General features: G+C 38.7%; 9 protein-coding genes, 1 long non-coding RNA gene and 2 pseudogenes across 11 annotated transcripts; 7 read left to right on the forward strand and 5 right to left on the reverse strand.

Moving 5' to 3' along the window:
- Positions 1-3,745: 3,745 nt before the first annotated feature.
- On the reverse strand, positions 3,746-5,417 carry LOC121794381 (fasciclin-like arabinogalactan protein 10). Its single transcript, XM_042192521.1, has one exon. It carries the CDS (start codon positions 5,246-5,248, stop codon positions 3,971-3,973), a length of 1,278 nt encoding a protein of 425 aa, XP_042048455.1. The 5' UTR covers positions 5,249-5,417; the 3' UTR covers positions 3,746-3,970.
- A 595-nt stretch (positions 5,418-6,012) lies between these two features.
- On the reverse strand, positions 6,013-8,169 carry LOC121794388 (annotated as a pseudogene).
- A 647-nt stretch (positions 8,170-8,816) lies between these two features.
- Positions 8,817-13,135, reverse strand: LOC121809419 (spastin-like). The gene is made up of 13 exons (XM_042210038.1): positions 12,665-13,135; positions 12,198-12,289; positions 12,063-12,082; positions 11,502-11,745; positions 11,321-11,416; positions 11,124-11,239; positions 10,926-11,006; positions 10,528-10,651; positions 10,220-10,269; positions 9,715-9,805; positions 9,601-9,636; positions 9,353-9,450; positions 8,817-9,156 (listed from the first exon to the last, which is right to left on the reverse strand). The coding sequence occupies exons 1-13, from the start codon at positions 12,958-12,960 to the stop codon at positions 9,040-9,042; spliced, it is 1,461 nt and encodes a 486-aa protein (XP_042065972.1). The 5' UTR covers positions 12,961-13,135; the 3' UTR covers positions 8,817-9,039.
- Positions 13,136-13,682: 547 nt separating this feature from the next.
- Positions 13,683-15,800, forward strand: LOC121809436 (cytochrome P450 704C1-like). Its single transcript, XM_042210060.1, has 5 exons — positions 13,683-14,408; positions 14,489-14,773; positions 14,852-15,181; positions 15,272-15,472; positions 15,543-15,800. Exons 1-5 carry the CDS (start codon positions 13,884-13,886, stop codon positions 15,738-15,740), a joined length of 1,539 nt encoding a protein of 512 aa, XP_042065994.1. The 5' UTR covers positions 13,683-13,883; the 3' UTR covers positions 15,741-15,800.
- Positions 15,792-36,160, reverse strand: LOC121809427 (BEACH domain-containing protein C2-like). The gene is made up of 32 exons (XM_042210050.1): positions 35,937-36,160; positions 33,343-35,450; positions 31,990-32,771; positions 30,687-31,349; positions 29,998-30,132; positions 29,225-29,329; positions 29,028-29,141; positions 28,355-28,431; positions 27,987-28,068; positions 27,289-27,591; positions 26,237-26,859; positions 25,780-25,864; positions 25,419-25,613; positions 24,278-24,823; positions 24,053-24,196; positions 23,499-23,969; positions 22,945-23,087; positions 22,123-22,192; positions 21,942-22,025; positions 21,474-21,530; positions 21,310-21,378; positions 21,142-21,228; positions 20,939-21,055; positions 20,128-20,277; positions 19,842-19,926; positions 19,611-19,731; positions 19,314-19,410; positions 19,119-19,232; positions 17,987-18,356; positions 16,872-17,620; positions 16,435-16,557; positions 15,792-16,140 (listed from the first exon to the last, which is right to left on the reverse strand). The coding sequence occupies exons 2-32, from the start codon at positions 35,366-35,368 to the stop codon at positions 16,066-16,068; spliced, it is 8,862 nt and encodes a 2,953-aa protein (XP_042065984.1). The 5' UTR covers positions 35,369-35,450; positions 35,937-36,160; the 3' UTR covers positions 15,792-16,065.
- A 1,780-nt stretch (positions 36,161-37,940) lies between these two features.
- LOC121757767 lies at positions 37,941-39,346 on the forward strand. Its single transcript, XM_042153260.1, has 2 exons — positions 37,941-39,200; positions 39,314-39,346. The coding sequence occupies exons 1-2, from the start codon at positions 37,941-37,943 to the stop codon at positions 39,344-39,346; spliced, it is 1,293 nt and encodes a 430-aa protein (XP_042009194.1).
- A 3,688-nt stretch (positions 39,347-43,034) lies between these two features.
- On the forward strand, positions 43,035-44,119 carry LOC121797075. Its single transcript, XR_006049793.1, has 2 exons — positions 43,035-43,321; positions 43,951-44,119. It is a non-coding gene; the product is annotated as an uncharacterized LOC121797075 (long non-coding RNA).
- Positions 44,120-52,153: 8,034 nt separating this feature from the next.
- On the forward strand, positions 52,154-55,155 carry LOC121794394 (cytochrome P450 76T24-like). Its single transcript, XM_042192543.1, has 2 exons — positions 52,154-53,091; positions 54,390-55,155. Exons 1-2 carry the CDS (start codon positions 52,216-52,218, stop codon positions 55,002-55,004), a joined length of 1,491 nt encoding a protein of 496 aa, XP_042048477.1. The 5' UTR covers positions 52,154-52,215; the 3' UTR covers positions 55,005-55,155.
- An 8,850-nt stretch (positions 55,156-64,005) lies between these two features.
- LOC121804736 lies at positions 64,006-66,465 on the forward strand (annotated as a pseudogene).
- Positions 66,466-83,095: 16,630 nt separating this feature from the next.
- Positions 83,096-84,954, forward strand: LOC121794417 (cytochrome P450 76T24-like). The gene is made up of 2 exons (XM_042192573.1): positions 83,096-84,033; positions 84,194-84,954. Exons 1-2 carry the CDS (start codon positions 83,158-83,160, stop codon positions 84,806-84,808), a joined length of 1,491 nt encoding a protein of 496 aa, XP_042048507.1. The 5' UTR covers positions 83,096-83,157; the 3' UTR covers positions 84,809-84,954.
- A 3,809-nt stretch (positions 84,955-88,763) lies between these two features.
- LOC121805127 (cytochrome P450 76T24-like) lies at positions 88,764-89,607 on the forward strand. Its single transcript, XM_042204919.1, has one exon. It carries the CDS (start codon positions 88,935-88,937, stop codon positions 89,484-89,486), a length of 552 nt encoding a protein of 183 aa, XP_042060853.1. The 5' UTR covers positions 88,764-88,934; the 3' UTR covers positions 89,487-89,607.
- A 15,127-nt stretch (positions 89,608-104,734) lies between these two features.
- On the reverse strand, positions 104,735-107,630 carry LOC121794424 ((3S,6E)-nerolidol synthase 1-like). 2 transcript variants are annotated; one of them, XM_042192584.1, is made up of 7 exons: positions 107,470-107,630; positions 107,114-107,366; positions 106,614-106,992; positions 106,067-106,285; positions 105,828-105,960; positions 105,368-105,616; positions 104,735-105,135 (listed from the first exon to the last, which is right to left on the reverse strand). In XM_042192584.1, the coding sequence occupies exons 1-7, from the start codon at positions 107,515-107,517 to the stop codon at positions 104,827-104,829; spliced, it is 1,590 nt and encodes a 529-aa protein (XP_042048518.1). In that variant the 5' UTR covers positions 107,518-107,630; the 3' UTR covers positions 104,735-104,826. The 2 variants fall into 2 exon arrangements, with proteins under 2 accessions (XP_042048518.1, XP_042048526.1); XM_042192592.1 differs by having other exon boundaries at positions 104,735-105,169.
- Positions 107,631-127,084: the final 19,454 nt, after the last annotated feature.

The raw sequence follows: 127,084 nt of genomic DNA on the forward strand, positions 1-127,084 counted from the left end.
TAAATCCTAATACATCCGTGGAAATTTAAAGAAGACTAGCCCGATGGCGGTATCCCCAATTGAGCTCGGAGAGTTCATATCATTAAGTGATGTGAATCAAGTTGCTCGGAGTGTACGGGTGCGGACGTTGATGTCACCTCTAGTACTGCCACGAGTACGAACACGGACACTACGAGGATGAGGAGCGTGGGAACTGCCCTCCGGTGGCGTCGGGGCGCTCCCTCCCGCGCCAGTTTCGGGAGCCCACCCGTATTGCCCCTTGGCATCTTGCTCATCCACCGGGTAAGGCCGGTAGCCACCCGGAATATGCGAACCTTGGGTTTGAGGAGGGGGCGAGAAATCCGTATCCGGATTAGGGAATGGCGATGAGCCGAACCATTCGTGGTTCCATTCGCGGGAGTCGGAGGGGTGATCGCCGGAGCCGGACATTTTATGCAAGAGTGAAAGAGTGAGAATTTAGAGGATTTAGAGTGAATTGATGTGTAGTGTGGTGTAAAAAATTTTGTGTGGAAATGAGAGTATTTATAGATGAAAATATGAATTTTGGGATAAAAATAATGAAAAATAAATTAAAAGTGGAGAAAAAATGGATATATTTTTACTAGTAAGTGGAAAAATATTTTTTTTAGTTTAAAATCGAATTTTTAATATAGTTTGATTTTTTTTTAAAAGGAAAATGCCAACGGCATGACAGCCTGCTCAGCGGCATGACAGTGCTCGATGCATAGAGCAGGGCCGTGCCACTGGCAAGAGCACAACGGCGAGCAGGTGTTTGCCTCGCCAGCGGCGTGGCGGCCCGCCTTAGCATCGAGCACCAATGCAGGTGCTCTTATATCCAAGGTGTTACAAACATATCATCCAGAAGTTATGTATTTTTTAAACATTCATTGTTCATCTATTTTTTTACAACATTCAAACTTTATGTGTGTGAAAATCTATTTTTTTACAACATTCACATTTTGTGTGTTTTTTCACAAACTGCGGTCAGATGACATAGACATCTTGATCATCCACATAACATAAAATATAGGTGAAATTGATTTTTATGAGAAATTGACTGAACTCAAGGTTCGTCGGAAAAGTTGAATTGACTAAAAGTTGTTGTAATAATAAAAAAAAACACTCTATTTATCCGGATTACTCAGCCTATTTTTTATTTTTAAGTGGTATGAAATGTGAAAGGAAAATGAAAAAAGTTACTAACATAAATCTATTTTTTATATATTAATTTTATAATAAATTATAAAATTTACTTTTTAAACAAAGCAAAATGTGTAATTGTATTCAAAGGAATTACATTAATTTCTAAAAAGTTGATAGCACTCCATCCGTTCCACAATAAGAGTCACACTTTATCAAGAGTCGTATTTTATTTTTACCATAAATGGTAAGTATGTCCCACATTTCACTAACTCACTTTACTCACATCTTTTATAAAACTAATATAAAAAAGTGGATTTTATATTCCACTAACTTTTCCAATCCACTATTATTTACATTTCTTAAAATCCGTGCCTACAATAAGAGCATCCGCAGCGGTGAGTGGACACCCGTCCGTCCTTGCCAGCGGCGCGGCACCGCCTGCTAGCCGCTGGTGCGGAGCGTTCTGATTGGCCAACGGCATTTCCGTTGGAAATTCATTTTTTTTTAAAAAATCAAAAAATAATACCAAAAAGTAAAAAAAATATATTTTCAGATTCCCAAAAATATGGCCGTTTTTTTACCATTTTTTCTGGATTTTTTTTATTTTTTTATATTTTTTATTCCCAAAAGCATCTATAAATACACACATGTATCCTCTATTTTTCACATCGAATCATCTCCCATTCATTTCTCATTCATATTTTTTCATACAACTTATCTACATCTTCCTCTCTCACTCAAACCCTCTCAAATGGATTTCACCAATCTCATTGCGGAAGCGGAGCGCGAAGAACAAGAATACTATGAACAATATCGTGCCGCCTATGAAGCCTATGTCACCGCGAATACCCCCGCCCCTCCTCCTCGACCAACTAGATCAACTCGTCGCTACATCCATCGTGACCGGGAGGGAGCCAACGAAAGGCTCGTTGCCGACTATTTTTCCGACCAGCCGCGGTTTCCGGAAGATTACTTTCGATGCCGTTTTCGCATGTCAAAATGCTTGTTTATGCGTATTGTCAACACATTATCCGTCCGTGTTGAATACTTTCAAACAAGTACAAACGCAATCGGTCGGCAAAGTCTCTCGGCGTTGCAGAAGTGTACGTGTGCCATCCGACAACTTGGTACTGGGCAAACGACTGACCTCTTCGACGAGTATTTGCATGTCGGTGAGTCAACTGGAATCCTTTGCCTTAAAATTTTTTGCGACAACGTTCGTTCAGCTTTCGGTGATACCCGAGCCCACATTGAGCTACAAGAAGACCTAATCAAATATATTTGAGCGAAATTCGGCCACGAGTAATGGTTTTTTTTTTAATTTTATGAATTTAATTATGTAATTTTAAATTTTTAGGATTTTAATTATGTACTTTTTAATTTTTAGGATTTTAATTATGTAAATTTTATTTTTTTTGTAATTTGTAATAGTATTCCGAATATTTTTAATGCATTTTAATTTTGTGGAAATGTTTTTGTTTAAATTGAATAATAGAATGGTGGGACTCTTGAGCTTGTCCTTGCAGAAGAACACGGATGTGGGTGTTGTGCTCTTGCCTAAGAGCATGGAGTAAAAGTGGGTTCGGGTCTATATCCGTGCTTGTTGGCAAGATGCTCTAAGAGTGATTCCTACCGTGGGACGGAAGGAGTAGAGCAGTAGTTAGTATAACAAAATAATTTTTGTTATAAATTAGCTGGGCCCTAAAATTTCAATGTATAGGCTCAATAAAAGCATGCCAGCCCAATTAAATAGCAGATGAAAGCAGAAGACTGTTTGAGAAGTAATGATGATTTAATTTTGCAACTATATCTTTTGGTAATTAAGCTAAGATAATAATTTGAACCGTATAATAATTATTATTTTGTAAAGTTGTCATAATTTTAAAAAAAAAGTTGGATAAATTTTACTTTCTCTATCCCATTAGAATAGGGTTCAATATATTTGTTATAAATCAATAATGACCTATTGAAATAGGTCTTCCAAATAAAATAAAATGACCATTTGAAATAGCAGAATTTAAGAAGTGATTAAAAAACATAGGGGCCATATTATTAATTCGAGGTGTGGTTGTTGAATACCATTAAATAGCTACATGGGTTCGAATGCAATTTAAAGTGACAGTTGAGAAAAATATTCGATGTGTGACATTTCGGAATATGATAGATTTGCTACATTTTAAAGTGATAGATTTGCAATTTAAAGTGATAGATTTGCTACATTTTTAATTAAAGACTATACACTATTCTATTGCAGAGAAACCCTGCTTATTACTCCCAGCACCATATACTCATAGATCTCCACATTCTCCACTGCATAATTAGGCCCTGCGATTTTGGATTATCCCATGAAAGGAAAATAATTTATGTGTCTCTAGTTAACCACTTTCTTGCTTCAAGTAGTTATTTTTTAGTAACTACATTCATAATCGCAGTCTTAAATTGACCTGTGGGACCGTTCCGACAAGATTTTCTCTCTCCACCTGCTCATATCAAGATTCACAACCGACACTTCAAGAACCTTCACTTTTTCAAGAACGAGGCCACTAATTTAATCTACTACTATTAAAATTAAATCATCCATCCAAACCAGTGATCGTTAAGATTAAGAAAAGGGCAAAATATAAATCACTTGAATTCAGTGTCTCTGTCTCACATAAAATGTGCTAAACAAACACAAAAATTACACAAAGAAAGAGAAAATAAATAAAATACAAAAATACTAAAAAAAGCGTTTCCTCCACAAACAACACGAAATCGGAAATACACACAACTAAAGTAAAAGAAATAAATTAAAAGAAAATAACAAACCAGGGAAGGAAATGACAATTTAGGACGTCAAAATGCTACCAAATACCGAAACTGCCACTGTGAGCAGCACCTTCATCACCGCCGGAGCTTCAAACGAGGCGCCGGAGTTGTCGGAGGAGCTGTTCTGCGAGTCCGCCGTCGGTCCTTCCGACGGCGCTCCGTCAGGCGAGCTCTTCGGCGGCGCCGGTGGAGACTTGAAAGGCGACAGCGCGGCGGCAGGCTCCGGAGCGGAGGCAGGGGTAGGAGCATCCGCTGGAGAAGGAGATGGAGATGTCTCCGGCGCCGGTCCAGGAGCCGGAGAAGGAGCTTTCCCGAAGAGCTCGACGGGGAGGAGCAAACTGTCGACTGTGAAAATGCAGAGAGGAGTGGAATCAATGACGGTGGAAGCAATCCTGGAATCGTCGACTCCGGTGACGAGACTGACCGAATCGCCGGCGGTTTTCACGCCGAGGTCGTATTTCGCGGCGCCATTGGTGGCGAGCGTGGAGATCCTCCCTTTGGTCTGCTTGAGAGTTCCGACGGGGCTGTATGCGGCGAGCGCGTGGTACTGGAGGAGAGAAACGACTTCCGCATTGGTGAGCTTGCTCAGATCCGGCGCGTCCGCCGCCTTAAACGCCTCATCGTTGGGGGCAAAAACGGTCAAACCCTTCCCCGCGGCGGAGGCGTAAACTTTGACCACTCCGGTTGAAACAATGAGAGAGGCGAACGTTTTACAGCCTGCCTTCTCGACCAGGGCGGTGATGTTGACATCGGAGGGGGCGGCGGCGGAGAGGACGGCTGCGGGGGCGATTGGCTGGCTGATCTCGATGATTGAGAGGTTGTAGGGGAATTGTTTGACGGATTTGGTGAATGTGGAGTCGAGGGGGGAGCCGGGGAGGCCGGATCCGAAAGCGACCTTGCCACCTTTGACGTCGGTGATGTTGACGAAGCCGAGCTGGCCGGCGGCATTGCCGGTGGTCTGGTAGAGGGTGGTGGAGAGGACGGAGCCTTCGGAGATTTTGTGGAGTTTGGGGGCGTCGAAGTAGTCGAGAAGGACGTGGAGGGCGAGGACGTTTTTGACGACGCTGAGGGGGTGTTTGGAGGTGACGGGGGAGAGGGCGCCGTTGGGGAGGGCGCAGACGGTGACGGGCTCGCGGCTGTTGATCTCGTCGGCGAGTTTGGTCTTGGTCAGGAGGTCGTTGAACTCGCTGTACTCGGGGTAGCCGGAGAGGATTTCGGTGATGTTGTTGGCGGAAATGGCGGTGGAGAGGAAGGCGATGATCGAGAGGGAGAGGGTGAGGGAAGCGGCGGCGGCCATTGTTGCTTGCTTTGCTTGCTTGGACTGACTGACTGAGAGTGAATTGGGGATAGGGTTTTGATGTAGTCGTGGCTGCCACGTCGGATTTAACGCCGTTGGAGGAAAGAGAGCAGCGTTTAGCTTCAAATGCTACAAGGAATTTTGATCGAAAGCCATTTTAAGTTTTTAACATTGTTATGATATTGAAATACATTTTGATTTCGACAATTAACGACACGAATTTAGTTGGAAAATATTTAAATGTAGATGAGTAAGAGTAAGTTACCAATTGTCAACCAAGCTTCATTTACGTGGCAAAATTAAGACACGAGAGATTCTCATTAACAAAGTTTTTTTATTTAAATAAAGCTACTATAAATCAAACATATTGCTGGCAGACTAACTCAATATCACTTTTTTTTACTTTATTATAGAATGAACTTTTGATTTAAGTGGCAAACATAATGAGTTGAGGAAACTCCACATATAGTGCAGCAATGAATTCCAAAAAAAATGACGACGACAAAGCAGATATAGTTGGTGTTTACTTTTTCACAACAAATAAATAAATAAATAAAATACGAATAGGAAATTTCATTCCATATTTGAACTCGTTATTGTGCAAAGAAAATATATTCTCAATATACTAGTAGTACTATTCAATATGACACCTAATACACACTAGTATAAATTAAAGCACCGAAATATTAAATGATTGTGGGATTCTGCATTACAAATTATAGTTATAACTACTTATAATATAGAGTACCTACTTAACTTCAATGTATCCCACCAAACAATGAGTATAGTATTACAAGTATAGAATATTATATACAAGTACTAAGTAATATAAGATGTTTACAGTTAAATCTATCACACCTTACCTTCATATACAGAACTAGCCATCATGCATTATAATTATAGCATAAGTCAAAATAGCATGGTGCTAATTTGGCCAGATACCCATAGGGTTGGCGTTCTTCACTATCCAAGGATGTCCCATGATCTTCTCTAGGGACAGCCTTTTTGATGAATCCTTAACGAGAAGCTGCACAAAAAGAGCGCGCAGTCAAGAAGCAAAGAAGAGTAAAGAAACCATCATCCTATGTGAAAGAAAATTACCCTGCTAATGAGATCTTTAGCTTCTGCTGAAACACCAGGGGTAGAAGGAAATGCTAAACCAATCTTCTTTATCCTACAGCAGTAGTAGGTATACACACACAAATTATTCATAAGCAGTAAATGAAATTTGCTGAGGGTAAAAGCATCCAGAAATGGTTCCATACCTTTCGAATGTATCCATCTGGCTTTCAGCCTCAAATGGAGGGACACCGTATATAAACTCGTAGCAGAGAATTCCCAATGTCCAGTTGTCAACAGAATAGTCATGCGCCTTTCTCTCCACCATTTCTAGTGCTAAATAGTCCAAGGTTCCACACATAGTGCCTTTTGCTTCTGGACTGTACAGACCAGCCGAAGTCTGCTATTTTGAGCCGACCCTACAAGTGATTCAGAATATGTTATAATTTTCAAAGACATGGTTTGTTCGTATCAAGAGTTTTTTACCAAGCTCGTTGTTCAAGTTGTTTTACTTTTCGCAGAAACATATCATGCAACTCTACACTTTCCATCACCACACAGAACAGAGCTGTTACATAGAGGAAGGAGCAGTTCAAAAAATCAAACTGCTTAGATGAAAAAACATAAAAGTTTCATGTTGTCACAGCCACGAAAACCAACCTTACGATTTTCTTGCACTGTATATACATATACTATATGACTTTAGAACATGTTTCAATGGAGATGAAATTGCATATTTTTCAATATATGCATGCTACCGATGAGCAAGCTTCACCAAGCAGTTAGTAAAACTGATTTTTCATTATAACCACTGAATTGCCCTTAAAGACTTTGACATTATTATGATCAGTTTGTTAAGGCCTGAGCAAGGCAAAGTTTGGCATGAGTGAAGTAACAAACAAAAAAACAAGCAAATAAACTCGGAGTAAATAGAGTAACTAACATAATCTTGATGAACTAGCTTAGTAAATGACAATTCATGCATCCATGACTTCTAATCTTACAGTCTTTGAGAGGAAGCCATACCTCATGATCAAGTAACAAATTTTCCGGCTTGATGTCTCTGTGAATGACATGCTTTTGATGACAGTACAACAGAGCCTCTGTGAGACTAGCTATATACTGATTTAACAGAATTACAACACCAAGGACAAAAAGCATATTAATCCATAATGCAAACGCAAAAAGGCAGTACAATAAAGCTTCAAAACACATCAGAATATGAGCATTCGAACAAGGAGACAAGCAATGAGTTATTTGGAAGCGTGAATTCAGATGTGTAAAAAAACTGCAGAAGAGAGAGCAATAGTAGTACCGTGGCAGCCTGTGTCTCGGTGAGGTGTCCCAATTTTCGAAGCCTTCTGTAGAGCTCGCCGCCGTGAGCGTACTCCAAAATCATGAAAATTCTCTCATTGTCGTGAAACCATCCGTGAAGCCTCAGCACATTGGGGTGGCGAAGGGCGATTTGGATCTCCATTTCCCTCCGCAACTGGTGCTGCAAGCCATGCTTCTCAATTTGCTCCTTGAATATACTTGCTCTACCCAAAAAACAAACAAACAAACACAAGATCTCAACTTCTCATGGTCCAAGGTGAGATTGGGACGGGAAAAATTACCTTGATTTCGCGAGCTAGATACACTCTGCCGAATCTACCTTTGCCGAGGGGTTTGCCGACGTCGAAATCGGAGAGAAACCATTGCCTTTTGGAGGTCGTTTGGGGTTGTTTTGGGGGTTTGCGACGCTGATCGTCCATCGGAAGATTGAATTTGGGGGTTTTGATTTACGGATTTGGGAATGGGAGGGAAGCAGTGATATTTGAATTCGAAGATATTTTGCGACGACATTTAACTCCTCCGAGGAAGATGGGAGTTTAAATTTTGAACAAATTATGACATAAAAATGTTCAAACTGTGTTAAGTAAATTTAAAAAGTAATCACTCATAAAAAATTTTAAATATCTTCTTCAATATTTTACCCTTGCAATTTATAATTGAAAATTATTTTAGGGTGGTTGAGAATGAGAATTTTTAGGCCACAATTCACAAATTGAAATTACTCTTGATCATGAAAGTGAATTTCTAGAATCTAGATTATTCTTCACAACTTGGAATTACTCTCAAGCTGTGACCGAAAGTTTTTTAAAGAACAAACCACTTTTGGTTATGAATTACAGTTTATAAATTTATTATTCATAATTCAAAAATACTAGGTAGTATTTGTTCTACTTGTATTTTTGAATTACAATCGGAAACTGTTGATTACTTGTCGAAAAAATGTTTATCAAAAAGATTTCTGACGATGAATATTTTGTTGTGGTAAATTTCATCATCTTTCACAAGTAAAAGTAATTTTGTGTGGTAAAATTCATCTTCAAAAGTATTTTTGATTGTCAATAAAATTTTTAGAGAATCATTATAATTCAAAATTATTCTTGATTATGACAAAAAAAAATTAAACCATTTTTTACCAACTAATCAACCGTTTTCGAAGTGGAAAAAAGATGAGCAATGGGACTAAAACATCCATAGATATTATGAAAGCCGATTAAGGCAACACACAAAGTAGTTGATTGTAGATACATGTATAAACTAAATTACTACCATCGACTTTTATTAACTTTTTTTACATTTTACTATCAGTTACTGGATCTTCTAGGGCAATAATATACCTTAAATAATTGTTTCTTAATAGAGGAAAATCTTGATGCATGTAGACTTGAGTTTATGTAGAACTAGTTGGAACCGAACTCTCGATTCCACCTTTCGAGTTCAGCCCACTTGCTTCTCTGTAAGCTAGGCTTGATAACAGTCATTGCCTTCTGAAAATCTCCATATTTCAATTTCCTAACCTGGACACAACAACCCAGAGTTTTACGGATGACAACTTAAATGCTTCCAAACGCAAGATGCGAGAGAGATATTTTGAGGCCGGGATGATGTAGCAGATTCGGCTAGTGACATCAATTTTGATTCTTGCTGGGGCTTTTTGGTAACGAAAATAGGTGGAAGATTAGCAGATGAAATGGTAGAAGATTATATAATAACCTGATTTGCCTGGACTGTAAGGATGTCTGCACCTAGCTCTCTGATTGGCATCATTGCAGCTTCCTCACACAAAGCTTGTAGGTCGCTTCCGGAATACCCTACAAAGACAACATTACAATGCATCATATCGTGGTTCCAAAGAATAATCATGATTCTAATGTTTTGTTCAATTTTAGTTTTAGCTAACAAATGACAGTGTGCTCACTATTCAGGAGAAAACAAAGATACAATAGCAAGTTTTTCCTTACCATCAGTTTCAGCCACAAGTCTCTCTACATCTCTATCTGTTTTACGAGAATGATAGACCGTGTAAAATATCAGTATATGTATCCAACGTTGACGAGATAAATTCAGGCATTTACCTGGCAAAGAAAATGCTTGACCCTTGAGCTTATGCTTCAGAAGAACTCTCCTAGCATTTGCATCCGGCAAAGGTATGTAGATTCTCTTTACCTGTGCATAAAAATCAAAAACAAAAAGGGCAAAAGAGATCGATGTTACAGCTAGCTCGCTTGGTGGTTGGTTCTTGAATGTATTTCGCATGATTTATCTGAATTTAATTAACTTCCAAGTTTAGTAATAGAAAAAAAAGTATATGCAATAAATGTGCCAAGAAATCCATTTGATCCCATCTGAAGTAAAACTGTTCTCTATTAGTCTTATACTAGGCCAACCCAGTTTGTTTTAATAGAATGCAAAGAATCGGCTTTTAAAACATACACATATAAATGCCAGTTTCGATGGAAAAGAATAGAGGTTGTACTAGTTTCCAATGTTTCAATAGGACATATAAAAGGCAGTAATTTTCAAAAAGAAAATTCCAGAATTCAATTAATAAATATGCCATAAAGAGTAGTTCTTGCTGACCAGTCTTCTAAGAACTGCGTCATCCAATTCTTGGGGTTTATTGGTTGCACCTGCAGTAGCATATTAAATTTGTGAGAAATAAAAGAAAATAGCAAAATAAATATAGAACAAACAGTATGTTCCCATTGAAACATGGAGGTTACACTGTTGGTCAGAGTTGAAAGTTAGGAACAAGATATATACAAAAAAGGAAAGAGAACCGCCATTACACCAACAATAAGAATCTCAGAAATATCTGTAACACAATTGAAACCCGCAAGATTGATCAACAGGATAAAGCATTTTAATTGTAAAGTACTAAAGCTTACCAATGACAGTAACTAAATCACCAGAATTTGACGCAACCCCATCAAACTGAACTAGAAACTCAGACTTCAACCTTCTACTTGCTTCATTCTCATTTTCTGTTCTTGTTGACATTATACTATCTATCTGCATCCAAAAATTGCAATAAGGTACACAGGAACCAGCTCAACCACTACTAGCTCACCTTGTGGAAAGTGAACCATAGGTATGGCACAAGAGGGTGCTACACAAAGATAAACCACTTATCACATAATCTAACAATGAATAGTAGAACACTGAAACTCTATTCTTAGAGGGTGCAATAGTTTTCTTAATCGATAGAGCTACTTATGTCCGCTATCATGATGGACGGGAAGTTAGTGATTAGAACCCAGCAATAAAAATCAGGAGTGTACAGTACCTCATCAATGAAGATAACTGATGGCTGCCTGGAAATGGCAACCTGGAAAAGAGTACGAACTAGCTTTTCACCCTCTCCCACCTACCATGCAAACATAATATAAGAGGACTTCAGATATCACATGTAAACAGAACAAGGGCTTAGACCCACCTATTGTAACATAACATGTAAGGAAGGAGATAGAGAAATAAGACACACCCACTTTGATGTCAGTGAAGAAGCAGAAACATTAAAAAATGTAGCTTCGGATTCTGAAGCAACTGCTTTAGCAAGCAGGGTTTTTCCAGTACCAGGTGGTCCAAAGAGCAATAAACCTGCAAAAATATTCAGTCCCTAAACCTTGTTTAGAAATCTGGTCCAGGCAGCTATTTTTTATGTAATTCATACCCTAATACCTTTGGCTGGTTTTCGAAGACCAGTAAAAAGGTCTCTTCTTTTTGTTGGTAGAATAACCATTTCTGTCAATGCTTGTTTTGCCATCTCAAGACCAGCTACAGGACAAAAGTTAAATTGAGACACTTAATAGGGCTTAAGAAAAAGATAGATATCTCTAATGAAAATATCACAGCAACTAACCAATGTCGTTCCATTTAACTGAAGGGCTACGATCAACAATCACAGAGTTTATCATCTCTACCAGTTTAGCATCATGACCACCTACAGATCCTTGAGCAGGTTTTTGCAAAGTTGGAGCATTATTTCCTTGACTCCTCAGAGAAGGACCAGTTCTGGTATTGACAGAAACCTTTTGTGCTGCCACTTTTCTTGGTCGTGAAACCGAAGATGAAACTACCCCAGTTTGTAACTTTAGTGACGTACTCTAACAAAGTGGATAGAAGTGAAAAATGGGTCAAACTGGTGGTTGAACTCCGCATAATTACCGATAAACATTGTAAGTGAAAAGGTGAAGAAATATCACTCCCTCCCTCCCAATTCTAGCTACAGAACTACATATCATCATTCCAGGCCTCCAATTTCAAGCAAGCACTAATGTACTGTACAGATACTTCTGTAAAACCGCCATAACAGGTGACACTATCAGGAGCTCATTTATAATTATCTAAAGGGAATCACATCTATTAAATAAAGGATACAAATCCAGACACTAACTTACAGGTCATTTAGAGCTTTCCATACCTTGATTTCTGATGATCCACCTGAGATAGGTGAGAAGGCACAGAGGAGCACATCAAATTTTCTTTTTTATGGCCATCAAGAATGCTTGTCTCAATATTAAGAAGTACGACGCTAAGGATTGAAGATAGTAATAACCTGTTCTTCGAGTTAAAGTTTGTAGTCTCTCTGCTACTTGGCCCTGCCATTTTGATATCTTCTGCCGATAAGATTGCACCTTCTCCATTTCACTGCGGGAAATTTGACAAAAATGTAAGCAAAAGATGCACCAAGAACCAACTTTAATAAGAACTTTTAGATTAAGATCTAACTTCCCAAATTGTGATGCATATGTACTCAAGGAAAAGAACTACACAATCAAACAGCATATGTTAAAAGGGTTCATACAATGAGGATACTTAGCAGGCATATGATCAACCGGAAAGTGATAAAGGAACGCACTCACATGTCCAAAATCAATTTTCCATAAAATTGATAAAATCCTTAATCAAGCTGCGCACACTCTTTAATCAATATGCATAACCACAAAAAAACACACATTACCAAGGAACTCATAATTGTACATTAAATTTATACTCCATATTGCTACCATGAACCATCAGTACCTAGAGGCGATGTACGAAGGCACTGGAGTGGAAACCGCTTCAGCCAGTATACTCTGCGCATTCTGGTAACAAAAAACGGCGTCGTCCGGTAACCCCCACTCCTCGGCGCGAACAGCCTTATCAATCTCCACTTTGGCCAAATCAAAGTAACCTTTCAGCTTATACGCTGTCCGCTCATTCCCCGTCGAAACACCGCCCTCCCCGTCCATCGCTCCGGTGCTAGGGTTTTTCTCAGTCTGTGCCGAATCGGAGAAGATCGAACTAAAATTGTCGATGATATCTTTTAGAAAACTCATCAGGCGATTGTAACATTGGGCGATTTGGAAGAGAAATTGAAGAAAAACTTTCTGCAATCTGTGACTTGAGAATCACTGCTCCGGAGTTGCAAACTCAACGCAGCTCCGACGGTTGAATACTTGCAATTCTACAATCCAAGTAACAGATTCCGTTTAAGTTTCCCATTCACGCCAATATATTTTTTATATGTTTTACGTTTATATTTTAACGATAATTAAAAGTATTTTTTGGTGTATTCTACTTACTATTCTGACCCATTAAATGATTATTTTGTTACTAGTATACGAGAGTGTGATTATTTTAGCTGATAACCCTTTATTTACAAGTAATAATTTGGTTTTAATTGTTCCTTTTGAGTCTGTCTCTTATTTCTAACGTAGACATCTGAGTAGTTCCTAATTTATTTCACGATAACTAGAACTCCTAACGTATTTGATGAAGGAGGAGGAGCATCTTATCAACTGGGTTGCATTTTATCGTTTCTTAAATCATAAGATTGATCGTTCAAATCATACCTTTTTTACTTTAAATAAAATATTCTGGTGTTGAAAAAAGAGCAATATACTAGTGACTTGATTTAGATACCTTTTGTGACCCTCATGAGAAAAAAATATTCTTTCAAATAAAATAAAATTCAGGTATGCTGTTGTGCTAATGCGATATGACACGACTTTTTATCAAAGAAGATAATAGTATAAAACATCAAGATGTCTTCTCACAAACAAAACTGCCAAATTCTCCTGAGAAATTTTAAAAAGTCTTCTCTCTATTGATCGAGCCTTGTTTTGTCTACTTGCTTTTGTAATTTATGCAGGCTCGTTATCATCAATGACACAATCATTTTGTCTGAACTTTCTCTGATCTTTTAAAAGACTGCTCCCTTTCATATAGGCTTGGACAAGAATTATCAACTTCTGCAGAGATGGATTTTATCAGTGCTATCTTTTACATAGCTGCAGCAGCAGCAGCTTTGGCTGTTGTTGCACTAGTTTCATCTTTGTTAATCAGAATCTTCGTTGGAAAATCCATCAGGAATGGAGACTACCCTCCTGTGGTTGGGACTGTTTTTGATCAGCTGTTCTACTTGAATAGGCTGTATGACTACCAAACTGAGATGGCCAAGAAGCATAAAACTTGGAGGCTTCTAGCTCCGGATCAGAGTGAGGTGTACACGGCTGATGCGCGAAACGTGGAGTATATTCTCAAGTCCAAATTCTACAACTTCAACAAGGAGCAGTACAATCAAGACATCATGGGGGATTTGTTTGGGCAAGGGATCTTCGTGGTGGATGGAGACAAGTGGCGCCAGCAGAAGAAGCTCGCGAGATTTGAGTTCTCGACCAGAGTGCTGAGAGACTACAGCTGCTCGGTGTTCAGGCAGAAAGCGGAGAAACTGGTGAAGACAGTTCAAGAATTCTCCAAACACAACCTGTCTTTTGATGTGCAGGTAATGCAGATCTCATCAATATTTGTCTATGAGTCGGTATTAGTTTATTTCTTCGACGGTTTATGTGAACGTCGTGGCAGGCTTTGCTGATGAGATACACCCTTGATTCGATATTCACTGTTGGTTTTGGAGTCGATCTGAACTGCCTAGAGGAGTCGAATGCAGAAGGGAATGAGTTCATTAAGGCCTTTGATGACTCGAATGAATTGGTGTATAGGCGTTATGTAGATCCGATATGGAAGATAAAGCGATACCTCAACATATGTGGAGAAGCAACCTTGAAGAAGAACATCGGTCTCATCCATAGCTTCGTGGACAGAGTGATCAGGACTAAAAGAGAACAGATGGAGAAGGAACAAAATGATGTGAGTCCCATTTTCTTTTTAGTGATTCATAATATATTTTGTATAGTTGCAAAACTAATTCATATTTCATGATTCAAGAATGTGAAGGACTTGCTTTCTAGATTTCTGGTGGAGAGCAAGAAGGATCCCGAGACGATGAACAATCAGTACTTGAGGGATATTATCCTCAGCTTCATGGTTGCTGGGAAAGACACCACAGCCAACGCTCTTTCTTGGTTTCTTTACATGCTCTGCAAGAATACACTTATCCAAGAAAAAATTGCACAAGAAGTGAGGAAATTCTGTTCAAGAAATGATGCTACTGTTAGTGAATTTGTTGAGAGCATCACAGATGAAGCGCTTGACGAAATGCATTACCTTCACGCAACCATAACCGAGACCTTGAGGCTGTACCCTGCAGTTCCAGTGGTATAGCAACACAAACCTTAGCTTATGCTTCTTTTCCTAACTCAAAACATACTGTGAGAGATCACTTATGTTCATACATGAACTCTTCAGGATGGGAGGTGTGCTGAAACGGACGACACTCTGCCGGATGGCTACAGACTGAAAAGGGGAGACGGTGTTTACTACATTGCGTATGCAATGGGGCGCATGCAGTATATCTGGGGGGACAATGCAGAGGAGTTCAAACCGGAGAGATGGCTCAAAAATGGGGTGTTTCAGCCTGAGTCGCCATTCAAATTTGTGGCATTCAACGTAAGTTAGCTTGTCACTACTGAGTTGAACTAACTGCACACACGTGTTTGATGCTTTGCTCGATGTTCAGGCTGGCCCTCGGACGTGTCTGGGGAAGGATATTTCCTATCGACAAATGAAGATCGTATCAGCAGCACTACTTCGCTTCTTCAGGTTCAGATTGAGTGATGAGAGCAACATAGTGACGTACAGAACCATGCTCACACTTCATATCAGCGGAAGTCTCAACGTTTATGCAGAACCAAGAACAAACTTGTTGAAGAACTGAGATGTGAGATTCTACAGGCTTGATTTACATTATGGAAAAAAGAAAAGAAAAGAAAAGAAATCGAGGAAATTTACATTGCTATAATATTAAAATACAATATTCTCATTTGTTTATACAATAATAAGTGGCAAGAGCGGCCTCAACAGAACACAAAAATCTTTACACCAACAATGCGAAAAATAACATTATGAAGAAACTCATATGAGGCCTTTCAAGCAACAAAACTTGCCAACTTGGTGGGTATTACAACTACAACTATTCAATAAACATCCAACGACTCACTTCCTAGTGCAAATGAAGTCTGACATCGATCATCTTAGGCGTTTTACTTCATCAAAGGAGATAATCCGTCACCTTCCCACCCCAGTTTGAGCATCTGATCGACAACTTTCAAACTCAACTGCAAGGAGAAGGAATGAGTTATATTTCCTTTACAACAAGCAAACAGTGAAACAAAAGAGCCTTAAGTAACATCCCCATCCCCGATTGCAATTTGAAAATTCGTTTAAAATATTTGCCCAGAGAAAAAGCTAGTGACGCAATTCACAACTTCCTTCCCCTGTGGAAAAGCCGAACGCAACAAAGCTATATGCTGTGATGTTTCATAAGAGAATGGTATTCAAGAGTTCTCAAAGCATGCATTTTTCGTGAAAGAAATGAAAAAAGCAAGAGACTGATAGCGGGTGCAACTTACTGAAGGATCGGTGAATATTATCAACTGTTTATCTGCTGTAGAAACCAATAGATTTGTATTGTCCTGATTCAGAGCAATACAGATAATATCTTGTCCTTCTGCTAGTTCTAATTTATGAAAGATCTGCAGGAAAAAGATCCCAAAGCATTAATAAAAGATAAGGGTGTGGGTATGGGTATGTGATCAATACGGAACTAATTTTAAACGTAGAACGCACATAAGAGAACAATGGAAGTCATATTTATATCGTTTAGTTCATCTTAATCCAAATTTCCTATAATGAACTAAAAACGAAGTAAAAATGACATTCAGTGTTCTCTTATAATGACCTATTTATTTGGTTCTGCGTTCTGCATTTAAGGGAATAAATTCAGTGCTTCAGACATGTACAAATCTTAACGGGACTCTTATGCAAATGACAGCAGATCTGATCATACCTTTAAAGTGTAGAGATCAAAGAAGCAAATAGAAGGCAGCTCCCGTCTATTTCCTTCACTTGATTCATGATCTGCACTCAGCTTAGGACTGCACTCAGAACCTCCATCATTTTCCACAGAAGGGTTTAGTCCAACCAAAGCACTACGACCATCAATAGAGACCTCTATGCAAGTAATTGTTGATGAAACTGGAAGTTGTTCCGTAGCAACCAGAACTCCATTAAGAGTGTAGGTGCTGATAGCATACAGATTCTTATTCCAGGTTATTATGATTCCATCGCAAGATAGGCACATAGAATGAGCTTCAATACCAGGCAGTCTTCTAAGCAGCCGACCTTGCCTTATTGAATGAATCAAGATATCAGAAGAATTGGAACAGGAAGCAACAATCCCAAGATCTGAACTGACAGCGCAGCATGCTATTTCCCCTAGATGACCTCGAAGGACATGAATGGGACCCTCTATCCTGTGCCTCGTAGACTTGTCTGCCAAGTTGGATCTCCTGGCACTGCTTGACGATCTAGGTGTGCTGGGATTACCTGAAATCTCTGGCAAGCTGCTAGAGTGTGAAATTGTTGACCGATGTATTCTCCATAGTAGAACTGTAGCATCCCGAGATCCAGACACAAGATAGTTGCTATCATGAGACATAGACAAGCACGTTACTGGGGCATAATGTCCTCTAGCTATTTCCAATGTTCTTGCTCCATCAGCTGAAATCAGCCTTACGCTGTTGTCCACATGCCCACCTAAAACAGAGTATTAGGCCTTTAATACAAGTTTATGGAAAGGCCACTGTTATAGTAAAGTAAATGCCTAATGAACTAGAAGCTAAAGTAATGCTGGGAACTCGAGAAGTATCAAGGAGATAGAGTATGTCATAAATTACAATTCTGTGGGATGATAAAATCATAATAAGAACAAAAAAACACCCACTTAGTTGATCGTATAAGATTTTTAATTTTTAAAGAAAAAAAAACATTTTGCCTGATAAACAATGTATCCAATTTACAACCAATTTAGGCTCGAAGAGACAGCCTTCTGGAACTTCTGGAAGTCACATATACTCGGAAGGGAAGCATTAAAACCAAATTACTCTAAGAACATATCCTCACCAGTGATAATTTCTCCGTCACAAGTAATACAAACTATCCTTGTGCTTTGGATTCCAGAACTTGGAAATGCTAGTGCCTGAGGAAAATTCCAATCTTCCGACTCAGACGGAGTTGGGCTTTTGAACATTCGCATAAAAGTTCCACCAGCAGCACCTGTATCAGGCTTTCCATGCTGAAAAAGGAAAGGTGTCCCCTGGCCATCAGGTGTGTTTGGTTGCCATTTATGTTGTGCTATATGTGCCGCTGGAGCATTGGTGTCAACAATTATAAGAGAGTCGGAAGATGCATGAATGGCAGCAGCAGGCACATTGCAACGCTCAGGAAAAGGAACCATATAAGGCTTAACCTCTGAGGGATTCCTGAAAATGGTCTACTCACAAGGAATACAATCAGATACACGGGACTTGCCACTTCTAGTGCAAACTCAAACAAATTTGGTTAAGCTAATACAAGCTGATAAACAGATACATATAGATACCAGATTAAAAACCAGATAAAAAAACCAATAATGGAGAGCAAGCAGCTCAGTGATTCTAAAGCCATGCACAAAATCTTGCTGGTATCAGGAAATGTAGCCACAAATTAGAAAGCTTGTACATTCTTTGAGTTCAACAAATGAATTAGTATAATTCAGTTTTATTCGGTTTGTTTCAAATGCCCATAAAAACCAACTAAATAAATCAAATGCTCATCCCTATCTGTAACGTACTGTTTTTTGAGATTCTATCATATAGATTGAGCAGTCTCTTATTTCAAGATCAAGTATTTAAGGTAGAATAAATGTGTTGAAACCGAGCCAAGCTCAAATCCAGTCAAATCTTTCCTCGATCTGATTTTATCACTATGGGTAACAGAAATCATACATTCGATTTGATGATATATTTGATGGCATATAATCCCCCATCCCCAAATCATTATGGTCTGTTGCTATAATATTTCAACTCTAACTCAAAGCCTCGTTCTCTGACCCCAAAAGATTTGGTATGAGAACCAACTGGATTATACCCACATCTTCTACAGCAAGATTCAACATTTCAGTTGTATTATGTCCGTAACGATTGCTATGGGCATGCTTGTTCGTCTACAAGGGGGAAAATAGAGCATAACTATAATCTGTGGCATTATTAAGTACCTGCATTTGAAGGACATCTGCCAGCGGCATCCTTTTTATGTGAGGCACTGTCAGAAGTTGTGAAGGGGTTTGGCCAAAGTAAGCAATCTGATCTTGGGTAGCACGTTGTTGTACCTTCCACATATATTTAAACATTTAAGTGTGGGAGTATACTTGAGAAAAAAGATTGAAAATTGAACAAGAAAGCTAACTTACTGGGTCTAGTATCTTATCAATATCTACAGTTCCTTCATATGTTATATAAAAGAAAACATTATTAGCTTGTGTAGCTTCTTTTCCACGTTGCTTATACCTAAATATGTAGAAATTAGACAAGTCTTAGATTAAAGCAAAATCATCAATAAACATGTGCATGTGAGTGAAATATAGAAGAGAGAGAGAGAGAGAGAGAGAGAGAGGGAGAGAGAGAGCAGGTTCAGGAGTTAAAAAAACAAAAAGGAAAATACACAAATATGAAAAGTGGGCTATAAGAACAAAAAAGTGAAAAAGTACCCAAATATGAGATCGATCCATTCATGCAAATGTTCTGAGACATGCTCACTCTCAAGTGCCATCCGATGCTTATGGACAAAATCAACTGGATTTTCGGCCCAAGGAGGAAGCCGAACTGAGCCTATAATGTGAACAGATGGTATAAATATAACACAAAGCTAGGGTGAAATATTTTTCTTATCACGAATACAAATCAAAATTGTAACGGAAGCAAGAAACTTAGATGCATACCAAGCTTTTCGCCAAGTTGTGTTGTACCAAAGTCAATTGAGTTTTCGTTGGTTAAAACCTCTGGAAGATAAAATAGCTCCGGAACCTACATTCAGCAACGAAAGGAATTGCAATATGATATTAGTAGATTTAAGTGCTACATATCCTCAATGCCTGGCAGCAACCATGGCCAATCAAATTAATACAACCATATGAAAGAATAGCAGGAAACTACTCTTAAATGCAGGTCAAGATGAAAAATGCAAATAAAAAGGATAGTAAGCCACAAGAAAATTGATGCATTTACCAATTCCTTTAAGTCACTCATGTCCTCAAGAACTCCACTCCAAGTTGCAGCAATGTCTGAGAACATTCTGTCAGCATGATCAAACTTGCCACCTTGGAGTTGAATAGAAAGGGTTGTAAAAGGTTCTATTCTAGTGAGGTAATATAACACCTGCCACATAAAATGGAAAGAAAATAGAATGAAAGTTTGATATGGTCTAGAACCAAAGGGAGAACGATTTGACGGAATTAAAGTTTGATATAGTCTAAAACCAAAGGTAGAATGATTTTGACACTAGCATTAGGAAAGAAATGCTCCTGCAGAAAAACAACTTCACAAGCTTTTTTTTAATAGAAGGTTCAATAAAGCCAATGAGGAATCAATCATAATGCATTTAGTGTAGCAATCGATCTACATGCTGCTTGATTTGATGTCCTTGGCTCTTACTAGCTAGCAGATCAAATGCATGAATTTAGATGGTTTCCTTCCCGTTAATCATAAATTTATTCGACACCATTACTGATGAGCGACTAGAATGCAAAATGCGATGTGATAATTACATCCAGTCTCCAACTAAAACTCTGGATAAATTTTGACAAATTTTATGCCAGATCTCACCAAAAAAGATTGATGGATAAATCTAGAGATGGTTCTTGCAATCATTACTAATTACTCTCGACTTCCTCATAAAAGAAAATTGCTTAAGTGCTATCTAACTACTCCTAATTTGCATCTGTGTGACTATGTTGCTAGTAAGCATTTAAACATGTCAGTAGGCTTGAAGAATGGTATTATTTGTATAATGTAAAGGATGAATATTGAGAGGACCCACTGTTCCAGCTGTTGAATAATGTGAACCATAATGGAATCGAGGAATGACTGGATCTTGAAAGCTGGAGTATCTCTCTTGGAATTTATGTAGTCTCTCAAAATTCAAGGCACCAATTGGCTGCAATACAAATTTTATGTAAAATTGAACCATTCTGTAATTTAAATTACAACAATAAAAGAAAAAAAAAAGAACATCTAAACCACCTTTGAGAGGTCTCTGAAAGAAGAAGGATTTGAAAGGTCCAAGTTCTGTGAGCTGTAATCAGAAAGAATCCATGGGAATACAGGATACTGCACATAAAAATGCAGATGAGTATTAAAATGTCAACTTTTCTACCATAAGATGAGTATGGAATGTCAGTAAAGTCTCACCTGTGTTATATCATTATAGCTGCGCCCAGCCAATGTATTAAGCTGCATCAAATATTCAAAATTGCTGATCTGCACAAATGTATTAAATGGCCAATTTATCAGACACTTGTCAGTTCAAGACAAATTACTGGATATTTGTACTTCAGGTTGATTTTCAAAAGTACCTCCCACCTAGCCCAACGCTCCATCAGTTGAGTTCTCTTTAGAAGCTGTTCAGGTCTCTTCAATATAGGAAATAATAACACTTTTTAGAAGGCTGCGTAGTAAGATCAGTTTGAAAGCTCAAAACATTATGATCCAGGTATGCACTTCCCTTATATGGGGCGGAGCTAGCCTTTGGGTTGATGGGCAAATTTCCCCCCCCCCCCCCAACCCTCTCTCACAATCCTATATTTATATACTTCAACTTAAATATATCTATAGATATTCACTAAATACCCCCTTCTTAAATTTTCAAACTACCCTATAAATATTTCACCCCACCTCCAACATGATTTCCTGGCTACACCCCTGCTTATATTCACAAGTGGAGTCAGTTTCTTTGCATGGAAACACTTACTCTCATTGACAAAGGAATATTGGTTTGCATTAGTTAATATAAAGGGGGTAGGAAGATATCACAAGATCAATACCTGAGTAGCTAGGTAGACATTGTTCAAATGAGGAGGATGGGCTTGGACAATAGCCCGATATGCATTTCTCCGTCCCTCAGTGCTCTGCAGGAGAAAGGAGAAGTGGGCGCAGGGAGTATTAATTACGCGCAAAGGTGAAATGTCTATCTTGTGGGATTATAGATTATATGGAGAAGCATACCCCAAAATCAAAAAAGTAATTTGACCTGTCAACCATGAACAGCTCAAGTGCACTTCTTCTCAACAGATATCTGAAAGAGGCGAATGAGTCAATAATGCACATTCCAAAAGAGGCCTCATAGCATTCTAAGTAACAGTGAAACCAGATCAGAGACTCACAAACATAAAAGAAAAAATAAAAGCTGTCAGTAGGACAAATATGTTCCATAGGAAATTGCATCTTCAACAACATACTGTCTTATAGAATCACGCTTAATTGGGGATGTGGCACGGATACAAAGCCTTCAAGAGAAACCTAAATTAATGTGTCCCTTTTACATATAACATTAATGAATTATGAATTTATGATGTCCATCCAGTGACACCCTGGTGGCAGACTTCCCTTGAGCCACAGGGAGAGGTCAAGCCTCAGATCTCCCCTCCCCCAACTCCAGAAAAAAAGAAACATGCCTGTTCAGTCAGTGAGTACTCCTGAGTAGGAATCTAATGATGATAGTTTGAAAATGCCATATAAAAGCTATTAAGGTCTTTGCACTATTCTCCCCCCCCCCCCCCCCAAAAAAATGGTCTTTGCACTTTCATATATTGACTATTGTTCATTAATAATCACCAGAACATGAAACTTTCAGCATTTAAAGGAATCTGTCTCCCAGGATAAAATAAACACAAAAGATGAAAAGGAAACAAATAGAAAGATTTTTACAAACCAGGTCATTTAGAGGCAGAAGAAAATAGGCAGTAGGACCGTTACAAGTAATATAATGAACATGAAGAAAAGATAGTAGCAGTATGGTCATGTGAATGAACCAGTATCAAATCTAACCTTCTGCTGTATACTTGGTGAAGCAATGATATCAACCAGCTTCGATCCTTTTCTTCAACTTCATTGTTACCTTTGCTCTCCACATCTCTCATAGCACTATTATCCATGCGATCAATAATAAAATTGACTCTCCTAGTCGTTATCTGACAAAAGACATAATTTGACACATTTGAAAATAGAATACTAACAAGTAGTTATGCAAGTAAGTTCAACATCAGCATGAGCATCATATGGAATGGAGCTTCAGAAAGTGAACAGTGGGAAGGGTTAAATTTAGTGTTGCCACTTAATGCAGCACATAGAAAACCATGGTTAGTTTTGGTCTCAAAACCACACTGTTACTTCCTAAACATAAGTGAATCTGAATCACTATCACTTGTTTTTGCTGTCCCCTATTATCATTTTCATGGTTCCAATATTATCAGATGCTGAAATTTCCAATAGCAACACCAGCAGAAAAGAACATGCAGAAAGTAAGACCACATTTATGCATCAGGAAAATGGGCTAGAACGATACATTAAAGTATATCTTGATTAATATATGCAGAACTTACTTGAAAAGTGCCTCTTAGGACCTTTAGTGGACGGACCATTGATGATGGAAGCTCAAGAACAATCCTTTCATTATGCTCAAACGGGACATAGCCGGGAGCAACCAATGTTGGAATAGGTTCTGAGTCCAGGCTATCAGTAACTGATACTTCCAGAGATTCCCCTGACTTCAGTGAATTCTCACCGCGTCCAGATGATATTCTCTGAATATCATCAGACAGTTCACCACTTGCTCTAACATCCATATAGGCCACGTCCTGCTCATACTCATCATTTCCCAAATCAGATGAAATTGCTTCTACAGCCACGATAGAGGTATTAGATGGACTTGCAGCTTCAGGTTTTTCCTGCTTCTGCTCTATATGGTCTTCATAATTTGCAGCAGCACCATGGTGATCTGATCCTTGATAGTTCCTCCGCAAGATTCTTCTCATTCTCGAAGAAGTTTCCATGAAATCTAGCTTCCAGAAAACCTGACACCATCAAAGTTCACATTAACAGATTATTGTCTCACAAACACTCAAATAAATTAAACTAGTCCAGTTTGTAAACATACATGCTTAGGTTTGCATAAATCATCACTAAATGGACCAAAGAGACATTTCATCTCGACCAAGCAGTGGATAAGTTTGCGCCATTCACGTATTCCAGTGAGCATTCGGTGCTGAGATATTATATCAGCTTGTGACCTTCTGTCAACCTAAAATCAGACAGAAAGTTCAGGTAACTGTGATTTGTGATATCAGAGATGGTTGGAACTTTCAACACAAGAATGCAATACCTCAGATCGCTGCATATTTCTAGCCAAAGCTAAACTTCCAACGAGAACAGCAATATACTTGTAGGAAAGAGCATTCAAGTCTTTCCCGTATACAGATTTTGAATCCACTGATTGTAAGCATTCCATCCAGGCAGTTCCCATGGCTTCAGAAACATTCCATCTCTTTACTCGTTCAGAATCACTTTTACTCCGACGCTGCGCTGATGTAGCCATTGCCACAGCGCTGAGACCTCTTCCTGATCCAATTTTTGAATTACGTTCAAGGTCTCTGGCAGCAGACAAAGCAGCTGCTTTTGCAGCGGCTTTGTCCTTTGGAACCGCCTGAGGTTTGCTAAGTGGCTCCAGCGGTTTCTGGAAACTTGAAAAAGTATGTAGCTTATTTGTTTTTCGCTCAAGCATTGATGAGTCACGCCGAAGATATGTGGAAGTTGGAGGAGCAGGGGTTTCTCCACCAGCAGCACCGGCAGCAATCATTGATAATGCCATAGCAGCGGGGGGTGAGGCAAAAGAAGCAGCCCAGCAAGGAGACAGCATGGCAAGAGCAGCCTAAAGGCATCAGTAAACAAATATAAGTTATTTTACTTTCTGAGGAAAGCAGTGTTAGATAGAATAATCATAGGAGTGACAGAAATCTTGCCCTATCATGGTGAGCAACTTTTTTTCTTTTTAGTGATAAATAAATTGATCCACGACATACGAAGGAAACCTGGGCTACAGGCCTATTGAGAAAATATTAGCTAATACGGAGTATATATTTTCTGAATACCTGTTAATGATGGTGGGCAAAGTGAATCTGTGGTTACAATTGATGACATATCAAAGAATTTCTAGCGGCTTCATTTCATGGATGGGTGTTAATGCAGGAGACGTTAAGATGTTCTTTAATCACGCCTAAGCCTAATGCAATCCAACACATAATTGCAATGTTCTTACACATAGATCATGCATGCTTTTTCCATAACACGTTGAACTGGGACAGATGTTTGCATTTGACTACTTTAATGTATGTGCAATAATGATTCTCTATATCTTACAATGAGATGCATCAAAAGCTGAACTGATCCTAGTTTGTGCGACTGAAAGAAAGAATCCCTAAATTCAGGAAAAATGTCATTGTTTCAAAATAGAAATGGATAACCACCTCAATAGGCAGAGCATCTGCTGCCAGAGCACGATCATCAAGAACAAGGGGATTAGCACCATCTGCAGTAGCAAGTTCATGAATTCCTGCCAAAAGAGGCCGCCATCTTCTTAATACAGCAACAAAAGGGGGAAGGATGCCCTCCAGATATTGTTTACGTAGAGGACTTCGGTCCTTTCCAATTGCATGCCACACCTGCAACATGAAAAAATACTATGGTAACAGCATATTAATTAGAATAACTGTATTTTAAGTGTCCTATTATGGACATATATAAAGTAAAGCAGAAGAATAAAACAGCTTTCACAAAAGGGTAGAAGACTATACAAACAGTAACACCATGACAATATACAAGTCTGACCTCTGAATACAGGACGCAAGACGTAACCAGGACTCGCTGCCTCTTCATCTCAGATATTGGCATGTTCAAGATTGGAGACAACACGCTGCACAAAATTAACAGTCAACTAGTCTCATTTTGTGTATACAGAAAAACATCCTGCAGTCCCCAGGTGAGAGAATAGTCAAGAATATGTGAAGCTGCTATTTAATGAACTGGACGTTCTTGTTCAAGACCAACTGGGGAGACCATAGGCCGATTGGTAGACTGTGTGCCAGCATTAGATATAATGCTATCAAGTTGAGGTGTTTGTGTAGCAACATGAACATGGCACATGTTTAACTATCAGCTCATGATTAGTAAAACAATTAAAAAAGACATAATAGTAGATTTTGCATTTGAACACATTATATGCCACCACCAGGAATAAACTCCTTGCATAAGAATAAAAAATTTATTTTGGCTACTTAGATGGTACCTCCAAAGCAATGCTGATCGTGGTTTCCTATTTGGTATTTTAGTGTTTGTCTCAAACGAAATGGTGCTGGTAGATTTTCTATGGGAACCCTCAGTTGACCTTTCTTCAGTACCGACATGCCTCATTAGCATATGATCATCACCATCATCATCTTCCCTTAATGAAGCAAGCACCATCCGAAGCATACAAAAAAAGGGTTGGTCACTATCCAATAAGTGGTAAAGAGCTGCCATGCCTCCCATTCCAGTACCGGATCCTCCACCAATACCCAGACCTCCACCAAGTCCGGACTCATCTAATAGCAAAGCTTGAAGCATTGCAACTGACTTCTTTATTAGTGGAAGTTCAATCCAGTTTCCATTAGCATCCTTCTCTAACGCCGATTTCCAGGACTCCCAACCGCTGCCACCTCCACCAAATTCAGATGTCGCTGGTGGAAGTCCAACACCATACCACAACCGACTTCTGTATTTCCATCCTTCTGCCAAATCTAGGACACAGCTCCCATATGACACAAAAGCAGAGGAAACTGAATCATAAGGTTCTGCTGCCACTGCAGCAGTCAATCGTTCCATTACAGCTGGTGAAATTTGCCCATTACCATCCGCCATTGGAGCAAGAACCTACAAGAGCAAGTAGATTTAGTTTTTCTAGTTGTAACAATCAAATGCAGGAAATTTGAAAGAGGGACTTTGATCATGTGTAATGTTAGACTCATTCAGGACCAAAGCTCCAATCTATGCCTTTAAACTCAGAATTATGAGAGTAGTGTTTCGGGAACAACTGACAGACCTTTTGCCATGACACATAGGATTATGACATGCCAACAAGTAAGAAAGTTTTTTTATGGTGCCCCTCAGACAGGTGTAAATACTTGGAATTGGAGCCTTCTCAAATTTGACATACAATGGTTGACTAGAAAATGGTGTTGTGTTAGACATCATGCTGACTTGCTAAGTAAAACTTAATAAAGGTTAATCACATGCAAGTATTTCAATATTATTGCAGGTAAAAAATGCTCATCTCATCAAATAATATAAGTACATATATACAGTGAGAGAGGGTCGTCCAGAATCACTAGTTGATGATTTTTGAGATGCTGTAGGATCTGGCATTGCAGTTGAAGAGCGGCCGCCCTGAAGAAACATACTCGAAAGTGGAGTAGCAGAAGTAGATGAAGCACTGTAGAGTTTACTTTGCAACCGTAAATGGTCCTCAACAAGCATTAAGATCACTATTGCATTCTCAACCAAAGCAACAGAGAGCTGAGCAGCATTCACGGCTTCAATTTTTGCAGCCTTAGGTGTCAATCCTCCAGCTGCCGCACCAGCAGCCGCTGCAGCAATAACTTGAGTCTGAAGGACAGAAAAGCTAAAATGGCTGACATTGTTATAGCATTGCAAGAATAGCAATAATAAATAATCCGTAGAACACTACCAATTTAGCTTCATATTTTGACAGGTAGGTTAAAAATTGGTAATTGTTTTAAAAAATATAAAAATGTGCCCCAGGAAGTGACTCAAAAAAGAATACATATGAATAATGATTAACTTTGAACATTTATCAGTAATTGTTGAAAAGCAGTGTTTGAGACTTGCTTAATATACAGAAACTGAAGTTATTGCCTCACAAGGCAGGACGATAATACAGGCAACAAAAAGCAAAATATTGTCAGCAAATGAAGAGAAAACTGAAAACCCTACATGGCCAACCAGAAACAGAAATTTCTGTAGCAAAGATATAACATTACCTGATTCTGTAATTCTCTAGCAGTAAAGTCCAACAAGCTACCCAGAAGCCTTCTTTTGAAGATGGGCAATGATTCTTCACGTCTGTGAAGCACAGTATCAGCCTCTTGAAATTCTAGAACAATTCGCATAATGTAAAACAATTATATAGCCACAGGTCCCATAATTGTCTTTATTGGCACAATTTCAGTTTAGACCGCTAACTGCCCTCAGACCAGAATTCGGAGAGCAGAACCCACAAGTTTTAACCTTGTTTGATACCGTACATGAGGGAATTAAAATAATGATACAGTAATAAGATTTGAGAAAAATCCATGGCTCTCTACACTATAAACTAAATACTGAAAAATGTAATTTGGGCAGGCAATACCTGAGCCTTAGATCTCCAGTGCTAGAACCACCCACCATACACAGCCATTCTGCACAATGAATTGTAGCTTCAATATCCTGTCAGAGTAATGGCCAGATACACCAATGAAACTCAGAAGTTGACAAAGTTGGGAAAAAACAAAGAGATTAGCTTAAACAAGAACAAAAGAAGGATAAAATGATATGTATATTGGAAGGCCAAGATTTTATGTTGGCACCAAATCTTTTGAAATAGTACACATGCAACTCATGCATTACGTGGCACTGAACTATGTAAAGGTTGACACACAGTAAAGAGGGGAAAAAAACAAATATACCAAAGCCTATAGGATTTAAGATATCATCTTCAAGACATTCACCCCCCCCCCTATATGTTCTATTAAAGTATTACTTACTCCCTCTGTCCACGAAAAATAGTCTCATTTCAAAAATGGAAACTTTCTCCCATACTTTACCCACTTTTTTCTCCTTCTCTCTTACTTTTTCTCATTCTCTCTTACTTTATCTAATTTTTCTCCCATCACTCTTACTTTACCAATTTTTCATTATAACCTGTGCCGTCCACAAATGGGACTATTTTCCATGGACGGAGGGAGTATAATTTTACGAACACCTCATTTGCTTGGCAGAAAATACAAAGGTGTGAATAGAAGACAACAAAAAGGGACACTGACCTTCCATCCGTCCTTCTGGCGCATTGAATGTTCTAATAATATTATCAAGAAATTATGTATGAAATCTTCTACATCCTTCAAGCTGGAAGGGTTACCATTTTTACTTCCACTTCTCTGCATAAAAAATGTAAATGAGAAATGGCACCACAAAAAGGTTCAAATACCCATGTCAGCCATTAAGTGATAAGTGATGTGACCTCATAATTAGATATGAGAATCTCCAAGATCCACTCTGGCCATTCTTCCATGCTTGTTAGGCTGCTTCTGTTTTCTGGATGACCGCAAGCCAAAATCAGAAGATCCTGACATAAACATGAGGTGTCAGATTTCAAATGGAACCAGCAGCACTATAGTTAGCTTCCCCAAAAAAGGCACTAGGTTTAGCAATCATTTAAATATGGTTTTGCAATGTGCATTGTGGTAGAGTAGCAATTTGGGATAAAAACATTAGATATAATGGTCTTGTGAAAGCAATACAAAATTTCATTACATAATTCAACAGAGAAGATGAGGAGAAAAATTGAGTACTTTCCAAAAAACTCCGTTGTTGCTATATAATGCTCAACCCTCTACTACTGGAGAGATAACGCCAAAACTTGACGCATGCAATGTATATTAAATAATAAAGCCATATGAAGGCAAATAAGCTAGAAGAAAACAAGGGAATGAGAAATGTATGCCCAGAATATGCCTGCAATTTCATGATAGCATCAGCATTAATCAATTGGGAGACTCTACCAAAAAATGCTTTTAGACCGAAGTATATACTTCAAACATCAAAGTTATCTTAGAAGTGGACTCATGTTTTCCTTGCTAACGACTTTATCATATAAGAACTCTCTCCAACACTACCTCAGCTAAGCTCCTAAAATAGCACAGAGAAAAAAACAAATGAAATAGAGGAAGATGTGAAAGTCTAAAGAGATTGAAACATCCAATCCAGGCATAGTAGAATATCACAACTTAGCACCTGAAGTGCTTGACTTTGCTGTGATGTTGATGCATACGGAAGAGAACGAAGAAGAACCAACAAGATTTGCAAGTGCTCAAAGTGGTGCCCTGGATCATGGAAGTTTAGACCATCCTCTGTTGAAGACACATTTATCTGGAAAGCAAAGATAACGCAAAAAACGGTTGTCAAAAAGACCAAAATACAACTTAATAGTACTTTAATTCAGTATCTCCTTGCATATATTCGAGCATCAATAAATTAATATTCAAGCATAATACTGCCAACCAATAAGGAATACATACTGGGCTTTCTGATCCAAGCAATACAAAAGAGTTCATGATAATTTTGAAACAATAAAAAAAATGGGGATATATATGTTAGGTGAATATCCATAATTGACCAGAGAAGGTTGCAACAGACATGAGAATTAGTTCATCGCAATAGACGTGAGAGAGCATATCAGATCCATTTTACATCTAAAACGCGCACACTATTTGGTCAGAATTTGTACCAACCAATTCTGACATAGTTATTCATCCTTGCACTGCATTACTCATCAAAGATTGAATTTTCTCATCTAAGCCCACTTAAAGAGCTAATGGAAAAATACAGAGCTTTTTAAGGCCTATTATATTACAAATGGCATTGCAACAACAAGCAGAAGTTTCTTAAGGAAGTAAGAGGAAGCAAAAGGATGGAAGACGTACTGAGGCAGCCAATAAAGCCTTGTACGCATTGGATGTCAAAAGCCGGTTAGGTGCAGCTTGGAAAGCCTTTTGTAGACCAAAAAGAAGAAGAGAAACCTTGTCATCAAACATGGTACCTCCTGCCTCAGGCAAACCATGGAGGTTGCTTGTCACATCCAAAGCAGCAGGTGAATCAAATTTTAAATGTCCAGATATTACCAAAGCACCCAGGAGGTTAACAATTCGTACGATTATGCCGTCACTTTTGTCAGCATTATACGCATTATTCCGTGCATTTTCAGCACTAATTAAGTAACTTATACCACCCAAATTTTTAGGTAATGGATTAGCGGATGTGGATGAAATCCTCTCAGTGCTAGATACAGTAGAACCATCAAAATTCTCAAATTCAGAAGCATTCTCCTGTAAACTAAGATCTTTTCTCTCCAAAGATTTCCCATCACCATGATTATTATCTTCATCAACTTTGGCAGAAGATAAACCTTTATCATGTTCAGTCAACATTTGTGAGACATCATGGTCTCCAGATTTTGTTTCACGCTGCAACAGAACAAGAAGGGTCTCCATGCCACCACATGATATAAATGCCTCAGCAAAGGTTTGAGCCCGTGATGTGTTCGGTTGAACCACAAGCCTGTAAATCAAATGTAGCACCCTAGCAACCTGGAAGGAGAGAGAAGCCATAAATTCCAGAAGATTTGGCATACATGGTTAAAGAACTTCACAATTAGATGGATATGAAAATTACTACATACCAAATAACCAAAAATAAGGACAGAATATTCGATTATACAAACAGGTGCCAAATTGTTGGGTGCAAAGTAAAAGCAAAAATTTATAACATGAATAGCCTTCAAATTGGCTTTTGGCTAAGCTTATCAGCAGCTTTGTGAATCGGTAATCCCGAAAGTAAAACTCACTACGTAATATATGTCTTGTTTTCAGCTAAGTTTATCTATACGTCTTATTTTCAGATTTATAAAATCTCAATTTCCAAACACTAACCCAAGCATAATTTCATTCCACATACAATCTGGTAATCCCAGCAGGGAATAGTTAAAACTAGACATGAAGATTGAAATGCAATTAAACAAGCCCATAGATTTCAGTGATCTGAGAGGACATATGAGGTCAACACAACTAAGTTGCTTCCCATGTGTCTTTATTATAAGTCAGATACATTCTAATATGCAGTTACAGAGATTTATGTTTGAAAAAGAAACTAAGACAAAATGACAGAAATGTTTCTACCACCAATATATTTTTAGACAAGAAACGTATAAAAGCATAAGTGAGTTTGTACCTGATTTGATTGGGGACAGTCAGCCATGAAACCCAACAAACAACGGATGTCATCTGCAGCCAAAGACGGTGGAGCTGCCAAAACTAATAGCTCAATAACCACTAAAAGTTCATCGACTAAAGCATTCACTTCACCAACAGGACGAGTATCCTCACTCATATAAAATGTATTAACAGAGTCAGTTTCACGAACAGTCCAATAGCATCGTCTGCAACCATCAAGAAGCATCTGGATAGCATTTGCATCTCGCATCACCGATGACTCGGTAAAAACCATGTCTGCAAGTGATGATAAAAGCTTTTTCTGCAGTCCATAACTGCATAATCTCCAAATTTTTAGATCAAGAAGCAGGGTGCTAAAGAGCTGCACTTTAAGTGCATGATTGAACTTCTGGGACTGGCATAAGGAGACAATAGCAGCTACAAGTTCCTCACGACCATCACGTTTTGCACATTTAAGTGAAGATAAAGTTTGGAGGAGATAATTCAAGATTCGCGATAATATTTCAGGGCCTCTTCGTCGGCAAAACTCTTCATTGTTTCCAGGGTGCGTAATAGCCAAAGATATAATTCTGAATACAGGAGCTGCAAGTGCAGTTGTGGCCAAGGACAAAGAAAGGTCACTTTTCCGTGGCTGAAGGCTATGCTCATGTACACTGCCAACTACCAAAGGCAGCAAGAAGATGGGGCCTCCATGAGCTAAGGCCCATAAAGCTTCTGTTGGCCGCATTCTTGTAGCAACATGCACTTGACCAAGAACCTCTGCTGGCCTCCGGAGGTTTCCTTAAATACACAAGATCATTATTCGCCAAGGAAAAGTAGCATGTCAAGTAGTTCAAACCATGCATAAAGAGAAGCAAGAATATAATGTAGAGAATTTGGAGTCATTTATCATTAAATTGATTTTGGGTGAAAAAATGTGTGTCAACACTCTACATTAGTGTAAAAGCAAGCTCCACCAAAAATGCTACAACTAGGGACCAGTTAATATGTCTGGGGAAACAATACCGCTATTTAGGAAAACAACTTTGACTCAAGAACAGAGAGAATGATGTCATGCAAAGGATAGGTCTATGCTGCAAAATAATTCCATCCAACATTAATTTTCAATTAGTCTTCAGGTGTCCCAAACATAAAGCAAGAAACTAATCCATATCAAAGAAATAAGAACCATCATATGGTATCAAACTAAGTACAAAACAATTTTTTATGGATATAATTAAAAAACACTAGCCATTTCTAACTTAAAGAAACAAGGTGATCACATATTGCGAACAAGTTTATATTAACAATCAAATTTGTGAACCTTTATTTATATTGAGTTTTTCAAAAGTGAAAAGTGTAATCCTGATACCTGTCGCACCAGAAGGGGAAGCATCTGGACAGAAACGACCACTGAGCAAATTAGGATGGTATAGAAGATGAAGGCATCCAGCAATTTCAGCATCTAGAAGTGCATTTTCCCTGGCCATATTATGGATATGGTTGGTTGTTGCCAGCCATGGGGACCCAGCAGCAGTTCCAAATGAAGGCAGCACATCACCTCCTCTATAAGCCAAAAGTGACATCCTTTCTGGCCCAATTGGTTCTTTAAATATATATACAGGTCCCATCTCAGCAAACAAAGGACACTGGCGGCGGCGGCGTTGTAATCCAGCCATAGTTGGAGGAGGATTTGTGCCAATACAGCAGAACGCAAGAGGCTTTGAAATTCTTGGCAAATCAAAAGGACGACTTTCATACAATGAACCATCAATGTACAGCCTAAGCTCACTTTCGGCCTTTCCAAGAAGACCCTGTTTGACAGTATGTTCAAGGCCAATAAAATACCAGAACTGCGGCTTGAAAGCATGAGTAAAATGCAGTGAAGCTTTCTTTCCCTTCCCACTTCCACATTCAACAACCAGAAATTGAGCATGAAAATATGCTTCCATCCCTTGGTTGTCAGCAGATAGGAAACTGAATAGACGAGGCATGTGTGCTGTGCCTTCACCAGCTAGTGCACTAGCAGCTGCAGCAGCTGACATGGGGGATGACTTCCCGGATGTAGCGGCAGCAGCCATTGCAATTGCAGCTGCAGTAGTTGCTGTGCTTATGTTGTCAGCAAACGATTCAATGTAGATCCAAGTTGCAAATGCATATCCATTGGTAAAAGGCCACTTGCTTTCACCTGGGCCCAGCAGACCAGAACTCTCACCATCAAACTCAAAAGTACTCGCTGGACCTAATACCTCTTTTTCAGACATTGCTTTCTCTAGTGAATGCATTAAACGAGATGCCCAGACTGTCCTGAGAATTCTGTTAATTACTTGAAGCCAATAGTGCAGATCCCGTGGACTAAGAGAATGCCCAGCTAAGTACTGAATACAGTTGCACAGAGGAGTTCCATCCCATTTGACTTTCTCTGTTGAACAGATATCCTGAACGAACATCCTCTCGGCAGACCGAAGTAGTACCCCCAACAAACCAGCCACGGAGCACATTGCTCTATTCCTAGTGCAAGCACGCAAGATGGCTAGCAGTCCTCTCGCCATCTTAGTCCTAGGAGACATAAAACCATCAAAATCTCCCATGTCGGGAAGCCAGGGAATGAGCTCACCAGCCACTATAGCAGCCCTAGAGTTCAGCATCACACTGGGTGGGTTCTCATCCAAATTCTCTTCAAAAGACTCAACTCCTCCCATGGTGGAAAGAAGTGAATCAACTACCACGTAAGCCACAGCAACTGCATCAGTATCTCCTCCGAACCTCTCAACACCACTAACAACACTCTTCATTTTTTCTAAACTTTCTGGCTTCCCCATTATCGCTGAATCTACTAAATGCAAAAGCTCTGGAGACCCAGTAGGTGACAACTGTTTAGATTTTGGCTTTTGAGGCGAATAGGCAGAGTATCCAAAATCTCCGTACGGCTGCAAAGCATCAAGACTAGATGAAGACAGGGACTCATTGATGTCATAGTTGGAATCATTCTCAGCCCCAAAGCTTGAGCGGAGACCATAATCCAGGCCTGCATCTGGCGAAGAATCTATGCCAGATGACGGAACATTTGGAAAGGTAAATTCAAATGTTTCCTCACTTCCAATAGATGAATGTCTGATGTCATCAGGACCTGGAGACTGATTTGTTTCAATACCTATTCTTTCCTTATCTTTCAGGGGAATATGGTCAAAAAGATCATCATCTAAAATAGGAGAAGCTGTATTAATTCCGACTAAATCTGTACCACCACCCCCATTATTGGCATGACTAGCATCACTTTCTATATCTGCAGCTTTAGATAATAATATATTATCGTCTACGCTGGTGCCTTCATTCTTCTGTGATTCATGGTCATTACCAGACATTTCTTTATGATTCTTTGTTTCCTCTTCTTCCATTTTCTAACAAAATATAAATTCATGCATAAACATATATATATTCAGTATCATAGATTCCTCGTATGAATTTCTTGTAATAAACCTGAAAACATAATGGAAGCAGTCAATCACATTGAAGTTTGAACTCCACAACGAAAGAGAGAGAGATAACAGAGGAAAACAAAACTAAACTGAAAATATACACTTCTCAGAAAACAGGGATTCCACTCAGTTTAGGTTTTATGCATTTCGAATTTCAACTAGAACTCTCATATCATGGACCTGGGATAAACGTCGGAGCTAATGCAAGCTTTAAGATTTAAACAATTTAGTCAACTAAATAAAATGCACCTATCGTTTATTTTTCCCACCACACGCATACGAATCAAACAGCAAGCACAAGTGGTAAAAGTGAAGTTAGAGACACTCAATCAACAGATCCCAGCAACGCATTACGAATTCGGAAGCTACAAAACGAAATGCAGATCAGGCTTCGGAATCGGAGGATCTCCAATTCATGCAAACATGCGTTGCGATACGAATTCGCGAGAATCACCGCGAATGCAGACTGGTAATTATTGTTTCTTACCTTAAAATAAAAGATTTGCGATAAAATCCGGCGATTTGATTGAATCAGCCTTCATAAATATGGGACAAGCTACGGCGATGGGATGAAGAAATTTGGAGAAATTGAATGAGAAGAGGGGAATCGAAATAGGAGCGTGAGGAATAAAAGTCCGATCCGAGCCAACCAAATAAATATTTCTCTGCTTCGAGTTACATTAGGTATGTTTTGTTCATCCCAAATTGCACAATTATAGATGTAATTTGGAGATAAAGAGTATTGGTAATTTTCCTAGGATGAGTGAGTATCAATATCAATATAGGAGTATTATTTAAAATTGAGTTTTAATTTTATGCATTTTTCCTTATATTATTATTATTATACTGTATGACTAGTTTGAAGACTGAGTGCAAAAACTTTTTCAATCTCGCTTGCAATCACACTGCAATTATAATTTGCTATTTAATGAAAATGGAGACGGTCAATCAATCTGATCGAGGATGTATATGCACCACGAATAAGAAGTTGTCGCCACCACACGCATAGTCAAGTATTACTTCTTAGAGAATCTATTTTGTAATTGTATGTGCATGTTAATTTCAATGTTTTTCTTGTAATAATATATACATCATCAGCTTGACTTTAGTGAGTTTAAATATTACTAGTATTATTTTGTTTCGCAATCATTTATCTTTCATGCTCACATTTTTTACTTAGAATCAGTGTTGTTAATTTGGCGTTTAGGTCGCGCGGGTCGCCCGGGTCGCCCGGGTCGAGACCGGCACCGCCCCAACATGGGTGGGTTGATCGAGATGCATGGGTCGCGCTGGGTCGGCGGGGTCGAGCGTTTCGAGTGGGTCGCCCTAACAGCTAATACATGCTTCGCAGTTAACATTTTAAGGTAATTCTCCAATCTTTTCTTACGTAAATCTTTTCCTTTTTGCTGCTGAATTGTTTTTACTAAATTAAACATTAATATAAAAGTAAATTTACCTAAAAATCTGCAAATCTTTGATATCTCAAATATCTCACACGGTTTTCTGATCATTCTCAATCTCAATTCTCTAATCTCTCTATATATGCACACAGTCACGCACACATCAGTCACGCTCACATCAAAATTTTCAAACTCAAACCCTACTTTCTACCCTTCATAATTCAGCCTCCTCTGCATTCCTAAACACATAAACAATTCAACGATCGTGTTTGCTGCCACCCTTTATATATTCATTTATTTAATCAAGGTATTGTTCTAACTTTCATCTTCTTTTTTAATTTTGTGTGCAGGAGTTAATTTTAAATTTAGGTCGGACCCTACAAATGATTGCAACTTGTACCACTTTATCTACCTATAGGTCATATGTATTGAAACTTGAGTCTAGATGAGGAGTTAATTTTATTTTTTTATGTAACTTTATTTTTCCTACTTTTTGTATAGAACTATAGATCATGTAATATTTTATTGAATTGTAGATCCATGTATATTGTATAATTAATAACAGCCGAAAATTATTTGAACATCATTGATCATGTAATATTTTATTGAATTATGGAATATAGATTCATCATGACTATCGTCTGTTGTACTTGTAGAATTTCTTAAAGCCTAAATCGTCTGTTGTACAATGCAGTTTGCTAGTTGTTTTTCTTTGGTCAAAATGAGAGTTTTAGTTTCTAAGACATAGTAACATATGTTTGTGACGATGAATATCTGCATTCTTCAACACCATTGATCATGTCCCATCCACTCTCAAATGTTTTTTTAGTAGTAAATGCATGCTTTCTTATCGATACATCATAACATGTATATTATTTTTTTATCACAGTCAATATAAGATGGCTCAAGATCCTGCAAGAAAATACGCTACTTCAAATCCAAAGACTAGATATTTATTTACGTGTAATTTTTGCTCAAAGAATATAACATCAGGGGTTCGAAGGGTCAAGGAACACTTGGTCGGTGGTTTTAAAAATGTCACGGCATGCCCTAAATGTCCATCACATGTGAGAGATGAGATTATAGAGTTCATGAAGAAAAAAGAGGATGCTAAACTGGATCAAGATCTTCCGTCAGCATCACAAGGTAGGCAGGATTTTGAAGATTTAACCTTTGGAGATGACGAAGAGGATGATGTTGGTAATACAACAATTAAATCGAAGAAGCCGAGGACGAAAGGTGCTTTGGATGTATATTGCGACCGCGTTACAGCAAAAGGAGTCCAAGTACAAAAATTGAGCAAGGGAAAACAACAGACGATAAATGATGTTCAGGGAAAAAAGTTACGTGACAGGGCTTGCACTAAATTGGCTAAATGGTTTTGTGAAACCGGAATACCATTTAATGCTGCTAAGCACGAAAGCTTTAAGATTGCCATTGAATCTGTTGGACAGTATGGTCCCGGTATGAAGCCGCCGAGTTATCATGAACTGAGAGTGCCTTTGCTGAAGAAAGAAGTTGAGAGTGTGAGTGCTCTCGTAAAAGAGCATAGAGATGATTGGGCAACTTATGGATGTTCAATTATATCTGATGGGTGGCGTGATTTTGTTTCTCATAAAGAAGTTATCAACTTCTTAGTGAATTCGCCAAAAGGTTCAATTTTCATCAAGTCTGTCGATGTGTCTGACATTGTAAAAGATGCAAACGCTCTGGTAGCAATGTTCGAAGAGATGATTGATTATGCTGGAGAGAAGAATGTGATCCAAATCGTGACGGATAATGCCTCCAATTACAAGAAAGTTGGAATGACGCTGCAAGTAAGGATACCCTCACTGTTTTGGTCTCCATGTGCAGCACATTGCATCGATTTGATGCTTGAAGATATTGGTAAAATACCGCTTATCCATGGTGTGATCAAAAAGTCAATAGCTTTGACCGGTTATATTTACAGTAAGATGGGCGTGCTGAACATGATGAGAAGATATACGAATAAGAGAGAGTTACTTAGGCCGGCAGTCACTAGATTTGCTACTTCCTTCATCACTTTGAGGTCCATCCATAACCAGCGGCAGAATCTCAGAAAAATGTTCACCAGTGATGAATGGACTACTAGTCAGTGGTACAAAGAGGCATCCGGAAAACAGGCAACTACTACTGTGTTGAATGATGCTTATTGGAGACATATTGTCCATGCACTCAAATTGGGTTCTCCTCTTATTGAGGTGTTGAGAATGGTTGATGCTGAGCGCAAGCCCGCGATGGGTTATATTTATGAGGCTATGGATCGTTGTAAAGAGACCATTTCCAAGTCATTCAAAGGAAACAAAGACAAGTATAAGAGAGCATTTAATGTAATTGACTCTAGATGGAATGATCAATTGCACAAACCATTGCATGCTGCAGGTCATTACTTGAATCTGGCAGTCTTTTATAAAGATGTGAAAATGTATTTTGGCTTGTTCAGAGGTTATCGAAGGCTTGCACGAGTGTATTCTAAAACTGGTTCCCGACATAAATATGCAAGATCAGATCATGAAAAAGGAAACGGCTTTGTGTCGGGACGCTGTTTCCTGTTTCAGAAATCCTTTAGCTATTCGACATAGAAATCAAATGGCACCAGGTAAATATTATCATATTTTTCATTAAACTATTTATTTGATTGATAAATGATATACTAAATATTTCTCTATCTTGTTTTCTTCAGCTGAATGGTGGAAACATTATGGGTCTAAGGCACCAAATTTGCAAAACTTTGCAATTCGAGTCTTGAGCCTAACTTGTAGTGCTACTGGCTGTGAGATGAATTGGAGTACTTTTCAACATGTAAGACTTGAAATTTGTGCTTATATTTGTGAGAAGCTAATATATGTTATTTTTACCTTTTCATTTACAGATTCATAGCAAAAAGAGGAATCGTTTGGCACAAGAACGATTGAACAACTTAGTGTTTGTGAAGTACAACAGAGATCTTGAGCAAAGATTCAACATACAAAACGTCACTGATCCTATACTCCTAAGTGACATTGACGATAGTAATGAATGGTTAATGGGTAGGATGGAGGGGGAGGATGAGGATGAGGATGCAGGGGGTGATGGTTTTGTCTTCCAAAATGAGTCGCTCAGATGGAGAGATGTTGGTAGAGCTTCTGGTGTGTTGGAGCCATCTCACAATACTAGAAGCAACACAAATACTCGAGATCATGCCTCAAGCTCCAAGTCTACTCGTATTCTTGTAGATGAAGATGAAGAGAATGAAGATATAAACTTGGTTGGAGCAGAATTTGATGAAGAAGAAGATGACTATCATCTAAGTGAAGATGATATATAACTTTCTTTTGACATTTTCAAACAATGGTTTCAATTATTTATTTTGTGTTATACTTATGACTTATGAATTGTTTTGATATTTTGATAATTTCTATTTTCCACTTTATCTCTATTCACATGAATTACAACTACATTTATATTATTTGATATATTATAAACATTAGAGTAATATATTTATTTGATTTAATATTAAAAGGTAAAAAAATTAGCCTAGATTAGTGGGTCTCTCGACCCAATCGACTTGTCGACCTGAGACCCGAATTTTCACCTTATCGACCCGGTGCGACCCTCGACCCTAACAACACTGCTTAGAATATAGTAATACTCTAAGGTGTTGTTTGGTTGTTATAACCCATTATCATATGATACATCTAGGATTAGATTGTAGTAGGATTTTTTAGTTGAGTGAATAGCTATAACTCATTATCATATGATTATCTATTTAAGATTAAGCTGTGAGATTCAACCTTATAAACCAAATATAAGTACACATTTAAACATGAGATATAATCATGCAAATCGAACAAACTTCACCAATAATACATTCTCAATTACTCTATTAAAAATATAGAAAGCAATTTAATTTTCATTTGCTAAATTGATGTATTTGGTTTAATTGTATGAAATAAGTCAACTGCTCCTGAAACATGGAAAATTGTATATGATCACAATTTATGAAAGTAAATTGATATAAAGTGGAGTATAACTCATGAGATTACGAATGCTGTGATTATTATTTTTTAAGAATATAATCTATGCGAAACGATTCTTAGCAAATGTTGAAAGAACGCCTAGTCAGCCTAGAGTGAATGAGAATATTAAATATGGGGTAAATTGCTTCAAAAGTCATGAACTTTACCAAAAGTGTGATTTTTCCCATCAACTTTAAAAGTTGCATGAAAAGTCATGAACTTTATCGGGTGTTGCAAATTTCCCGTCCGACCGACCCGGTAAATTTCCGGCGCTAACTAATCCTACATGGCTTGCCGGAGGTGTGACATGGCATATTTTTCTGGCGGTACATAAAACAGCGTTGTTTTGCACTGTTAAAAAAGACGTCATTTTATACAGATTTAATTAAATTAAACCAAATTTCGAGATTTAGACCATCCACAACGCGTCTCGCGCCGGGCTCGCGTCTCGTCTCGGAGAGACGAGACCCCCGCGAGACGCATTGCAGCGCCCATCTCGTCTCCAGCTCGCGACCGTCTCGTCGCGTAGCTCGTCTCGGAGAGACACGAGACGAGCTGTCTCGCCACGCGCCAGGGACACGTGGCACGTCCCCATGCGTGCGTGACGCCCACTCGCTGGCCCGCGAGTGGGCGTCGTCACTGATGACGCAATAATTCATTTTTTTTTAAAAAAAATCGATTTTTAATAAAATTTTTTTTTTTTCAAACGGTAATATTACCGTTAAATATTTATTTTCATTTTTTAAATTTTTAATTTTTTTTCTCTATAAATAATTCTATTCCATACTCATTTCAAACACAAACACACATCTATTCCTCTCAAATCCTCTCTATCACTCCAATTTCCATCTTCAATCAACTCAAACAAATGGATCCTTTTGAGCAAATGCGCCAATTAATGGAACAATCACTCGAAGAAGATCGACGACGAGAGGCGGAGGAAGCCGCACCACCCCCACGACGCTCCCGGAAGTAAACGTGCTCCAACAGTCCGACGAGAGGCGGAGGAAGCCGCATTCATCTATACAAGAACGGTTGGCTATTCGGGCAAGGACACGCGACTCTAGCGCCCACACCCAACTCCAAGAGGATCTAATTGAGCACATTTGGGAAAACTTTGGCGGAGAAGATTAAATTATGTCATTTTTATTTTTTTAGAATTTTAATTATGTCTTCGTTTTTTTTAATGTTAAGTTGTAATATTGTTTTAATTTTAATAAAGTGTGTTTGTTTAAATTGAATTGGGTTTTAAAAAAAATTATAAATTAAATTGAATGAATAGTAATTAAGAGACGGTATAGAGACGGTTAAGAGACGGAGCGTTGCAGGTTCCGTCTCTTAGTTAAGAGATGGAGGAAAAAAGGACAGTGGGGCCCTCAAATAGTGCTCAAATAGTAGTTAAGAGACGGTTTAAGAGACGGTATAGAGACAGCGTTGTGGATGGCCTTAGGGCTCGATTGAATTAAACGACCACACGATTTAGGGCTCGCGATTCCCACTCCCGTTTGCAATTCCCGATCTGTGACTCCGTCAACGGAAAATATGCCATATCACGCCTCCGGCAAGCCATGTAGGATTAGTTTACGCCGGAAATTTACCGGATCGGGTTGGATGGGAAATTTGCAACACCCGGTAAAGTTCATGACTTTTCATGCAACTTTTAAAATTGATGAGAAAAACCACACTTTTGGCAAAGTTCATGACTTTTGAAGCAATTTACCCTTAAATATTCAAAGGTCGAATCTTATAGTTTATGAGAATAATACCTTTAAGCGACGTTGAAAGAACACATAGTAGTCTAGAGTGAACGAAAATATTAAAAATTCAGAGGTCGAATCTGGAATTTTGTTGAATAGATGACGTTACTGTTGTTATTTGTAGCCCGATAGTCTAAACCAAATGCCTAAAGTTAAAACCGAAAATTTATAACTTAGATAAAATTCCAGTCCAATTAGTCCACAACAATTAATCTTCAACCTGAATAGAAATGATCGTAAATATACGGGGCTGGCTCAATAATTAAAATTCCTAATTTTTTTTATCAATGCTTCACTTTAATAAGTCGGTTTAACAGCAAAAAAAATCGTAAAATCAATTCCAAATAAATTCAGAACTATTAGCGAACTCTTAGGCTGTGTTTGGTACACAGGATTCAAGCCATGGAATTCCAATTTTATTGTTTGGTACCAGAAAAAAGGTGGATTTGGAATTAAATTATAATTCTAAAATTTTGAATTCTATGATTTCAATTCCAAAATTTTAGATAAAGAATTCCAAAACCAACATCTCAATTCCACGGGTCAAATTAAAAACACGCGGATCCTAACCGGGTCAAAACAAAAAAACGGGCCAAACCAATTTCATTCTCCCTCTCTCTCCCTCGTCTCTCTCTGCGACAGGAACCCTAATCTCCCCTTCTCTGGAGCTTCCTTCGTCTCACTACAATCAATCAGGTATTATTGGGCATCGAAAATTTGTTATTCTTATCACCATCCTGTGTTGTGCTTGATTTTGTTTCAATTTTTTTAAATCTCCATTTTTGCAGATCTGTCAAATTTTTGTTCAAATTGATTGTAATTGTTAGCTAGGGTTGATTGTGTTACTGTCTCGAGATTGAGGGTTCGAGGGTTTTGTTCGCTAGGATTTGATTGCCACATGCTCTGTGAGGCTAGTAATTTTACTTATTCCCAGAATCAGCTGAGTTGTGCCACGCAGATAGAAAATAGAAAGTTGATTTCTTGATCATTTGGATCTTTGTGGATCCATTTGTGGTTGTGATCAGCCGCCACTTTCCCAATCAAATTGAACATTATTTATTTACTACTAGTTAAATAGTTAAGCCATATATGAGTTGGTTAATCATCGAAGCACACCCTTCACCACAATTGTATATTTCATGTGACATTTTGAAGAAGAGGTTAGTCTACAGCCCTTGATATTCATTCCCCATCTCACCACCAGAAGCTGCAAAATTACAAAAGCCATCTTCACAAACCAATATCCTAATCCAACAAAATTCATTACCTTTTTTGCTAAATATCTATCTTCCTTTTTTTGCTAAAGCTTTCTTTTGGTTTTATAGAGGTGAGAGCAGCAATTACCAGCAAAGCTAATAATAAGGTATGGTTCTACATTATTCAAGTATTATTGTCATCCCTCCTCTATTTCTAGAGGATTTTTTGTAGTACTCTTGCCAAACCTTATTTTGAAATGGTTAAAGAGCAGTAGTTGCTGCTCTGTTATTGTCATCACTTTGCTGCTTTTTTTCTTTGCAAAAAATGTGTTTAAGTTTACATTACTAGTTTATATGTGAATCTGATTGGTGTAGGGGTGGCACGGTACGGTATACCGCACCGAAAATGTCATACCGCATACCGTACCGCAAATTGCGGTATGAGAAAATGTCATACCTATACCTTACCGAAGCGGTATACCGAATATTCGGTATGTCAATATTTGAAAACCTTTACCTTACCGATATTGCGGTATACCGCGTATACCGCAAATCATACCTGTTTTATTTATAAAATATTGAAAATAACATTTTATCTATCTAGAAAATGTCCAAAATATAAAATTACATCACATATGTATTAAATGAATAATGCTTTACGCCTCTAATGACTAATCTTTCTTTAGTTTTGAAAATATAAATAAATAATAAATATATTAAATATTATAATTTTATAAATAATAACTATATTAAATATTATAATTTTATAAATAATAACTATATTAAATATTATAATTTTATAAATAATAACTATATTAAATATATATAATTATTAACGGTATATACGGTATATACCGTGATTTTGCGGTATATACCGTAATTGCGGTATAATGCGGTATGATGCGGTATACCGCGGTATATGCAAAATCCATACCTTTGCCGTACCTTAATCTAACGGTAAGGTATCATACCGTACCGAAAAATACTGTATATCGAAAATGCGGTATTTTCGGTTTTAGGTACGGTAAGTGCGGTATTTCGGTATATTTTGCCAGCCCTAGATTGGTGTGGTGGTCTTCATTTGAGAGTCTTTAATGGTGATTTATTTGCATATATCATTTCTGATTTTTGAATCTTAAGATAAGAGTCTTCGTTATAACTTAATTTGTAGCAGCTCATTCTCTGTCACGACCGCACTTTCTAAGGATAGAAAGCCCGGTTGATCGCGACTAGGGGAGGATGAAAGAAGCGGGGAAGAAAGGGGAAAACTGTGGCACAACTGAAACTTGAACCGAAATAACTCAAATAATATATATCATAGTGCACGATACAAAGAGCGCAAACTCGACTTTTACATTGCAGCGGAAGAGTCAAGAGCAGATAACGTCGTGTATGGAGACACGTCGCATCCGAGTACTATTCTATCGAAGGATCTTCATCGTCTATGCTCAACACCGCCCGCCGTCATCACTGCTCAACCTGCACATTTTTAAAACATATGCAGGGCCGAATACTTGGTGTACTCAGTGGACACGTGCCGAAATATATTTTACTGAAAAACTAGTTTTGTCAAGCCACTCTTTGAGTGAACTCGGGGTTTTAGGAAAAGGTCCGAGAACACTAAAACATTTTCCTTTTTCCTTTTTCCTTTTTGAAAAGCGATTTGTCGATCTATTTTCCTATAACTTATGCCGTATCTGACTAACTCATGGGGAACACACGCCCACTAACCTCCTAGTGAACAACATTCACGAAACTCCTGGTGAACCGGAATGTATGGGCTCATCCCACTTACAAACCCGAATTCACAAAACTGAAACTCCTGGTCTAGTAGGGACATTGCCTTGATAGTATATCAGATAGGCAAAGTTCAAAACAAAACATGGCTTGACATAACTTTCACAACTTTATTTACCTCGTAAACATATTTGGAACAAACTCATTTTTCTTTTATCAAAAGCCGAACACATAACCTTCAATACTTCATTTTCCTCGTAAACATATTTGGAACAAACTCATTTCTATCGGTCAAGGCCGAACTCAAATCTTTCAAAACTCTTATTTCCTCGTAAATATATTTGGAACAAACTCATTTCTATTGGTCAAAGCCGAACTCAAAACTTCAACAAAAGCTACACTTCATAAGCACTCGTAAAGCAACACATAATATCATGTAATAACATCAAGCAAGTAGCATTTTTCATAATACTTCACATTAAATAGCAAGCTCGCACTTAACATCACATCTTAAATAGGAGCACACGAAAATACTTTTCATAAAAAGTGTAAACATACTTTAAACAGAAAGCCTTAAAAATATCTTAGTTCGAAAGTCCACAATCATATCTTAACAGAAAGCCCACCTCGTTCGCTTAAAACTCCTTAACTTGGATTTTCCTGACTCCACCCTTAACTCGCGAAGATAGCCTTTTGAAAACAAACAAGGTGCTAATAAGACTCGAGAAATTCACATACTTATAGGAATGCATGCCCCTATCATATTTCTTTTATCCTTCGTTCATTGCCTGAAATTTTTTTAGAAACTTGCATGTTAATTAAATCGGAAAATTTAATTAATAGCATTTCCTTCGTAAACTTGATTAATCTGTGACTCTGGAACGTCGCCCTCTTTTTCTTTCGATTTCCCTTAGTGCTCCACTGCTCGGCCCAGTTAGAACATAAACTCACCACAACCTTCGATTAAATACTCCAGCCCCAACATCTTATTTAGGCAACCCACTTACCTTATCCTTTTATTAACTAACTTGGCCCAAACAATAAATCTCTTGGCCCACATATGAATTTAATTAGAGTGGCCCAACAACTAATGCACTTTACTCCTTAGCCCAATTAAACTCATCAAAGAGGGGCAGGCTCTGTAACCAACCGTCCCCTTCTCTTTCTCTCTATCTAAATTATTTCGGTTTTTTAATGAATTATAAATGTTTTATTTAAATTGAATAATAGAATGATGGGATCCTTGTGCTCGTCCTTGCGGAAGAGCACGACTGTAGGTGTTGTGCTCTTGCCTAAGAGCAGGCCAAAAAAAGTGGACCGGGCCCACAACTGTGCTCATTGGCAAGAGCACGGTTGTGGATGCTCTAAAGTCAAACGGTGTCAATTAATAAAGAACATAGTGAAAACATTTAAAAGGTGTGAAAATACGGGGTGCATCCCCTGCTATGCAGTGAAAACACAGCACCATGGTAAATACATAAGATTACCGATGGATCACTTTCTATCGGTAAAAAGAAGAAAAATAATTGATAACCTTATTCGTTCGGTTTAAAAATAAAATAAAATAAAATATAAGAGTTAAACAAATGGCAAAATATTACCGACGGCGTATTCCCTCGGTATTTCGTCGGTAATCACCGAGGGAATCTCCTTCCGTAGGTAATTACGTCGGTAACCAGCGTTTTTTTTGTAGTGATTTTACCATTTTGATACGTTCCATAGTAGTAGAGTCATTTCTCTTTTTTAGTAAAAGGCAACACAGTTCTTTTCTCTCTCTCTTACTTTCTTCTCTTTACTTTTTCTCCACTACTACTATAGAACGGATGGAGTATTTTTTTAAATATACCAAAAAACTAAACTAAACTATAATTTGAGATTAAAAATTATGGAATTAGGACCGATTATATTAGAGTATTAAGGGAACCGATATGGACTTCTATTTCTTGACAAACTTTAATTACTCACTTTAATTACTCTCCAAATCTTAGGACTAATATTTTACTATATAAATAAAAAATAATTGCAATAGATTTTTAAAATTGCACTATTCTAACATATGGACTTGTATTGTTTGATAAATTTAATTATTCTCCAAAGTACTATCACCAAATTTAATCTCAGGACTGATATTTTGCTATATAAATAAAAAAATTGCAAAGGGTTTTTAAAAATACATTAGTTGACTTCATTGTTTGACAAATTTAATTACTAATTTTGTAATCTCTAATTACGTTTAGTTTAGTTTAGTTTTTTTTATATATTTAAAAACAAAACTATAGTAAAGAAAAAGAAACATCAAAATATAAGAATGCGGCGTCGTTTTAGGATCCCGATTACTTAAATCTAATCATGAAGAATCGCTGGCTAACTATTAGTACCAATTGTATAGTTTATTAAATAAGGAAAAAAAGCTAAGTAAACATAAAACGTTGTCGTTTCTGAGGCACAGCATAGTGCTGCGTTTTCAGTTTTCACTACATACAGGGGAGCCGCCCTCATGAAAATGACTGCATGGACATTGAAAGGAAAACATCCATTCAGAGATATTTTACATGGGAAGATATTTTATTTTGAAAGATAGGTATATCTAGTCGATGAGATATTTTCATATAAAACTCCAAACCACTCATAAAATTGATCCCAATTAGAATGATGGAATTATATATGCATTCAAGGATCTAAAGGTTTGGAAAATATCATGTCGTTCCAAGTTTGATTGTATTTCTAATTTTATTTAAATTATTATTTTCAAAAGCTCTGCCTATAACTATATATCTTGGTCCATCTCTACAATGCTAAGATTACAATATACTCCATTTTATAATTATACGTCTCATTTGTATCGTCAGAGCATCCGTAATGGGACGGACGATACTGTGGGTGCGCGGACGATGCCCGATGCATCGTCCGCGGACGATAGGGCATCGTCCGCGCCATCGGCCACCCACTGTGGGCGACGCGGACGATGCAACGCGTTTTTATTTATTTATTTATTTATTTATTTTTAATTCTGAAAAATTTATTTATATAAATACCCCCTACCCCACCTTCATTTGTAACCTTTCCATTCACTTTTCCACACTCAAATTACACTATAAAATGGATTCCGGTGAATACCCAAGTTCGAATAGTACGATGTTTGGGGGTGGTGCACGTTGGCCGGGTATAGACCCTGACGAGGACCACCGAACCGGTGCTTACACAAGCAGCGAAAGCGGCGCATATCCGGTGGACCTCAACCGGACGATGTACGAGGAGGAGGAGAGTTCTGACACACCGGTGTCTTCCCGAAGTCTCATTGGCGTCAAAGCTGCGAAGAACAAGGGGAAGGCGAAGGCGACATCCTCCTCGCAAGCCGCGGCCGCCCCCCATCGCCGATCCCGACCCCGACTCCGGCGGCACTTGCCTACGCGGAGTTGGCAGCGGCCGCCAACCGGAGGACGTTGTTGGACACACACAACGCCCTCATGCAATGTCAGGACCCGGCCAAAGCCGAATACCTCCAGGGGATGATCGATGAGCTGCGCTTCAAGTTGGGACTTTTGTAGAGTAGTCAACTTTTTTTCATTTATAACTCATGTAAAACTTTTTTTTAATCAATGTAGGATTTGCCGTTTTTAATTAATCGTGATAATTTTTAATTATTTTGCATTGACATATTTGAAAACATTTAAAATTAATCAACAAAACAATAGTGAAACCTATAGGGCGGCTTATAGGGCTCCCCACTGCAGGTGGAAGGGTAGGAGGATAAAATACTAACGTGGCGGTGCATAGGGCGGGCTTTAGGGCCTCCCTTAGAGCGCCCTACTGCTAATGCTCTTATAACCAATAGTACTCCATAATCCCAGATAAACCATATTTTGACTAATTCCTTTTTAAGTCGTGTTATTTTCATGTCGAATTGGATGTCTACTAATTATAGTACTCTCCCGGTTTAAAAAACCTAAGGGTTTGAAAAAAATCAATTCTACTCTTTTGCTTTTTTTAGGAGATGTAAAATACTTTTACGACAATTTAGTAAGAAACTATTTTTATTTATATTAAATTAAATATTAAAACAAAGATTATGTCCTAACAAAAAATCACGTACTCTCACTACAACATAACTAGTGTATCATCATTACTATTATGTTTCACTGTAGTTGAATTTGTTTCTTTCGTAATTCTTGAATTTTTTTGGCAAAATACAACATATTTATTTTATAAAATTAATTCTTTCTTTTTCTTTTATTTTATTTCTCATTCTATTTTATTCTCACTATATTTTATTTTTTAAAATAAAATATGTGCGCCATCAAAATATATATATATATATATATATATATATATATATATATATAGGAGCATTATTCTCCTTTTCACATCTTAGATCCTTTTTCCTTCTTAATATTACGCGTTAGATCTAATGCATCAACGGATCAGATTGATTCTTTAAAACTGGTTCCGTGTTGCATTATAGAAGATGGTTGTATGCATTACAGGGTTATTATTGACATTTGACGGAAAAGGAACTGCCACATTTTGGTATCTACGAATAATGCACCACATGGTCACGAGTAATGCATATAATTGACTATATAATGCACAATAAGTGAACTACAATGTTTCACTGTTTGGCACACGGTCCTTATTTCTCCTGAGGGTTTAATAAGTTTAGGGGCTAGGGTTTAGTACGTACACATTAATAATGAATTGTAAACCGCTACGAATACTGCACCACATGGTAACGAGTAATGGATATAATTGACTATATAATGCACAATTTGTGAACTGCAATGCATACGGAAAAGATGTGCTGTGTTATGATGTTTGACACACGTTTCTTGTTTCCTCTAAGGATTTAATAAGCTTAGGGGCTAGGGTATAGTACGTACGCATTAATAACAAATTATAAAACGATACGAATAATTCACCAAATTGTCACGAGTAATGGATGTTATTAACTATATAATGCACAATATGTGAACTGCAATGCATACGAATAAGATGTGTTGTGTTATGATGTTTGACACACGTTTCTTGTCTCCCCTAAGGGTTTAATAAGCTTAGGGGCTAGGGTATAGTACGTACGCATTAATAACAAATTATAAAACGATACGAATAATTCACCAAATTGTCACGAGTAATGGATGTTATTAACTATATAATGCACAATATGTGAACTGCAATGCATACGAATAAGATGTACCATGTTATGATGTTTGACACACGTTTCTTTTTTCTCATAAGGGTTTAATAAGCTTAGGGGCTAGGGTATAGTACGTAAACATTACTAACAAATTGTTGTTATTGGAATATACGTATGTACATTATTTGGTTTAGGTACTATACCCTAGCCCCTAAGCTTATTTAACCCTTAGGGGAAACAAGAAACGTGTGTCAAACATAATAACATGGTACATCTTATTCGTATGCATTGCAGTTCACATATTGTGCATTATATAGTTAATAACATCCATTACTCGTGACAATTTGGTGAATTATTCGTATCGTTTTATAATTTGTTATTAATGCGTACGTACTATACCCTAGCCCCTAAGCTTATTAAATCCTTAGAGGAAACAAGAAACGTGTGTCAAACATCATAACACAGCACATCTTTTCCGTATGCATTGCAGTTCACAAATTGTGCATTATATAGTCAATTATATCCATTACTCGTTACCATGTGAAGATTACATACGTGTCTACGTACTATACCCTAGCCCATAAGTTTATTAAACCCTTAGGGGAAACAATAAACGTGTGTCAAACATCATAACATGGTACATCTTATTCGTATGCATTGCAGTTCACATATTGTGCATTATATAGTTAATCACATCCATTACTCGTGACAAGTTGGTGAATTATTCGTATCGTTTTATAATTTGTTATTCATGCGTACGTACTATCCCCTAGCCCCTAAGCTTATTAAACCCTTAGGGGAAACAAGAAACGTGTGTCAAACATCATAACACAGCACATCTTGTTCGTATGCATTACAGTTCACAAATTGTGCATTATATAGTCAATTGTATGCATTACTCGTTTCCATGTGGTGCATTATTCGTAGCGGTTTACAATTCATTATTAATGTTCCAGCCATTATTAGATTACTATTGTACCCTCATAATGCACAAAATAGGACAAATAATGCAACACGAGATTAATTACCCAATGTTGATATTGACCGTCTATTTCTCTAATCTAATGGCTGATATTAAGAAGGAAAAAGGAGGAAATATAGGAAAAGGAAATGAATACATCCCTATATATATATATATATATATATATAAGGCCTCTAGCTAGCTACATTTGTATTATTCTCACTATTATTTTGTAGTATAAAATTCTTGGATAGTAAGAATGATATGTGAAGTGCTGACATTGTTTCAGTTACTATGACAAGAAAAAATGTGAACAATAATTGATTTTTGATGTAGTACTAGTAATTAAAATAAGTGAAGAAGCCGTACAGATATTATTCCAAAATGATAGACTTGAAATGGGAAGCACAAATCCAAATCAATTTTTATTTGTTTATCAAAAAGTAGTACTCCATAAAAAAATCAATTTTGGACTTCAGTTTATTTCTATTTATATAGAAAAGTTTTATAACAAATTAACAATACTCATCAATTTTTCGACTAAAGAGCGAACTTCAATTTTCTCATGGATTTACTAACATCTTTGATCTTTGTAGCATCCATTGCATGGATATGCATACTGATTCTAACATCAAATTCTCGGGCCCGAAAATCATCCAAACTCCCTCCAGGCCCGTACGGGCCTCCTATCATCGGCAACATCCTCCATCTCGGGCCCAAACCCCATCGCTCCCTCGCCAAGCTCTCCCAAAAATACGGGCCCGTGATGTCGCTCAAGCTGGGCAGCATCACCACCGTAGTAATCTCCTCAGCAGAAACCGCAAAACTCGTGCTTCAAAAACACGACTCTTCCTTCTCCAACCGAACCATCCCGTCCGCTTCCAAAGCCCTCCGCCACCACGAGTTCTCCGTAGCGTGGCTTCCCGTCGGAAGCCAGTGGCGGAAGCTGCGGAAGATATGCAGAGAGCAGATGTTTTCGGCTCCGCGTCTGGACTCGAGCGAGGGTCTGAGGAGAGAGAAGCTGCATAAGCTGCGCGACTTTGTGGCGGAGCGCTGCGACCGCGGCGTCGCCGTAAACGTAGGAGATGCCGCGTTCACGACGGCGCTGAATCTGATGTCAGCGTCGCTGTTCTCGGTGGAGTTCGCGCGGTTCGATTCGGAGTCGTCGCAGGAGATGAAGGAGGTGGTGTGGGGCGTCATGAAATCCGTCGGAAGCCCTAATCTGGCTGATTATTTTCCGCTGCTGAAACCAGCGGATCCGCAGAGGATTTTTAAGGCGGCGGAGTTTAATTATGGGAAGCTGTTTGCGAAATTGGATGAGATAATAGACGAGAAACTGAAATCGGGGGGCGACAAACGCGATTTGGTGGAAGCGCTTCTTGAGATCAACCGACGAGATGAAGCTCAACTTAGCCGAGATGACATAAGACATCTCCTTCTGGTACGCCTCCTCACAAATAATACTCCCTCTGTCCCGGATAATTCGTCTCACTTTGACTGGGCACGAGTTTTTAAGAAATATAATGAAAAAGTGAGTTGAAAAAGTGAGTTGAATGTGAGTTATACTTTTATATAATAATTTTATAATAAAATATAAGTATGAATGGTAAAAGTGAAATGAGACAAATTATGTGGAACGGACCGAAATGGAAAAATGGGACAAATTATCCGGGACAGAGGGAGTATTTCTTATGAAATAAATTTCACAGTTTTGTTCGGAAAATCTAGCATGCGAATTTCGGTCATCAGAGATCACGTGTTTTTTTCGCCATCTGAGATCGTTTTAAAGGGCAACTTATTTTCAAGTAATACTTTACAATTTTTTTTCAGAATTTGGTAACATTTTGTAGAAGCAGCTTTGATTTTAAGATTAAATGGAAATATGTGAGATTATGGTTTTTTTTAAACTTACATTACGTATTTCAGTTAGTTTCTCTTAAGACGTTATAGCATTAAAATTTGCTTGAGAATAATAATTTGTTTGGTAAGCATTTTGAATTGTATGTTCACATGTTACGTACTTGTGTTAGTGTCTAGATGTTTTTGGTACTTATTTTGGTGTGTATGGAGTAAATTGCTTGAATTCCTCTTTTGTCTTATTATTTTGAACAATGAATGCCAATTTCTATAAATCACTCTGTTTTGCCTTAAAAATTCAGTAATTCGAAATATCTTGAAATTCACACTGAATATGAAAGTGGTGGATTTCGGACACCCTAGGCGGTTTGAGGGGCAAAAACCAAATTACAATTTTCCGATTTTTTTTCAACTTTCATTTTTTTTAATTTGAAGTCGTCTAGAGCCTCTAAATACTGTGAAATTGTAAACTGGGCTCTGAGAAACTAGGGTTTCTTCAAACTTTCTAACCATTTTCTCTTCGTTGGTCATTCTCATATAACTTTGGCATCACGAAATTACTTGTTTAAGAACAATTTGTTTGACGTAATCATCTCAAACTATATATTTCTCTTTCATATGTTACGTCTGTGTCCAAACTTCTTCCTTTTTACTTCTTCTGTTCCTTATTAATTGAGACATTTCTCTTTGGCACGAAGTTTAAGAATAATGTATTAAATGAATGGTGAATAAAGTAAGATAAATGAAGAAAGAATAAGGTAAAAGAGAGAGTTACTTTTTGTCAAAAATAGAAATGATTCAATTATCTTGGAACTTTCCAAATTTAGAAAAATGACTCAATTAACAAGCATGAATTATTGACTTAACAACAATGGTCTTCAGGATCTATTCGTAGCTGGAACCGACACGACTTCAGGAACAGTGGAATGGGCGATGACAGAACTAATACGCAACCCTCAAAAAATGGCCAAGCTCAGAAGCGAAATAAGGAGCTTCATGTCTGAAAATGGGAAGCAACAAGTCGAAGAATCAGACATCACATCGCTGCCATATCTGCAAGCAGTGGTGAAAGAAAACTTCAGGCTACACCCTGCTGCCCCTTTACTAGTACCCCACAAAGCCAATTGCGATGTGGAAATAAACGGCTACATCGTACCAGAAAATGCCCAGATTCTCATCAATGTGTGGGCGAGTGGCAGAGATTCCAATATCTGGAAGAATCCAAATGAATTCTTGCCGGAGAGATTCTTAAACGAGAATGGCAGCGTAGATTTTAAGGGCAGAGATTTCGAGCTGATTCCATTTGGCGCGGGAAGAAGAATCTGCCCCGGGTTGCCGTTGGCTGATCGGATGGTGCATCAGATGTTGGTGACATTTGTGGGAAATTATGAGTGGAAACTGGAAAATACGAAGCCAGAAGAAATGGACATGAATGAGAATTTCGGAATTACGCTTCAAAAGGCAGTACCTCTCAAAGCAATTCCCACTAAACTATGAGTCGATCGACAAATATAGATTATATATGTACGAATATGTGACTATGTATAAATAAATGTGTTCCCTATATGAACTAGAAAACTAGGTCTATGTTACTTTGTGTTTGTTTATTGTTATTATTATTTTGGTTTTATAATTATTATTATTAAAATAATTTTATTTTAATTTAGAATAATTATCTAGGTTTGATCACACAACTTTAGCATATCATTTTTTTATTTATCGAAAATTTGTTTGGAGAAAATTGCTCCATGCACGTTGAATAATTTCCAATTCACATATTTATGTAAACTTAAATTTATAATCACTAAATTATCTGAGAATTAAACAAGCTCAAAACTAATTCCAAAATTGAGTAAAAGTTCTAAAACTCAAAACCATTTTTTCCAACAATGTCCTATATATGTGAGAGAAAATGTTCATGCATGCACACACATATTCCGAAAAAAAAGCAATATTATATTTGGGCCTTTATATCATGATCGCCAGCTAGAAGAGCCCAACAAATTGTTTTCCCAAAAGTAATCGAGATTTTTGTAATACTACTAATCCGAGCTCTCTTTTTGAACTACTTAGGCCCTTCTTAGTATGATGTGATGGAACGAGGGAATGGAATGACATTCTTACCTCCATTCCATCTATTTAGCTAATGAATGGTCATTCCATTTTCCTTTCTTCTTATTTTAAATTTTAACAAAATTATATAAATATTATTTTATATTATATTTAAATTTAATATCATCACAATTTTATAATAAAATTAAAATTTTAAAATTTTTAATAATTGAAAAATCCACACACACACTTCACACACTACACACACTTCACACAATTCACACATTTCACACAGTTCACACAGTTCACACACTACACGCACTTCACACACTACACACACTATACACATTTCACACTATACACATTTCACACACTACACATATTTCATACACTACACACACTATACACACAAAATTGGGTAATTTTCAGTGGGATGGAGGAAGATATGTAATCTAAAAATCTATATTAAGATTGATTTGCAGTAACTCTGGAGGTATTTATCTAATGCATTTTAAGTTTTGCAAGACTATCTCAATTTTACACTAAAAAACAATTTTAAATCACTTTCTAAATTATAATTTATTATATTCAAATACAAATCTTTTCATTAATTTTATCAAGTAACAAAAGAAAAGGAAGGGAAATAGAAATACAAGAAGAAAAAACATAGAAAAACCTATAGAAAATGAACACGCAGAAGCAGACCGCGGAAGGAAGGAAAAAAGACAGTAGTAAGAAATAACCTTATTAATTCTATTAATATTAGGTTAGTTATGGATTTGTATGTTAGCCTAGCTATATACTACATGTTTTTATTGATTAGTTAAACGAATAATACTCTTCTCTCCGTCTCCTATTGCCATTATATTCCATTTTTTTATATTAGTATGTCTTTTATTAATTACTCCCTTCCGTCTATCATCAGGAGTCTCATTTCTTGATGGCACGGGTTTTAAGAAATGTTAAGAAAAGTTGGTGAAAAAAAGTTAGTGGACTATTGATACGACCCTACGTCGTATCCTGTTTCACCGGCGTCCTAACGAAGGATCGGCGGTAGCAAGAACCGGCTGTGCGCGGGAATTCCTCTCCGTCGGGCAGCGCGAGATCTTTAAAAGAGAATTCTCAATACGTTGTTTGGGCAAAAGATTAATATTCTTATTCATAAATCTCACGTATTTATAGACTAAGGACCCTAGGATTGGTTCGACTCCTATCCTAGTTCATCTCGGGAAAGAACCAACAAAGAAAACCCGAAACGGAGCTCATAATTACGCTCGACTCTTTTACGGAAATTAAATAATCAAAAATAGATAATATCCAAAAATAATAAATAAATAACCAAAAATAAAAAACTATTCCTAACATCATTTGGAGACGTAGTCGCCCAACAAGTCTGGTGGGCGACGGGTTCGCTTTGGCCTTGTCGTCGCGATCGATGGCTGCTTCTCCGCTACCGGGCCCGCCGTCGTCTCTGCCGCCTCCCCTTCCCCACGGCCCAGCTCCTCCGCTGGCTGCGGTGGCGGTTGTTCATGAACGTCCGGTTGCTCCTGAATGGGGTCCGTATCAACCCCCCCTCCATAACGACCTCCTTGTCCTCAAGGAGCACATTGGGAAACCGACGCTGCACCAGTTCTAACGGTTCCCAAGTCGGCGAATCCGTACCATCCGACCAACGCACCAAGACGTGCTCCATGGACTTCCCGTCGTGCCATAACATTCTCCTGTCCAACACCCGTACCGGATATACAACCGGTCTGTCCCCGAAGAACTCCGACGGCAGATCCATGGCTACCTCGCCGTCATTCCCAGCCACAAACTTCCGGAGGAGGCCAACATGGAACACATTGTGAATTCGACTCCCCTCCGGCAACCGCAATCGATACGCGACCTGCCCAATACGTTCCAATACTTCAAACGGGCCATAGTAACGTCTTGCCAGCTTAGCCGATTGGGGGTGAGCCACCGAATGCTGCCTATATGGCTGGAGCTTCAAAAGAACCAAGTCGCCTGCCTCAAATTCCAAGTGTCGGCGGTGCCTGTTGGCTGTGTCGCGCATACGCTGTTGGGCGCGTTCCAAATTCCTGCGTAACTCCACCAAAAGCTCCCCCCGTTGACGAATGATTTCCGCCGCCGAGGGTGGTGTTGCCGCCGAGGGTGGCGCAAAGATCAAACTGGGCGGTTCTCGACCGTAAAGGGCTTTATAAGGAGACATGCCCAACCCCTCGTGATGGAAACAATTCAATGCGAGTTCGGCCCACGGGAGAAAGTTCGCCCATTTGGCTGGCCGATCGGCAGTATAGGCGCGTAAATATTGCTCTAGCCCCCTGTTCCGTACCTCCGTCTGACCGTCTGACTGCGGATGGTAGGCGGTCGAGAAATTCAATTTTGTGCCACTAAGGCGCATCAACTCCTCCCAACATTTGTTCAAGAACACCGAGTCCCTGTCGTAGACCAACGTTTTTGGAAAACCGTGATGACGGACGACTGTGTTGATAAACAGATGCGCCACCCTCAAAGCATCGAATCTCGTTGGCAATGGCGCGAAATGCGCATATTTAGACAAACGATCTACAACTACCATGACTACCGTGTAGCCCCGAGATTGCGGCAAGCCTGTAATAAAATCCATAGAGACGTCCTCCCAAACCTGGGACGGAATTGGTAGTGGTTGCAGCAACCCAGCCGGCTTCTGAGTTGAGTATTTTGTCGTCTGACACACGAAACAGGCCTCCACGAACTTCTTCACCTCTTTCTTCATGTTGGGCCAGTAAAAGCCCGCCGCTACGCGGCGCAGCGTGCGCTCAACTCCCGGGTGTCCCGCCGATTGCGAACTATGATATTCGGTCAGAATCGAAATCCGGGTTGAGGAACGAGAGCTCACAAATATGCGTCGGTTGTAGTATACCAAACCGTCCACCCAAGATAAATGCGGCGGTGCCTGTCCCTTTCTGATCTCGGCCGTGATTTCTCGCATCTCTGGGGACGACGCTGTCTCCTGACGAAGCACATCTAATAAATGGGGAATGGGGTGCGCCGCGGCTGCCAGAAGCGCGCTATCCTGGGCGGGACCGAAGCCGTCACCCCCCTCCGTTGCCGTGTCATCCCGTGGGTTGGACTGGTCGGCGGCCTCGCGTCTTGACAGTGCATCAACTACTCGATTTTCACTTCCTTTCTTGTATTCAATAGCGAACTTATACCCCATGAGTTTGCGCACATAAAGTTGTTGGTCCGGGGTTTGCACAACCTGTTGGAGCAATTCCTTCAAACTCTTTTGGTCGCTTCGAATAATGAACTCCCTCCCTAGAAGGTATTGACGCCATTTCTGCACTGCCTCTACTACAGCGTACAACTCCTTGTGATATGTAGACGCGACGCGGCGTCGAGGGCCAAGTTTCTTACTGAAAAACGCGATTGGGTGCTCATCTTGTAGCAAAACCGCGCCCACCCCTGTATCCGAGGCGTCCGTCTCTATGCAAAAAGGCTGCTCGAAGTCTGGTAGCCGAAGAACAGGCGCTGTAGTCATGGCGCCTTTCAGATCTAAGAAACTGGAATCTGCTGCCGGGGTCCATGCAAAAGCCTCTTTTTTTAATAACTCCGTCAAAGGTGCCGCAATCTTGGCGTACCCGGCGATGAAACGACGGTAGTACCCGGTGAGGCCCAGAAATCCACGTAGTTGCTTCACATTCTTTGGTTTAGGCCAGGCTGTCATAGCACTAATCTTGTTGGGGTCGGCCTTCAGGGTTCCGTCGCCGATTAAGTGGCCCAAATACTCGACGGAGGGGCTGCAGAAAGAGCATTTGGATAATTTAACGTAGAAGCTGTGCTCCTGTAAAATGTTGAGGACGGCCGACAAGTGATCACCATGAGTCTCCAACGATGGGCTATACACCAAGATGTCGTCAAAAAACACTATTACAAACTTTCGCAACATGGGCTGAAAAATAGAGTTCATTGCTGCTTGAAAGGTGGAAGGTGCGTTTGTTAACCCAAACGACATCACTAGAAATTCGAAGTGACCGTCATGGGTTCGAAAAGCAGTCTTAAAGACGTCCCCATCGTGCATCTTGATCTGGTGATAACCCGAGCGCAAGTCGAGCTTAGTGAACACACGCGCCTTGCCCAATTCATCAAAAAGCTCATCCGCCGTGGGTATAGGGAAATGGTCCGGGACCGTGACGGTATTCAGTGCACGATAGTCTATGCAGAAACGGAAGGTGTCGTCTTTCTTGCGGATAAGGAGCACTGGTGACGAAAACGGGCTGTTGCTTCGCTGAATAATCCCTTGATCAAGCATGTCCTTGACCTGTCGCTCGATCTCATTTTTCTGGAAGTAAGGGTATCTGTACGGACGCACGTTCACCGGTTGGGTCCCCGGCAAAAGGTGCACGCGATGGTCAAAGGGTCGAATCGGCGGCATCCCTACTGGCGTGCCGAAGACCCCTTTGAATTTCTCCAAAACTGCCAAGACAGCCGGCGGCAGGTCCGCGGGGAACTCCTCCTGACGTGCCGGTTCCGTGTCCTCCTCGTCGAGGCGGAGCAACACTACTTCGAATAAGTCCACGTCGTCACCTGAGGACGACAGCATGGATACAAATTGTCGATCGATGAGACGGGGGGGTGTCACGATTCCCTTCAGGACTACCGTCTCGTCCCCCTGTTGGAACTCCAGGGTCTTGCCTGCGAAATCTGCAGCCACCTTTCCTAGGGATTCCAGCCAATCCATTCCGTGAATCACGTCCGCTCCGTGTACAGGCAGAATGTGTAGATCCACCAAAAACGTCGTACCCTGCATTTCCAACTTCGTCTGGCGCGACACATGGGAGCATAAAAGAGCCTCGCCATTCCCCACAATTACCCGAAAAGGTCGAATCGGGGATAGGGGAAGATGCAATGATTTTGCTATCTCGGGGTGTAGGAAGTCTCGATCACTCCCCGTATCGATCAGTACACTCACATCGCGTCCCTGAATCGTTCCCTCGACACGCAACGGCCGAGATCACCGACCTCCATGCAGGGCGTTCACATAAGCGACCTCCTTTGGTTCATAGTCATCCCCAATATCAGTCCCGGGACCACCCTCGTCCCCCACATCGTCCTCGTCCGCATAACATAGGAGACGCTGTTTGCACACGTGCCCTATGACCCATTTGTCGAGGCAATGCCAACACAAGCCCAGGCGGGAGCGCTCCGCTTTTTCCGCCTGAGACACCCGAATCACCCCCGGGCGCTGCTGCTCTGGCGCTCTACCCGAACTCCCTTGCGATGGCCCCGTACCCGTCGCAGCTCGTGGTGGCGGATGGGTACCGGGGAACGCCGGTGCGGTGCGGTTGTCACGGTTTTGCCAAGGCCGACGCGGCGGCCTGTCCGCCTGGGAGTCCGCAAACTCCAACGTGAGGGCCATTGCCGCGGCTAGGGAGGGCGGCCGATGGAGTCTCAGCCGCTCCTGAAATTCCGGCTTAAGACTAGCCACAAATAAGGTAAAGAGGTCCGACTCGGATACTCCCCTAACCCTGTTTAGATACTTCTCGAAGGTGTCATGGTACTCCTCCACCGTACCCGTTTGAGTTAGCTTGGCGATCAGGCCGTAATAATTTTTAAAACTCTGGCTATCAAACCGGTGTCGTACATCCTCCAAAAAATCCTGCCATGTTACGAAGTTGGTATTCGCACAATAATTAAACACCCACTCCGAAGCTGGGGGGTCAAACAACATCACTGCATAATGTAGACGCTGTGCCTCCGGCAACATCAGGTGGTCAAAGTAATAGTGAACCCTGGACACCCAATTCGTTGCATCTGAACCATCGAAACGGGGTGCCTGCATCTTCACACGGTCCGGTTTGTCGAACCCCGTCGTGGCTGATTGGAATCGTTGGGGGGATCCCAACACGAGGTTGGTCTCTCAAATTGTTGGTCCAGCCCGCCTCCCCTGCCACGGTGGTTTAGGCCACCTGGCGGATTCCAGCCCCCCGCGCGCCCTCGGTCATCCCGACGACCATGCTCTACCCATGGGCCCTCACGCGAAAAACGGGTAGGGTTCCGCGGGTGATATTCCCGCTCCCCCGGAGTACGACGGTGAGAACCCTCATCGCCCCAATCATCACCATCGTCGAACCCTAATGGTGGGTCCGGATCGCGGCCGTTCGCAGGATCGTGTTGATCGCGGCGGCGATCGGTCTCGCTTCTACATGCTTCCAAATTATCGATCTTCTCCATCATTCGGTCTAGTTTCTGACCTATCGTATCCTCCGGGCGTGAGTCGTTCCCGAACCGACTCTCGAATTCATTATCTTCAAACTGCGGTCGCGGGTACACGGTGGCGTCGCGACCGGCACCCGGCTGCTGAACGCGTCCACCGAATCTGTTTAGTGGGTAAGATTCCTGACGGCTTGAGCCCCACACGGCCTTGCCGTTATTGTTGTATCGCTTCATGAGTACTGGATGAAAGCACCAGATGATACGACCCTACGTCGTATCCTGTTTCACCGGCGTCCTAACGAAGGATCGGCGGTAGCAAGAACCGGCTGTGCGCGGGAATTCCTCTCCGTCGGGCAGCGCGAGATCTTTAAAAGAGAATTCTCAATACGTTGTTTGGGCAAAAGATTAATATTCTTATTCATAAATCTCACGTATGAACATGGCCCTATTTATAGACTAAGGACCCTAGGGTTGGTTCGACTCCTATCCTAGTTCATCTCGGGAAAGAACCAACAAAGAAAATCCGAAACGGAGCTCATAATTACGCTCGACTCTTTTACGGAAATTAAATAATCAAAAATAGATAATATCCAAAAATAATAAATAAATAACCAAAAATAAAAAGACTATTCCTAACATCATTTGGAGACGTAGTCGCCCAACAAGTCTGGTGGGTGACGGGTTCGCTTTGGCCTTGTCGTCGCGATCGATGGCTGCTTCTCCGCTACCGGGCCCGCCGTCGTCTCTGCCGCCTCCCCTTCCCCACGGCCCAGCTCCTCCGCTGGCTGCGGTGGCGGTTGTTCATGAACGTCCGGTTGCTCCTGAATGGGGTCCGTATCAACTATGAGTTCCACTTATATATATTAGTTTTAAATGAAATGTGAGTAGAATCAGTTAGTGGAATGCGGGACCCTAAAATGGAAAAATAGGACTCCTCTTCGCGGACGGAGGGAGTATTATATTTCAGTTTTACTATTTTTGGTAATTGACTTTACATTCTACTAACTCAATTCCATTCACATTTTATTATAAGATTTACACACCACTAATTTTTTCAACCACTTTCTTTTACATTTCTTAAAGTCCGTACGATCAAAGTGGGATACACATTGGAGGATGAAGGAAGTATTAATTATATGGTGCACAAGTAATTCATTATACAACTAAAAAAAACACGTTTAGAGAAGTACTAGTAGTAATTATTACAATAGATTATTAAATTTTGATTATTTTTGAGTATGTAGTAATACTTTTTTAAGGTATTTGAATTATTTAAATTATGGAATTTTTATAAAATAAGTACTACTCCCTCTGTCCCACTTTAGGAGTCCCGGTCACTTTTGCACACTCATTTTTTAAAACTCATAATAAATAGTTAAAGTGAAGAAATGATAAAGTAAGAGAGAGAATAATGTTGAGCAGACTCTTTATTTTATTAAAATAACTGAAATATTATTTATTGTTTTTTTTTATTTTACGTAAACAAATGAAATTTTAAAATAACGTAAGTTTGGTTAAATAAGTAAAAAATGTTTTTTTAGTAAAAATAATACACCCTGTCAAAGTTGAATTAAATTATCTGTCCTCATCCAAATAATAAAATTAAAAGTAATTCAATTTATATATAATAGAATTTCTAGAAAAAGTAGACATATTTTTTTTTCTAAAGAGTAAGTTAAAAATGAAAAGAGAAACATAATTTTTGATTGAAAAATAAAAAAAAATGAGAAAAATTATTGAATTTTTAAACTAAAAATTATTGTAATTATTTATTGTACTTTCAAGTCTAAATTCCTGAATACTCCAGTCATAAAGAGCTAGAAATTTTAAAATTGTGCAAAAATTTAAATCCCACTTAATTTGCATAGCCCATATTGGGAAGGGACCAGGCCACTACAAGTTAGAATTGCATGGCCCATATAACATAAATAAAAAACAGCTAACTAAATTCATTCATATCCCCTAATACTAGTATATAGAATTGTATTACTATTTCCTCGATCAAAACACTGACAAAAATAAATAATTTTAAATGTAATAATAGTAAATAACATAAGTGAAGCAGCCCTACAGATATTATTGCAAAATGCAAAGACGTGAAATGTGAACCACAAATCCAAATAAATGAGGATATGAGTCAAATTAATATGCAAGATCAATTATTTATATGGATTATGGAGTATATACAAATTTTACTACATTAATACTCATCAGATTTTTTAACTAAAGATCAAACTTCAATTTAGTCATGGATTTTTTAACATCTTCGATCATCCTAGCATCCATTGCATGGATATGCATACTGATTTCCCGGGCCCGAAAATTATCGAAACATCCCCCGGCCCCGTACGGTCTCCCAATCATCGGCAACATCCTCCATCTCGGGGCCACACCCCACCGCTCCCTCGCCAAATTATCCACAAATACGGGCCCGTGATATCGCTAAAGCTAGGCAGCATTACAACCGTAGTAATCTCCTCAGCAGAAACCGCCAAACTCGTGCTTCAAAAACTTGACTCCTCCTTCTCCAACCGAACCATCCCGTTGGCGTCGAAAGCCCTCCACCACGACGAGTTCTCCGTGCCCGTCGGAAACCAGTGGCGGAAGCTGAGGAAGATATGCAGAGAGCAGATGTTTTCGGCTCCACGGCTGGACGCCAGTGAGGGTTTGAGGAGAGAGAAGCTGCGCGATTACGTGGCGGAGCACTGCGATCCCGGCACTGCCGTGGACGTAGGAGATGCCTCTTTCACGACGGCGCTGAATCTGAAGTCGGCGGAGTTCGCGCGGTTCGATTTGGAATCGTCGCAGCAGATGAAGGAGGTTATCTCGAGAGTCGTAAAATCCGTCTCCAGCCCCAATTTAGCCGATTATTTTCCGCAGGGGATTTACAAGGAAACGGAGCTTAATGTTGGAAGGCTGTTTGCCAAATTGGATGAGATAATTGACGAGAAACTGAGATGGAGAGGAGAGAAACCTGATTTGGTGGAAGTGCTTCTTGAGATCAACCAAAGGGATGAAGCTCAACTTACCCGAGACGACATAAGACATCTCCTTCTGGTACGAATATACTATTAAGGTTTCTTCAAATTTTTTGATCCCTTTTGTTTGAGAATAATTTGTTTGGCGTAATCATCTCTAACTATATGGAAGGGGCAATGACGAAACTAATACACAATCCTCAAAAAATGGTCAAGCTCAGGAGCTTCAAGTGGGAAGCATCAAATTGAAGAATCAGACAACACATCGCTGCCATGTCTGCAAGCAGTGGTGAAAGAAAACTTCAGGCTACACCCCGCAGCCCCTTTCCTAGTACCCCACAAAGCCAATTGCGATGTGGAAATTAATCGCTACATCGTACCAAGATTTTCGTCAATGTGTGGGCGAGTCCAAAATCTGGAAGAATCCAGATGAGTTCTTGCCGGAGAGATTCTTGAACGAGAATGACAATGTAGATTTGAAGGGCATAGATTTTGAGCTGATTCCATTTGGCTCAGGAAGAAGAATGTGCCTCGGATTGTCGTTGGCGGATCGGATGGTGCATCAGATGTTGGTAACATTTGTGGGAAATTATGAGTGGAAACTGGTGTTGGTTTCTGGATTACAAGATAGCAAATCCGGGCGTAATACAACCCAAAAGAAGGAATACAGAAGGAAGAACTGAACTGAAATTACAACTTAAAAATGAAGCAACTAAACCAGTATGGTATGATAGCCGAGTCGAGGAGGCCTCTTCCCGCAAGACGAAATACGCCCCGGTAGTGCTCTCGGTTTGGCGTGTCGTCCCCAAAGGTAAAACGGCTACGTCTCTTTTGATGCAGCACCGCAATCAGCAGAGCTCCGGCGAACGAGATGGAGGAGAGGGCAGAGCTTTCGACAGAAAAACAATGCAGAGAGGGAGAGAGCTTATGATGCTGAGAATGCTTGTGAATAATGTTATATTAATGCAGTGGAATGGCTAGCCTTTTTATAGGCCAAGCCACCATGCAGGGTCAACCAAGCCATGAAGGCTCATCATGTCAGATTCGTAACCGCCGGCGGTTACGAGCGTGTGGCAGGAGTGTGCCTTTCGCATGTGGATTTCTTATGTGGCAGTCGTGACTGTGCCTCGCTTGACGACGTGTCAAGCCACTTGGACTGCTGACTCGGCGATGGTCTAAAAAGATTAGTTTGGGTAATTGCCAAGATCCAAGTCCGAGATCGGGCCCGCGGCCCGCGAGCGCGGGCACGGGCTCGGGCGGGCGGGCGGCGGCGCGCGCGTGTGGGCTCTTTCACCCATCTTGGTCCACTATAATTATTAAGTAACATAAAGGCACTTAATTTAAGCACATTAAAAGATGTGTTAATCCTCCAATGTGGGATAATTAACACTAGTTAATTATTCCCTAAGCTCCAACTCCAAGCTTTAATTAAAAGCTAATTATGCCCAACTTTAATCCACTATTTCTCACTCACCAGAAATCGGATTTGAGAAAGTGAATATACTACATTTATCTACGTAAAATGTAGATCGACGCTATGTCATTTAATTTCACAAAATTAAATGTTTCGTCACATTTATTATTTGGTCAAAATCCATTGACCGGACATATTTAATCCATGATTTTTACAACTGGAAAATCTTAAGCCCGAAGAAATGGACATGAATGAGAATTTCGGAATTACTCTTGAAAAAGCAATACCTCTCAAAGCAATTCCCACCAAACTGTGAGTCGACAAATATAGAATATAAACGTATAGTATAATAAGTGCATATGTTATAATGTTTTCATTATATGATCTAGAAAACTCTATCTATATTACTTTTGGTCATTGTTTATTGTTTTTGTTATTTTTGTTTTATAGTAATAAATAAGTATGTTAAAATAATTTATTTTTTAATCTAGAATAATTATCGAGCCTTGATCACACAACTTTAGCATATCATTTTTTTTATTTCCCAGAAATTTGTTTGGAGAAAAATGCTATAATTATCTACGTTTCAGGTTCATAAATTTATGAAAATAAATATATAACCACCAAATTAGCTGCTATTTAATCAATCTCAAAACAAGTACCCCTCCGCCCCCAATAATTAGTCACCATTTGACCTGACACGGATTTTAAGAGATGTAATAGAAAGTGGATTGAAAAAGTTAGTGGAATGTGGATCCTACTTTTATATATTAATTTTATAATAAAACGTGAGTAGGAATAAGTTAGTGGAATGTAAGGTCCAGTACCAAAAATAGTAAAAGTGAAAGGTGACAAACTTTTGGGGACTAGCAAAAATAGAAATAAGTGACAAATTTATCAATGACGGAGGGATTACTACTCCGTGAAAAATTATTTTATTTTACCATTTGGAATTTTCGCGATTTAAAGTCCAATTTAATTTTTTCCATCTTAGGTAAGTAAACCCACCATTAACCTAAATCATTGCACTCACGTTATATTAAAATATCAATACTATATCGAAGTGATCTCTAAATTCCACTAACTCATTTTTCCACTTTTCTTCATAAAGTTAAACAATTTATTAAAACTAGTGCCGACTCAAAATATGACTATAATTGGCGGACGGAAGAGAGCACTAAATTGATTAAATTTTTTAAAAATCTCTAAACCAATTTTACCAACAATGTCTACGGGATTGAAAATGTTCATGCATGCATACACTTAATCCAAAAAAAAAACAATACTATTAGATTTGGGCCTCAATATCATGACCGGAAAGGGCCAAACTAATGTTTTTCCCAAAAAATAAATGAGATTTCTACTATTAGATTTGGAACGCAATATCATGACCGGAAAGGGCCCCATTAATGTTTTTCCAAAATAAATGTGATTTTTTAATGTCAGAAGGCACTAATATGAACTCCGTGCTATGCATGTCCTTATCTTTAGACTAAGTTAAGATGTGAATTAATTAATTGAATTGAAAGAATCACAAATTATACTATAATAGCATCATAATGAAAAACAATATTATCATACAAAGTGATAGTAGATACACTAAGATCATCTCCAATGGTATTGCAAAACTCATAACATTATCTGAAAATAAAAAAATTGTTGTAATTATTTATCTCACTCCAAGTAGAAATTCATGAATATGCCACTATTATCAACGGAGGTAGAAAGCCTATAATTGTGCAAATGTAAAAATCATGGATTAAATATGCCCGGTCAATGGATTTTGACCAAATAATAAATGTGACGAGACATTTAATTTTGTGAAATTAAATGACATAGCGTCGATCTACATTTTACGTAGATAAATGTAGTATATTCACTTTCTCAAATCCGATTTCCGGTGAGTGAGAAATAGTGGATTAAAGTTGGGCATAATTAGCTTTTAATTAAAGCTTGGAGTTGGAGCTTAGGGAATAATTAACTAGTATTAATTATCCCACATTGGAGGATTAACACATCTTTTAATGTGTATAAATTAAGTGACTTTATGTTACTTAATAATTATAGTGGACCAAGATGGGTGAAAGAGCCCACACGCGCGCCGCCGCCGCCGCCTGCCCGCCCGAGCCCGAGCCCGTGCTCGAGCTCGCGGGCGGCGGGCCCGATCCCGATCCCGATCCCGATCTTGGACTTGGACTTGGACTTGGACTTGGACTTGGACTTGGACTTGGTCTTTGGGTGGTCTTTGGGCTTGGGGCTTGGCCCAAACTATTCTTTTTGGACCACCGCCGAGTCAGCAATCCAAGTGGCTTGACACGTCGTCAAGCGAGGCTTGACACGTCGAAGCTCTGCTCTCTCTCTCTGCATTGTTTTCTGTCGAAGCTCTGCTCTCTCCTCCATCCCGTTCGCCGGAGCTCTACTAATTGCGGTGCTGCATCAATAGAGACGTAGCCTTTTTACCTTTGGGGACGACACGCCAAACCGAAGAGCACTACCGGGGCGTATCTCGTCTTGCGGGAAGAGGCCTCCTCGACTCGGCTAATCATACTGGTTTAGTAGTTTCGATTCTACGTTGTAATTTTTAAGTTCAGTTCCTCATTTTCCTTTCTTTTGGGTTGTATTACGCCCGGTTCTGTTATCTCTTGTAATCCAGAAACCAACAATCGCAAGACGAGATAACTTGCCTTTGAAGGGATTTGGACCTCCTAAACTGAACTAAAACTTTCAAAACAATTAAAACCTTTGCTGGAGATGTCGACTGAATCCAACAACGCTGATGCCACCACCACTGCCGCCATTCCCTCCACCATGGCGACCACTGGACCGGTCAACACTTCATCGATTCCCTCGATGATGCCAACCCCCGGCTTCCCAGCCGCATCATCCACTGTCCCTTGGGTTTGGGACAACCCCTTCGGGGCGTCTACTGGTTCCACCTTTGGTGGTTCGGTTGGTTCCACGTTTAGTGGTTCCTTCGGATCCTTTAATGGATCGAGTGTTGGTGCCTTCGGGCTCAATACTGGTGTTGGATCTTCCGGGATCAACACGAATGTGGGGGGCACTATGCCCAAGACGGACATGGGGGGCTCTATGCCCAACCAAGTTGTTGGCTCCTTCGGGGGCAACGGAATTGGTTCCTTCCAAGGACCAACTGCGGCACCTTTGGCACCAAGAATGATGCCACCTGCCGAGAAACCACCCAAGTTTGGAGGATCAGACTTCAAGAGGTGGTATCAAAAGATGTTGTTCTACTTGACAACATTGGGCGTCGCCAACTTCCTCACGGAGAACGAGCCGCCCGCGCCAAGCGACCAAGAGACTAGGCTCGAAGTCATGGCAGACTATGAAGCTTGGAGGAAAGGAGATTATCTTTGTAAAAATTTCATTCAAAGTGCATTAGATGATAGTTTGTACAATGTATACTCCAATGTAACCACATCTAAACAAATGTGGGAAAGCCTAGAAAAGAAATATAGCATAGATAATGCTGCAGGGACTGAACAGGTCGTAGCATCCAAGTTTATGAACTACAAAATGGTCGACTCTCGACCCATCATGGAGCAAGTCCAAGAGCTCCAAATGATCATCCACTCCTTAGTGGCTGAAGGGATGACCTTGCCCGATAAGTTCCTAAGGTGCACGATCATTGACAAGCTCCCTCCAAGTTGGAAGGACTTCAAGAGTTATCTCAAGCACAAGCGAAAGCAGATGACCCTTGAAGACTCGATCGTGAAGTTGCGCATTGAGGCCGACGTGCGCAAAAGTGATCAAAAGGCTAAGGGCTTCACCCCAAATGAAGCCAAAGCCAACCTGTTAGAGCGGGACGGTCCCTCCAACAAACGCCCTCGCCCAAACCGTCCAAACGACAAAGGGAAGGGAAAGCAGCCTTCAAAGAAGTTTGAAGGCGACTGCTACAAGTGTGGCAAACCAGGCCACTTTGCTAAAGACTGCCACAGCAAGAAGAAGAAGCCGGCTGCCCACGTCGTTGAGAAGGAGTTCAAAGACTGGGATGAGAACGACCTCATTGCTGTGGTCACTGAAGAGGTCAACCTTGTTAACAACAAGGGTGGCTGGTATATTGATACCGGCGCTACTGCACATGTTTGCGCAGATAGGAGTATGTTCTCCACCTACAACAACGTTGAAGGGAGAAAGATAAACATGGGGAATCAAGCCTCGTCTGAAATCCTCGGAGTTGGTGATGTAATCCTCAAGATGACGTCTGGCGTCTCAATCACCTTGAAGGATGCGCTGCACGTTCCGGACATCCGGAAGAACCTAGTTTCAGGATCAATACTAGTGAATAAGGGTTTTAAACTTGTATTTGAATCCGATAGGTTTGCATTGTATAAGTTTGGGAAGTCCCTCGGAAAAGGTTATGTAACCGACGGACTTTTCAAGCTTAGTGTAGCAACACTGCCTGTTCCAAAGCCATTGGCTAATAATAATAAAGCATCTACTTCCTCTTATTTGACCGAGTCTTCAAATTTGTGGCATTGTAGATTGGGACATGTAAATTCAAAAGCCATTAAAAGATTAGTAAATTTAGATTTACTAAAGGCTAATGAATTGGATATCCAAGATAAATGTGAAATTTGTCTTGAAGCAAAAATGACTAAGTTGCCGTTTCATTCGGTTGAACGAAGCACAAAACCCCTTGAATTAATTCACACGGACGTATGTGATTTAAAGATGGTGCAAACTAGAGGTGGTAAAAAGTACTTTATCACTTTCATAGATGATTGCACAAGGTATTGCTACATTTATCTTTTAAGAATCAAAGATGAAGCAATAGAAGCGTTCAAAAATTATAAGAACGAAGTTGAGAATCAACTTGGTTGTAAAATCAAATCGATTCGAAGTGATAGAGGAGGCGAATATGTAGCCCCGTTTGAGGAATTATGCAACGAAAGTGGTATAATCCATCAAACGACTGCACCATATTCACCACAATCTAATGGTGTTGCAGAACGCAAAAATCGAACTCTAAAAGAGATGATGAATGCACTGCTTCTAACTTCAGGATTACCACATAACATGTGGGGGGAAGCTGTTTTGACAGCCAACTATATCTTGAATAAGATCCCTCTCAAAGGAAAAGATGTCACTCCTTATGAGTTGTGGAAGGGAAGGAAGCCATCCTACAAATACCTTAAAGTGTGGGGGTGTTTGGCAAAGGTGATGGTTCCTCCGCCCAAAGAAGTTACAATCGGACCTAAGACGGTTGATTGCATCTTCATTGGATATGCACTTAACAGTAGTGCATATCGATTTGTTGTTCACAAGTCTGAAATATCGACTATCACAGTAGGAACAACAATTGAGTCGAGGAATGCTGTATTTCTTGAAAATACATTTCCTTGCAAAGACAAGGAAAAGGTCTCAACCAATTCTGAGACAAGAATTGAAGAAGCCACTAGTTCTAAACCAGTGGAAGAAGAAGCCACTAGTTCTAAATCAGCGGATGCGGAACCTAAATCGCGCAAGCGTGCAAGGCCCGATCCAAAAGATACAGTACTAAGACGTGGTAATAGAGTCAAAACACCAAAAACTTTTGGTCCTGACTACATTGCTTTCATGTTGGATGAAGAACCAACATCGATAAAAGTAGCCTTTGCTGGCCCAGACGGGCTGCATTGGAGAGAAGCTGTTCAAAGTGAAATTGATTCAATTTTGTTAAACCACACATGGGTGTTGGTTGATTTGCCCGAAGGTGCTAAACCTTTAGGATGCAAATGGGTTCTTAAAAGAAAGTTTAAGGCCGATGGAACAGTTGATAAGTATAAAGCCCGATTAGTAGTAAAGGGTTTTAAACAAAAGGAAGGACATGACTTCTTCGATACCTATTCACCTGTAACAAGGATTACATATATCCGGGTGCTTCTCGCTATTGCTGCATTGCACAATCTTGAGATTCATCAAATGGATGTAAAGACCGCGTTTCTGAATGGTGAATTAGAAGACGAAATCTATATGGAACAACCCGAAGGGTTTGTAGTACCTGGACAAGAGAAAAAGGTATGCAAGCTCGTAAAGTCCCTATATGGATTGAAACAAGCGCCATTGCAATGTCACTTGAAGTTTGATAATGTGATGTTATCAAATGGGTTTAAAATCAACGAGTGCGACAAATGTGTCTACATCAAGAGCACTAATAACGGTCATGTTATAGTGTGTCTCTACGTTGATGATATGTTAATCTTGGGTAGCAACACTCAAGTAATTAACGATACAAAGGCCATGTTAAAGAGAAACTTTGACATGAAAGACATGGGTATAGCCGATGTAATTCTTGGAATGAAAATTCTAAGAACGAATGATGGAATCATCTTAACACAATCACATTATGTTGAGAAGATATTGAATAAATTCAAAGCCTATGATGACGCGCCGGTTAAGACTCCAATTGAACTCGACGTTCACTTGAGCAAAAACAAAGGCAAGCCCGTTGCACAAGAAGAGTATGCACGGGTCATCGGGTGCATTATGTACTTGACTAATTGCACTCGACCTGACATTGCTTGTGCTGTGAACAAGTTGAGTCGTTACACGAGCAATCCAAGCAAAGAGCATTGGAGAGCTCTTGTGAGGGTTTTTCAGATATTTAAAACATATTCAAAATCTTGGGCTACACTTCTCGAGATACCCCCCGGTACTTTAAGGGTACTGCGATGCCAATTGGATATCCGATAATAGAGACTCACTTTCAACAAGTGGATATGTCTTTACTATTGGGGGTGGTGCTGTATCGTGGAAATCCACAAAACAGACCTGTATAGCCCGATCAACAATGGAATCGGAGTTCATTGCCTTGGATAAGGCTGGTGAGGAAGCCGAGTGGCTTAAGAACTTCCTTGAAGACATTCCATGTTGGTCTAAGCCAGTGCCACCAGTGCTGATCCACTGCGATAGCCAAGCGGCTATTGGAAGGGCAAACAATGATTTCTATAACGGTAAGTCTCGACATATACGTCGACGACATAACACCGTGAGACATTTGATCACAACAGGGGTGATTACAATTGACTATGTGAAGTCAATAGATAATCTAGCGGATCCGCTAACCAAAGGGTTAAACCATGATCAAATGAATAAGTTACTAGAGGGAATGGGTTTGAAATCCACAAACTAAAGAATTGTCATAGTGGTAACCCAACCATGATGACTGGAGATCCCAAGAACTTGGTTCAAAGGGACAACTAAGCTATGAGAGTTATTGGAAAAACACTCAAACTATATCTATTCCCTAGAGAGCAATAGAGTGTTGGAGAGCTTGCCTAGTGGTAAAGGCTAAGTCTATGACTTTTAATGGTTCTTAAGGATCTCAAAGAGATGGAATTCTCAAAGAGACCAAGTATGGCAAGGTACTTGACTAAGAATCACCTATGTAAGTGCGAAGTGTGGTCGCTTCATAAAAAACACACTTATGAATCCAAAGTGGTGTCCAAGACCGCAATGGACACAAAACGTGAGAACGGATGAGGTTGAGGTGTTTAAGCGTTAACACCATTGTCTCGGTGCACGCCGTGGGGGATTAGTTCAAAGCATCGCGCTACTAAGCCGCCTGTGTATCCGATGGTGTCGACTATGGAGGGTTCAAAGTCAACAACTACCTATCCTTATGCTTATATACCTCGCGAGGGTTGAGCTTGTGTCTGCATGCATATGCATTTGGCTATTTCCACTCATGTGGGGGATTGTAAAAATCATGGATTAAATATGCCCGGTCAATGGATTTTGACCAAATAATAAATGTGACGAGACATTTAATTTTGTGAAATTAAATGACATAGCGTCGATCTACATTTTACGTAGATAAATGTAGTATATTCACTTTCTCAAATCCGATTTCCGGTGAGTGAGAAATAGTGGATTAAGTTGGGCATAATTAGCTTTTAATTAAAGCTTGGAGTTGGAGCTTAGGGAATAATTAACTAGTGTTAATTATCCCACATTGGAGGATTAACACATCTTTTAATGTGTATAAATTAAGTGACTTTATGTTACTTAATAATTATAGTGGACCAAGATGGGTGAAAGAGCCCACACGCGCGCGCCGCCGCCGCCGCCCGCCCGCCCGCCCGAGCCCGAGCCCGTGCCCGTGCCCGTGCACGCGCTCGCGCTCGCGGGCCGTGGGCCGCGGCCCGGGCCCGATCCCGATCCCGATCTTGATCTTGGACTTGGACTTGGACTTGGACTTGGATCTTGGCAATTGGTCTTTGGGTGGTCTTTGGGCTTGGGGCTTGGCCCAAACTATTCTTTTTGGACCACCGCCGAGTCAGCAATCCAAGTGGCTTGACACGTCGTCAAGCGAGGCACAGTCACGGCTGCCACGTGAGAAATCCACATGCTCCACACACGGGTGGCACACTCCAGCCACACGCCTGTAACCGACGTCGGTTACGAATTGCCATGATGAGCCTTCAATGGCTGGTTGACCCTGCATGGTGGCTTGGCCTATAAATAGGCTAGCCATACCACTGCATTAGTACACACATACAAGCATTTTGCATCATAAGCTCTCTCCCTCTCTCTGCATTGTTTTCTGTCGAAGCTCTGCTCTCTCCTCCATCCCGTTCGCCGGAGCTCTACTGATTGCGGTGCTGCATCAATAGAGACGTAGCCGTTTTACCTTTGGGGACGACACGCCAAACCGAAGAGCACTACCGGGGCGTATCTCGTCTTGCGGGAAGAGGCCTCCTCGACTCGGCTAATCATACTGGTTTAGTAGTTTCGATTCTACGTTGTAATTTTTAAGTTCAGTTCCTCATTTTCCTTTCTTTTGGGTTGTATTACTCCCGGTTCTGTTATCTCTTGTAATCCAGAAACCAACTGCAAAATCATAATACTCCCCCTTTAATAAATTATATATTTTGACTAGATGTTGGTTTTAAGAAATAGTTTAACTTTATAAAGAATGAAAAAGATATTCCAGTAGAACGTGAGTCTAATTTTTATATAATATTAATATTAATTTTATACTAAAATGTGAGTGTAATGAGTTAGTAGAGTGTGAAAGATTCATTTATTGAAAATAAAGAAAAATAAATATATCTTTTACAAGTGGACGTCCCAAAATAACAAAAGGCATCTTTTATTCGAAAGCGGATTCAACGAACCTTCTTTTTTGTGTATATACAAAATTCAGTTTTGGTACTAGTAAAATCGTAGTCTTATCCTTATCTCTTTTGATGTGCGGATCCAGGATTTATGTGAGAAACACAAACATGCTTCAAAGGAACACAAAAAATAATACTCTCTCAGTCTTTCATGTCACATAAAAATAGAAATTTTGGAGACCATACAAGTTTTAATGCGAAAATTGTAAAATAAAAAGATTTAAAAAAGAAAAATAGATTGAAGTGTTGTTAATGAAGATTGAGATTCACCTTATAAGATATAAAAGACTTGCCAAAAGTAAAATAGGTTAAGATTGAGATTAACCTATAGGATGGATGAAAAAGAAAATTTAAACTTGTTTTTGTGGGATGGAGGGAGTATGATTCTTAAATAATACTACTCCCCCCGTCCTTAATTAACCGGCACCAATTTCCTTTTTAGTGTGTCTCTAATTAATTGACACTTTTACTTTATAGTACTCGCCCCATCCCATCAAAGATGACTTACTTTCCTTTTCAATTTGTCATGATCAAGATGACTCATTACTAAAAATCGAAGCATCGTTATCTCTATTTTATTCCTTCTCTCTTACTACACTCTCTCCACTTAACACACAAAATCAATTTGCATAAATTATTATGCCGCCCAAGGAAGGGGTCATCTTTCTTGGGATGGGGGAGTATTACTTTTGGTAATAGACCTCATATTCCGCTAACTCATTACACACATTTTTATTATAAAATTAATATATAAAATTAAGACTCATATTCCACTAACTTTTTTCCACTCATTCTTCACTATATTTTTTAAAACTTGTGTAAGAGCATCCACAATGGCGAGCAGGGCGGCGTCCGTCCGTCCGTGCCAGCGGCACGGAGACCTCATCTGCCGCTGCGCTCGCGCCGCTGACACGGCACTGCTCGATGCATCGAGCACGTCCGTGCCAGCGAGCAGGTGATGTGGCAGGCGCTGATTGGCCAACGACATAGCCGTTGGCAATTTGATTTTTTTTAAATCGGTTTTTAATTAAAAAACCAATTAAAAAAAATATTTTCCCACTTCCCAAAAAATTATATCCGTTTTCTACCCATTTTTATTTTTTTTTCATTTCCCCCCCCCCAAAAATACACTTTTTCATCTATAAATACCCCCACTTTCACACCTAAAAATTCACACCACACTACATAATTCTCATCTACATTCTCTCATTTCCATTCTCATCTACATTCTCTCATTTCCATTCTCAATCTTTCTTCCACTCCTACAACATAACAATGTCCGGCCACGGCGATCACCCCCGGGCTCCCACGGTTGGAACTCCGATTGGTTCGGTTCACAACCGTTTCCTAGTCCGGAAACGGAATATTCGACCCCTCCTAAAACCCAAAGTTTGGGAGTTCCGGGTGGCTACCGGCCTTACCCGATCGACGACCAAGATGCCCCTGAAGGGCTATACGGGTGGACACCCGAGCCTAGAGCGAGGTCGAGCGGCCCATCCCAAACTCCGACTCCTCCTACTCGCGGTGTTTGCACACCGTACACTCCGGCGAAGATGGAGCAATTGTTCAAGGCGTTCTTGTCAATCTCCGAAGATCCGGAGGTTGGCACAAACCAATCCGGCGATCATTATTGGTGGCGCATTTGTCTCCGGTACAATGAAAACCGGCCGGCGGGGAACAATCGAGCGCAACGAAAGTATTGTGCGCAATGCCATATACAGAGCCAACGAAGAAATCCAAAAGTTCCAGGGGTATTACCTCCAGGAAGAGCGGTCGGCGGGGAGTGGCCGGAGCGAGGTCGACATCATCAGTTCCGCCTTGTCGACCTACCAATCCATGAACTACAAGCCGTTCAAGTACCTCAACATTTGGCAGGAGACGCGGTCACATCCGAAGTATAGGGGAGACGTAACATCCTCCTCTAGAGGCTCCTCCAAACGGTCAAGGTCGGTATTCCTATCCGCCGCCGGCTCCGAAGATGTGGCTAGCCAACTTGCCGGAGCTAACTTGGGTAGCCCCGACGCCGACCCGAGCGGTTCCCAACGCCGACCGCAAGGAAGGAAGAAGGCGGCGGCCAACCGCCGTCGCGCCGCGACTCCATCCGGCGATGCTCCCGAACCCGCTCCCGTTCCCTATGCGCCACCTCCACCCCCACCAACTCGTTGTGGGCAATTTTGGCCCAACTCAATATGGCCGATAGGTCAACTATGATCCCCGCGCAACTTCGATCGCATGAGGCCATGATATTGGGTCTCCAAAAACAATTGAGGGTAGTGCCGTCGGATGAATAATCTTCCACGGGGGTATTTTTAGCCTTTAATTATGTAATTTTTTATTTTTAGGAGTTTAATTATGTAATTTTTAATTTGTAGGAGTTTAATTATGTCATTTTTATTTTTTAGGATTTTAATTATGTAATTTTTATTTTATTTGTAATTTGTAATATTATTTTGGTTTTTTTAATGAATTATAATATTATGGAAATGTTTTATTTAAATTGAATAATAGAATGGTGGGATCCTTGTGCTCGTCCTTGCGGAAGAGCACGGCTGTAGGTGTTGTGCTCTTGCCTAAGAGCAGGCAGAAAAAGTGGGGCCAGGCCCACAACCGTGCTCATTGGCAAGAGCACGGTTGTGGATGCACTAAAGTCAAACGGTGTCAATTAATAAAGAACATAGTGAAAACATTTAAAAGGTGTGAAAATACGGGGTGCATCCCCTGCTATGCGGTGAAAACACATCACCATGGTAAATACATAAGATTACCGACGGATCGCTTTCTGTCGGTAAAAAAAGAAAAATAATTGATAACCTTATTCATTCGGTTTAAAAATAAAATAAAATAAAACAAAATATAAGAGTTAAACAAATGGCAAAATATTACCGACGGCGTATTCCCTCGGTATTCCCTCGGTAATCACCGAGGGAATCTCCTTCCGTAGGTAATTCCGTCGGTAACTAGCATTTTTTTGTAGTGATTTTACCATTTTGGTACGTTTCATAGTAGTAGAGTCATTTCTCTTTTTTAGTAAAAGGCAACCCATTTCTTTTCCCTCTCTCTACTTTTTCTCCACTACTACTATAGAACGGATGGAGTATTTTTTTAAATATACCAAAAAACTAAACTAAACTATAATTTGAGATTAAAAATTATGGAATTATGACCGATTATATTAGAGTATTAAGGGAACCGATATGGACTTCTATTTCTTGACAAACTTTAATTACTCTCCAAATCTTAGGACTAATATTTTACTATATAAATAAAAAATAATTGCAATAGATTTTTAAAATTGCACTATTCTAACATATGGACTTGTATTGTTTGATAAATTTAATTATTCTCCAAAGTACTATCACCAAATTTAATCTTAGGACTGATATTTTGCTATATAAATAAAAAAATTGCAAAGGGTTTTTAAAAATACATTAGTTGACTTCTATTGTTTGGCAAATTTAATTACTAATTTTGTAATCTCAAATTACGTTTAGTTTAGTTTAGTTTTTTTTATATATTTAAAAACAACACTATAGTAAAGAAAAAGAAACATCAAAATATAAGAATGCGGCGTCGTTTTAGGATCCCGATTATGGCCACTCGCAATGCGTTACGCGGGTGGCTCGAAGCCCGTTCCTCCGTGACGAGACGCGCGCGGGACGCGTTGCAGCGTCTCGTCGCGTCCCCAGCCCGCCGAGACGGCCTGCGAGACGTCTCGCCATGAGCGCGCAACGTGGCGCTCTCCGGCGCCATGCGTGACGCCCACTCGTCGCCCCGCGAGTGGGTTTCGTCACGCTGACGCAATAAAGTATTTTTTTAAAAAAATCGAATTTAATAAAAAAAATTGAAATTCGGTTATATTACCGTTTTTCGACCGTTTTTCCTATTTTTTATATTTTTTTACTCTATAAATACTTCTATTTCATCCTCATTTCACACTCAAACACACATCTATTCTTCTCAAATCATCTCTCTTTCAACTCCAATTTTCATCTCAAATCAACTATTTTATTCTTCCCCCAAAGTTAATCGATCTAATGGATCCATATTAACAAATGCGTCGAATAATGGAAGAATCACTTGAAGAAGATCGACGCCGGGAGGCGGAGGAAGCCACGCCGCCCCAAAGACACTCCCGGACTTACATCCATGGTAACCGGGAGGAAGCCGCCGCAAGGTTAGTCCGCGACTACTTCTGCGATAACCCGGTTTGGGGAGATACCTACTTCTGTCGACGTTTCATCTTGCGGAAATCGCTATTTATCCACATCGCAAATACATTGGCAGCCCGGGAAGAGTTCTTCCAAGAAAGGTTCGACGCCGTCGGCCGTCCCAGCCACACGACGCTGCAGAAATGTACTGCAGCAATCCGTCAACTTGCGACTGGACAAACGGCGGATGTGTTCGACGAATACCCCTACATTGGAGAAAGCACTGGGAGAATGTGCTTGATCCAATTCTGCAAAGGCGTCCGGGCAGCCTTCACCGTCGAATTTCTTCGGAGGCCAAGCACGACAGATTGTCAGTTTCTGCTCCACCTTCACGAAGAAGTGCACGGATTCCCCGGGATGCTTGGCAGCGTCGATTGCATGCACTGCAATGGAAGAATTGCCCTGTGGCGTGGAAGGGGTCGTACACTAGCGGCCACAAAGGCACCCACCCCACCATTATACTCGAGGCCGTTGCCGACTACCGGCTATGGATCTGACATGCGTACTTCGGGGTCCCCGGATCGAACAACGACATAAACGTGCTCCACCAATCCGACCTCTTCGCCGAAGTTTTGGATGGTAAAGCGCCGGCCATCAAATTCATCGCTAACAACCGGCAGTATAACATGGGGTACTATCTTGCCGACGACATCTACCCGAAGTGGCCAACCTTCGTGAAGACGTGCAACAGGCCTGTGAACGCAAAGCAGACTCTTTTTGCAGAGAAGCAGGAGGCTGCTCGCAAGGATGTGGAGAGGGCGTTCGGGGTTCTCCAAGCGCACTTCAACATAATCAAATCCTCGGCTCGTACGTGGTTCATGGAGAGTATGGTCGACATCATGTATACGTGCTTAATCTTGCACAACATGATTGTCCAGGACGAAGGACCTGAGGCGGGAAATTGGTTCGACCATGAAGCCCCCGGAAGCTCAACCGCAAGTAGTCCGCCTCGCAGTGGAGTGCATCTGTCTATACAAGAACGGTTGTCTATTCGGGCAAGGACATGTGACTCTACCGCCCACGCCCAACTCCAAGATGATCTAATGGAACACATTTGGGCAAAATTTGTCGGAGAAAATTATTAAATTATGTATTTTTAATTGTTTTAGGATTTTATGAATTTTATGTTGTAATTTTATTTTATTTAATGAAGTGTGTTTTTATTAATTGAATTTGTTGGAAATAAAAATAAAAAATGAAATTGAATGAATAGGAATTTAAGACACGGTTAAGGGGCAGATAAGAGATGGAAGGTTGCAGGTTCTGTCCCTTAGTTAAGAGATGAAAGGTTGCAGGTTCTGTCCCTTAGTTAAGAGATACGGTTAAGGGACGGATAAGTGAGGCCCATGAATAGTAATTTAAGAGACGGTTAAAGGACGGATAAGAGACAGTGTTACAGATGGCCTAATAATGAATAATAGCTGGCTAACTATTAGTAGTACCAATGGTATAGTTTATTAAATAAGAAAAAAAGCAGGTAAACATAAAACGTTGTCGTTTCTGAGGCGCAGCATAGTGCTGCGTTTTCAGTTTTCACTACATACAGGGGATCCGCCCTCATGAAAATGACTGCATGGACATTGAAAGGAAAACATCCATTCAGAGATATTTTACATGGGAAGATATTTTATTTTGAAAGATAGGTATATCTAGTCGATGAGATATTTTCATATAAAACTCCAAACCACTCATAAAATTGATCCCAATTAGAATGATGGAATTATATATGCATTCAAGGATCTAAAGGTTTGGAAAATATCATGTCGTTCCAAGTTTGATTGTATTTCTAATTTTATTTAAATTATTATTTTCAAAAGCTCTGCCTATAACTATATATCTTGGTCCATCTCTACAATGCTAAGATTACAATATACTCCATTTTATAATTATACGTCTCATTTGTATCCTTAGAGTATCCGCAATGGGGCGGACGATACTGTGGGTGCGCGGACGATGCCCAATGCATCGTCCGCGGATGATAGGGCATCGTCCGCGCCATCGGCCGCCTACTGTGGGCGACGCGGATGATGCAACACGTTTTTATTTATTTTTAATTCCGAAAAATTTATTTATATAAATACCCCATACCCCCACCTTCATTTATAACCTTTCCATTCACTTTTTCACACTCAAATTACACTATAAAATGGATTCCGGTAAATACCCAAGTCCGAATAGTACGATGTTTGGGGGTGGTGCACGTTGGCCGGGTACAGACCCTGACGAGGACCACCGAAGCCGGTGCTTACACAAGCAGCGAAAGCGGCGCATATCCGGTGGACCTCAACCGGACGATGTACGAGGAGGAGGAGAGTTCCGGCACACCAGTGTCTTCCCGACGTCCCATTGGCGTCAAGACTGCGAAGAACAAGGGGAAGACGAAGGCGACATCCTCCTCGCAAGCCGCGGTAGTTGGCAGCGGCCACCAACCGTAGGACGTTGTTGGACACGCACAACGCCCTCATGCAATGTCAGGACCCGACCAAAGTCGAATACCTCCAGGGGATGATCGATGAGCTGCGCTGCAAGTTGAGACTTTTGTAGAGTAGTCAACTTTTTTTCATTTCTAACTCGTGTAAAACTTTTTTTTAATCAATGTAGGATTTGCCGTTTTTAATTAATCGTGGTATTTTTTAATTATTTTGCATTGACATATTTGAAAACTTAAATTAATTAACAAAACAATAGTGAAACCTATAGGGCGGCCTTTAGGACGGCTTATAGGGCGCCCACTGCAGGTGAAAGGGTAAGAGGATAAAATGCTGACGTGGCGGTGCATAGGGCGGGCTTTAGGGCGTCTCTTACGGCGCCCTACTGCTAATGCTCTTATAACTAATAGTACTCCATAATCCCAGATAAACCATATTTTGACTAAATCCTTTTTATATCGTGTTATTTTCATGTTGAATTGGATGTCTACTAATTATAGTACTCTCCCGATTTAAAAAACCTAAGGGTTTGAAAAAAATCAATTCTACTCTTTTGCTTTTTTTAGGAGATGTAAAATACTTTTACGACAATTTAGTAAGAAACTATTTTTATTTGTATTAAATTAAATATAAAAACAAAGATTATGTCCTAACAAAAAATCACGTACTCTCACTACAACATAACTAGTGTATCATCATTACTATTATGGTTCACAGAAGTTGAATTTGTTTCTTTCGTAATTCTTGAATTTTTTTGGCAAAATACAACATATTTATTTTATAAAATTAATTCTTTCTTTTTCTTTTATTTTATTTCTCACTCTATTTTATTTTTTAAAATAAAATATGTGCGCCATCAATATATATATATATATATAAGGCCTCTAGCTAGCTACATTTGTATTATTCTCACTATTATTTTGTATAAAATTCTTGGATAGTAAGAATGATATGTGAAGTGCTGACATTGTTTCAGTTACTATGACAAGAAAAAATGTGAACGATAGTTGATTTTTGATGTAGTACTAGTAATTAAAATAAGTGAAGAAGCCGTACAGATATTATTCCAAAATGATAGACTTGAAATGGGAAGCACAAATCCAAATCAAATTTTATTTATTTATCAAAAAGTAGTACTCCATAAAAAAATCAATTTTGGACTTCAGTTTATTTCTATTTATATAGAAAAGTTTTATAACAAATGAATAATACTCATCAATTTTTCGACTAAAGATCGAACTTCAATTTTCTCATGGATTTACTAACATCTTCGATCTTTGTAGCATCCATTGCATGGATATGCATACTGATTCTAACATCAAATTCTCGGGCCCGAAAATCATCCAAACTCCCTCCAGGCCCGTACGGGCCTCCTATCATCGGCAACATCCTCCATCTCGGGCTCAAACCCCATCGCTCCCTCGCCAAGCTCTCCCAAAAATACGGGCCCGTGATGTCGCTCAAGCTGGGCAGCATCACCACCGTAGTAATCTCCTCAGCAGAAACCGCAAAACTCGTGCTTCAAAAACACGACTCTTCCTTTTCCAACCGAACCATTCCGTCGGCCATCACAGCCCTGCGCCACGACGAGTTCTCCGTGGGGTGGCTGCCCGTCGGAAACCAGTGGCGGAAGCTGCGGAAGATATGCAAAGAGCAGATGTTTTCGGCCCCGCGGCTGAATGCGAGCGAGGGTCTGAGGAGAGAGAAGCTGCAGAAGCTGCGCAATTACGTGGCGGAGCGCTGCGGTCGCGGAAGCGCCGTGGACGTAGGAGAGGCTGCTTTCACGACGGCACTGAATCTGATGTCGGCGTCGCTGTTCTCGGCGGAGTTCGCGCCGTTCGATTCGGAGTCGTCGCAGGAGATGAAGGAGGTGGTGTGGGGCGTCATGAAATCCGTCGGGAGCCCTAATCTGGCTGATTATTTTCCGCTGCTGAAACCGGCGGATCCGCAGGGGATTTTGAAGGCGGCGGAGTTTAATTTTGGGAAGCTGTTTGCGAAGTTGGATGAGATAGTAGAGGAGAAACTGAAATCAGGGGGCTACAAACGCGATTTGGTGGAAGCGCTTCTTGAGATCAACCGACGAGATGAAGCTCAGCTTAGCCGAGATGACATAAGACATCTCCTTCTGGTACGAATATACTACTTACTAAGGTTTCTTCAAATTTTTTGATCCCTTTTGTCTTGATTCGGTCATTCTTATCAATAATTAAACTTGTTTGAGAATAATCTAACTATATGTTACGTATTAACACGTGTGAATTCTAAATTTTAACAACAACGGTATGCAGGATCTACTCGTAGCAGGAACCGATACGACTTCAGGAACAGTGGAATGGGCAATGACGGAACTAATACGCAACCCTCAAAAAATGGTCAAGCTCAGAAACGAAATCAGGAGCTTCATGTCTGAAAGTGGGAAGCAGCAAGTTGAAGAATCAGACATCTCATTACTGCCATATCTGCAAGCAGTGGTGAAAGAAACCTTCAGGCTACACCCCGCCGCCCCTTTCCTACTACCTCATAAAGCTAGCTCTGATGTGGAAATAAACGGCTACATCGTACCAGAAAATGCCCAGATTCTCATTAATGTTTGGGCGAGTGGTAGAGATTCCATAATCTGGAAGAATCCAGATGAGTTCTTGCCTGAGAGATTCTTGAACGAGAACGCCAACGTAGATTTTAAGGGCAGAAATTTCGAGTTGATTCCGTTTAGCGCAGGGAGAAGAATCTGCCCCGGATTACCGCTGGCGGATCGAATGGTGCATCAGATGTTGGTAACTTTTGTGGGGAATTTTGAGTGGAAACTGGAAAATATGAAACCAGAAGAAATGAACATGAACGAGAATTTCGGAGTAACTCTTCAAAAGGCAGTACCTCTCAAAGCAATTTCCACCAGACTATGAGTAGACAAATATAAAATATATATACGTGTGTTATGTTATATGCCATAATGCTTTCCTTATATGATCTAGAAAACTCTGTCTATGTTACTTTGTATTTGCTTATTCTTATTGTTATTTTAGTTTTATAATAAATTTTGTAAAAATAATTTAATCTAGCTAGAATAAATATCACGCCTCGATCACACATCACTTAACTTATAATTTAATCTAGCTGGAATAATTATCACGCCTCGATCACACACAACTCAACCATTTGCATATATATATATATAGAAGTTCCATGTCACAAAATCACTTACAAACATTAGAGTTGGGGCGCCCTAAGGGATGCCCTAAAGCCTGCCCTATGCACCGCCACATCAACATTTTAATCTCTTACCCTTCTACCTGCAGTGGGGCGCCCTATAAGCCGCCCTAAAGGTCTTCTTATAGGTTTCACTATTGTTTTGTTAATTAATTTAAATATTTTCAAATATGTCAATGCAAAATAATTAAAAAATATCACGATTAATTAAAAACGGCAAATCCTACATTGATTAAAAAAAAAATTACACGAGTTAGAAATGAAAAAAAAGTTGACTACTCTACAAAAGTCCCAACTTGCGGTGCAGCTCATCGATCATCCCCTGGAGGTATTCGGCTTTGGCCGGGTCCTGACATTGCATGAGGGCGTTGTGCGTGTCCAACAACGTCCTCCGGTTGGAGTTGGAGACGGCTCCATGTCAGACAAACCTACGAATCCGTACTGAATTCGGGATCGTACTGCGTGTTGGAGTCGAACGGCCGATATTCGTCAGGGTCTGTACCCGGCCAACGTGTACCACCCCCAAACATTGGACTATTCGGACTTGGGTATTCACCGGAATCCATTTTATACTGTAATTTGAGTGTCGAAAAGTGAATGGAAAGGTTACAAATGAAGGTGGGGTAGGGGGTATTTATATAAATAAATTTTTTGAAATTTAAAAAAAAAACAAAAACGCGTTGCATCGTCCGCGCCATCGTTCGCGTCGCCCACAGTGGGCGGACGATGGCGCGGTGCGTATCATCCGCGGACGATCTATAGGGCGCGGACGATGCATCGGGCATCATCCGCGCACCCACAGTGGGCGAACGATGGCGCGCCCGAGGCATCGGGCGGCCTATCGTCCGCCCCATTGCGGATGCTCTTACAGATGTTCCCTCGTTCTTTACTAGATAAGAATATTAACATTATGACCAAAAACGGGTGTGGACAATTTTTAATGCTATTAATGACGTTTATTTGTATGTCTAATTATACTATCTACGTTTCATAATATGTCCTTATTATTGGTCTCAACTAAAACTCGGAGACACAAATTAAATAGAAGCGTACCAAAAAAGTAAAAGATTAAGATAATTTGCCTTCAACTTTAGAGACACTATCTTTTGCGTCATAAATTATGATTATTTAAAAATTTTCCAAAACTAGTAATTGCGTCTCAATTTTTGTATCCTTAAAAGCTAAGTTTTTTGTAGTGTAAGATTCATAATAATTATCGTGGTCTTCTGTGAGTTGTCACGTGGGCCGGCTCGGCCTCACCTGTCCTAGGCCCGTCGAGGCCCGCCTATATTGAGGCTCAATCCGGCATAGGCCCATGTCTGAGGCGGGCTGGACTAGGCTGGGCTTTTATTAATTTTGCTAGGCCCGACCCACTTGGCAAGTGGGCTGGGCTGGACTTTGTTTAAATATTTTATTTATATATTTCAAAGAGATGCTAAAAATATTATATCCAAAAATAAAACATATAACTTTATCTATATCTAATTTATACCAAATCTAAATTAAAATAATATGTTTAAGTTCTGACTTTGTATTAACATTATTTTTTATGTCTTTTATTCTATCTAAAAGTAAGTGCATGACTAAAAGAAGAACCAATATTGTTATTTTTGTTAGTAGATTATGACATATAAGTTCATGTTGTATTTTTAAAACTAGAAATATATGAACTGACTAATAAATTTAAAAAATTCTATAATTATTCATTAAATATTTGGGTTTAAATACGTAATATTTTTAAAGATAAACTTTAAAACCGTCTTTTTTACATCTTCGATAAATAATAAGAAAAAAAATTAAATGTCATCAAGATTGAATTTTGTATTCATGATATGATTGGGAACTTATGTAGATACTAGACTATTACTTTTTGAGTCTATTTGAAGACATCCAATAAATTGGAACGATATAGAGAAGATTAACATGTCTTATAAATAAAGAAGTGTCCAATTATTATTGGTTAATTACCTAATTATATTTTAAAAAATCTAATTATATAAGACGGGCCTGAGCTGGATTGGGCTTCAGATGACCTTGAGTCTGGATTTGCAAAATTGCCCAATTGGAGCCCATTTCAATCAATGAGCCCCGCCCAGGCCCGCTTCATGTCATTGATGTGCCGGGCCTGAGCCCGACCCAGCTGACAACTGTAGTGTTGTGGTTGAATAATGCATTTTCATAATACAAACCTGAGTTCCAATCCTTGTTAGCGTCCTTGCCCTTTTAAGACACAAAAACTATAAATTCAATGTTAGTATTAATTTGGACTGTCGCATATTTAGAAATGTACTAGTATTTCCTAAAACAACAATTACTACAAAAATAACATAATTGCATATAGCTATTTACTTTCCTTGGGAACCCCAATCCTTAGTAGAGTAGGAGTATTATCTGTCATTATAATCAACTTTTAGATAATATAATCCCCAAATAATAAAAATATTAAAAATGGTGTGAAAATGACTGCATTGACATTGAAAGTGAAATATCCATAATAGTAGTAATTATAAATTATAGATCTAACTTTAAACTTTCATTTGGCAGTTTAACACGGCTCAAATTCCATCCACAAATTTCAGCCATAAATGCAATCTACGCCTCAAGGTATAGTACAATACATTTAATGAAATTTGAAAAAAAAAAATTCTACATTATGAAACACTAAATATACCGTTTAAAACTATAATTACAATTGAAAAGTCTCAATGCATTTCATTACAAATATAATTCAAGATGATTGCATTCAATTTAATTTTTTTTGTCAGTTATTGAGAGTGTTGAATTTCCTACAACCCTTTCTTCTTCCATATGCCATTAATTTTCTCTTAATCTTAAGAATTCTTTCATCCTATAAAAAGCAAGTAGACACACAAAATACTTAATTCTAATCGCTAATAGGAGTATATTTTTGGTTCTTAGTATACTACGTAGTAATTACTAAACAAAAGAAGTTATTTTATCTTAATTCTCGTGACATATCCATTGTCTATATTTTTTTAGGACAGAGGGAGTATATATAATCTACTTACACATATGTTTAGCTCTTTGCTGACCCGTGTAAAGCTCGCCTCTACTACTGCATTTTCTTATAAAATACTCCCTCCGTCCCGCACTACTTGCACTTATTTCCTTTCTGGGCGTCCCAAGTTATTTGCACTCTTTCCATTTTTAGTAACAATTTATACCTACAGTCGTAATTGTTGACTTTGTCTATCACTCATTCCTTAATCTCCGTGCCCAAAAGGAAATGTGCGAGTAGTGCGGGACGGAGAGAGTATATTTTAAAGTACTATGTCCTTTTTTATTAAATTATTTTGTTATCTTTTACTAATTAACTTTTTCTATCAAACATACTAATATATTTAATTATTTTATATTTTCACTATTCTCTTAGTATAGAGTTCCGTTAACTTAATCGATTATTTAATTTTTTATATTTTATATTTGTAATGCATTTAATTTTTTGTTAAAGTACTTTTAATTATTTTTAATACATTTATTTACTTCTATCAATTTTATTTCAATCGTTTTTAAAAGCATTTTAATTCTTATCTAGGCATTTAATAATTTTATATTTTGCGAAAACATGAATTTACTGCAATTTTTTGATTTTGTCTTATTCAATCATTCTTATCAACAAACTTGTTTGAAAATAATTTGTTGGGCGACGTAATCATCTCGAACTGTATCTCTTTTACAAATAATGTAGAGTATCTTCTATTGTATTAACATGCGTGAATTCTTGAATTAGCAACAATAATATGTAGGATCTACTCGTAGCATGCAGGAACTGATACGTCTTCAGCAACGGTGGAATGAGCCATGGCAGAATTAATACGCAACCCTCATAAAATGATCAAGCTCAGAATCGAGATCAAGAGTTTCATGTCGGAAAATGGGAAGCAGCAAGTTCAAAAATCAGACATCCCGCTTCTGCCATATCTTCAAGCAGTGGTGAAAGAAACATTCGGGCTACACCCCGCAGCCCCTTTCCTACTACCCCATCAAGCCAGTTCTCATATGGAAATAAATGGCTGCATCGTACCAGGAAATGCTCAGATTCTGATCAATGTGTTGGCGAGTGGCAGAGATTCAAGAATATGGAAGAATCCACATGAGTTCTTGCCTGAGAGATTCTTGAATGAGAATGAGGGCGTAGATTTTAAGGGCCGAGATTTTGAGCTGATTCCGTTTAGCGCAGGGAGAAGAATTTGTCCCGGATTGCCATTGGCGGGTCGGATGGTACATCAGATGTTGGTGACATTAGTTGGAAACTACGAGTGGAAATTGGAAAATATGAAGCCAGAAGAAAAGAAATTTGGAATTACTCTTCAAAAGGCAATGCCTCTCAAAGAAATTCCTACCAAATTGTGAGCAGGGGCGGATCGAGACTTTTGGAATAGGGGTGCGAATTTTATAATAAAATAAATACATACCATATTAAGAATTAAATGATATTAAAATAATATATCTAAAAAATAATGTTCAAGTTTAAAGTCACAGTCATAAAAAAAATTTAAACTATCTAGTATTATAAATGGGACGGAAAATTGAATATTTTGAATCCATTCCAAGTATTAAAACGTTAATTAAAATAAATTGCAACTACCTAATATGTAAAATATAAAATAGAATAATAAAAAAATAGTAACATTTAAAAGCTGCCTAAAATTTGCATAAAATAGAATAATAACATTAAAAAACTACCCTAATATCTGAAAAATATAAAATAGAATAAAAAAAAATAGTACTCCTAAAAGCTACCTAAAATCAGCATAAAATAGAATAATGACACTAAAAAACTACATAAGATCTTTAAATAAACGTAAATATAAAATAGAATAATAAAAAAGAAATAGTAACATTCAAAAGCTACCTAAAATCTGCATGAAATAGAATAATGACATTAAAAAACTTCTAAAGATCTGTAAACAAACGTAAATATAAAATAGAATAATAAAAAAGAAATAGTAACATTTAAAAGCTACCTAAAATCTGCATAAAATAGAATAATGACATAAAAAACTTCACAACATCTGTAAACGAACGTGATGCAACAAAATGAGAAATCGGTCACACTAAGTGTCACATCTGTAAAATAGAAGAAGCTCGTCTATTGCTAGATTGCTGATGCTCTCCGTCTCACAATAAGTGTCACACTTTATCATTGTCATTTCGGTCTGTCCCACAATAAGAGTCACATTTCATTTTTAATTTACCATAAATGATAAGTAGATCCCACATTCCACCAACCAATTCTACTAACATTTTATTATAAAACTAATATATATAAGTGAGACTCGTAATCCACTAACTTATTCAACCAACTTTTCTTTACATTTCTTAAAATTCATGCCGACACTAAATGTGACACTTTATGTAGGACGGAGGTAGGTGTGCACAAACCGAACCGGACCAGCGGTTAACCGCCGGTTCGGGCCCGTCGGTTCATGAACCGGAACCAGGCCTGAAACCGGCGGTTTCCCGGTTCTTTAGGACCGGTTCAGGTTCGGCAATATATTGAACCGTGAACCGGCGGTTCGGCGGTTTGAACCGCCGGTTCAACGGGTCAAACAGTGTTCATTAGGCTAGGGGTTCGTAGGGGTTCAGGTAGGGTTTAGGTTAACCGGCGGTTTTGAACCACCGGTTTCGGCGGTAAACCGGCGGTTCGGCCGAATTCAAAATTTCAATTTTTTTTTCAATCCAATTTTACTCCTATAAATACCCCACTTCTCCTTCATATTTTCTTACCCCATTCTTGTGTTAACAAGGATTTCATTCTCAATCTTCATTTCTCTATTCTCTCCTCATTTTCTCTAATTGCGCAAGTTTACGTTTCAATTCTACACTTTCTACTCACTACTATATTTGTTGTTGTGCTCATAATTTACCACTTCTTTTATACTTCATACATATTTCATTCCAAGTCCATACTACTTTCATTTATCAATAATTGTTGATTGTTAGACGAAACTCAACATTTAAAGTTGAATTGCTAAAGGTGTCCTTAATTTAGTTATGTAGAAAGATCTTCTTCGCCGGTTAAGAGTATATATATAATACACTTATACGTTTAAGAACTTCAACGTCGTTCTTGTCATTTGTAATTAGTTGTTGACTAGTAGTCTCATTTGTATTTAAATTTCGTTTAAGACTTCAAGACCGCCATATGTTTTCGATTTGTAATTGTTGTAACTTGTAAACATGCAATTTCAATAAAATTGTAATTTTAGTCGTATATTTTTTCAATTTTATTTACTCACATTTCATATATAAACAACTTCGAAAAGTGTAATGTAATTTGATTAAAAATTGAATAGTTGAAAAATGCAAAAAAAAAAATATTCGACGAACCGTCGAACCGGCCCAGAACCGGCGATTTTGAACTGCCGCGTAAACCGCCGATTTTTTGAACCGGAACCGGAACCGGAACCGCCGGGAGCTAGGCGGGCCGGTTCAGGTTCAAGCATTTCCTGAACCGTGAATCGCCGGTTCATGAACCGGAACCGACGGTTCGTGACCCTTGTGCATGCCTAGACGGGGTAGTACTTCTCAATAATATACTAAGAAGAGAATAATTTGGGAGTACAGTCGTACCTCATGCTCTCAGCTGGATCCGTAAATGGTAAGTAGGTCTCACATTCCATCAACTTACTTCACTCATATTTTATTATAAAACCAATATAAAAAAGTGGAGCACATATTCCACTAATTTTTTCAACTTACTATTATTTACATTTCTTAAACTTGTGCCTACCAAATGTGACTCTTATTGTTTGACGGAAGAGAGTACTACACAACACACGTATTTCCATGCAACACCCATCGCATTTTCATTTTAACTCCTAAAATTGAAGCTTTAACAATATCAGAATACATGCAATTTTTATTTTTATTAAGGAATATGTGCACTAACTACTCCTCCATCACGTTGCAGTTTATTTTTTTTAAGTAAGTATTTTTAATGTTGCCTTTAATTTGTATTATTTTAATATTTTATTTTATTTTATTTAATAACATAAAAAATAAAAATATAATAAAAATAACAGAGCGGATTTGTAAGGGATTTGTAGGGCAGAATATAAAACGCTATTGCATGTAGGTACTTTGAACTGAAAAATAAAATTTAGCATAATATGGTCATCTGGAGAAAAATAGGGATGAGCGGGCATGCACAAGGGTCACGAACCGTCGGTTCCGGTTCATGAACCGGCGGTTCACGGTTCAGGAAATGCTTGAACCTGAACCGGCCCGCCTACCTTCCGGCAGTTCCGGTTCCAGTTCAAAAAACCGCCGGTTCACCAGGCGGTTCAAAACCGCCGGTTTTTTGCCTGAACCACCGGTTCCGGTTCATGAATCGGCGGTTCAACCGAAATTAAAAAAAATATTTCTTATTTATAAAAATTGATTTTTATATTTAAAATCAATTTTTACAAATGAATACAAGAAATTCGTAATAGCCCATATATATTTGATGGGCTTGCGAATTTGAGAAACCATTCTTGGTTGCTTCTCTTTTATAGAGACATCCTTGAATGTTTTATGTTCCACTTTCGATGTGGGACAAACTCATTCTTGGTTGTTTCTATTTTATAGAGACATCCTTGAATGTTTTATGTTCCACTTTTGATGTGGGACAAACTCATTCTTGGTTGTTTCTCTTTTATAGAGACATCATTGAATGTTTTATGTTCCACTTTCGATGTGGGACAAAATCATTCTTGGTTGTTTCACTTTTATAGAGACATCCTTGAATGTTTTATGTTCCACTTTCGATGTGGGACAAACTCATTCTTGGTTGTTTCACTTTTTTAGAGACATCCTTGAATGCTTTATGTTCCACTTTCGATGTGGGACAAAATCATTCTTGGTTGTTTCACTTTTATAGAGACATCCTTGAATGTTTTATGTTCCACTTTCGATGTGGGACAAACTCATTCTTGGTTGTTTCTCTTTTATAGAGACATCCTTGAATGTTTTATGTTCCACTTTCGATGTGGGACAAAATCATTCTTGGTTATTTTTTTTATAGAGACATCCTTGAATGTTTTATATTCCACTTTCGATGTGGGACAAAATCATTCTTGGATGTTTCTCTTTTATAGAGACTTCCTTGAATGTTTTATGTTTCACTTTTGATGTAGGACAAAATATGTTGAAGTATTTTCTTTTATAACTACATGTTTAGAGCATTCATTCATCTTTTTCCAATGTGGGATACAAAACTTTCTTTTGTCTTCTATTTTTCTTCATGTTTTGTATGATATATATAAACAAAATTATTATTCAAATATATTCTTGATTGATAAAAATAATGAATTATTGAGAAATATGATTTGTATATAGAAAATATTTATTTGTATAATAATTATGGTTAGGTTTATACAATTTGTATAATAATTATTTTTTAATGTGTATAATATTATTTATTAGTTAACATATACATAAATTTATAAACATAAGCAAATCATTAATGATAAATAACTAATGAATAATAGTTTATGTAATAATATTTGTTATTATTACATAAACTATTATGTCCAATATTAAGTATTGATATTTTATAAATATATATATAAATAACTAATGAAATAGAATAATTTGCTTTGATCATAAATACATAAATTTATTATAGAATAATATTGGACATAATAGTTTATAAATACATAAATAATATTGGACATAAACTATTATGTCCAGTATTAGTATCAATACTTAAAAAAATATCAATACTTAATAGGACATAATAGTTTATGTAATAATAACAAATATTATTACATAAACTATTATTCATTAGTTATTTATCATTAATGATTTGCTTATGTTTATAAATTTATGTATATGTTAACTAATAAATAATATTATACACATTGAAAGAATAATTCTTATGCAAATTGTATAAACCTAACAATAATTATTATACAAATAAATATTTTCTATATACAAATCATATTTCTCAATAATTCTTTATTTTTATCAATCAAGAATATATTTGAATAATAATTGTGTTTATATATATCATACAAAACATGAAGAAAAGTAGAAGACAAAAGAAAGTTTTGTATCTCACATTGGAAAAAGATGAATGAATGCTCTAAACATGTAGTTATAAAAGAAAGTACTTCAACATATTTTGTCCCACATCGAAAGTGGAACATAAAACATTCAAGAATGTCTCTATAAAATAGAAACAACCAAGAATGAGTTTGTCCCACATCGAAAGTGGAACATAAAACATTCAAGGATGTCTCTATAAAATAGAAACAACCAAGAATGAGTTTGTCCCACATCGAAAGTGGAACATAAAACATTCAAGGATGTCTCTATAAAAGAGAAACAACCAAGAATGAGTTTGTCCCACATCGAAAGTGGATCATAAAACATTCAAGGATGTCTCTATAAAAGAGAAACAACCAAGAATGATTTTGTCCCACATCGAAAGTGGAACATAAAACATTCAAGGATGTTTCTATAAAAGAGAAACAACCAAGAATGGTTTCGTAAATTCGCAAGCCCATCAAATATATATGGGCTATTATGAATTTCTTGTATTCATTTGTTTGTAAAAATTGATTTTAAATATAAAAATCAATTTTTATAAATAATTTTTTTTTTAAATTCGGCCGAACTGGCGGTTCGAACCGCCGGTTCACGGTTCACAATTCGCCGACCCTGAACCGGCCCGTGTTAACCGGCAACCTTCCGGACGGTTCAAACCGCCGGTTCCGGTTCATGAACCGGCGGGCCTGAACCGGCGGTTAACCGCCGGGCCGTTCGGTTTGTGCATGTCTTCATGAGCCTATTTGTGGGCGCTGCTATAAATGGCCTAGCCAAGCCAAGCCATATCCTTTTGACTAGTTTAGATAACCAAAAAATTAGCGCCGTTAAATATTTTGGGTTGCCATAACAAAATGAAATTTAATACTAGCAAATAAACTATATATAGGTATTTTAATATATCTTACTAAAAATGATATTGATATGTTTAACAGTGTGCAAATATGAAAATTATATTTAATGAGAAATTATTATTATATATATATATATATATATATATTGTGCATAATGTGTTATGGGTGCAGTATGGTCGTGTATGTAGTGTGTGTGAAGTTGGATATGTGTGTTATATATGTGTTTAGTGTCTGGTCATTTTATTCAATTCCATTCATATCTTATTTGTAGTTACTAAACATATGAATAAAATCATTAAAAGAACAACACTTTCATTCCCTTTGTATTCTATCTGCTTACCAATCACAAGAATGAAATTTGTATTCCATCTGCTTACCAATCACAAGAATGGAATGCAATTGTTTTTCCATTGCTTTCTCAATTCCATTCATATCACCATTCCATTCATATGAATAAAATCATTAAAAGAACAACACTTTCATTCCCTTTGTATTCCATATGCTTACCAATCACAAGAATGAAATGCAATTATTTTTCCATTGCTTTCTCAATTCCATTCATATCACCATTCCATTCTCTCCTTATTTCATTCCATCATGCTAAAACCGATCTAATAACCTTATTAATTCTCTTAATTCCATCATGCCAAAAACAATCTAATAACCTTATTAATTCTCTTAGGGCGTGCTTGGTTATGGGTATTCAGTTTTCCATGAAACAAATCTTAAATGATTTTAATCTTGAGGGACCCATCAATATGTATATATCTTGCATGCATTCGGTGTTGATGAAATGATGTTCAGATTTGATGGATCCAGTTGACTGTTGACCACTCTTCTGCAACTTGTATGACAATTGTGTCCCTACCATATATTAAAAATTCCACCGCTACCCAATCATGTAAGACGTGGCAAACCCAAAATATCGAATTTAATTTCCCCTTCAAAATTTTCACCATCTTGGCGCTATGAAATTGTTATAAATGCACACCATTCATTCCCTACAGACGTAGGTGATAGGGCCTATTTCATGCGGTTTAGGGATAAAATGTATACTACTTGATCAGTTTATCGCACAAAGCGAGTGTTAATTGTGCAGGAATACCGCTTGACCAAGGGCAACAAGGCCAAGCTGATCAAGTTGGTACAAAAGGCGAAAAAGGCCAAAAATCAGGTGGAATGATCAAGGGGGTGCTCAAGCAGTTAGGCGGGACCACTGTATTCTAGAAGAAAGACACGTGAGGCTGATGCGCTGGATGGCGATCATCAATCGGTTATCAAGGACGACATTCTAGAAGAGAAGCACGTGTAGCTGATGCGTTGGATATGATCATCAATCAGTTATCAAGGACGGCATTCTAGAAGAAGGGGCACGTGTCAATTGATGAGGTGCGCGATCCTAGCGTGAGCGAATATTCTCTGCCGAAATCGTTATCTAGCTGGAGGTCGTGCAGCGAGCTTATAAATAGAGGATGTGCCACCATAGTTAAAAAAAGAGGGGATATAATCTTCCTCATCATCTTCTTTTTTATCTTTTCCTTTCCGTTTCTAGTTTAGTTTCCAGTTCCGAAGATAGCTTAGTTAGAGGAATGGTCAGTTAGAGAGAGAGCGACCAAAGGGAGCGCGACAGAATACTCAATATTTGTTCGGCACCGTCTCAAGTTTCCGACCTAGAGCTTCTCGGCTTACTCGTTTTCTTATTTTCTGAAGTTGTTAGCTTAGTTTTATTCCGTGTTGTTCTGTAGTTAAAGAATCGATCTTTTTGTAGTCCGCATGTTCACAGTACTGATCTGAGCGTTGAATATAATTTGGGGTTATTTTGTTTTCGAGAAAATTGTCCACAGTTCCAGTTTAGTTTGCTTTAAAGACTCTGATCTAATGTTTCATTTTGTTGAATGTCAAGGTGTTTTCACAGTTTCGTAGCGTGATTAGGTAGTTAGTCTTTATTCCAACCTGTCGTTCACTCGGTCCAATTTCTGTTTTTCTTCCAGCATGATGAGTGCCTTGATCAAGTAGATAGTCTATATTCTGCCTAGCGTAATCCAGTAGCTTAAAAACTCCCAACTTAAAGCGTGGCAGCAGCCGACCCCTATTCACTATTCACACACTCAACGCATCGGTTTCTCTGTAGGATCGACCCCGTACTTGCCGCTTTACTATTAAAGTAGTGCATGTTTTGGGAGTTATAAATATATTTGGGTGGAACGAGAGAGAACGCCTTGATCAAGTGGCAACGACATTTGCTAACTGATCCACTCGGTTCAGTTATCTTCCATATAGCTTGATCCATCTGCGCGCGCCTCCGTCTCGTATATCCTACCAAAATGGCGCCGTTGCTGGGGAAACATGGTGTTATTTTATGGATGTGTTTAGTGCATAGGTGTAAATAGTTATATTTCCTTCTTTTCTAATTTGATATTTCCTTCCTTTTATGAGAAGGTACCACCGCGGAGGACACTGGAATCATCCTCTCATCTACAGAGATACAAACGCTCATTGGAGAGTCCAGGAAGCCGGTGTCGTAACCACCTGTTACAGAGCCGCGTTAAAAGCAACAGCCGCTGAGCAATTGACCAACGAGGAAGAAGGAGAACAGAACGCACCACCTAAGCTACCACCACTTGAGCAAGCAGAAGCAAATATGGCCCTCGTCGACAATGATTCAAGAATTGGCTCCCTACATGCCCACGACGAGAAGGAGCCCACCCATGCCATCGCTATTACTCCAGGAATGCAGATGATCGCAATCAAATTAGGGGTGCTAGTTGTATTGTCAAATTTTTATGGCCTCTCGAATGAATGTCCTTACTCCTTTCTGGAAGAATTTTGCAGATACTGTGATACTCAACCTGTGCCGGCTGGATCCACATCAGAAGATTATAGGCTCAAGGCTATACCATTCGTCTTGAAGGGTGACACAAAGGTCTGGCTATCGAGGTTGGCAGAGGGATCGATCAGAACATGGGCCGAATTTCGCATGATATTCTTAGACCGCTTCTTCCTAGCGTCGAAGACGAGCGCCCTGAAGAGAGAAATCACAGAGGCGAGACAGGAGTATGATGAGCCTCTGGGCGGGCCAATACTGGGACAGATTCCAGGGACTACTTCAAGCGTGCCCCAACCATAAGATGAGAGATCGTGAGATCTACTCAACCTTCTATGGCGGACTTACAGTGGACAGCAAAAGCGACCTCAACCTAGCAACCCAAGGGGATTTCTCAAAAACCCCATTCAGTCAAGCAAAAAGTATTCTGGAGAGGCTAATCGAAGCGAAGAGATCGTATGAGACCTCCCGCGGCCAATACAGAAGAGGTGCCGTGCACACAGCGGAGGCAAGAAGTGATGAGAAGTTGGAGGCTCGATTCAAATATGTCAATGTTTGGGAGGTCGTCAAAGACGAGGAAAGGTGGGCGGGAGGTGTGAGGTCCAGCTCGGGCTCTACCTCGAAGCGCACGAAACACACGGCGGGTGGCCAATACTCATCTAGTGAGGGCGGTTCGGGCAGCGCCGCAGGCGAGTTTGACTCGCAGGATGTTGAGGGCACGGCAGACGATGCCGGGGGGTCCTCCTGTGGGCGCCGTCGGTCACAAGGGAGAAATGCGGTGAAGGCGGCTAGAGGGAGGAGGGGCCGAGCAGAATCAAGCCAGGCGGGCTCGGGCTCATGGGGACCCTTCCCTTATGTCCATATACATGACCGCCACAATGGCGGACACTTCCCGCATAACGTCTCCCCAATACCAAGCCTATCTTAACGGAATTGCGTTTATGGCTGCACAACTTGGCATTCCGCCTCCTCACGGCTTCAGTGCACCTCCACCGCCTTCGGGGGATGATTCGCCGGCGGAATAGTTTTTTTTTTTTTCTATAAAAGTATATTTTAAATTATGCCATTTTTATTTTTTTAGGATTTTAATTATGTGTTTCTTTATTTTTTTGAATTTTAAGTTGTATTTTTATTTTATGTTGTAATTTTATTTTATTTTTAATGAAGTGTGTTTTTTAATTGAATTTGGTTGGAAATAAAAATAAAAAATGAAATTGAATGAATAGTAATTAAATGGAAGGTTAAGGAAGGTTCCGTCTCTTAGTTAAGAGATGGAGTAAAAAGTACAGTGGGGCCCATGAATAGTAATTTAAGGGACAGATAAGTGACAGCGTTGTGGATGACCTAAACATAGATGCAATAATATAAATATATATTCATGTATTAATTAAAAATAGTATTAATAAGATTATAAACAATTAAAAATAGACATTTGTAGTTCTCTCAACCCATTGTAATGAAACGTTTCATATTCAGCATACTACTTATTTCTTATGTTTAATTTTAGACCATATCATAACTTGATATGCAAGGCCAAAGACTAAATATATTTTTAGTATAGGAAAAAGATAAATTTTATATTTCCTGCCATATATTCGTATAAAAAGTAAATTATCTTTTAAGTGATAACATTTTATCACTTCGAAATTTATACAAAACCTAATAAATAAGTAGGTCAAATTGAAACCTAGTTTAAGACATAATAATAGAGGTCAACACTCAAATTAAAACTCTATTTAGGATGCATAATGCATAGTCAAATGCCAAATGCTTATTATTAGGGAGACGCAAAATAATTATTTTACCAATTTACATCTTCTACATAAATTATCTACACTTATAAACTAACAATACGCCGTATCTAAATTGATCATGTTTTGTTTCATTTATAATTTATGAGAACTGAGACACATTATTCTTGGAGATATACATTTCAAACTATAGAAATTTATTAACATCTCATTTTGCCCGAAAGTAAATATAATCTAATTTTACATGACCCCAGATGGATATTAAAATCTTATCACTATAATAGATAAAAATATACTATAATCCAATTACGGTATACTTAGTAAATATTTTTATAGTATTTAAACTAATCGAACATAATTGATGTATTTAGCAATCTTTCATCTTTAAGAAAAATGACACATAAATTCCATGTTAAAAAACATAACTATTACAAATTACGTTATTAAATATAATTAAATTAGTAAATTGCACTGCTAGAATATTAAAACATCACAACAGTATTTCTATTTTTTTATTAATAATTTGAAAAAATAAAATTAGTTGATTTCAGTTCATTCCAAATTTCCAATATCTTTCTTCCAAGTATTTTATGTTTATATTTAGTTATGGGTCTCACTCAACAAAATTCTTGAAATCAAAAGAATCAATTTATGAATTACTATGATTCTTAATTTTATTACGTCAATACAACAAATATAAAATGAAGTATGTATTTAACGACATATCTAGAGTAATAGTCCTATATGAATTGTTTGATAAATCCCCTTAGTAGCTAACACCATATAGTTATTGCATACAATTACACATACACATTTATAAAAAAAATATTATTTCACATAGACATAGTAGTAAACGTAACATAAAAATTTAATATTAAAAAAATCTACTAATACAAAGAATTTTGATTAGGATGTAAACCCACCAGCTAACTAATAGCCTTATTTGAATTTTGGCCCATCAACTATAAACCACTCTAAATTAAATTAAGCCCACTCAATATGAATATAAAACATTAATCTAATTTAGGTTTTACTGTTTCCATATGTAGAATCTGCCCTTTTTTGGTCCCAATAGATGGTTTCCCGCTCAAAAGTATGTCACCTGGCATCCAAAAAACTGCTCCTTTATATAATTATAGATTATAGATTATAGATTATAGATTCCACTTGAATAGAAATGGTCATGCCTACTCTTAATCCAATCCTCAAAAAATAATTACATTTGGGCCTCAATACCCTAACATGGAAAGGCCCAAATATGATTTTTCCCGAATATGAAATGGGCCAAATTTATTAAAGTATTTATCATTTTGTTTATCTGTACTTTATAAGTCACTGCAACAAATTTAATGGTGAAAAGTCATACAACAAAAATTTTTCCTCATATATAGTATAGTGAGGATTCTTAGGTATTAACTGAGCTAGAATTTTTACAAAATCAAAATTTCAAGCTAAATTAACTGAATTCAATTAATCTTCTTGATGATTCTTGAACTTGAAATCTAACCAAAACGAATCGACGCAAGAATTACGTGGTTCGATCCATCAACGGATCTACATCCACGGATAAAAAGATGAAGACACTTATTTCGAATGCAATCAAGAATTTACAACACACGCAATCGCTCAAGCTCACTACTCAATCGAAGAACTCTGCTCGACTATGAATTGTGAAATATTCACTTAGCTAACTAAGTTGGATTACAAAGTGTTACACACTCTCTCTCTCTCTACTGCCCAAACTCGCACATCTCTTAGTTTTTTTTTTAATTTTATTTTCTTGAGCTCATTCAAAACTGATTTGAGCTGCTCTTGGGCCAACCTATGAGCTTCGAGACAAAAGGGCCTACTCTTGGGCTTCTTGGTTGGTCCAGCCACAAACACCCAATACTTCTCTTTTATCACAAAATCATTTCTGGTCAATTAAAATGAAAAACATCAATATTTGTACTTTATTTTTTTTAATTTTATTTTCTCTTCACTCATCTCACAAAATAAAACTGCATAAGATCTCATGTTAAATAGAAAATGTTTCACTTAAAGATGAGACGGAAGGAATAAGAGTCTATATATAAAGTTCTTTTCCTACTTATAAGTTAGGAAGATTGAAAAATAGAACCATTTGGTTTGATTCTTTATCAACACGTACTACTACTGAGAATGAGAATTGAAATTCGAACAAAATTAACAATTACTTTGTACTTTTGCATATTTAGAACTGTATTACTTCCCAGACCAAAACAATCACAAAAATGTACATAAATGCATATAAATAGCTATTGGGTATTGTTAAAATGCAAACTCTAAATATTAAATAAACTACAAACTATGATTTGGACCGTTAGGAAATGTCAACAGATGATAAAATAATAGCTACAAAAAATGTGAACACAATGTCAACATAATGTCAACACAACATCAATCATTGCCATTGTGTTGACATTTTTTATTGCTGGTATTTTGTCATCTATTGATATTTTCTAACGCTCCATATCATAGCTTGAAGTTTGTACAATATTTAGAGTTTGCATTTGATCACATCCCATTAGCTATTTATTTATAAGATTTTAAAAGGAGTAACTAGTCTATCAAAGACTTATATACTACTTCCCTCTCACTCTATGTGACACATTTTCCTATCTTGAATGTTCCACTCTAATTGATATATTTTCTAAAATGAAATTTTTTTTATCTCTACTATAATATATTATCTCTCCTATTTTATTCATTAAATGTAAAAATATTAAAAATGGTGTGAAAATGAGGGATAAAGAAAGGGAAACATCCAAAATGTGTACATGTAGTTGCAGAACATCCACATCCATGCTCTTGGCCAAGAGCATGGATGTGAGCCCGAATCCACTTTTATTCATTTTTTACTCCCTGCTCTTCCGCAAGAGCACAACATCCACATACATGCTCTTCCGCAAGAGCATGCTCAAGGCTCCCACCATTCTATTATTCAATTTAAATACTTCAATTACTAAAACATTTCCACAATATTAAAATGCATTAAAAATACCCAAATACTTTTACAAATTACTAAAAAATTAAAAATTACATAATTAAAAATCTAAAAATTAAAAATTACATAATTAATATACTAAAAATTAAAAATTACATAATTAAAATCCTAAAAATTGAGGTTGAGATAGTTGTTTGGTATAGTGTGATTTTTTGTGTTGAAATGAACGTATTTATAGATGAAAGTGTGAATTTTGGGATAAAAATAATTAAAAAATAAATTAAAAGTGTGGAAAAAATGGATATATTTTATTGAAAAGTGGAAAAATATTTTTTTATTAAATCTGAATTTTTCGAATTAAAAAACAAAAAATATGATAAACCAACGGCCAATCAGAGCATGCCACGTCGGCTGCTTGTGCTTTTGCCGTCGGCACGACGGTGCTCTTATCTAAGAGCATGGCCGTGCCGATACAGGTGCTCTTAGTCGCAGATATTTCAAAATTCACATTTATCATTGCAGCCACGGAAGAAATGTGTGGCGAAACTAAGAAAGCCACAGTTTTTAAATAGTTAATTTTTTATTATTTTAATTTATCCATTAAAATTATTTTTTTATCTATTTATGATAAGTTTTATTTAATCTCACATGATTGTATGGACTATTTGGGAGATGAGGGACCACTACAACGTACGACTCCAGTGAGATCACATAATATAAGAAAGAAAGAAAGAAAAGCATCTAAATTGGTTCACACGGACATTTTTCTACTCAATTTTTTGAATTTGTTCAATTTTCTTGATTCCATAAGTCAGAAAAATTAAGAAATAGAACGATTTAATTCGTTATCCACATCGATACCAACATATCTTCAATAATATCCACATATCTTTATTAATTAGTTAGTTATTGATTTACCATATCTTTTCATATATTATTAGGATCTTTACTTTCTTGTTCTCTAAGTCAGGGTAGTCTTATATATAGGAATCATTTTATTCTTCTCATTCATTCAAGAAATATCAATTATCATTCTATTTTATTTTCTCTTACCCTCTTTCCTTTCAAACGTGCAAAACGCACAAAACCTTAATTTTGACGCTGGATTAATCGACGGGCAAAAGCTCCTGCGACGTTCGACGCAAAATCTACGAGTTAAGGAACTTCTTCCTTAACAATTGGTGATTTTATCGTGATCTCTTCCTCCGAATCGCTGTCTACATGTCGTACCGCTACACCGGATATCAACTCCGGCAAGCGGATTACCACCCATGGCAGCCCGTATCTCAACCCATGCTCCATCCGATCAGAGTGTTAGAGCAACAACCATCATATCCATATCCACAGGATGGGAGACTCCACCCACAACACCATCCCTACCAAGCTCGTCAACCCACTTCCTGGGACCCGCCATGGCTGCGCCAAGAAACTGCGTATCAGCAACCATCGTCCTACGAGACAGATTTGTACTCGCCACCACCGCCCTCTTGTCGGGACCCGCCAAGGTTGTGCACTCAGCAGAGATACTCTCAGCCTTATCAACCGCCTCAACAGTCACACCACACTGCGCTCAGACAACCTTGGCAAGTGGAATATCGCTCGTTGGCTTATGCTATGTCCAAGACTTCAGTTGGGGATGTTTTGGAGTGTAATAAGAAAGAGATTTTGATTCTTGACTGTGATCGAGTCGAGGAAGGATTTGATGATTCTTCGGAGAAGATTCTACATTCTTCTTCTCGTTTTTGTGGCGTTGAAAAGGTTGATATTGATGGGAATTTGGAAGCACAGGAAGTAGATGAAGCTATATATAGGAGACATTGTATTCTTCTCATTCATTCAAGAAATATCAATTATCCTTCTATTTTATTTTCTCTTACTCTATTTCCTTTCAAACGTGCAAAACGCACAAAACCCTAATTTTGATGTCGGATTGATCGACGGGCAAAAGCTCCCGCGACGTTTGACGCAAAATCTAGGAGTCAAGGAACTTCTTCTAACACACGCATACAAATTACAAAATGTACATAATTGTAATTAGCTAGTGTTCACTTCTTGTTGGGAACCCCAATCCTAATAATTATTTATCATTATAACTAGGTTTTAGATGTGGTTCTTAAACAATAAACACGTTAAAATGTTGTGAAAATGACTGCATGGACAAAGACAGGGAATAATGGAAAAGTAGTGCAATTACAGATATTTCACAAGTTGTGATTTCTGCCTCATAAGTAATGTGTGGCGAACTAATTAACAAAGCTACAGTTTAAGATAGGAGTGCTTTAGCGAAGGCGGGATCGGCAAACATGGTCTGAAGATGATGTCGAAGAAGAGGAAGATGATGATCTTCGTCATAGGTATACATGGTCGGAACCATACGCGCTGCGTTGAGACAAGCCCTTCTAAAACCCGCAGAAAACGAACTCGTTGAAGAGAAGCCATACTTGTTGATGTTTTCCCACGTCTCCGAAACCATGTTCATCACCTTCTCTTGCGCCTCTTCCCTCGATTTTGCTTTCCCTTCTTTCATGTAGAATTCTATGTAGGATCCGTCGAACCCTATTTGCTCCTCGTCCTAATTTTATCATCACACAGTGAGAATGACCAAACTTATAGAAAACGAAGTCAGTGTATGAAAAAACCCTATTTCAGTCAAAATTTGATAACTTCCTAGAAATCCTAAATGACAAAAAACAAAAACAAAAGCATCCAAAAAATAGTAAATTGATGTCTTTGCCCTTTAAATGAATTTCAAGGCATTTCGAGATACTATAACTTTTCCTTGCAAAACTGCGTTTGAAATTTACCTTGGCGGAGCCCAAGTCGTCGAGAAGCCTGAGAAGTTTGGCGACGGAATGTGTGAGTCCATTGGGATCAGTGAGAAGAGTTTGAGTTTGGTGAGAGAGAGGGTTTCCCATTAGTAAGAAGAGATGAGATAGCACCATAGGTACTCCTGAGCTTATTACTCCATTCTTGAGATATTCCTCAGCCTTCACCACTTCACCATTTCTAAGCCATTTTCCCTCCACAAGAAATGCATCCATCAAACTCCCCCACTGCAATATTAAGTTTTAAACTGGTAAGTAAGAGAGAAAAATAAATTGATTAATTAGAGTATTGATAGTTGAAAGTTAATAAGTAAATGGGAGTTGAGAGGAAGAGATAAAAATGGTTATTCATGATGTTAAAAAAAAAAGTAAGTAAATTTTGATGGACGGATGAAAATGAAAAAAATAGAGTATTGGTAGTAGACGAACGGAGCTACACCTCTCTTTTGAGAAAGTGGCTAGGATTCCATCCATGCTCTCGATAGACGAAGCTGCTGATTTCTTCCGTAGTCTCGTAAATGGCATTCAAGCATGTTTTCATATAACTTGGTAATTCATCACAAACATCCCATCTGTATTCAACAAAAAAACACATATATGATATATCAAATCAATTAATCTGTTGATCCATTGCTTCAAATGGTCGTACTTGCTTTTGCTGAGTACTTTTGAACATACCTTTTAACAGCGTGGGTGAATTGAGTGAGTTCGTCGATAGTGCCATAAAGATCAAATATATCGTCTACGGCGTAGACAAGAGATATCGGCTTCGTTAGCATTATTCTATGTTTCGACAACATCGGATTCCCTAGGATCGCCATCGACCACACATGCCATTTTAACGGCTGATTCCTCGACGACTTCAGCTCCTCACTCAGCCCCAGCCTCTTCCACCACCTACAACATCATTCACTTTGAAAATTAGCAACTAAGATATGCTCCCTTCGTCCCAATTTAAAAGTCCCAGTTTTTCATTTTAACCGGCCCTTCCAACTTAGAAGTCTCTATTAACTTTTACTATTTAAGTACGTGAATCTTACATTCCACTATTCATTTTAATTATAGTATTTCAATTAATATATAAAAATAAAACTCAGGCTGATTGTTTTTCACCTGTGTTTATTCCACTCATTACACAGCCAATTCCTAATTAAAATTATAGTAGGACTTTTAAGTTGGGACGGAGAGAGATCATGTTATGACCCTATTCGAGCTTCCGACTTACTCTACAACTAGAAGGATTTCGTGTTTGTGGAGGGACTCGGTGTAAGCGAATTCGAACTCTGCAAGCTCTCTCAAGACATGATTATCATCACCCACAAACTGAAGATAACTCTTTGCAGTGAAACCAGCCACAATCTTGTGCTGTGGAAAACTCAATCCAAAATTCACCACTCTCTCTACTTCGTCGTCGAGGCAGATCGCGGCCCTGTTCGCATTCAGCCACAGCGAGCTAAACTCCGCAGCCTCGCGCAGAATCTCCTCCCCTCCCGTGTTCAAATGAGACGCCTCGTGCATCGCCACCAAACCCCTCGTCACTCCACCGACCAGACCATCTTCCAGCCTCAGCTCCCCACTCCGCAGAAAATGTCCGAAAAAGTCATCTGACAAAAAATAAATATTACTATAACAATATTTTACTGTTTAAAAAAAGAGAACTGAAATTACTATATAAATGTCACAGGCGGTCCTATCAAATACGAGATGTAACATGAAAACCCGCACCTGCAATGACTCTGCATCCGTGCTGCCTGAGCAGACGGAAGCGGAGGGAAGCCTCTAGAAGGCCGTCATTGGAGGTGTGGGAAAAGTATTGTTGATGGAGAATGGATTCGATCTCGTCTTTGAAGTGATGGCAGAGGCCGAGGCGCTGGATAGTGTCTATGAGCTCTAGGCTTTGCAACGAATCTTGCTCTGTTTTCATCAGCATTTCTCTTACTTGCTCCAATTTTGCTGCGTGTTTGAGCAACGACCAGTCCTGCACATATGTATATATATTGCATCAAATTTGTTAGGATTATTTTGAAATAGATAGACAGACAATATAAAGAGACAGAACAGAAGTACTAATTCATGGCTACCTCTTTGGTTAGAGGCGAAGGATCAAATGTTTGGTAGATGGCTTCCATTAGGAAAATATATTTTGCAAAGGTGGAAATAAATGAAGAATGTATACTAACTACATGATACTAAGCACTTTTATTTATAGATGCACAGCTCAACCATCATAAGAATTGGTACGGAAAAAACAAGTTGATGTTAATATTGGATTTATGTGTGGCCACTTTTATTAAGAGTTCGCCACAATTGCCTTATTAGGTGTCTTGCCCAAGAGCATGGATGTGGGCTCGGATCCACTTTTATTCATTTTTTTCTCTTTGCTCTTCCGCAAGAGCACAACACCCACATCCATACTCTTCCGCAAGAGCATGTTCAAGGGTCCCACCATTCTATTATTCAATTTAAATACTTCAATTACTAAAAACATTTCCACAATATTAAAATGTATTAAAAATACCCGAATACTATTACAAATTACTAAAAAATTAAAAATTACATAATTAAAATTCTAGAAATTAAAAATTACACAATTAAAATACTAAAAATAAAAAAATTACATAATTAAAATCCTAAAAATTGAGGTTCGGAGAGTTGTTTGGTATAGTCTGATTTTTTGTGTTGAAATGAAGGTATTTATAGATGAAAGTGTGAATTTTGGGATAAAAATAATGAGAAAATAAATTAAAAGTGTGGAAAAAATGGATATATTTTATTGAAAAGTGGGAAAATATTTTTTTTATTAAATCTGAATTTTTCAGAATTTTTCAAATTAAAAAACAAAAAAATATGATAAACCAACGGTCAATCAGAGCATGCCACGTCGGCTGCTCGTGCTTTTGTCATCGGCACGACGGTGCTCTTAGCTAAGAGCATGGCCGTACCGTCGGCATGGCGGGTGCTCTTAGTCGCAGATATTTCAAAATTCACATTTATCATTGCAGCCACGGAAGAAATGAGTGGCGAAACTAAGAAAGCCACCGTTTTTAAATAGTTGTTTTTTTATTTTAATTTATCCGTTAAAATTATTTTTTATCTATTTATGATAAGTTTTATTTAATCTCACATGATTGTATGGACTATTTGGGTGAGTGAGGGACCACTACGACTCTAGTAAAGAAAGAAAGAAAAAACATCTAAATTGATTCAGTCGGACATTTTTCTACTCAATTTTATGAATTTGTTCAATTTTCTTGATTCCATAAGGACAAGTCAGAAAAATTAAGAAATAAAACGATTTAATTCGTTATCCACGCATATCAATTACAAAATGTACATAATTGTAATTAGCTAGTGTTTACTTGTTGTTGGGAATCCCAATCCTAATAATTATTTATCATTATAACTAGCTTTTAGATGTGGTTCTTAAACAATAAACACGTTAAAAATGTTGAGATAATTATTTATCATTATAACTACCTTTTAGATGTGAACTTAAACAATAAACACGTTAAAAATGTTGTGAAAATGACTGCATGGACAAAGACAAGGAATAATGGAAAAAGTAGTGCAATTACAGATAGATTGAACTGTACAAAAGGTCCCTAACTTTTCGCCTTGTAACAGCAGAGATCTCTAACATTTAAAAATCCCATCACAGGTATCTAAAAAAATATATAATCACAAACCTTGTGTTTTTTGCCATTTTTCAGATGAAAATGCCCAAATGGGCTGAAGGACAGTTTAATCTCTTTACCTACCAAACCTGTATTTCTGCAGGCATACTCTGCACAAGTCTGCACCATTGTCAACTCAAGGCTGTACATATTTGACTATATTGTATTCCTCAATTAATAATTAAATACACTTTTGACTTTTAAGCTATTTAAGACACTATATGGATTTTACTATATTTTAGAAAATATACACATGTATAATAATCCAGCTGCGTTACTTTTTAAATTTTTATACATCCAACAATTTAAATATTACTACGTTAGACGAGTTCATTGTACATATTGAAAGTTTACGTTAGACAAGTTCATTTTACATGGTAGTATTAAATTAAATGTGATTAATGTCCATCTATAGAATAAATTAAATAAACCAATTTTTATAATATATTTAAAAATATAATAGGAGTAACTAACAAGGAAATAATATGAATGGTTAAATAAAACTGGTCGATTATGTACCTGTAATTTATGTATGTTTATCTTTATTTGGAGAGAAAATATAGAGATAAACTAGTAGGAGTAATATTTAAGCATGCATCTCGAATCCCTATTTTCCTCATTATGGAGCAATTATTATTTAGTAAAAAGAGAACAAAATCTTTGATTCGTTAATTATGTCTTATTAAACGCGTGTTAATAGTAAAAAAATTATAATATTGATTCGATAATATATATTTTTGCCCATTTTAATAATATGATTGTGCTACATGGACCAACATTCATTTATGAAAATGATCGCATTATAAATACACACACAAATCACAATCACATGCAAAATTGTCGCATAAAACTGAATTTATTGCTACCACCTAAAAATTGTACATATTGAAAGTTTATGTTAGACAAGTTCATTTTACATAGTGGTATTAAATTAAATGTGATTAATGTCCATCTATAGATTATACTATGTCAAATACCCCATATTAGACTTCTGACCTATAAATAAAAGTAATACTAATCAAAGTGAAATTGATAGTCACATGGTGACCAAAAATTCTTGCATGTTAAAACATCAAATCATCAAAGCAGTTTGAGAAGAATATCTCCATCAATTAAATTTTGAACTCTTACACTTCGATCACATTATTTAAATAGACAAAATAACATTTTATGAATTTAATATATTTGCCATGACGGTATCATGCATGGTAAAGTTGGTAAAGCAGACAGAATCAATATATTATATAAAATTTTACCAGAAATCAAGAAATTCAGGTCGCAAGAAGATAGAGAGTGTGCCAAAACGAGAACATGCTTATCAGGGAAATACAAGAATAAAACATTTTTTATTCTATTTCTGTCTTCCTTCATTATCACTGTGGGAAAAGAAGAGAGAGGACAAAAGACATGATGTTTCTGTCACATCAATTAGGATTAGCGTCCATCCACAATACATGCAGTAGGTGGGATGCAGTGGCGACGTCACAAAAGGTCGAGTTTGCCCTTTCAAGCCCTGAGGGTATTATGGTCCGAAAAAACCCGGTTTGTGATTATATAATTTGTTAGATACCTGTGATGGGATTTTTAAATGTTAGGGTTCTATGTTGTTACAAGGTGAAAAGTTAGGGACCTTTTGTGCAGTTCACTCTTACAGATATTTCACAAGTTGTGATTTCTGCCACATAAGTAACGTGTGGCGAACTAATTAAAATTTAATTTTATAAAATTAAATCTAATATTGAAATAAAGAAACAAAGAAACAAAGTGAAGGATGACAAAAGAGAATGAAGAATGATAATTTTGAAATAATATCAGATTTAGTACATAACTGAAATAATATCATAATTAAAATGTTAAAAGTGTAAAAAGACCAAATTGCCCAAACCCCCCAAAACCCCCCAAAAAGGTATTTTTCGACCGAAAACAGTGAAAAGGGCAATTTTTGAGATAAACCCTTAGTTCAGGGATCTTTGGCGATATTTTTAAAGTTTAGAGACTATGAGCGAGATAAACTCATAGTCCATGGACCATTTTTTGTAGTTCACTCTTTAAACTCCAGAAAACTCGACTCGTTTCATCCGATTGCACGACGTAAGTTTTACCCTATTAATATTTTTTTTACTTTTGTATAAAATGACATAATGTTATCATTGAAATAAAAAATACTAAAAATGTGTGTAGTTAAACTTTTTAATTTTCACAATTGAATGCACCAGCTTGTACTATAGACTTTGCACCTTGGCATATAGCAACTTCATTTAAAATGTTCTTTTCGTTTTAGCTACTTTTCTTTATTTTCTTTTGTAGGCCAATTGATTTTGAAAATTTGTACCTCTGAAATTTGAAGATAAAAGATACATAGAAATCCATTGAAGAATGAAAAGAAACTGCCATGGAGAAGGAAGAAACCGTCGCACAAAGAGAGAATGGAGAAAAGATGAGAAATTTATTATTGACTATATTTTGGAAAGTGTTAACAACTTACAATACATTACTTTATATATAGGCTGAGATAAAAGCCAAACTAGCTAATAAAATTCTAAACAATACATTTTTCATTTGTAAATTTGTACACATTATTTTGTGGCACCGGAAAGTTGATGTGTCTTGTCCGATTGCAGCGATGTATGCTACATAAGTTTTAACCTATTATTTTTTGTTTTTTTATACAAAAGGAAATAATATCATTGCAATAAAAATAAATATGTGTATTGTTAAAATTTTGAATTTGACAGTGAAATATCAAAGAGTCTATATCAGCAGGCTTGGGGTTTGCAACTTCATTTAAAATATTCAATGTATTCTTTCTTTTTTTGTGGTCCAATTGAAACAAGTAACGTGTTCCCCTTTCATGATTTTGCACAATCATTTTGTGGTCACGGCATGTAACATTATCAGTTTGTTTAGCAATAAGACAACGGCACTATTCCAATAATATCAACAACTTTTAACAATGGAAGGTCTGTAAAGAACACTAATTAACGTTTGGATTTATTAGAATGTAAATGGTCGATTTTATGATTTTATCCATGCACTAAAAAATAATTAGTATTGATTTTAAGAAATGTAAAGAAAAGTTGGTTGGAAAAATTAGTAAAATGTGAGACCCACTTTTTTATACTATTGTTTTATAATAAAATGTGAATGAAGTGAGTTAGTGTATGTGAAACCTACTTACCATTTACGGTAAAAATGAAGTGTGACAATTATTACGGGACGGACTGAAATGGAAAAGTGTGACAATTATTGTAGGACGGGGGAGTATATTTTAAGAACATAAAAATTGAGACGCAATTACTTGCATTAACATTTTTAAAAATAACAACTGTTAAGGATGCAAAGGAAAGGATCTTTAAATTAATAATAAATTAACTTGATCTTTTATTATTTTAGGACGCTTTTGTTTGTGCTCTCAAATTTTAGTTGGGACATCAACAATAAATATGTTTTCTGAAGCGTTGGTGGTATATTTAGAAACATAAATTAACGTCCTTAAATGCATTAAAAACGTTCTTAGCGGGTTTTTTGGTTGTTGTAGTTAGGGTTGAGCATTCGGGTTTCGGTTCGATTTTTTGCCAAAATCGAACCAAACTCGATAAACCGAATTTAATTCAAAATCCAAACCGAACCGAACCCGAAAAATCGAAACCGAAAAACCGAAAACCGAACTTAAAAAACCGAACAAAACCGAAAAAACTAAAATTTTCAAAAAAAAAATGAAAAATCGAAAAAAATTGCTCCATGTATTAATATATATATATATATATATAATTTATTTTATTTTATACTATATAATAATATAATATAAAAATATATAATATAAAATTAATAGAATATATATAATACATATTATATAAATATATTAAAAGAATATATATTATATATACGATATAATATATTAAATTAATAGAATAAATATATATAATATTATATTTAAAATATAATTTGGTTTTTAACCGAACCGAAAAACAGAAATTTTTGTATTTTTAAAACCGAATCGAACCGAAAAATCGAAAAAAATGAATCGAATTTCAAAATTTCAGTTTAGTTCCGTTCGGATATTCGATTTTTTTCTCACCCCTAGTTGTAGTGATGTGACATTTACTAAAAATGTTTCACTTTTAGTACTCCGGTCATTTTACTGTTAAAGTATAAATGTCTAGAAATAAAAACTAATCAACGAAATAAAACGTATTTTGACTTCCACATTGATACTCCAAATTTTTATCAACAAAATTTTTAGGAGGCATTTTATTTTTAAAATTGAAACAATGAACTCTAAATTGTAATTGTCTAAACAGTAGACAAATATTTTAGGTAAAACCCCAAACGATTGATCCAGATTAGAATGATGGAATTATTATATATTGATTCCATATTTGAAAGATCGAAGAGTTGGGAAAAACATTAATCAATAGGCGTACTGTACTTTCCAGATTTGTAAGATCTACGACTAAAAGGATTGGAAAAATCACTATCAATAAAAGTATTTTACTCTTTCGCTTTTTTTTCGGAGAGGTAAAAATAATTTTATGGCAATTTAATAAGAAACTATTTTGGTCAATGGAAATACTTCCTGTTCCGTAATAGATATCACATTTTTCTATTTAGTTTATCCCGCTAAAGATGTCAAATTTTCTTTTTTAAATAATATTCTTTCTCTTATATTAATATATAAAAATAGTATATTTTTTCTTCTTAAAACACAAAATAACATCTTCTAAAATCTCATTTCATCACCCAAATATCACACATGTTATAAGACATAGGGAGTATAAAGAATCAAACACCAAGATTATTTACAAACAATTAGTCTCACTTAGGGGTGTCGAAACGGGTACCCGCGGGTACCCGCACCCGATTTTGGCCGAAAAGTTAGTCCCGATACCCGCCCCGCATTTAGTCGGGTATTACCCGATACCCGAGTCGGGTATCCCGCACCCGACACAGCGGGTACCCGACCCGAAACATTTTTTTTGAAATCTTCTTTTTTAAAATATTATTTGTATATTTTAGATGCTTTTTAAAAAATACTACTTGATGAATGTAATAGTCTTACTTGAAACTTTTTATTATTATTTACTTTTGTTGAGAATTGAGATCAAGCCATGTAATCTTTGAAGAGTTGAAGAGTAAGAGAAAAGACGGAAAAAAAAGATTTGTGATCTTAACTCTTAAGATTCTTAACCCTAACCCTAGTTAAAAGTTATAAACTTAAAAAATACATTTTATAATATATCACTAATAAAAAATTACATTATGATTTTTAAAATATTAAAATCTTAAAAAAATTACATCATGAAGAGCAAGTATTAAAATAAAAATAAAAAATTATAAAATATCAATATATATCGGGTATTTTCGGGACTATCGGGATTACTCGGTCAGGTATCGGGATACCCGATGCCCGCAAAACCCAAAATTATTATACCCGCCCCGTTTCTCGATTCCGTCGGGTAACGGGTTGGGTTCGGGATTACCCGTTACCCGCTACCCGTTTCGACACCCCTAGTCTCACTACAACATAATTACTGCTCCACATGTGCAATTGTAACTAGATTTGTTTACTTACGATTACAATCGAATCATTTAATATTTTGGTAAAAATGAACATATTTAATTTTTATTTTATATATTTTTTAAAATTTCTTATCTTGTCTACACTTAACTTACTAATAGTCTCCCTCCTACAAAAAGATAAAGGTTTTTTTTGTCCCCTGCAAATAAAAATTTTCAGTTTTTTAAAATTTCTCCCACAATAATATAAATATAAAAAATTTTCTCCCACAATAATATAAATATAATAATTTTTCTTTTCATCAAACAAATACAATAAAACCTTCTAAAATCTCAGGCCGTCACATAAATATTGACATTTTTTTTGGGATGGAGGGTGTACGTCTAAAATGAATTGGACAGTGAAACGACGTAGAATGACATGTCCAGTAATATTGTCAGTATTATGACTAGTGAATATCACATGATATATTCAAAATGCAAGGACGTGAAATGGGAACCACAATCATTGACTAGGCTATCATAGTGTACCTAACTTAATGAAATGATTCACCACCATCCCATCATCTCAATCGGTAGTGACATTGAAATGATTCACCACCATCCGATCATCTCAATCGGTAGTCACATTGTTCACCCGTTAAACACATTTTTTTTAAAGAATGAATTATAAAAAGATTAAAGTCGCATTTTTGTACTTAAAAGTATTGTAATTTTTTGATTTTGGTCCAAAACATTATCTTTTGAATTATTCGATCCCTCATAAATAAAAACTGGTCACATTTGATCCATTTTGGAAGGTTCCGTAAAAAATTTAACGGAAATTCCAAATTTGGACGGAAATTCAAAAATTTGACGGAAACATGCCGGCTTCCGACTCCCGGTGTTCTGCCGCTGCTGCTCACCGTCAAGTCGTCGTCTCGCTCCTCTCCCTCTCCCTCGACCCCTCCATCGACCACCTCCTCCTCGCCGTCGTCCAGGCACCCTCCGCTACGGCTGCCTCCCCCACCGCAGTTCCACCTCATCCTCACAAATCGTGGCTGCAGCAACTCCGGAAGGCGTCGTCGTCGCTAATTTTGCCGGAGATGAAATCGATCGGATACACCCCCGATTGCGGCACTTGCAATTACCTATTTCTGACTCTTTCGAAAATCGGTCAATTCATCGTCTCGCCTCATTTCCCTCTCCCTCACCCTCGACCCCTCCATCGACCACCTCACCCTCGCCGTCGTTCAGGCACCCTCCGCTACGGCTGCCTCCCCCCGCCGCAGTTCCACCACCTCCTCTCAAATCGTCGTTGCGGCAACACCGGAAGGCGTCTAAGGGGGATTGATTGCTGAGTTGAGCGAGGCGAGGAAGGTGGACGCCGTGGCGGAGGTGGTGAGGGAGATGATGTAAGGAGAGGGTGAGGCTGAGGGATGAGACGGTGACGACGGTGGGTGAGGCTGAGGGATGATGGAAGGTGGACGTCGTGGCGGAGGTGAGGGAGGTTTGGGTTTAAGGTTTCCGTCAAATTTTTGACAGAACCGTCCAAAATGGACCAAATGTGACCTATTTTTATTTGTGATAGACTGAATAATTCAAAAGATAATGTTTTGGACTAAAATAAAAAATCGCAATATGTTAAGGACCAAAATGAGCTTTTAGCCTTATAAAAATGGTCCCTGAACTATGAGTTTATTTTGTCCATAGTTCTTGGATTTTAAAAATATTGTCTTTAGTCCCTGGACTAAGGGTTTATTACGAAATTCATCATTTTGGTTATTAAAATTTTTATCCGAAAATGCCCTTTTGAGCATTTGAACAATTTCGTCTTTTCACATTTTAACTGTTCAATATAATATTATTCCAATGATATAGTAAATCTGATATTATTTCAAAATTATCTTCTTCTTCCCTTTGCCATCCTTCACTTAGTTTTTAATATCAATATTAGATTTAATTTTATAAAATTAAATTTAAAATTTAGATTTTTAAATATCAATAAAATACTTTAATTAAAATTATTAATTATTGTATTCTTTCTCGTCACATAGCTATATATATAGAAATAAAACTATGCAGCCAACTCACACAAAACTATTTTATAATAGAGTGAACTACATAAAATGTCCCCGACGTTTCTATTTGTTACACTGCAGACCCCTGACAAAAAAAATTTCGCCACAAGACTCTAGCCTTTGGGATAATCACATATAATGTTTTTTCGGACTAAAAGACCCTTCAGCCCTAAAAGGGCATTATGGCCATATCACATGGAGTTCTGCAGTGACGGCCTGCAACCTGTCGCGATTTGACGTCTGTGTGTCAACGGTCAGGGGTGATGTCTGTGCGTCAGCAGCTGTTTGTATGCAATTACTTTAAATTATACACGCCACGTATACAACACTCCATTCGTGATTTATCAAATAAATTTCAAAAATTTCACAACCCTTATTTTTGGTCTTCACTCTCCCACCCCGCTGTAAAAATCTATCTTGCATGAATAGCACCTAAAAGCAAGCGCGCTGGATCCTCAAGCGCATCGTCGTCACGTAATTCGTCTCGCCGTAAAAAGGAACCCACACCCCCGCCAACGCCACCACACTAGAGACCACCACCGAGACATGCACCGGTGGTCATAGATGTGGAAGAAGAAACCTGGGATATCCGAGATCCTCGGCTGGATTTTTTCGTCCCAAAAGATGAATATAGTAAGTTATGTTTTTAATTCTCAGTTTATGATTTAGGGTTTAGGAAATTGATTTTTGTGAATATTTTTTGGTCCGCTGGAAATTGATTTTTAATCCTCAGTTTGTGATTTAGGGCTCCGGAAATTGAATGTTTTGTGAATTTTTTTTGGATGTTTTGGTTTGAGTTTTGATTATCCGATTATTGTTTTCCTTAACATGGGAAGAACCTGGAAAGTTTTCAGTTGCTTTCCATCATGGAGGTCCATTCTCCTTTACTAAAGATGAGAAAACGTATGTTGGTGGGTATTTGACATACTTCGATTTCTGTAACATAAACCATTTCGCGCTCATAGACCTCTCGAGTATGGTGTTAAAGTTGAAGTATGATAGGAAAATGATATGTGAGTTCTATTATTGTGATCCAAAGTACAGTCATGCCTGTGAGGGGGTTTTTATCGGCGGGCCTTTGTTGCCCATTGTTGAGGATACACACCTGACTGATTTCCTCAACGTGGCGGCTACTACAACATAGTTAGTTCACATCTACATTGTGGAGATAACCCGGGCTGACGCTATATTGAAAAAAATGAAGGATGAAGCGCAGGAGCTTCTCAGATTCAGGGCGTCGAAACCCCCAGGAGTCATTATTGAAGAGGTTGAAGAAACCGAGCCAAATGTGCCAAAGCAAAAAACCAGAACGAAGAGGAGGCAGTGTGGTCAGTTTCAAGGGCACCGGAGTAAGCCTCTGATGATTGGCTGGTATGATAGGGATGTTGAGTTCGAGGAATATCTTACGAAGAGTTTAGAAGATGATCGTGCTCAGAGGAAGAGGAACGTGGAGGTAGCTAATCAAAATTTGGCGAATGCATTTGAAGCGGTATCATCCGAATCAGTACCATCCGAAGCCCTGGTCTCTGAGGTTGAAGAAGTACCAGTAGCAGCACCAGACGTTGAATCTATAGCAGAAGTTGGAGGAGGATATGTTGGAGAAGTAGGAGAAGTTGGAGGTGGAGACTCCCATGCACACGTACCAGAGGTAATGAGTTGTGATTTACATAATTATTTTAGAACCTCATCTGTGATTTTGTGTACAATTTGTGTATCTCATTTGTGTACATTTTGTGTACCTCATTTGTGATTTAGTCCCTCATTTGTGATTTTGTATATTGTAGGATGTAGCTGGACCTTCATCTGTGGACAATTCCGAGCCGATTGGTCCAAGTGTCCATGTTGATGAACCTGCAACTGAATCTGTGATAAGGCTCGTTTCATGCATTGGTTTTTGGTGATATTACATGCTTTTTTAGGGAGATAATGCGTAAATTTGAGATTAAGTGTGCAGATATTTGTTGGGTCAAGTAAATGCTGCAAATTGACCGAACATATGCAAATGAACAGAAAAGGAGTAAAAAGTGGCAAAAATCCACTAGGTCAAGGAGAATTATCAGGAGAGCAGGTGCGTGAAAAATCTGTCGGACCTAGGAATGCACACAAATTACCCGGGGCGGGGAAAATGGAGTAGAAAAGGTGAAGAAATGAGCAGATTTAAAAGATCATATTTTAAGGGCACAAACGTCAAATCATGAAGAGCATACCCTAGGGATTCAAGCTTGAAGCCTCCCTATATAAAGGGACCAACATGAATGAAGAAGAGGGCGCTTAACGCTATAGTAGTTAGGTAGGAAGTTCTCGGTAGCGCTTAACGCTACCATTCTCGTAGTTTAGGAAGGAAACTCTCATAGGCGCTTAACGCCACCGCTTTTGATGATTTAGCAAATTTTTGATGGGAATAAATGCAAGTAATAAATGAAGATCACAACACCGAAAATTACGTGGTTCGATTTACTGAGGTAAATCTACGTCCACGGGAAGAATAGAGGGCAAATTTGTATTGCTTGATCTAGCTTACAGATTACAATACTGACTTGCTATATGAGATTCAGGATCTAGAGAACTTAACCCTGGTCTATCTGATCTAAGTTCTATTTATACATTCGAACTAAGATCGTGGTTTGCGGCCCTGGTAGGGGGGTTGATAACTGCTTAATACCACTAAATAGATCGTGGGTGTAATGGAGGTCGTGGAGATCCTGCATGGGTCCACTATCTCCTTGTTCGGTCGAATACTGAGACCGAACTGCTGAACTTTGCCGATCAGCTTTTGCCGATCTGAGAGTTGAGCTCGATTGGTCGGCTTTTACCGAGCTATAGGCTGTGACCGAACTCTTTGGTTGTGCCGAACTGATACTCTTTCTTGGGTTTTGGGCTGATGGGCCGTCACTGCTATTTGGCTCGCAGTTATTGTTTAGTTGTTTAGTTCGTATCCCATCACCACCCCCCCCGAAAAGCGAAGTGAATCACTTCAGCATTTTGGATAAGTGTAAGGGGGAGGCTGACGTCAGGGGACGTGCTCTGCACGTGTCTGCATTAAATGTGACAGCAAATCCGGCCAGAGAATCCAGAAAAAGTGGGATTTGAAACGGTGCGACGAATTTGAAAAATATTTCCTTTCTTCATCATTGGAACACTTTTGCGATTATTTCTTCTGCATTCTCTCTCTTTTTCGTAAAATTTTCTTCCGCTTCTTCAAGAATTTCTTCAGAGACTTTCGACCATCAAAGAGTAAGAATCATGTCTTCTTCTTCTGAAACTGTTTCTGAATCAGGTAGTGGTAGGAAGGGGGGTAAGGGATCTTCTGGCCGGAAAAAGTCCGGGGAGAAGACGGTAGAATATTTTCACAGCATTTTGAGTAAGGATACTGTGATATCCTTACAGAGAAAATATTTTCTTCCTGGGGGGTTAGTGGTGATTCCCGACGACACTCATAGGGCTAACTCGCCGCCGGAGGGTTATGCCACCGTTTACGAAGCCTGCTTAGAATGCGGGCTTCGTTTCCCTCTTCCCCCCGCCTTTGTAGAGCTTCTTGATTTTTTCCAACTTCCTTTAGGTCAGGTGACTCCAAATTCTTGGAGGCACTTATCGGCCTTTGCTGCCGAGCTGCGTAGACTAGAAAAGGATCTGTCTCTGAGGGCAATCCTTAATTTCTTTCAGTTTAAGAGAAAGGGATCCTGGTTTTACTTGATCCCTTTACAGCCCTTTAGAGCCTTCTGTAAAACCAAATGGCCGATGTGGAAAAATCGCTTCTTTTTTTACAATAGGACAGCGGCTCCGGACTTTTCCTGGAGAGGGCCGAAGTCCGTAATTCCTCATCCTCGGGTAGAACCGTTGGACGAGCTCGAGGGCGGGCTCAACAAGATTCCCATGATTAGGAAACAGTATTTGGAATCTGAGCTCGTCAAGGGTGACTTCGTGTTCGACTCCTCGTCTTCGGACGAAGAGACTGAGGGTGAGGATTTCTTTTTTATGCTTTACTGCTTTAGCGGCGAAAACTAACTTTGTTTTCTTGCTTTTTGGCAGTGAACATGCTATGCAAGCTTGGTCGCAAATCCTCCGAATCAAAGGAGCCGGAGAAACAGAAAACCACCAGCTCGGCGTCTGATGCCGAGAAGAATCCGAAGAGGCAGAAGACCTCTTCGAGTCAGTCTTCGGATCCAAAAAAGCCGGGATCGACCTCGGCAAGGGGGAAGGCGAAGACTCAGAAACCCCCAAAAGCGCCAGAGAGAGACATTGTCCAGGGGGGTTATGGATCAGGAGTGGTTACGGCCACTTCGGAACATATCTCTGAGCCCTTTTTATGGCCAAAGGACTTTGTAGAGGTGAATTTTCTTCTTGATTCTCTGGCTTTGCTTCTTTCCTATATTTTTTTTGTGGCCCCTCTGTTGACTTTTTCCTTTTTCCATTTTCAGAGGAACAATATGCTCTGCAAACTCGTCACAGTTGAACTCTCTAAAGCGTCCAGCGATTATGATGAGATGCAGAGGAATTTGAATGCTGCTCGTCACCAGGCCGAACAGGCTCGGGCAGACTTTGAGAGGGCAAGGGCCGCTATGATCTCGGCTCAGGATGAAGCCCAGCGTGCCAAAGACCAGCTCATCATCCAGAGAGAGCGGTCGAAACAGAGGGAGGCGGCTGCCGTGGTTGCTCAGGGGGAGGCTCTCCGTGTTTACACGGAGAAACTCTTTTTGAGCAATCAATTTTCGGCCCTTATCGGTGATCTGCTGAAATTGATGACCGATAATGTTGAGCAGGAACCCGAAGTCGTCTTGCCGCTGTATGGCCGAGAGATTGCAGCGCGTCTCCAGAGTCTGCCGCTCCTTGAGGAGCTTGCGTCTTCATCGGTCCTGCTTTCTGCTGAACGAGTCCGTAATTGCCGTGCTGACCGTGACGAGAACATGGAGGCCATCTTTGCCTCCTTGGGGCCTGTTTCACCCGCTTCAATTTTCAAAGAAGAGGGTGAGCAGGAAAATGAGGCCGGCAAGGAGACCGAGCAGAAGGATCAGCAGACCGGCGACGGGCACGCCGAGCAAGAGGTGCAGCAGATCGGCGATGGGGGCGCCGAGCAGGAGGGAGGGAGGAGGGAGGCCGAGGCTGAGACCGAGGTCGACAAGGAGAAAGAAGCTGAAACCCACAGGGAAGCCGGAGACGAAACTGGCGGAGTATGATTTCGTCTCCCTTCTCTTAGTTTAGTTTCTTTCTTTCTATTTGTAAAATGGCCTTGAAGCCCTCCTTGTGTAAATTTTTTCTTGTGAATGAAAAAAATTCTTCTTTCTACACTCGTGTCTTCCTTATAGCTTTTCTTAATCTCTTTTACTCCTATTGTGGTTTACTGCCTGCTCGGTAAACTGAAATGCCGAACTGACATAGCTGCTTCGTATTCTTAACTCTAAGGAGCTGGAGGTATTTCACTGGAAGCGGCTATACTCTTTGGCTTTAAATGAAGCTGAGAAAAAAGCTATAGATGACCAGATGAAGTATGATGAACTCTTGGCTCGTTTAGTGGAGCTGGAGTCCAACAATAAGGACTTAGAGTCCATAAAGAAAGATCTGGAGGCCGAGCTGAATACTGTCATCGCTGAGAGGACTGCATATGAAGATTTCATCTGCGGGCGCGGGGGAATGACTATATCTGAAGTTCAGAATCAAGTTGATGAACTGTGGGAGAAGCTTCATGTACTCCGGAAGAACAATGTGCTGGAGAGCTCGGCTTGCCAACAAGTTGTGAAATCATTGCGGCGCTTGGCTTCTCTGTACGACATCATTCTTTCCCGGCGTCCCTCAATCGAGAGATTCCTTAGCCGTTTCCCGCTAACAGATGCTCACACTCCAACTCAAACCTCTAATCCACTTACTCAAAATTCTACTCCAAATCAGCAACGGACTCAGGAGCAACCGGAAACGTCAAGACAAGAACGCCCTGAAGTTCGTAGAGGAGTTGTGAATATGAGTGAGCAAGATCAGCGAATGCTTCGTGAAGAGACTCTTCGCCGCCGAGGTGCTAGAACTTCCCGGACTCCGGGAAGAGGCGGTAGGTCGATCAGAGCATCTCGTCCACCTACTTATTCTTCAACTGCTCGGAACGCCCGAACTCAGCATCATGAGGATTTTTCGGATAGGTGGCTCAACTTTAGCAATCGTAGACAGTAGAATAGTCCTTTGTAATGGTGTAACGCATTCTCGTAGGGCAGCGGAATTGTATGCCCCACAAGACTTGGTAAATGAAATTTTTTCATTTCGCTTCTATCACTGCGTATTTACAGTTCAGCGATTCCTTATTTCATTTATTGTACTCGTCCTCGGTCTTATGAAGTAAACTCTTCTTTGACCGGACTTAGTTAGTGTCCTTATTTGGCGAGTTTTATCGCTTGGATTGGACTTTCCCTAGTTAACCGGAGTGGTTTTCGGCTTATTGCAGTTCGTTTCAGACGAATTGCTTGTTTCTTAAGCTGAATTGTGGAATCTTGTATCTTCCTTAGAAGCTTGGACTCACAATTGTCTTTAATACATGATCTAAAAAAAGGGGATCAGCCTTTAAGGAACAATATACCTCAGTAACATTTATAAGAGACAAAACGCACATAACCCTAGGACCGAACTAGACACAAGAACAATAAAAATATGAAAGCACATAACCCTAGGACCGAACTAGACACAAGACTGACCGGACCTTGTCTCTTACAAATAGAACTTCTTGAGGTTGGAAATATGCCATGTTCGGGGTACTTGTTCTCCTGACATGTGAGTTAATTTATAAGACCCTTTTCCCAGGACTTCTGACACCCGATACGGACCTTCCCATGTGGGTTCAAGTTTGCCCAGCTTTTCTGCTTGGCTTACTTCATTGTTTCTCAATACGAGATCTCCCACTTGAAACTGCAGCTTTTTCACCTTTTGGTTATAATACCGGGTTACTTGCTCCTTGTACTTGGCTTCTTTTATGAAGGCCAATTCTCTTCTTTCTTCGGCAAGATCTAGTTCGGCTCTCAGTCCGTCGTCATTCAGTTCTGTTGAGAAATTAAGGGTTCGGGGGCTGGGTATGCCGATCTCAACCGGAATTACGGCTTCAGTGCCGTACACTAGACTGTACGGAGTTTCACCGTTGGAGGTTTTTGGTGTAGTTCGGTAAGACCATAGGACTTGAGGAAGATTTTCTACTCATTGTCCTTTGGCTTGTTCTAACCGAGTTTTTAATCCTTTCACCAAAGTACGGTTTGTTACTTCCGTTTGTCCGTTTGCTTGTGGGTGAGAGACTGAAGTGAACCGCTGTTGAATATTCAACTCTTGGCACCAATTCTTGAATGTTTTGTCAGTAAACTGAGTCCCATTATCTGAAATGAGGATATGGGGTATGCCAAATCGGCAAACTATGTTCTTCCAGACAAAATCTAATGCATTTGAGCTTGTTATCGTAGCTAATGGTTCAGCCTCCACCCACTTTGTGAAGTAATCCACGGCAACGATCAAGAATTTCATTTGCCGGGGAGCTTGTGGTAGTGGTCCTACTATGTCTATGCCCCATTGCATAAAAGGCCAAGGGCTTTGCATAGCACATAGATCAGTCTGCGGCGTCCTTGGGATATTTGCATGGATTTGGCATTTCGTACATTTCTTAACTAGCTGTACTGCTTCTTGTACCAAAGTTGGCCAATAATATCCCCATCTCAGAACTTTTTTAGCTAATGCTCTAGCTCCGATGTGGCTACCGCAAGATCCTTCATGAACTTCTCTAAGGATGTAATCCGTCTCTTCTAGTCCTACACATCGCAATAACGGTTGAAGGTAGGACTTTCTATATAGGACTCCTTCATGAAGTTCATACCGACGTGCTCGGCATGTGATTTTCCTTGCTTCTCTCTTATCCTCGGGCAGTTGTCCTTGATCTAGATACTTTAATATTGGCGTCATCCAGTTTGGTGAACTGGTTACTGAGTGTACTTCAGCTTCATCAATGCTTCTGTGCGGTAATTCCTCCACCTTTGAGCTCGGATATGAGGCCAACTTACTTAAAGTATCTGCTCGGCTATTTCCCGCTCTGGGAATGTGGATTATCCGAAAATAAGAGAAATTTCGGCTAATACTTTGCGCTTTGTCCAAGTATTTTTTCATCCTTTCACCACGGGCTTCACTTGTACCCAGCATGTGATTCACTATGACTTGTGAATCACAATGAATTTTGAGAGATTTGACAAGTAGACGTTGCGCTAACTGAAGTCCGGCAAGAAGGGCTTCGTATTCGGCTTCGTTATTAGTGGTTGGGAATAAGAACCGAAGTGAATAAGTTACTTCGTGTCCGTCGGGAGCGATAAGTAGAATACCAGCTCCACTTCCTGTCTTATTCGAAGCTCCATCTACGAATCCAATCCAACAGTCCGGCGGCTCTACTTCGGGTTTCTGGGGCTGTGTTAGTTCATCATTGGTAGGATTTTTCTGTTCGGCAATAATAGGGATTGCCTGATCGAACTTTGCCTCTACAAGAAAATCTGCCAAGGCTTGTCCCTTGATGGCTTTCCGAGGTAGATATTCTATTGAATGTTCTCCCAACTCTATGGCCCACTTGGCAATTCTGCCCGATGCTTCTGGCCTAGTCAAAACTTGCCGAAGTGGAAGATCGGTTAAGACGCATACTTTGTGAGCATAGAAATATGGCCGCAGTCTCCTTGCTGCATTTACTAATGCCAGAGCAATTTTTTCCAGAGGTTGATACCTTGTTTCGGGACCTCTTAATGCTCGGCTTGTAAAGTAGATAGGACGCTGTTTTAGGCCTTCTTCTCGTACAAGCACCGCGCTAATGGTTTGATCTGATGCTGCTAAATATAAGAATATCACTTCGGCATCTGTTGGAGCAGAGAGAGTAGGAAGTTCGGTTAAATAACTTTTGAGTTCGTCAAAAGCCTTTTTCTGTTCGGCTCCCCACTCAAACTTTGGTGCCTTCTTCAAAACATTGAAGAACGGCATTTGCTTTTCGGCTGCTTGGGAAAGGAATCTATTCAGTGCGGCTAGACATCCAATTAGCCTTTGCACATCATGTATGGACTTCGGCATTGCCATGTTCTGAACAACTTGAACCTTTAGGGGATTTGCCTTGAGTCCTTCCTTTGAAACCCAACAACCCAGAAATTTTCCCGAATCTACCAAAAAGGTACATTTTTGGGGATTGAGTTTGAGGTTGGCTTTTTTGAGCACGTCGAGAGTGGATTTGAGATTGTTTTCGTACTCCGAAGTGCTTCTGCTTTTAACAACTATGTCGTCAACATATACTTCAACCTCTTTTCCGATCAGGTGCCGAAATAGCTTATCTACCATCCTTTGATATGTGGCTCCGGCATTCTTTAAACCAAATGGCATCTTTTTATAAGCAAAAATACCGAAGTCAGTAATGAAAGCCGTTTTTGAAGCATCATTCTCATCCATTAAAACTTGGTGGTATCCTTTATACAAATCAAAAAAACAGAAAATTTCGAAGCCTATCAGAGCTTCTACTTTTTTATCTATGTTGGGAAGGGGGTAGCAATCTTTAGGACAGTGCTTATTTAGATCCGTAAAATCTATGCACATCCGCCATCCTCCTTCTTTTTTCTTGATCATCACAGGATTGGCCACCCAAGAAGGATATTTTACTTCAAATAATACATCCGCTTTCAGTAATTGGCGGACTTCGTCATGGATGACTTGATTTCTTTCTGCCGCAAAGAGTCTTTGCTTCTGTTTTATAGGCCGGACTGAAGGATCAATATTTAACCGATGTGTAATTACCTCGGGAGACACTCCAGTCATGTCCAACGGAGACCACGCAAAGACATCTTTGTACTCTTTGAGGAGCTGGATGGTCTTTTCCCGGAGTAGAGGTGTTCCCGCGAAACCGATCTTGACCGTTCTGGATGGATCATCTTCGTATAACTGAACTTTCATCGAGTTCGGCTCCGGTGTGACTTCGTTCATTTCGTCTGCCTCTGACTCCGGCTGCTGTGATTGCTATGCTTGATGGTGCCGATCTGATTGTTCGGCACTTTTAAGCGCAATCTGCAGACATTCTTTTGCTCTCTTTTGATCACCTCGGATGACTGCTATCCCTCCTTTAGTGGGGATCTTGATTGTGAGGTGATAAGTAGAGCAAATGGCCCGAACTGTGTTGAGCCAGTCTCTTCCCAGTATAATGTTATACGGGGATCGAGCTTTTACCACAAAAAACTCGATCACCGTACTGGAGCTAGTAGGCGCTCTTCCTACCGTAATCGGAAGGCTGATAATACCTTCAGGGCGGGTGTCCTCCTGGGCGAAACTTTTCAGAGGAAGTGGGGCCGGACTGAGCCGAGCTGGATCCACTTCCAGTTTATCAAAACATTCTTTAAAAAGAATGCTAACCGACGCTCCTGTATCCACAAACACTCTGTGGATCAGTTTGTTTGCCACTCCAGCTTGAATGACAATAGCGTCTT

Source organism: Salvia splendens, chromosome 1, assembly GCF_004379255.2.
Source record: "Salvia splendens isolate huo1 chromosome 1, SspV2, whole genome shotgun sequence".
Classification (NCBI taxonomy): domain Eukaryota; kingdom Viridiplantae; phylum Streptophyta; class Magnoliopsida; order Lamiales; family Lamiaceae; genus Salvia; species Salvia splendens.

Coding starts and splice junctions, on each gene's coding strand:
- LOC121757767 (XM_042153260.1), top strand. CDS start 37,941: ATGAAGAAAAAAGAGGATGCTAAACTGGATCAAGATCTTCCGTCAGCA. Junction 39,201..39,313: donor AGTATAAGAGAGCATTTAAT/GTAATTGACTCT, acceptor TGGCTTGTTCAG/AGGTTATCGAAGGCTTGCAC.
- LOC121794394 (XM_042192543.1), top strand. CDS start 52,216: ATGGATTTACTAACATCTTTGATCTTTGTAGCATCCATTGCATGGATA. Junction 53,092..54,389: donor ACATAAGACATCTCCTTCTG/GTACGCCTCCTC, acceptor AATGGTCTTCAG/GATCTATTCGTAGCTGGAAC.
- LOC121809427 (XM_042210050.1), bottom strand. CDS start 35,368: ATGGAAGAAGAGGAAACAAAGAATCATAAAGAAATGTCTGGTAATGAC. Junction 23,970..24,052: donor ATTTATGCAAACCTAAGCAT/GTATGTTTACAA, acceptor TGATGGTGTCAG/GTTTTCTGGAAGCTAGATTT. Junction 18,357..19,118: donor CAGATGTCCTTCAAATGCAG/GTACTTAATAAT, acceptor CCTTGTGAGTAG/ACCATTTTCAGGAATCCCTC.
- LOC121794417 (XM_042192573.1), top strand. CDS start 83,158: ATGGATTTACTAACATCTTCGATCTTTGTAGCATCCATTGCATGGATA. Junction 84,034..84,193: donor ACATAAGACATCTCCTTCTG/GTACGAATATAC, acceptor AACGGTATGCAG/GATCTACTCGTAGCAGGAAC.
- LOC121794424 (XM_042192584.1), bottom strand. CDS start 107,517: ATGGAAGCCATCTACCAAACATTTGATCCTTCGCCTCTAACCAAAGAG. Junction 107,367..107,469: donor CTTCGCCTCTAACCAAAGAG/GTAGCCATGAAT, acceptor ACATATGTGCAG/GACTGGTCGTTGCTCAAACA. Junction 105,136..105,367: donor ACGACTTGGGCTCCGCCAAG/GTAAATTTCAAA, acceptor TGATAAAATTAG/GACGAGGAGCAAATAGGGTT.
- LOC121805127 (XM_042204919.1), top strand. CDS start 88,935: ATGGCAGAATTAATACGCAACCCTCATAAAATGATCAAGCTCAGAATC.
- LOC121809419 (XM_042210038.1), bottom strand. CDS start 12,960: ATGAGTTTTCTAAAAGATATCATCGACAATTTTAGTTCGATCTTCTCC. Junction 11,007..11,123: donor CTTCACTGACATCAAAGTGG/GTGTGTCTTATT, acceptor TTTGCATGGTAG/GTGGGAGAGGGTGAAAAGCT. Junction 9,637..9,714: donor TCAAGCATTTTCTTTGCCAG/GTAAATGCCTGA, acceptor CTCGTAAAACAG/ATAGAGATGTAGAGAGACTT.
- LOC121794381 (XM_042192521.1), bottom strand. CDS start 5,248: ATGGCCGCCGCCGCTTCCCTCACCCTCTCCCTCTCGATCATCGCCTTC.
- LOC121809436 (XM_042210060.1), top strand. CDS start 13,884: ATGGATTTTATCAGTGCTATCTTTTACATAGCTGCAGCAGCAGCAGCT. Junction 14,409..14,488: donor ACCTGTCTTTTGATGTGCAG/GTAATGCAGATC, acceptor ACGTCGTGGCAG/GCTTTGCTGATGAGATACAC. Junction 14,774..14,851: donor TGGAGAAGGAACAAAATGAT/GTGAGTCCCATT, acceptor TCATGATTCAAG/AATGTGAAGGACTTGCTTTC.